Genomic DNA, 144179 nt, shown 5'->3' on the forward strand with positions numbered 1-144179 from the left:
CAGCTGTTAAAATTCTCCCGAGGAGCACTGCATGGCATGAGCAATGAGAGAATATATGCAGCTTACAGCATATCTTTCACTACGTTTTAAGTGAACACATGTAAGTGGGTTCCTTCTGAGCTCATTGTAATTAATGCTGAGTTGACCTAAAATTAACTTAATGCATATTATGCATGTAATATCCTCACCGGTGCTCAGGGGAAAGAAATCAATTGTTCAAGTTAAGCTCTTTCTTACTCTAAGTGAAGCTATTATAAATAGCTCAGTTGTTGTTGTAATTACAGATCATTTGAATGCTCTCCTCCCTTTTTAGTTTTTCTGATCATCTAATTTTACTGTTTCCTTTATTTGCAAGGACTTTCATGCACAATCAGTCTTTTTGATGGGGCTCATTCACATATTTGACTACCAAACAATTTGTGCATCAAGAAAGTTGAAGTGATGTGCACCTGTTTGTGTGTGTGAGTGTATGTGCCTGTGCATATTTGGATGTCCTGTGTACAATTACACAAATATGTGTTTTGTTTCCAAGGTGCTACTAATAAAGCACTCAAAAAGATACAAAGCACCTATTTGAATAATTGTTCACTCACACGCGCATGCACACACCGGCACATACAAATCCATACATAACACATTCTGACAGAGCTACACTGAACAACATGCGCACCAATCCAGTCTTTGCCGCTCCTCTCTTGCTCCACTCCAGGGAGCAGATGTTTGGGGACAGCTTACAGCCTCAGCGAATTTCTGTGTACAAAGCAAACAGCAGCACTCAGCACTTCTGGCTGCAAAGGGAGATTTGCTCTTGAAAGTGTGTGCGTGTGTGTATGATGTGGGGGCTTTGAGTCAATGTATGGTATCATGAGGATGGGAGGCGAGGGAGAAAAGAGTGAGAAGGGGTGCACGCAGAGGTGAAACTGTGTCAAGGTTGCAATTCTGTTGCATAGGTAAATCCCCTGTTTCCTGAGACATCTGGTGCTGTGTGTCTGAGCAGTGTGGGATATCATTATGTACAGTGCATGTACAATATCTCCCTGTGGCATCATGCAGCATCAGTAAAATCAACCAAGGTGGCCCTACTACATATCTGATTATGTGGGGCCTCTGACCTCTCCCATGCAGTTCTGTTTACTCACTAGTTTGGATTGCCCTTTCAAAAGTTGCAGACAAGCATAAAGTGAAGGGAAAACAATGGAATGAGCCTTTACAGAGTTTGCTGATACTGCATCTGAGACATCAGCCATAACCTAGGACCAGCAATGCTAATGACGCCATTAATATAATCCACTGATTTAATGGCACCAGTCTTGTGGCGGCATGCCGCATGGGCTCTCTTCAGTTTGTGTCCAGAGGAAAATTGCAATAATACTTTTTTTTTAACAGAAAACATCATCTTTTGGTTCTTCATTATTTAATTTATATTTCATGAAACCGAAGTGTATGTTATGAAAAGACTTAAATAAATATATATTTTAATTATTTTTCCTCTTAACATGTTGACAGTGCAGCTTTACCACGTATGCTTGGCAACATGCAGCACGCAGTCTTCTGAATAGGCTCAAACATACACGCTCTTATGTTTGAACATGTGTGCAAGTACGCACATTTTGACCTCTCATCAGTGTATTATAATCCCTAAACAAACCATCATAAATGAGCCCTGCGATGCTTATTTGTCTGAACGAAGGCAACCCCTCCTTCTTTGCCTCTGGGGTGAGGTTGCCATAGTGACAGATTCACAGACATATGGAGGGAGAGGAGAAGGGGAGCCGAGTTGAAGGGGTGGGGCTGCAGGGGCGAGGTGGAGGGGGGGGGGGGGGGCAGAGGGGAAAGGGATGGGTACCAGTTTGAGGATGTTGGCGCTCTGTCTTTCAGATGTGTCTTTGTGTTTCATCTGTCAATCAGCCATCCGTGTCAGTCTGTGCTCAGTGAGGGAACAGTTCATGAACTTTTCTCAATCAAGTCTCTGTCAGGCGCCATCTTGGCTATATTTCATCAGGGAAAGGATTGATTCTCGTGCCAGCTTCCCAGCCTAAAAAACACAGTATGTGCAGGCGCACCATAGGCAAATAGTTCAGGGAAAATGTGTACTTTTAAACTGATGTGGAAGGCTGTGTTCACATTTTTGCATCTCTGGCCATTTTGCTATTTACACTAATGACCAATCCACATTAGAAAAACAAACAAACAGATGTTTTTTGTCCTTACTTATTAGATTCAGATGATATAACCAACCTTTCAGCAAACCTGAGGACCGCTTGATAATAGACAGGAATAAAATAAGAGAGCGAAAGGAATAAAGAATGAGAGGAGAGGAGATGAAGGGACCATAAGGACTGGCCTTGCTGCTATAAAAACACTTTTTTTCCATCAGCCATTTTATGCAAAAGGGGAAGACCAGGTGCTCAATCAAACTTCATGCCTACTGTTTTATTTTTCATCTTCACCCCTCCCAGTGCTTCTTCGCACAAACCTTCTGTGTGCCTTCCCTTTTCACTCACGCCATTCTTCTCCTCTTCTTCCCTCTCTCGTTGTCATTAGTCACCCCTCCTGCCTCTCCTCTGCCTGCTCTCCAACTGATATGAGAGAGTGACCCTTGGGCCCTCAGGGGTCAAGTGATACAAGGTCATTGGCAGGTCATCTCTGCTGACTGGCTGACCTCTAAAAGGACTTCTGGAAGGAGCCAATCAGATCTTGTTCCTACCTCCCTAAGGCGGATCCCCCTCTCCTGCTCATCAGCAGCCTGTGTCACATGACCAGGGCTAGGCGTCAGAGGGAGGATGATTAATGATGCTTTTAGTACCTGTTTAGAATGAAGCTGTCCACACTGCGCTGTAATTACCCACTCCCAGGCGGCAGCTGCCCAACATAATTGCTTTTTGTTTGTTGACCTGGTTTATTGAGGAGAAAGATGGTTTTGGCATTGTAAGATGGTGCCATGTACAGTATACAGAGGTGAGTATGGATGTTTGTTAAATATTTGGTTGACAGTTTGTTTAAGATCCATGTAATTTACAAAAGTGCTAGCAAGAAGATGTGTACCTCAGTTGTGTTTGCAGTTTGCAGAAACAAGTGACACAAGATGCAAAGTTGCTTCAGGCTCTATACTACAAATCCATCTAAAACAAAATCAAAGGATACATGTAGTTGTGGAATGCAGCAAAATGTCAGTCAGGAAATACTTAGACATGCAACCTTTCCACTTAAGGTCAAAGACACACACAGACCTCTTGTGCAAGGTTACTGCATACCACTGGAATACACAATGCACAGTTAAGGAGGAGTGTAGTCTGTCATGCATAATTTATGACAACATCTCAAAAAGCACAAGCATTCTGTTGCTCTGAAAATTCAAAACTAAGTTCAGAAGGTCAATGGAATACCTCACCTAGAGTTCCCCCCAGCCCCTCCCCCTCCTTCTTTGGCTACATGCCTAAGGCAAATATGAAAATTTCAGTACCTGCGGCGCACGCCACGAGGACAGTGACAATGAAACCCAGATAAACAGCCCCTCGTTTGACCTATGGCGAGCATAAATTTGCCGCCCATAAATCCTTGAATGTTTCAGCTCCGTTTGGCGCGTTTGCCGAGCCTCTTTACCCAGACAGAGAGAGGAGAGTGTCGGGTATCAGTGCTGCTGTTTGAGCAGCTTTCATCCTGCTCCTGGTTCTCACATAACTCAGTCCTGCAGCCTTTATCACCGCCTCATAAATAACTAGGCTATCGCCTGATAATGTCCGCTTAATGCTTAGTCAATAAAGCCCACAGTAAGAGGGGCCTTTTTTAGCCTCTCTCCTGTACATAAATATAAACAGTGCTGTAGATTGATGTGATGGGCAGGCTCTTTCTACACTGGGACAAAAAGAGGCAGCGTGTGGGCCTGGGAGCTGAAGGTGGGCTGTGGGGCTGCAGGTGTTTAGAGGAGATAGTGGGCTGTAATGAGGGGGCTGCAAGAGAAGGACTGAGTGGATAGCCTTGACTGATCACCTGTGAAAGGCACATACACACACAAATGATAGCGCACAGACACTAACGCGCAAAGGCAGATGCGCACGTAGGGACACTCATTCACACACCACACACACACACACACACACACACACACTAATGCCATCATTAGTTAACCCATTGGTGTCGAGGCCTGCTGCACAAAAGCTCATCCTCCCTATTTGAAGGGCATTAGTGCATTATGATAAAGTCTCTTCCAAATTAACTGCTTTTGTATCTTGTTAACATCTTTTCCTAATCTATTGACACATTTGCCAAACCAACAATATGCTGCTACCTCAGAATGGTATCCAAAGATGTAAGTTTCATTGTTTTGTGCACATAGCAGGGACAGTTATCGACCATTCACACTAGTCATCAGACCATCCAATTCCAGTGTGGCGCCAGGGGCAGCTGTAGTCGGTGTGATGGCTGGAATGGGATCAGACTGAGCCCTGGGGAGACAGAAGAGACTGACAGGGATGTTGCCGGGTTGAACGAGGGGGCTGATTGTGATCCATGAGTTAGTCAGTGCAGCAGCACCTGGGCTTGGAGCAGCAGCTGGGAGAGATGGGCAGGGTGACACGGAGTGGGTTCAAAATGAGAGGGATGATCCAATCAGCTTTTATTGACATACTTGGTGGGGTGCAGTTGGTGGTGGCGTATGAACGTTTACTCTACATACAGCTTGTCAGTCCAGATTCAGCCCCAAGATTAGACAATCGTGTTGTGAAATCCTGAAACAAATCTGGATTTGTTTTGGGGATCATTTGGGAGATATTTAGTCTCTTTGACTTGAACTCTCATAATCGCTAAACAAACATAATGGATCTTTGTGTCACTTCATTATGGCTAAGCTTGCCAAAACCACATTGGTTGATGATTTATGATCCAGTTAGATTCCAAGATGTCATGCGAGGTGTTTGTCAACCACAATGAAGTCCAGATTGAAAATAAATGGAATAAATTGAACTTCACTTTTATTATCATGCTTTGACATTGTTCTGTTGTTTGGGAACGTTGTAAAAGATTAAAACTAATGATCAAAATGACTTGCAGGAAACAGCCATCAACATCTTGAATCTGTAACTATCATTTCTCCTGTGTGAGAAAGTTTCCCTCAAAACAAAAGCATGTGGGACATAAAAATAGATCAAAGGGCACATTAAAGAAGAGTCGAATAGTCAGACTCTCATTTTGTAGCAAGGATATTGCAGAAGATGAAGGTCTGTCGCTTAGAGCCCGGAGAGTTTACATAAAAAGAAAAACATGTAAACTACAGGAGTTCCTCAATAGGACAAACTTAAAAGATATCAAACTGCACTTTTATTTTTGAAAAAGCTGGATTCCTCTGCTATTAAGCAGAAGATATATTAAATTCAACCAAAATATTTTTTTAATAACCAAATACACAACTAGGCCAAACAGCAAAAACAACTAGATCATGCTGCAGCCTAGGAATCACTCTTGATGAAAAAATAATGAATTCATAATTAATGCATAACATGTAAGGCCCTGTAATGCAAATTAATGACTGACCACCCAACCTTGAAGTTGCTGGAAGGACTATTTCCTCACTATTGAGATGCTAGTTGCTCTTAGTGTAGCTCCTCTCTTAATATGCTAGAGAGTTAGCAGCAGCACAACAGCTATTTTTCAACAGAACGCAAATAGATTGGATTATTACAGATGAGTTTGTCTGACGCTGCGTAAGTAATACAATAAACTTGTTTTATAAAATGTTGGGCGTACTTAAAGCCATTATACCCAGCCTGTCTGAAAGCATCACTGTCATCTATGGCAAATGCTTGACCACATTCATCAATATTTGCCTGCACTGGAAGATTTGGGATTTTCTTTTTTACAACATTTCAAGACCTAATATTGCTGAGGTTTCTTGTTGTTTGACGGTTATTGGACATAGGCCTTAATTAAAAGTTGTAATAATTTTGTTCTCGAGACATGTTCCAGGTGCTGGAAGGCACAGCAGAAATTAAACTACACGTTCAAATAGCTATACTCCTAAAATTTGCAAATCCGGGGTTAAAAAATACTGAGACTAACTACCTTCCGCCTTGAGCTTCTCACATTTACGATTCCTTCACAACATCTGGCCACTGGTTTTACCCCTGGCAGGTGCTGTATTCTAAGGTAGGTGTTGGGGGTGAGGTGGGGCAGGGGCCAGATTTAGGGGGAAGGTGAGCTAAGAGGTGCCCACAAACTAGTAGAGTCACTGCTCCGAACACTGCGGCAAATGAATCTCCTGTGTAATGGAGACAGAACTATAGCAAAATTAGGAGAGACATTAACTAGGGTATCAATAAATAAACCTCTAATTAGGAAAAAAGAAGCAGAGCGGAGCAGGAGCAACAGCACAGGGGGAGAATATCAATGGCTCTCGCACATCTGTATGCAAGCACAGCTCTCTGGTGAGGGGCTGGGCCTCACAGGGGCTTCACCAATGGTATTAGCTCGCCCATCCATTCACAACCCGCCCTGGTGGAGAGAGCATGCCCACTCTTTGACTGTGCAGTGAACCCAGCACACCCTTCCCCCTCTTTCAAGCCTCGTTCCAAGTGCAGACCCCCGCTTTCTCCAACTCTCGTTCTTCTCTTCTCTTCTCTTCTCTTCTCTTCTCTTCTCTTCTCTTCTCTAACCAGCTTATCAGCACAGTGCCCTGAGTGTGCCGCTGTGCTCTGTGACTTTGCCATGATTGATTGTGGTGGGGGTCCTCCACTCCCTCAGTGAGAGAGAAAATGGAGGAGGGAAAACAGGAGCGAGGGGAATGGGCAAAGCAGAGAAGCCTGGATAGAGAGAGAGAGAGAGAGAGAGAGAGAGAGAGAGAGAGAGAGAGAGAGAGAGAGCCTGTGATGAGAGAGAGAGAGAGCCTGTGATGAGTAAAATGAAATAGAGGCAGTGTTTTTTTCTGTATCTGTCTGCACACATGTGACTCCACCTTTTGGTATTGAGTATTCTTAGCCAAAATGTGTTCATGTTGATAGGAATGAAGAAAAACTACAGTCTGTGCCTGCCCTTAGTAGACATGTAGGTATGTATCCAGCTATAATGTGTCAGGATTAGTTGGATGTCTGGCCAGCAGAGGGATGTGGAGGTGCAACCTAGGTGTTGGCGGAGGCTGAGGGTAGAGGGTGCGTGGCGCTGACCGCTCCCTGTCTCTCCCCCTCTGTTCCCTGGAGGGTAATAAAGACTGATGACAGTGATGCTGTGCCATCCGGCTCCACAGTCTCCACTGCACAACCATTTGCGCCATCATTTATCCCGCCCCCCCCTCCCCGCTCTAATTCTGCTTTAATAACCGCCAGCTCCATTCATCAGTGTATTGACGGGCATGACAGGCGGTGCGGCACACACTAACTCCCTGCCCTTTACTCGCTCACAGCCGGGGTCAGCGCGAGGTCATACAGTCAATAATCACAACACACCTCACTGTCACCTTGGAGCGACTGCATGCCCTGCATATCTATCCTCACGCATGCCCAAGCTCCTCATTGACTTTACTGCTTAGTACCCAGCACCATGCACATTTGTTACGGTCACAGAAGCTATGGGCAGAGTTAGAGCTGCACCACAGGAGACATGCAGAGCAGAGGAAGTGTTGATGTTGCGCCACTGGTGATCCAAATATGTGCATTTTTAAATATGTGGGACTCTGGTCCATTAAACTGAGTTGGATTATTCCTCTCCTACAATGTCAAAAAGATTGAATGTATTTACTCTTTCAACGCTTTAAGAATAAGTCTGACACACACACACAACATCACATTTACACTTTGCTCCCACACTTGTGTTTTGAAGGAGAAGGTTTTGGAGGGGGGGCGACAGTCATTTGTTACAGGTGCAGCATCTCCCTCTCTCTCCTTGGGCATTCACCTCTTCATATGCAAAACATGTCCTGCTGTCCTCCAACTCCAGCACAGTTTGCTGCCGTGACACATTTTTTCTTCATTTCAGCTTGACAGTGACATTTATGTTCATTTGCTCAGTGCAATTGTGAGGCATCTGGAGAGGCTGTTTCCATTTTTTCTCCTCCCTCACCACTTTCCTTTTTTGTGTCCTGACAAAAATATTAATGCAGATTTGCGTGCCACAGTTACTGAGCCCTTGATGAACTATTGGATTTTTGGGAACGAACAGAGGAAAACACCTCTGCAATTATACACGGCAACAAGACTGGGGAGTGGAGTCTTCTTTTTGCAGATATATTTTTAGATAAATTACACTGTATGTGGTAACTCAGAACATAGTCAGGATCAGTGGTACTGGGAACCTGCACCAGTCCAGGAATCTTAGGATGCTGCTGTGGTGCCCAGTATGGTGGTGCCGGGAGTTGTGGTGCACTGGGGAGCTAAATATGCTGCACACTGCGCTGGGCCAGGTGGCACCCACCCTTCTTCCTCCTTCATGGTCACGTGATTTATCCCCGCGCTCCCTTTCCTGACCCCTTCTGATCACACATCAGCATACACACAAACATTACAGAGGGACAACAAGGAGCCCTGTGGGGCATAAGCATATAAAAAAGAAGCAAGCAATTACATTTTTTATTCACTTTAAAACACATACTGTACCTTCAAAGACACACATATGCACACACACACACACACCTCTCAACCCCCACCCCAGTCCTGCTTCACCTATCCTGGCAAAGCAGCAGCAGCAGCAGCAGCCAGGGGTGCGGGTGCTGAGGGCTCTAATCCGCGGTGCAGGTCCCATCGGCAAGGATCATTGAGCTAATTAATAATGTGGCACAGAGAGGGATGGCAGTCATTAAGGAGCCACGGCTGTGTGTGCTGAGATGCTGTAGGCCTCTGCATCGTTTTGCGTTTGCATGAATGTGTCTGTGTGTGTGTGTGTGTGTGTGTGTGTGTGTGTGTGTGTGGTGTGTGTGTGGGGGGTGGGGTATAGGGAGAGGGAGACACAGAGACTCATTCTGGCATGCAACCCTTTGTTTCATAATTCACAGAGGCCAAGCAAACATGAAAGCACACTATCATACAGTCAGACACACATGCACATTTGCAAACACACATATGGCTTGGGTTTAAATGCATGCACTCAACACAGACGTGTCATCCTTTACTGCAGTAAAACATAAAATAAATAGACTCAGTTGAATTTGTGTTAGGGTCAGCAAGAGTGCAGCTGTTCAGGATTTCCCTTTTCTCTTTGTATCAATGAAGCCAACTCTGTGTGTTTCTCCAGTTTAGACCAAACTGTAACTCACAACCGGAGCAGCACAGTGCTCCGTGTATAAAACACTCTACTGCACCAGCAGAGCCTATCATTTCCAGTCTGTAGCCATATGTTAGGAGGCGCTGTATACATCGCCAATATTTACTATAGGCTAGGGGACCAGAAGGCTAAGAGCACTTAGTTGTGTGAGGCAGTCCAATAGCTCAGCCTGGGCTAATGAAAGGAAACAACAGGAGCAATTAGCAGTGTAAACAAACAGCTCGCCTAGGCCCCAGTCTCCTGCCTCCCCTCTGACAGCAAAGGGACTGGCAGCCTGGAGTAGGAGGTAATTGGGGGAGCTAGGAGCCGAGACAAAATCAATGACAACGCATGCACAGACACAGCACGATTACTCACCACCCTGCGTTGCAGCCCCGGGGACTCAAACACGGCAAGGTATCGTAGCAGGTTTGACCCTGCCGAGCTTACACTCACCTCGGGAAATGCTGCTTTACTGTACCTCAGTGGTGTTCAAATGTGCACATACTCGTGCATTCACAGTAACATTAATTTCAGCACACAGACACAAATACTCAGAGACAGACACACAGGCTCTCACACTGACAGCTGACACGACACAGCATAAAAGCATTGCACTCTGACCACTGGCCATACAGGGGCCTAACAACCTTAATCTCTGTCTAATTGATCTCATCTCGGTGCCATTTATGTGTCTGCTTGTGCACTAATGTCTCCTACTCACTCACTCATTGGGAAGCATCGGCGTCTACAGTGCGACCATGTGGCTGCGGCCTGCAGACAGCCATGCAGAAGCCACGGCCATGTATGTCTCCTCCTGCTCCCTGAGTGGAGCTGCAGGGCAGAGGGGCATCACTAATGCAGGAGGCTGGCGAGGACTTCCACTCTGCAGGGTACATTCTGCTGCAGGCATTGGGCTTTTGCTGTCTGAGTGCTGGCCAAGACAATAATCAGCAAGAGAGACTTTCCTGCAGAGTTTTAGAAAAGTCTCCTATGCATCCTTTATGTGTGTGTTTTTACAAGAACAGGTTTCCTCTGAATCAGGATTAGTTGGCTCTTGTTGTTGTCAGCAAGATGACATAATGGCAAGAACACACTAGTGCTAGAGGTATTCTGATCTTTTACATACAATTACAAATACTTATTGAGGTAACCTCAATGCAAAAAAAAAGATCTAAATGTCCTGTATTCAAAATTCTGTAGTACAAAGTATTACATGTAAAATGTACCGATGTACCAAAAGTAAAAGTACTGATTATGTGGAATGACACCTTTGAAAGTGTGATTATATATTATATTTTGTAATTGGATTATTTGTAATGATGCATCAACACGTAAGCATAATTTAGTTGTGGTGGCTTGAGGTGGAGCTAAAATTTGTTTTATTCTATGGCTGGTAGTTTATTCTACAGTACGGTATCAGACTTAAAGGATGATTATATGTTTTTATGTTATGCAAAGCAGTAAGAATAGCTGTCAATAAATTCACTGCATTACAAATATGAGGTGGCTTGAAATTGTTCAAGAACAGAAGACCTGAAATTATGAATTATTAGTAAATAAAAAATAGTTGACAACTTTTTTGACAATTGATTAATTGTTCCCTTTTTTCAAGCAAAAAAGGCAAGTATCTCCTAGTTCCACCTGCTCAAATGTGGGGATTTGCTGTACTTTCTTATTTATATTATAGCAGAAATTATGTCTTTGGGTTTTGGACTGTTAGTGCGACAAAACAAGCAATTTTAAGATGTCACCTTGGCCTTAAAGAAATTGGGATTTGTTTTTCACTGTTTTATGACCGAAACCTTTAGCTGACATATTGAGAAAATATATAATATATAATATCATTATTTACAGCCATTGATGACAGTATTTGAGTTACTTTCCATCCCAGGAGCACACAACAGAGTGCTAGTGAGAGTTCAAGCTTCATGTCAATGCGCATCAGCTCTACTGTAGTGTCCTTGAGCAGGGCACTATATCCCCACAATCTACAGGTATGCTACAGTGATCGTGTGCTCTGCCCTGTCAGTAAAAGTATGACATTTATATAATTAATATTCCTTCTTCACTGTCTTTGATTGTAGATTTCAGGATATCTTAACACTTTCAAGTTACAATATTGAACAGCATCAGCAAAACGCCAAAACTGTGAGGAAAACTGAGTGACTCAAGACCGTATTTCAAAAGGGATTCCACATGGACATGGATTTTGAGCTCACAGTGGAGCTTAATCTGGACCTAAGAGACTTCTTCCATCATTTATGATTCTGAAAATTGGGGGGGGGGAAACTACATTAATCACCTACCTCAGCAACATTTCTGATTTAGTGGTCAAATGGATGGATATTGCCTCTATTAGTCCTCATTATTACTGTAAATTCTGCAATACCGCCGGGTCGGCCCGGTAGGGATTATGGACTATTATGAACAGAGTGGAGACAGAGACAGAGATACCTTCTCGACCAAATGCAGAGCTGGCAAAGTGGAGGGGCAGGAAAGAGGAATGTGACCAGGCTCCATATAATGTTAGTACAAGAGACAGAGCTCTGATCGGGGTGCAACACAGTCCCATTCAGCTACACTTAACAACATCCTCTTTAACAGCATTACTCGGTTCGGAGAGCCAAATGTCTGGATGCTGGACAAAACACACACACACACACACACACACACGCACGCACGCACCCACACACACATAAACACGCACACACTCACATACAGTTCGCCCTCCAAATACCAGTGCATTACTGCCCTGCCGCTCATTGACAGAGCTGCCACTCACCACTGAGATGGATGCTCCTCCTGGGACAATTCCAAACCTCCTTCATTGACTCATTTGTTTTGCTGATCTAACTACCTTTGAACACATCGCTGAGGTGAGTGTGTGCGCTCTTGAAGGGGTAGAGGGGGAATAAATTGTTTGTGCCAACCAGTGACCACAGTTCCCACTCCCTTTGCATTGGTAAAACACCCTCATGAGACCTGCTAACAGTCAGTACAGAACTGGGGAGCCTGCAAGCTTTTCTATCCCTAACTTTAAACTACAAGTGATTCTCTCCCTCGTGAGAAGCTGCACAAATAAGTCTTGCTGATAATTTATGCACATTTTCCTCCAGGTTTCTTGATTAAAAACATGTAAATGACTGGTCTAAGTCCCCAGCTTCCCTGAGCATTATATTAACCCAAACAAGCCTTTAACATTTGCATTTTCATTAAATTCAAGGAGGCTCGGGGATCCTCCAGCCACCAGTCTCGGTTCCAGCTCACACCTCCAATAACATCTTCATCTCCTATCAGTCTCCCATTGGAGTGTATCACGACCATGGTCTACACACACATCTCGGCAGACAGCCCTGCATTCATCACACACTCCCAGCCATGTCGATAGTCACCCAGGCTGAGCAGGCTCATAATGAATTTGAAGAGTTGCACACCTATAGCAAACTCATTTTCTTTATCAGTCCGATAAAAGGAAGTGATAAGATAGTGGCTCGGCACTGTAAGAGTATCAGCCTCACTCCGCTATTCATCTCACCAAGATCTACAAATGGCAAAGCTCATCCCTCAAGGCAGCCACACGGAGGCGTTATCTATAGAATTTAAAGAAGGGTTAATATCTCATAAGAATGTGTGCTTATGAAAACCTTCATTTCCATATCATTATCAGCCTGAATATCTGACTGCCATACTAAGAGGCTTCTGTCTGGATCTGCTCTGCTTATGGTTCAGGGACTGCTGGAGAATACAGGTGCAAATATGATTTGGGCCTATTCCTCTTATGAAGTTGACCCTTTGTAATTGACACAGACACACTGGCAATTTGATTAGCTCTTCCTGATGCTTGAGGGCATTTGACCATTGCAACATCATCATCTGTTTCATGTACATAGCTCCACCTATTGGTGAAGAGAGGGAACAGCACACAGAGCAGACTGAGCCTGAGTTGCTTGACTCACATTGTGATTGGACTTTAGCCACTGGGCCAAATCCAAGAATATCTAAACAGCCAGGCCACAGCTGAACCGCACACCTAAAACCAATTAATGATACAAGGTCATCTCTGCAGGAGCGAGGCTAAATAATACATTTGGAAATGATTTAAATGAAAAAAAAAATCATGTGTTGCATTATTAAACAATAAACAAAACATTTTCTTACTATTTTTTTTTTTTTATAAATTCTTCTGTGTGTGTGAGGGAGATAGAGAGCATGAATACAGCTGTGTGTGGATGAGCTAATGCCTGTGTCCACAGCCAGCCTGTGTGTTAGTGAGTGTGTATGTGCCACTAAAAGTAGTCCATCCCGTTATTACAAAGAGAACTGATAAGAGCCACTTGAAACACTTGAGATAAATCGCTGGCTTAAGAGCACTGACATTGTCACAAAACAAGGCATAGGAATGAAAGTCAAGAAAAATGGGTGGAAAAAAACCACACGCAGTTCAAAAGCAGTCATTCCCAGCACCCAAAAAAATTTGCTCAATAGCAAAACAGTAAATAGTTACACATGAAGTGAAAACTACTGTACATCGATTCATCAAGACACATCATTAAAGCTGTCAAACATCAAAGGCTCTCTGATCACAGCTCATTCTTGACAGACACCAATAGCTTCATTTATCATATTTGTTTGAGCAATGAGAGACTGGGTGAGGCAAGATGAGAGAGAGAGGAAGAGACCAAAGAGAGCACCATGAAAAGAAAGTCAGATTAAGAAAAGGAAATAAATGTTTAAAGGGATGAATGTAGAAAATTCAAATACAGTGGAATTTATGAAACAACAGAAACACTAAAGACAGAAAAGAGAAAAGAGAAATATAGCCAGTGTGGGATTGAATTAGGGAAGAAGAGTCACAAGAGATAATTAACATCTCTGTTTGTAGTGGGACGCCACCTGGACTGAGCCCTAACCCCTGAGGCTCTCTGAGACAAGCATGCTGGTTCAGAGCTGCACACACCTGCACGCACCAAAAAATGTGCACAAAACACTATCTCTACCTCTATCGTATAATTTTTTATAATCTGCATTGCTCACTCTCACCTTTATTTGACCTTGTGAGGCTTCCAGCACATCACTCACTTTAGTCCAGATTTATTATCATTTATCATTTTATTAACATGGGAAACATTTTTTTTTGGGGGGGGTGATTGTATTGCTAATTTCTATCCAAATAATGCTTGTAAGAGGACATTTTTAAAGTTTATGCGGCTCATGATCAAATGGGTTTTATATATCCCCAGGCTCTTGTATTCTCCAAATTGCTTCAATAAATAACTTGTAAGTCTAATTATGCAGCAATTAATTGCAGCCAACATGGAATGCCCATCAATCTTATAACTTGAAAAAGTCTTTTCCAGCACAGCCTGGCAGTCCAAATAAGAAATTTGATTAGATTTTGCAAGCACGTATGGGATTGTGTGTGTCTGCCAGTTTGTCATTATGTGTGCTTGTGAGTGTGACTGTGTGTGTGGACATGTGCGAGTGCCCATGGAGGTTACAGCCAGATCACAGAAGAGAGAGCTCCGTCCCAGCAGCTCTCGGCAGTCTGCTCCCTCTGCCGTCTCGTCCAGTTGCTATGGCAGCAGCAGTGAAGGCTGTATCCATGGCCAAAGGAGGAAGCTGGCATCCCCCAATAACAGACCTTCCACCCCTCCTCTCTCCCCGTCTCCCCCCGCCAGGCTCCTGACCCGCTGGTGAACCTGCATGGGGGTCGGAGGTCAATGGCTCAGAGCTGCCGAGTGACAGTGAGGGATGATGAGGGAGAGAATGAGAAAGAGAGGAGTTACACCACACAGATGGGGAGGAGAGACGAGAAAATGAAAAGATGAGACCAAATTTGATTACTATCAAGAGGTGGGGGTGCGGGTGGCGATTCCACATTTTAGAAAATGGCTGCTGTTCTGCCCGTTGTCTTTAAAATGGAGGGGGAACGCTGATTGTGTTGACATTTTTTAGCATTATGTTGAATTTTATTTATTGTTTACTGTCGTTTGGTTGTGTGGATGCCTGCTGAGCTGGGGGGGTTTAAGGGCCAGCAGACAAGGAAAGGAGACAGGCAGCTTGAGACGGGGGGAAGATGGATTCACAATCACTTCCCTTTTTTGTTTATTGATTGTGTGCATGTGTGTTTGTCCCATAAGAGAAAGTGATTCTCTCCTTGACTGTGCACAACCCGTCTGGGGAGAGTAAAGGTATGTGTGAAGGGAGTTATTTGTGTGTTTAGTACGAAGTCAAAGGGGCTGATATGGTCGAGGGGGGGTCAAGTGAGTTGACCCCTGACCTCTTTGTCTCTGAGAGGTCAGACAGTCTTAGGTTAGCTCTTCCTCACCTTGAAGATTTGTATGCTTTCATACCTGGGGGCCTTTAAAAGTATGCAGTTGGTCATCAGCGTTTGTCAGCGACAATTTCCCAAAGCAAAGATTTGACATCCTTTTACATTTTTCCGCTCAAAGGTGAAATGTGGTTTTCATAAAGTTTACCTTAAAGTTTGCATTTAATTATTTTCAAGCAGTATTTCATTTTCAGCACGCATAAAAGGTTTGGTAAAATCTTTAACGGGAAAAAAAGGATCAATAGGGAGTGTTGAGCCAGGAAGGATGAACATAGGAGTTGACCCCCACCTACAGACACACACCAACACCACCTGCAATGTTACAACCCTCTGATTATACATTATCATCAACTCTGCTGCCAATATGAACCAGGAAATCACCCTTTACCCCCTGAGACAAGCACCACAGCTTCAATGGAGAGCACAGTGGCTCCTTGGTATACTGTGAGTATAACATTACCCCCTAGTGGCTAATGTGCGCAACTGCACCCTGAAACTCATGGGTATGAGTGAATGTCACCATCCCACCATACAATCAATCTCCATCCCTAACACTCTGTGGTCCATACAGTAACTATGGAAGAGAGACTCTGACACTGCCTATTCCATCTGATACACACAATATGTCAGTGAAATCAAACGTACATTTTTCGACCATCTTTCTCACTATCATTGGCTGGTGTGGAGTGCAGGATCAAGTCGGTCAGGACTGCAAACTTGAAACCCAAACAGTAGCCGAAAGGGCATGGCAGAGGGTGTATGTTTGTTACCACATAAACACACACACACACACACACACACACACACACACACACATATACGCTTAGGGCGCTATGCAGACACTTTACACAGTCTCTCTCTATTTCTGCTGCATCTTTTTTTCCCCCTGTATGCTCTCCAGATGTCTTGTCCTCTTTGTCACCCCGTTCCTCCGCTCCGCTCCGCTCGGTTCCCCCGCCCGGAGACTTGTCACAGCCCCTAACCGCATCAGGAGCACTGCTAGATTGGATATACATGATCTGTCCATCCATCAATGAAGAGAGAGAAGGAAGGGGGTGAGAGACAGGGAGAGAGAAAGAAGGAGAAAGAAGTGGCTGTCTATTTGAGTGAGACGAGAGGAGAAGTGAAGAATTGGGATGGAGTGTCATTTGCAAGCATAAACACAAAGGGAAAAAAAACGATTGAAAGGCAGACGTTTTCAAAAACAGAATACAAAATTAGATTAAAAATTGTTATAATACAATTATTCTATAACACATGCAAAGATAAGCTTAGGATAAATTAATACTCTCTACAGTGTAACTGATCCTTGGTCTATGTTTCTCATCGTTGTCATCGGTCAGTAATGTGATTACTGAAAATGTACTTCTGTGAGAAGTGGACTGGCTGTGTTGCCCTTCTCCCTGAAAAGCAAAAGACAATTTCAGACTTCATCTGTGTCTCTGTCCCCCACATCATCTGTCTCCCACTGAAGGTGAAGCTGGTGATGCTGAATCACCTCTACTTTCTTGTTTTCCTTCTTCTGTTCTGTGAGTGGAATGAGCTGGAACCTGTGTGTTATGGTCCCTGTAATATTGTGTTACAACGTGGGCACACATAGTTGAGACCTCTGGGAGCTGAGCTAACAGTCGGCTCTACAAATTTGTCTGCAGGTGTTCTAGTCTGGCGAGGTTATTCCCTTTTGCAGAACCATGATAATCAAGCAAGGTAGAGCTGAAATGTGTGATATTTCTGAACATTTATCTCAGAATTTGCCTTGAGGTTCCATCTGTATTTTGCATGTGAGCTATGCCAATTATTCATGTTTGACATATTATATGTTGATGATTTAATTCAAAGTGTGACATTACATGTGATTATAGACTATTAAGGTTTCCTACAGTTAATGCCAAGCAGCAAGAGAACAATAATTCTGGAGATACTACCCTGCCATCTGTAAGAGTGTGGTTGCAAATGACAGACATTTTTTTCTTCAGCTGTCAAATAAATGAATCTAAATGCAAAACACAACATCTGACTGCAATAAAAACAGCACTGCTCCAACTATTTCCACAATGTACTGTCATATATTTGTTTGATGTTGAATATACAGTATAAGGAGGGTTCAATCTGAGGTTGCCCTAACACTCCATCGTTTTATCTGGTGATATTCATCTATGTCGGCTCCTCTATCTTTTCCATACATTTCCAGGTGATGCGATTTCACAAGCACATCTGTACATCTCCTCCTTCTCCCCTCTGTCTCCATCTTGCTCTCCCTATTCTCCCAATCTCCCTTCCCTTTTCCTTTCCCTGTTTTTCCTCCCACCTGCCTTCTTCTATCTTTCCTTCCATTTTCATACTTACGCCCCCCACGCCTCTCTCCTTCTCCATCCCTCTCTCCCTTTCTCTCTGTCCCCTCTCCGCGCTCTCTCTCTCTCTCTCTCTCTCTCCGCTGTGCTCTGATGAATTGCCTTCCCCTCCCGGTGAACTCGACCGATAATCCTGGGGAAGCAGTAAAAGATCATCGATCAGCCCTGCAGACAGGCCCACAAGCCACAGCACAGGAACAACACGCTAACAACAAGCCTCTGCACTTGGCACTCAGTGTATGTATATATGTGCATGTATGCACGGGCATGCATGTGTGTGTGTGTGTGTGTGTGTGTGTGTGTGTGTGTGTGTGTGTGTGTGTGTGTGTGTGTGTGCATGTGCGTGTACTTGCAAGCATGACAGCGTGCCTGTTCATATGCACATTTAATGCATGCATGTAGAAAGTTAGACACTACTCGTATGTTGCAGAGAGTCTATCACTGCTGGTCGTGTTTCATGTGCTATGTTTAGCTGCATGTGTCACCGGCATGCTTAGCATACACCGAAGAGTCCCCTCTGCTCATCCTGCTTCCTCACGTGATCCGCCCCCTGCTGTGTGTCATCTACTTGGAATGTGTGCATATGTATGTGATAACGTGCATGTCTATGTGCATGTTTGTATGCGTTTGCCTCTTGAGTGTGTATGCTTGTCAGCATGTGTGTAAAGTATTTGTATATGTATGCAGCACACACAGAGGCCATAAATCATCTGGCATTCTCCAGGCTCATCCTGGAGGAGAGGGGTAGAGAATGCACATGATCTTGGGCAAAGCTTGATGGCTATGAAATTGACCAATTGATTGATTGAAACAATTAATTTTGCACCATGCTTGTATGGCTGTGAAGCCAAGCAGTCGTTAGTTTGCAACAACCAAGTGGAGATGGCCGTATTGTTCTATAATTTCCACAGAAACATAGCAAAGCACTAGCTACTGCTCCAGGCTTAGGATAATGATAAGCTACCAGCTATTGGTTTAAGTTATTTGACATGACATGATAGTTTGGACTGTGCAAAGACATGTATGAAGTCCATTAATCTTCATACTCCATTTTGCACACAAAAATAAGCCATCTTGAGCGGTTCAAGAACAAGGCAGCCAATGGTCATTTTTCTATCCCCTTAAATATGACAAATGGAGGACTGCTTCTATTGAATCCCATTCTTTACATGCCATATTACAACGCACTGCTGTTCGCCAGTGTGGAGGGGCTTGACCATAAAAAGCCAGTTGCTTGGAAAATAAATCTCTTCTTTGACAACCAATGAACTGCTTTTCATTGAGGAGGCTCACCATTCATACTTTATCTCCCTTTTTATTTTGGAACTGTTTGCTAGATGTCCTTCAATGCCTTTCTCTCTGCTGCCTTTGTTCCTAATGTACTGGTAAGGCTGACTTCATTAAGCCCTGCATGTGGCAAACACATTTATGTCCTATTTTGATTTTCCCTATTTCTTTTTGCAGTGATACACCACAGCACTGCCACCAAGGCGGAAAATAAAGCCCCTATCATGCTTGAAGCCATCAGCTCTTTGAGAGCAAGGTGACACCTTGTGGTCAAAGCAGAGAACTGTGGCTCTATCTGAAATCCAGCAAGCACAAAAGGAGGACCAGCTGACAAACTGTGCAATGCAACTTGTTCCTTCCATAGAGCAAGCCTGCAATTATCAGCTATTTCAAACTGAGAGAATGACTCCCGCGCGGAACAAGAGCAAGGCACGCACACTACCTCACAGGCCTCGAAGGACACCTGCAACAGGTATCTAAGGCATTTCGCAAGTATGAGTAGGCGTTCCGGCCCACGATTCTTCTAATACTTGAGGAATGACTTAATGTGAGGGTGTGTGTGAAGGTGCGTGTGTCCCTGTGCGTTTTTCTGAGAGTGAAACACCACCACGGACATTGACAGATCACAGGGGAATGTTCAATTGCAGGTTACTGCGTCCTGCTGTCATTGGGTTCATCTGTCATAGGGCACGGCTAGCTGGGAGGCAGGAGGAGGCAGGATTGAGGGGCGTCACTTCTACCATAGATGATGATCACACCGGGGCTCCTGCCAAGCAGGCTGCTGGCCCTGTCTTGCTTCTGTGGTCCCTTGGAATTCTTGTCTTTCCCAGCCAGTTCTGGGGAAATAATATTAAAGCTTTGATGGAACACACTGTAGACAGCAGGATGAAGCAGGGAGGGGTTTTCCCACTTGAATACACTACAGTCTGTATCTCTCGATCTTTTGGCCAGGTTGCTGTGTTGACTGCACACAGTCTTTGTTGAGATTAATTTGGCAGCTCAGGGGATTATTTTGGCTGTATGTTGAGACATTTCTCACAACAAATGCCACACACACAGATTCAGAGATGAGTCAATACAGAGCCCTGCAGGAACATAACTGATCTGACCTGCTTTCTCTCGCTCTCTCTCTCTCTCTCTCTCTCTCTCTCTCTCTCTCTCTCTCCCTGAAAGTTTACCTTACCCATGCTGCACTCCAATAACATCTCTTGTGTCTCTTCCACATAATCATTACTTCCTCACCCTTCCTTTCTGCTTTGATTCTTCTTCCTGTGAAGAATCTGTTGTTGTCACACTGACACAAGGCCACACTTTCACATTTGCACCCTCTAGAGTCAAGACCGGGAAGTGCCTTTGTTGTTACATGAGAAAAGATACAAACAGGAAGGCCGATTACAGCCCAGCAGTCATCTATCTGTCAACCATTTGACAGGAACATAGCACAGCCAAATATATGACTCCCTCATAAATCACAGCATCTCACTCTAACTAGCCTGTCTTGTGTGAGTAATTAGTAGTATCATGCAGAAGCATTTTCAGCGTACAGAAATACCATTAGATCATTTTACTTTTGATTTTCAGTCACTTTTCTCCAAAACCCACACACTCAAATAGCCAAATGTTCCTGAAAATGATATGCATAAAACTGATTTAGGAGGCACTCAGGAAATCGATCATGCAACAGAATCGTTTAATGTTTAAGGAAAGGCCTTATGATTTGTGGATGTTGAAACAGAGTTCATATTCCACTTTTAAAGATTAAAAAGAGGACCTTGTATTTTCATAGTGAGCCCTAACCGCCTTGTTCCCCCTTGCAGCAGTCCCACCCCGAGCTCTCCATTGCTATTGCAGATGCTTTATGACGGGCAATTTAGCTTCAGCTGCTATCTGAGCCATCTCAGGAATGGACGCGCTTAGAATCAAGTGCAATAAAGCAGTGAGGGAGATGGAGAAAAAAGAAGGGGGGAAGAGAGAAAATAAAGAGAGACAACAGGCTTGTCTGGACAACCCCTCTGGACAAAAGGTTTGGGGGCAGGGTGTCCTGTGGACACACACACACACACACACACACACACACACACACACACACACACACACACACACACACACACACACACACACACACACACACACACACACACACACACACACAAATACAAACACTGGTTTCCCAGGCACTCGGCTAGACAAGTAAGAGGCATACCTGTTTGTTTTCACAGGAGATTACAAACAAGGCCAAGCGTGTGAGTGAATGTATGAACACAAGTTTGTTTTTCTTTGTATGTGTATAATCTGCAGTTTTTTTGTAGGTCTTTGCATTTCTCTCTATATGTGTGTGTGTGTGTGTGTGTGTGTGTGTGTGTGTGTGTGTGTGTGTGTGTGTGTGTGTGTGTGTGTGTGTGTGTGTGTGTGTGTGTGTGTGTGTGTGTGTGTAACATTTGGTCCTCCACACTGGCTAGGCTTTGTTGAGTCTGCTGAGCTCCAGGAAATCTCCTGAGGCGAGGAGACAGATTTACACCCTTCCCCCTGAGAGGGCTTTACAGCCTGGGACCCAGCAGAGCAATGGAAGGGCCAAGAGCGCCAAGTGAAGAGCAGGGTGATGAGACAGAGAGAGAGAGAGGAGAGGAGAGGAGAGAAGGGAAGGATAAAGGGAGAGAGGACGGATGAAATATGGCGGAGTTTCGGGAGAGGGGGGACGACGACTGTGATATCGATGGAATGCAACATGGCTGCTATTTGCTTGCCGCCTTTCGCCTCTACTCACATACACTCTTTCTCTTGTATCTTGTGTCTCTCGCTCTCAATTCATCCCTACTGCTCCTACGCACACATGCACAGACACACACACACAAAGAGAGGCCATAAATCTGCCACTGAGTGCTGCTGGGATAGAGACACCTAAGACAGGCCTATGCTGTGTTTGGAGAGAATGCAGATGTACCTGCCTCCAGCACATCATCCTCTGTCCCTCTTCCTCGCCCTCATTCTCCTCCTCTGTTATCCTCTCGATCTCCCTCCAGAGTTTTCTGTCTCATGTTCTTAACCCCTTTCAACCTTAACTCGGCTCATCTCTCCTCCACTCTCCACTCCCTTTTTCCCTTCGGACTCACTTTAAGGACTGACTCTGTCCCACTTGGGGGAAACAAAATGCTTCAGCCGAGTCCCATGCCATTGTTTTGTACTAAGACATGGCTGAGCTAGGGGATGCACAAAAGAGCGAACAGAAGGGGAGATATGGCTAACACTATAGGCGGCACCTTGTGGGGGAATAATGGTAACAAATACAGGATCTATGCAACCTGTTTGCTGCAGTTCTTATGTCTAAGAGGCCATATCTATCATCCAGTGACAGCTCTAACTACCTGCTGAGTGATATCTGATGTCCTCTGATGGGCTACATCACAGCTATCCACCTCTACATGATATGTCTGAGACAAAGACAGACAGGGGCATCACAAAAGAAACAGGAAAAGTCTTGAGTAGGTTTCATGTTTGCTCATAAAGTAGAATGGTGGCGGCAGGTGTAGGTTTTTAGGGGATCTATAAAAATGACTTTGTTAGTCAGACGGCATAATAACTCTAACTATAGCCAATGTTTCATCCCATCTGTATCAGCCGTGATGGCCTCCAGACAAAACAGACCTGCAAACCCACACACACATTCGCAAAAAAAGCAGTAACACCTATGCCTTGACATGATCACAACCTGGCCTTGCATTGTCCCCCAGCAAAAACAAAACCTCAAACACAGACACACAGGCGTAAACACACACCACCCAAACAGACGTGGCCTGTATGACCTGATTTACAGCGAAGTAAACGCTTTAAGCCGCACATCTCACTCCAACACCTAAACACCTGACAGGCCTCTCATAAATAAGGCTGGCCAGAAACTCCTACATAATTTACACCTTGGCTATCTCCTAAGCTAACATGTAACAGGTCTCCACTCCATATTTCACCACTCAGAGGTCACCAGTGACTCGAAAAAGTTAGACGTGCCAAAGTCAGACCAGAAGAAGGGGGCAGGGGAACTTCAAAAGCTTAAGAGGACGGTCTGGATTTGGGGATGTGGTGTGGGGATTGAAGTTCTCTGAACCTGTGTTTGCCTGTTTGCGTGTGTGCCTGGGTGAGCGTGCACGTGAGTGACCCTGGCCCGGGGCGTAGCCTAGCCTAGCCGAGCCACAGCCCAGCTCAGATCAAGGCCCACAGCCAAGAGTTCCACTTCTACGTCTGCCATAAATCGTCCTGCCTTTGTCTGTTCTCTCTTTCATTGGCTGAAACTTATCCTCTTCCATTAAGAGTGATGGATCAGCACCTCTCAGGGTGTAAGAGACTCTGAGGTTACAGGTCCTTGCAAAGATTGTACTTTACACTGCAAATGTGAAAGAAATATATATACACACAGGCATACTTCCACATACGCCCCTAAACCAAACACGCAACATGAGACATGAAATAAATTTCATGGCAGGGATGGGAGTTGTTGAAGTTGTTTGATGTTAAAATAATTTCATGTATCTGCAATGGTAATTCTTTGTAGAAGAGGTACCTACAATGATGTATCTCTTTAATGTTAATATTTGCAGCCTTGTGGTTTCTTTATTGTCAGTTACCTCCCTTGGATTTAGCAGCATCTGTGCTCCCTCTTGTGGCTGCTCCCCGCCATGATCACTTGATATGTTTCCCATAGTTAGACCTGCTCTAACTGTGTGTTCACTTGTCTTTAAAAAAACAATAATAATAAAAAATGTAATATGAGATAACTTTCTGTGACAATCAAACATGTATAACACATTAACAATTAAAATAACCAATGGAGGCAATCATTTGTGTTTATTGTAATTGATATACATTTGAAATGATAGTTTACTGTTAGAATTACATCTATTATATCGCTATGAAGACAATTAAACAGAATACAAAGCAAGGGGGACAATAGTTTGGCAAGAGAATTGACAAAACTGCTCTATATGTTACAACAATGCCTTCAGATAAGCATCCGTCTCTGTGTGTGTGTGTGTGTGTGTGTGTGTGTGTGTGTGTGTGTGTGTGTGTGTGTGTGTGTGTGTGTGAGAGAGAGAGAGAGAGAGAGAGAGAGAGAGAGAGAGAGAGAGAGAGTCTGAAGTATGTTGGTTTGTGGGTTTAGGCTACTTTCAAATTATGTAGCAGTAACACCAGAACTGTGTTTTTTTTTATGTGTGTTAGTGTCAAATGGCCGTTGTTGAAAAGATTTGTAGCTTTATTATCGGCGCAGCACGTTTAAAACGTCCAACATATTTAGGCTACTATACATTGGACTATTTTGTCATGAAAATAAAGCTGATCCCATAAATGAGTCCTCAGCAAAATACATTGAGTAGAATTCATTGCAGACTACAGCAACTGCAAGAGCTCATCCCTTGAGCTAGATCTGCACACCTATGCAATCATTTTCATCTTATAGATCTCGGGCCAGATTCTAACCGGAAGAATGCATGATAATAGTATTTCATAACATTGTTAGAGAACAATGATGTTACTTAAGGCTGCAGCTGCAGGAACTCTGAGTAATGTTGCCCTCCGGTGGTGAGAATGGAAACTGAGCAAAGAGAATGTGAAGTATATCAGCCAGCTAAAAGATTCACTACCGGTACTTTCATCTGCTCGCTTGAATAGTACCCCATTCGTGTTTAAATGAATTGCGTTTTTGATTTAGATTATATGTGCGTGTATTGTGTTGAGTGGTGGTCGTGTGGTGCGCATGCGCAGTGTTCGGGTGAGCGGTGGCCTTTGTCTAGGAATGCTTGCCCATATGCGCTTGCGCGCTGCTCCGTCGGACAGCAGAGGCACATAAAGCCTGGTAAATTGCACCAGGGCAATAAAATGGCAATAAAATGACAACAACAGTGCATTAATCCATCACCAGGGTGCGCTGAAGGTACTGTAAAGAGCTCTGGCTGGAGTCGGAAATGATTTCTAGGGTTTATCAGCTCAGCTGCTGCAGCTCCTATCCAAGATGCCAGGGGGCAGTGAGGAGCTGGGGAGGGCTGAGAGTCGCCCTCCCTGTGGACAAGGTTTATATTAGCCTAATCTCACCCAGGTAGAAAACAGTAATAAAAAGATGCAGCAAGTTTATATTGAATGGTCCAGCTTCTTTTAATTAGAAGACAGAATTAATAAAATGAAGGAATGGAGCTTTGAAATAGCAGGGGGTTGATGGAAATCCACAACTCTCTGCCCCCTTTTTGCTTAGCCTTATTTGGAGCAGTATTTTCCATAACAGAGTCTCACAAGGAGGCAGGGTTTCTGTTGTAGCAGTGCCGCCCCTTCAGTGTGCAGCCTCCCCTCTGGCTCCCTGCGGCTCCTTGAGAAAGAGAGCTTTATTCATGAGCACCTGGGTTTATGTGGGGGGGGGACCAGAAGCAGCAGGTGATGGAAACTGCTGGCCCAGTAGGTAGGCTGTGGCCAGGGGGTTCTGGCAAGTCGGTAAGTGGACCCAGTTGGTTACACTGCCATTTCCTGTTTCTCTACCATTTACTCTCTTTTTTTACCGTCTTTCTATCCCAGCCTGCCTTCATCTACTGCCCCTGCCTTCCTGCCAGAATCACTTCCTTCAATAAGAAACAGATGAGTAGCTCCAAGTCTGAGGTGGCCGTGCTTTGCCCTTGCAAGTCATCAAGGCAACACATCTGACATACATTTTCACATAGTTGGGCCTAAAATATGCCCTTTAAAGATGTCATTTTGAAGTAATGCAGCCCTGCTAACAAAAAATATCAAAGGTTATTTTTCTTGGCTTGTTAACATCTTCATGAAAGTTTTCTTTTATAACAACATTGTGGCCTTCAGGGTCCAACTTGAATACTCACTGGTTGCTTGGCTCACCACTGACAAATAAGTTTTTGCACCTGAATTTCAGTGCAGCCTACTTCACTGACATAACAACACATTTCAGAACACACAACGTATAACCTTTTAGAGAGATCTGTGGTGTAAACATTTAAACCTCTCCGCAGATGTAACCACCAGCTGCTTTGCCGTCAGCTATTCTTTAGAAACAGCATTATAAACTGAACCAGGTGTGTACATGCCACAGTGGAGAGGTCAAAAGTGGAAACACATGATCAAGCCTTTCTTCTTCTTCATCCTGCTCTTCTTCCTCTAATATCTGTACTAATCCGATCTGTACTAAAATGCACCATTAATCCTTCCAACAACGCTTGTGTAATCTGTGGTTTGGTTCATGGGGAACAGATTTAAACCCAGGCAACACGACAGCATTTCAATTAGAAGACAGAGGGAATTAGACAAATGTACAATCAGATAAAGTCGGGGATAGACAGCAGAGAGCAGTGGAATAGGAGGAGTAGGAGGTGTCTATGTTTTGAAAAGACATCTGTTTGGTCTGCTCTGCCTCACAGATTTTCTCACGTTAACTGGACCCCTGTCACACATCTTTGCCTGGGTTTATTTCTGGCCAACATTTGAGATGAAGGATTCCATGTTTAGACATGAGCTGTTTAAATAAATTGGCTTGAATGCCTTACAGATCCTGTAAGTAAAGCCCTGTATCACTCCCGCACCCTCAGAAGTATGACACCTGAGACACTTTATATTTCACCAAGATTCTACCATGAATCAGCGCACAGACCGTCCTCCTCTATTTCACTAAGTTTTATTACAAATGTGTTTACTGCTAATCAGTGTAATGGACTAGACTGTGAGCACTTGAATGTGTGTTTAACGTATATATCCTGAGGGCCTCGGGAGATGACAGGGCCCTTGCAAGGATGGTGGTTGTAATATTGAATTATAAAACCTATTCAAGAACCTGTCAAGAGCCCCTTTATCCAGTGTTGAGTAACATCTATGCCTGCTTTTATGTGTTAGATTTGTTATGCAACGTGGCTTTAAAAAGTATTTATCGAGGTTTTATAAGCCTCTAAAAATTATAATCAGTCCAGGAGCCACCTCCAGCAGCAGACCGGCCCATGTTGTTGAAAGCTCTCCATTCTGAGGCCTGGGCAAGCCTTGCAGCATGTTAAGTTCTGCCAGAGCTATTCCTTGTGGATCACTTAATATGAACCTCAACATCTCCTGTTGAAATAAATACCACCACAGAAAATCCTAGGGATTTCATGGCCTCTCTGAACTCTAATCCTTGATGGAAATAGAAAGGACTGAAACTTTATGTTCATTTGACATCCTGCGATTAGAATGTAAGATGTGTAGAGTTCTTTAGACAGATGTGATTTTTTACCCCGCCCCCCTTACTCTGTACAAAAAAGGCTGTGGCAGCTGGAGTCTTCTCACACTGGTATAAGCCTTGCATATTGGACCTCAAGCATATAATACTTTACGTTCATATACAGTGTAACATTAGATATTTTATGGCGCAGTATTATGTCGAGGCTGGCTATGGCTTGGAGCAGGGGCAGGAGGACGTTGTGGTCAGCGGTAGGTCAAAGACTGTCGGGTCTCAGGGCTGGCAGAAAGCCAGTCTCTGTACGTGTCTGCTCTGAATGTTAATGGATTAACGCTCGCCACACATACAGCTAGACTGGGAAACTCAAGATGACTTTTAACGCGAAAGGCCGACAATAAGTCGCCATCATAAATTCAGGGACACATGCTGTCTGTAGTAGCGCAGCAGCCAGGCGTGTTTCCTCCGGGAGGCCAGGGCTGAGGGACTGTGTGATGGAGAATGGGGGAGCAGGTGGGCTCTGTGTTGGCTGGCTGACCTTGCTTCTCAAGCCGCACAAGATATGATCAGAGCGTGCTGGCAGCTGTGGCCTTGCCTAAATAACACCCAAGGTATCATGTAGAGCAGGTACACAAATGCCTTTTCCATCGACAGACTATTGTTCTAGGCAAACTACAACTCCACCCTCCCTCCCTTTATAACATCGTGTGGTCTGTGCACAGTGTTTTAAACTCAGATCCTGCTGATTTAGCATTTCCATTAGGTTACATATTTTTTCTCTCAATTGCTTTAACGAGTAACTTAGGCTTGTCTAATGTGAATTTCCACATGGCAAAAAGAGCAGCAGTTGTAGTTCCCAGACACTCTGCAGCGACAGCCCCAATCACTATGTGTAATTTAGCAGCAGGGGACAATGAGCTAATCTTGCAGTAGAGCATATACTCCCAATTTAAAATCAATCAGTCTGTTTCTTTAGGACCTCCACTTTAGCTGTGCTGTAAATAAGAGCTAGGTTCGAAGCGTACAATTGTTGTCTGCCTGCATGGGGGGTCATTTTAGATCCACTGATGGATTCACAGCACATTTCACTGCAAAGTTTCACACACATTTTGACACTAATATGCCCCATTTTTCTTAATCATTTTGCTACTGCACTGCAAGTAATTAGGTATAATTATGTCAGAGGATGATTTCTAGCCATTTATTGAAGAACTGACTTACAAGCAATCATTAGCAGCAGCATGGTTTTAAATACTCGAAAGAAAAACAAGTGACACATGCAGGGACAGAAAAGTTATGGTGTTGGAATTTGTAATCCAATTATCTTATTCTAGTGAATAAAGAACTGCGCTATGATTCTCCGTCTCCAACATCGAGGACTTACTTAATGCCTTCAATCTTTCCTGCTCACTCCCCTCTCTGCAAATTAATTTATGGTCTAATTACAGGACAAGCCTCCAGATATGAAGGAACACAAATCACTGGTCCTTACCAGATGGCAGAAAAACGGCACAGGATAATTGAAAATCTAGAAGTGGATCAATATTTAGAAGCCCAAGGTTACATGAAGTATGACAATACTATTAACATGGAAATATGATGCATTACATCCACAGGCAAATTGGTGTTATTTGATGGTGAATGGGGGCTGACTGAAATGCTGGCTTCCCAATAACAAAGATACCATACTGGCTTTACACAGGTTAACCGCTCCCATACACCCATAGATTATCAAAAATGTACTGTTTCAGTCTCACGTGCATACCTATAGCCATATGCACACGCTTACACGCATGCACACTGTTGGCCAGTGGTGTGTGGATCAGGTCTGGCGGTCTTTTCTCCATCAGAATGTACCATGAAGGCTCAGAACCCCACCCTCCTCTAGCATTTACCTCTGGCCTGTTAAAAATGATATCAGCTCATGGAGGGCAAGCATTAGCATTTGCATTTTATTGGAAGCACAGAGATTTAGAGCAGAGGATATATCAGCTCTGAGCAGACAGAATTAGTTAACAATGCATTACCTGCCTTTTATGGCAGCTATAACTCTTTCCCCTGGTGGGGAGAGGAGATGAAGGGAGGAGGGGGGGGGGGATGAAGGGGAAACACAGCCAGCAGAGTGTTGGCGGGGAGAGCAGTGGCGCAGTGGAGGGGGTATTTAGAACGAAGAAGCTTTGTCTATGGGGCTTTACTGCACATTAAGTATGATAGCCACCCAAATTAGAGCATCGCATCGCAATCACCTTCACACAGGTCAGTGCACTGTACGGAGGAACGATGCACCAGTCATCACTGCAGACTTTTTTATCTGGTTGCAACAAGAAAATGGAGGCACAGCTGCCCAACAGCTGTGCCTCCATGATCACAGCACGAGGAAAGGCCACGTCAAATTACATCGGCCTCTGTGATACTCATGACTGACACCATTTTCAGAGACATTTTTCACAGGTTCCATGGGACCATAACTGAAGAATGAAATTCTTTTTTTCTTTTATATATAGGATAATATTACTCTTTGCTGCGCTCTTGTGTTATCCGTGTGAGTGCACGTGTTTGTTTGCTGTTTCAGTGGTATCCTTGAACAAGCTGTGTTACACTGATGAGGCCCACTGCAGCAGTCCCGTCCCTCTCCACAGCTCCCCCGACACTAATTTGGTGTAATGTGCTGCAAGACGACCCACCTCTGCCATGGGCAGTACCCTGAGGAACTCATTTGCACTATAAGTTACGGGTACAGAAGGGACTAGGTTTGAAGTACAGTGAGGCAGCTGTGCATAAATAAATGATGAATTTACACCAAAAATGTAACTATATTTTAACATATGATCCCTATTTGGACGAGGAATTTACATTATTAGTGTTTCAAATTAAAATAAATACTGCTCTGTTAGGTATATATTCAAAATATCTATTAATTATTTAGTGCACTGTCCAAAGTCTATGAATGTGTACACAAAATAACCATCTCTTCTTAGCTAAACAAAGCACAGACACTTCCTTATTGACTCTGACACATAAAATACACACTAGTACACTACACATTTCTAGCACGAGGCTTGGCAGATTTTCCTCATTTAGATTTTTAGTTTCGGTGAAACTTCACTCTGCACGCCAGTTGACGACGTAACAGAACTGCCTCTACATCGGTATTTGCCACCGAATCACAGGCAAAGCTCCCATGAGTGCCACTGTGGCTTTCCCAACCAAACCGACTGGCCTGGGTTTGTCAGCAGACAGCTCCAGGCTCCATAAAACAGCCTGCTGCTCGCTCCCTTTGCCCAGCTTAATGGTCCCAGGGGCTGGAAATTTACTAGTGACCTTTGCATTCCATTTGGAGCGTAAAAGCCTTTTTGCAAGGAAAATTCCATCACTTTACTGAGCCGCACTTTGTGTGTGTGTGTGTGTGTGTGTGTGTGTGTGTGTGTGTGTGTGTGTGTGTGTGTGTGTGTGTGTGTGTGTGTGTGTGTGTGTGTGTGTGTGTGTGTGTGTGCATGTCGGAAAGAGAGCGAGTCACTACAAAAGGCAGTAAGCAGGAAAAAGAGGGTGGTGAGAGAAGAACAAGTATTAGACTCAACCTTTACTGCAGTTTATTACTGATATTGCAGTTGGTCCCCATTGCAGGGCCCATATTCTATTCATTATAAGAAACAATTAATTTCCTGTTTTTGCATGGTGGCCATATTGAGACAAAATGGTGGCAGTTCCTTACATTTTGAACTAGCTTGAGTGCTTTTGCTCCCTCTTTGTTGTATTTGTTAAGTCACTTTCAGATTGAGGGGGGAAAAAAAACCTCTCCGAACATATAATAGCATTACATATTCTGTGTATATAGTTTGTTATTCAAGCTATGTGGTGCTTACAACGGGTGATTTTTTTTATGGCTGCATCATTACACCAAACAGAAGTAGGGTGCCTCAATGGCCTGGGGCCATAAGGCGCCGACCGTGCATGGACCATAATGTCCTTGGTTTGCATCCATCCAGGGACCTTTGTTGCCTGTCGTTTTCAATCTTTTTCTCTCTCTACCCTAATTTCTTTGGATTACTATCTGTTTCTAATAAAGACATAGAATGCCCTAACCCCCCCCAATCAAGAAACCAATTGACATCCTGGAGAAAATTGGGATGTTTGTCAGAACACAACATGAATCCATGCCCCTCTAAAATATGTGTAAGAATGTATAAAGACTGGTTAGAAAATATTAATTTGTGAGTTGTTCATGTTTTTTTGTTTAAGTGTTTGAACTGTGAATGACTTGGCATAAAAATTGAGTTATGACTTTTGCATTGGTATTGTACAATAGCGCCATCTGCAGGGAGAGAGTATCTGATACTCTTTAAGCATTTCCCTTAACAAATAAAACATAAAAATGTCAGAGGCCACATTGAACAGTTTCGTTGTCATATTTGTGACTAGGTTTTTATCATTTCCCCAGGGCATGTTTTTTTTTTGCCTCCTCATATAAGGAAATGATCTGATGTTGAGCTAAGGTTCAGAGTAGTTTATTTAACCACTTATTTCATTTAAATATGTGATTTTGCCTTTTTTTTTCTTTTAACTTACCGGTCCCTAGTAATTAATTTAATCATGGGGTGTAGGTTTAAATTTTGAGTAAGTTTTTCTCTCTGCAGAAATTCATTTCACATCTTTAAAAAAAAGCCACCTGAAAGCCACTTTAACAGTGAAAATGTTTATTAAAGGGTGCTACTGTACACATATTTGTAACAATTAGATGACACAAGAAATAGTCTACTTTAAAAAAGTTCTGCACCTGCAAAAACTGAGGACAGAGCTCAAGGGTCTGAAAGGACAAAATATTTTTTATGAGAGAAAATTACACAAAAAACATAATCTTAGTGAAATTGAGGGACATTATGTATGTGTTGTTTGTATAAGTTCAGTCTTCATTAATAATGGTGATTAAAGCCAAAAAAATAAATGGAAACAAAAATAGATCTTGGTAGACGCTAAAAATGTGGTCCAAAAAGTCCATATTGGAGCACAGCAGATCAAACTACAGAATCCACATCCATCTTGTAGAATAATTGACCTCCACTTGTCAGTTAGCAACATTGTCCATCTAAAAATGTTGTATATTTATGGCCAAGGATAATCAAATAACTCATCTCAATCAAACCCAGAATATGCATCATCAAATCAGAAACTGGTTTTAATGTTTCAAAGTAACAATACAATGGTAAACAACAAATATTCTAATTGCAGAGTGGGTTTTTTCACACTGTAAAAAAAAAAAATCTATCGAAGTATCACTAACTAACAGGATCCATAACACCATTAAAACTGCAGGTTTGTCATCAAAGAAATTGGTCACTTTATCATGAGGACTTTTGTCTTTTAGCCACAAGGTGGCAGCCCCCAGTGACTGGTGAATAATGCTGGTTTCATTTCATGTTGATACAGTGACTATTGTCTAACCTGTGAACATGAGACTGGTCCAAAGATAACACTGCATTTTAAAAAAACAAACAAAAAAAAAAGGTTCTGAAGTGAGCAAACATTTTATTGTCCTTTACTTGAACTGGTGATAAGGTAAAGAAATAATTAAAAAAAAAACACCACACAACATTCACATGTTAAAACTTGGAAATAAGAGATAAAAAAAATGACTTTCTTTAAAAAATTATCAACGATATCACCACAACATTATAAAGACTTAATTGGCCGTGGTCTTCTGCAAGTTTGCAAATTGAGTTATGTCCCAGTAGAGAGGACAAACTGAGACGTCTACAAGTGATAAAAAGTTTTTAAAAGGAAGTGATTATGCAGTCAGGAAAGCGCTGCGGTGGTGGCTTCCTTAATATGTAATACTACAGTTTTATCCTCAGTGGTGTTAGAGGGTTCTTAAAGCAAAGAGGTGCACTGCCAACACAGCGTTAATTATGGGGGGTGTGCACCTGCCATGGGACAAGCTCACAGTTGACACAGCTCCCCCCCCCCCCACCCAACTCTGGACTATGTTCTGAGTTTTAACAGATTGCCACATGTGCTCATGGATCCAACATACCTTACTGACACAACCGTATTCTGAAAGCACTAAAATATGATGTGTTAAGACATTGAAAAAGGGAAAGTAAAGAATACAAAGACAGAACAGCAGAAACCCTCCCCAGTAGCATGCCACCCATGTCTGCTACAGCTTCCCCTCCTGTCTGATGGATCCTGCTCAGCAGTCTGGGGCCTTTGTGCTCCAATGGGGCATGGATGGAGATAACACAACTGTGTTTGCTGTCTTTGTTGGACATGGTGAAGAGCAAGGATGGGAGGTTTGGGTGTGAAAAATGTCTGACTCAAGGTTGTCCCTGCAGTGGAGGAGGTGCGGTTTCCTCCTGAGGTGATGCACTCATGCTGTAACCGCGTCCTTCTCCTTCTTGTCACTGTCCTCATGCCAGGTGAGACGCTCCTCATAGAAGGCTATGACGATCTGTGGGCACTTATGATTGGCCTCCTTTGCAAGCACAAGATCGGCCTCATCAGAGTCTTTCCTGCAAGAGATGAAGGACCAAAGCGGGTGTTTAAAGTTTGTTCAGAATTGTGCATCTCATCACAAGTTGGAAATTACACTTCACATTTTTCCATACATGTGTTATGTCTGTCTTGGAGCTTTTCCAAGTTAGTGTAGTAAGTGTACATCATAAAAAAAATGTCTTACGCACGCCTGTATGTTATTTAAATACATTGCACACATTTTAATTATCTCTGTTGATGTGACATTTTGTGCAATTTTTTATTTTATTTTTTTAAATCAGGGATTATATTATTTAGCCGCATTGTGAATCTTTTATAAAAATTACCCAATATAGCAATCCACTTAATTTCTGTCGGTCAGAATATGGTTTGCGTTGCATTAGCTGGATTTTTGCTTTGCTCGACCACTGAAAAGCTGAAGTAGCAGCACAAGCCACTGATAATTGTTTTCAGATAGCAGTGACACAGCTGTCGCGTTGTGTCTGAAAGAGCCATTAGACCTGAATAAAACTGTCATTAACAAGTCAGTCATATTAAAAAAGAATGATCATTTTTTTATGTTTGGATTTTTTTTAAATCACCAGTGTAAAATCAATCTGCTTTGGGAGATACTACTTTAACGGGTGAGTTGGTTTGTTCTGTGTTGTAGTACGATGTTTTAGTGCAATTTAATATTTGCTAACCTTTCATTGTTTGAGTCAGATCATGTTTCAACACCAAAACAGTTACAAATCATTATAACATATTGTGAATCATGCTTACAGGAAAAGTAGGCAGATGGAGCTTGTGAATCTGTTAAGGATGCGCCATGATTACATTTATTTTCTCTTTTTATATTCCTATAGAATTTTTAAGCTTTAATTAAAAAAAAAAAAAAAAAAAAAAAGAGTTAATGACCAAATCAGCTAAGGTACAACTGTTGCCTCACCCTTTAATGTTTGGTTGGGCATGAGTGACGAGGTACTACACATATATCCATCTAGCTAATATGTACTGACATAAAATTTTATGGTTTGGCTTACTGTTTGTATACGAATGGACAGCTAGGCTATTAGTGCCGCTAATGGGTAATTTGTCAGTGGCAATCTGGCTCATTCAGAGCTGCCGTTTAAAAGAATCATGCCACGAGGTCACATGCAGCAGTAGTACAAATGGAAACTGTTGCAGGCAACGACCGTAGAACAAAAGGGTCAACACCCACAGACCAGAAGTATACCAGTTTTTCCAAAGGAAATATGAATACCAAGTACTTATTAAGTGGAAAGACCAATGCAGAGGACTTATGATTCATATATATCATTACTGTGTTGTTTGTTAGAAAATGTGGAGGATGTTCAGAACGCCTAAGCTCATGTCATGAATCTCTTGTGGTATCTGAAACATTCATTTACAGATGCAGAATACTAAGAAACTGCATATACATCAATTCCAATGCTGCAGGAGAAGTCAGTGCACATCTACTTGAAAATTCCTGAACATTCAGAAAAATAGGCAGTGTGTCTGAATACAGACACAGGCCACCGAACCACAAATATTTAATGGTCTTTCTTTTTGCCATCTCAAGTGCATGACAAATTAGTATACAAAAGTCACTGCACTGGTTTAAAGTGCCAACTCTAAATATTCTGCTTTGGGGATCGCCCTCGTTTTAATATCAAAAGGTAGTAATCTTAGCATGGAAAAACAATTTTACATGCAAATTTGGGATATGAACATATAAACAAAACCTACCACTTCATAAGAAACATTAGGTCTCCACATGAGTCAGTTGCTCCTATGATCTTCTCTGGCTCCAGTCCTCTCTCAAAGCCGCGTGCAACTAGAATGTCATCCTGGAGGACAACAAAAACAGAAAATGTGTTTTTATAGCATACAAAAAACACTGGAGTATGTTAAAAACAACCATTAGATTGTAGACTCGCCTGCCACAAAACTTTTATTCTTTACAGTCAGGTGGCTGACAGGTATACTCTACATCTTTGAATTGTCTTTCAAACTTTTAAGTTGCAAAAAGTCTTCTGTACAAAGATGCTATTTTGTATGAGGTGTTTGCAAAAAAAAAAAAGCACTGTACAATGGTTCAACCAGACTGAAAACTAAAAAGGACAGAAAGAGACAAACATCCCCCTAAGCAACAGTTGCATAAGAAAATATTTTTACAGTCATTGGTAAAGGAAACTAGAAGCTTAGCATAGAAATGTGTGCAGATTTAAATAGGAACAGGTTCCAGTCTCAGTGTGAAGTGCACAATAATGCAGCTTATAACAAACTGGAATACAAACAGATGTGTTGCTTAAGCAAAGCTTACCTTAAATCATCAAAATAGAAGAGACAGTTAGCTTATGGTTAGTTTTATTGGAATATCGGCCGAACATACTATGGACTGGCTCAAAGAAAAATGGACTAACTCAATATTTAGAGCCTAAATGCAAAGAACGTTTTGGTTCAATAATGTACAAGGCTCACTCATGCTTTTCTGGACTGAAAAACAAATTCAGATTTGAAGAGTATTTTGAGAATAAGGTTACAACAGTCTTCTACCCTGGGATGCAACACTGTGGGGACATCACATTTAATTATTGGTTTATTGGGGCCAAAACTATTTAAATTGTAAATAATACATATGGTGTCTAAATTTATACTTTTTTGTCCCTGTTAAAAAAAGTCATTAATGAAGGGCTCGGTAATATATCAATAGCCTGATATGAGATTAGATATTGTCTTAAATTTTGGATATTATATGGCATGAGTGCTGGTTTTAAAGCTGTGTTCTTTTGTATACAAAGAAATAACTTGAATTAAGTTGAGAATTATTTGCTCAATAGAGAAAATATGACATTTCCCCTCATTTCCTAACCCACTGATTTAATATATGGCTGCTGCATGCCAAAGAAAACCAGGACAGGCTTTGGTGTATCCTTGGAAATGCATAAAGGAGCCAGTTTCTCTCTCTTCTACGATAAAACACAAATCAGCTGTTAACATTCCAATAACGAGGTTTTAATTAAGAGATAAGCTTTTGTTTATTGAGAATGTGGAAAGCTACTTTTTAGTCCTCATAGTGCAGCACACAAAACCTGAAATGTGCAGAGTATCTATAAAAAAAAACTAGATTATACCCCATCCAATGCAAAGGTGATTTTTTTGAAATGATAAAACTACTACACATAAACATACCTCCTTCTTCTTTTTGGGCTTACTTCCACCCTCCTCCTCTTCCTCCTCCTCATCATCAGAGCTTCTCTTCTTTGAGCTACTGGAATCTTTGGAGCGTCCCAAGGAGGTTGTGACCGATTTGCTGCCCCCACTGCTGGGCGTGGAGCTTCCACCACTGCTGCTGCTGCTTTTCTTGTAAGTCTTCATGAATTCTGAAATAAGCTCAGGACAGCCTAGATTCTTCTCTGGCTCCCAGGTGTTGTGTTTTCTGAAGAAGATCACATCATATTTTTTTTAAACAAACTTGATATATTATCATCACCTTTCAATGTAAAAGTATAGCAATCTAATCATATAACGAAAAACCAAATTACGTCTTCTAAATTGATAATAAGCACACATTAGTATACAAGTATAATTTAACCATAAAAAAAATCAGATCAAACTCGGTTAAATCGAACTATTGTCGTAATCTGATTACTCTGTATTTGTGTGCATGCATGCAAGTGTATAGCTGGGAATATTTATTGTTTCTCTATAATTTCCCTTGAAATTGTTATCTTCATTTTGCACCTAAGTTCCTATTACACCATGTCGTTATATCACATAGACTTTTACTTATTGAACAACCATAAAACATCCTATACATTTGGATACATCGTTGTCAAGATATGAAATGACCTATATCGTGACAGTAGATTTTGGCCATAACACCTGGCACTAAATGTCCATAACATTGTAATGTATCATTTAACCTTCATTATCTATTATTTCCTAGTATTTGTATCCACTCCATAACTGATATGTTGTGCACATGTGTTTCAAAAGGCAAACCTCTCTCCAATAATACATTCCAAACATCTTAAATAATTGTGATATATCATTTAAACTATTGCCCAGCTCCTCGTATAGTATAGTTAACGTCAGCTCAAATCTGTGGCGGTGTAAGTGAAAGACTGCTTCGCATACTGGCAGGAAAACAACTTACTCTGAATATCCTTTCCACTTCAGGAAGAACTCGACCCTGCCTTTCACCACTCTCCTGTCCAGCACCTTCTCCACAACATACTCTTCCTCATCAGATGATGAGGAGTCTTCTTCGCGAGACTTTTTGCCCATAGCAAAGTTTGTTGGGGAATACTACGCTGTCGCAGGCCAATGGCACTCTCTCCTGCACAGGAAGACGATGGAGAAGCTAATGTTAAAGGGGAATATGGAGCATCTGTTCTAGCCGTAATGTTGATCACAAACCAGGCTCCAATGAGCTGGCTCCGAAAGTGTATATATATATAAAAAGGAAAAGCATCATTTCATTGTCGTTACTCCAATCTGCAACAGGCACGACACACTGGAAACATGCTAAACTGATAGTCTCGATAAATACATCAGTGATCGTCCCTCTCAGATGAAAACGTAATACGTGCACATATACATTAAGATATGAGGTTGTGTTTGCTAAGCAACCCTAAACCAATGGGCACGAAACTTGCTTAAGCAGGTAACGTTAGCATGCAAGCTAACGCCTAAACAAGCTAGCACTAGCTAACACTGATGCCAAATCTAAATTGTACAACGATACGAGCAGCGGCGTGGAGCACTTTGATCCGTAAACCACCTCTTACCCTTCTGGACGCGTTGATCGTCGGTCAGACCGGTTAACGTGGTCGATAACGCGCGTCTTAAGAGGACATACGGTGTTTTGGGGGCCAACGCGAGCGCTACTGTAGCATACAGCCCGGATCACATAAAGGTGCCGTGCGCTCGGCTGTGCGTAAAAAGCGCGCGTTAAAGGCGCACAATAAAGGTACCCGCCCCCAGGTCAGCTGATGACCTACATATCTGACAAGCGAATATGCGACTCCAACGAGTATACACTTCATTGTTTTTAAATAGTTTGGGATGTTTTTTTATTGTTATATAGTCGTGTGGACCTTTTGCGTAAGAGATAACCGTGTGCATGTCGAGGGGCTGGACGGTGCAGTGACATTGCTTCATGGAGGAAGGCGCAGCTCCACCTGCGACCACAAAGTCAAACATGTGAATCATTTTAGCATTGGTGACTTTTATAGCTTTGCTCAGGACATTCTTGGCTTTGTTGGTGCATATTGTAAAGCATCATATACAATACACATATCACACATTTCTCTTCCGATCCCTTCACGCTTCATCCATTTTTTTTTTTTTTATAGTCGTGGTTGTGACGCCACCGCCTACCGCGACGTGATTGGTCGTTAGCTGTGATTGATTGAGTTTGGACCAATCAGGATTCAATCAGAGCAGACGACAGACTGCAGCGGGAACCATTGGGCCAATTGCTGTGTGAAAGAGGAGTTTCCTTTGCTATTTATTCTACTGTAGGGACCCAGGCTAGGCTCGTCTGACGCAGATCGCTTTCCTCCGGTCAGTCCACAAGGAGTCCTCACGAATTCACCTGCAAACATGTCAAAAGATGTGAGTATTGCATTGGGGAAAAAAACAAAACCTGTTTATGCCGTTTTCATGCACACTGTACGTCTAAAAACACGCGTTTATTTGAAGCCTCAGCGGGCTGGCGAGGCTTTGTGTTGTATTGTGTGTGCACGGTTGTAAATCCGCCATTTTAAAGCAGCCGGGCCTCGTGGCCTTTTGTTCGTGTGGCCACCTATGTGCAACAATTCAGGAATTTCACTGAATGCTTGTCTTACGTAATAATATTCACAACCCAGAGACGCTACATTCAATATGCATGCGCCAAGTGTTTGTGTCCAAGTGTTGCTGAAGGTGCTCCTTACCACCAGGCCGCTCCGCTTACGCTAATGGCGGCGACGTCCCGATCTCTGATATGTGACGCAAGACTTGGATTCGTGAAGGGATCAGGCCTCATGTGACCGGGTTTATTGCAAATAAAGTCATGAACGACTTGGACTCTAATGCTACTATGTTGCTTTGTCCATTGTGCGACCTCAGGTCCCCCGTGAACCGGAGCAGCTCCGCAAGCTGTTCATCGGAGGTTTGAGCTTCGAGACCACAGACGAAAGCCTGCGGGCTCATTTTGAGCAATGGGGGAGCCTCACAGACTGTGTGGTAAGTGGATTGCACAAGCACCCCTTTTGGCATGGTTTTACATTATTGTATGAATAAGTGCTCTGCGGGTATAACTGGGAATAATTGAATTCTCCCCCCTTTTTTTTTTTTTTTATTTTTTTTTTTTTTTTTTTTTAAGGTCATGAGGGATCCCAACACAAAGAGATCCAGGGGCTTTGGCTTTGTTACATACTCATCAGTGGATGAAGTCGATGCTGCCATGTCTGCCCGCCCCCACAAGGTTGATGGAAGAGTTGTTGAACCTAAACGAGCAGTTTCCAGGGAGGTGTGTTGGCTTTGATATTTTTGACAATACCCACATTGAATATGTTATGTGTGTGTTTTTTTTTTATTTATTTATTTTTTTGGTAAAGGAATGGCATGTTGACTAAAAATGGCAAATGTGTTTGATCACAGGACTCCAACCGGCCAGGTGCCCACGTAACCGTGAAAAAAATCTTCGTTGGGGGCATCAAGGAGGATACAGAAGAGTCCCACTTGCGAGATTACTTCACACAATTTGGCAAGATCGAGGTCATTGACATCATGACTGACCGCACTACTGGAAAGAAGAGGGGCTTTGCCTTTGTGACCTTTGATGATCACGATTCAGTCGACAGGATTGTCAGTAAGTACACTTGCTCACTGTTATTTGGCAGGATTGACCTTCCTGTCTCTAATGGCTACTAACTTATCATCTCATCCCACAGTCCAGAAATACCACACAATAAACTCTCACAACTGTGAGGTGAGGAAGGCTCTTACAAGGCAGGAAATGCAGACTACAGGAATGGGTATGAGAGGTATACTCTTTTATGCAAGATTCACGGCAGTTGTTTTTAAAACACTGGCAGTTTGACACTATTCCAGAAGTAACGATTGTATTATGGTTTAGGCCGCAGCAGCGGTGGGAGGCCCTATGAGTACGACCGAGGCTTCAATCAGGGTAAGAATTATTTTTACGATGTGGCTACATATGATTGCACTTTTATAATGTACAGTGTCTGAGGCCTGACTTTTCTTATTGGGCTCTTTCAGGAGGTGGCGGTGGAGGTGGCGGTAGGGGTAGATACGGAGACAGTCCCTACAATTGCAATGGAGGTGATGGCGGTAACGGAGGCGGCGGCGGCGGTGGTAAGTTTGCAATTTTGTCAGCATGGGTGGAATTATTTTTAAAAATAGCAATATACTAAAATAATATTTGTTGTAGGCTATGGAGGTGGTCCCAGCGGTCCTGGAGGATATAACAATGGTGGCAACCGAGGCTATAACCAAGGTTACAACCAGGGTGGTGGTGGTGGAGGTGGCGGCTATGGCGGAAATGGCTACGACAGCAATGGCTATGGTAAGTGTGATGGAAATCTTAGAGCTAGTTCCTTCGAGACAGAAGAAGTTTCGGCAGACCCAGATGTCTTAAGCAGTAACATTTATTGTTTCTCGATCGATGAGAACAGGGAAACGCCACGTGTGAATCACAGCGAACTGCTCCCCAATTCTGAAGATGGTGTCCTTGAGAACAGTATTTAACCTTCCCCAGACCAGCTAAGTTCTGCTATATCCAAATAGGGTTAGTTCTACATCAGCCTGGTATGTGTGAGGATTCTATTGGATATAAGATCTAAACAAGGAAATGCACCCGCTGTGCTAGCAACAACATAGCCTCTGTAGAGTCTCTCTTATCCAGCGTCTCCAACCAGGCGCCAGCCTGTTGAGTGTAAACCGAATACAGAAGGTTTCTAGCTGACCGTGGCCTACCAGCTGCCATAGCCAGCTCGGCCTTATCAGGCACAGAGTGAGACAGGCGAAGAGATGGACAGTTACCTTTTAACTTGCATGAGGGAAGTTTAACATACAATAAGGAAAATTCCTTCACAAGTGTTTTAGTGCCTCTTAACTAACTATTCTGTGATAAAGATGTGATTTACTTAAGCTGTTGCTACTCACAGGTAACTGTGGTGGTGGGGGTGGAGGCGGCGGAAATAACTACAACAACATGGGCCACTATGACTCCCAGGCCTCCAATTTTGGCCCAATGAAGAACAACTTTGGTGGTGGAGGAGGCAACGGTGGAGTTGGCAGGAGCTTTGGTAAGATGGAAGAAGGTTATGCACGGATGTTTACTCTTTGTCATAGTTTCTGTGAGCTGAGTTTTCCCTTTGTTCCCAGGTGGTGGTGGCGGAGGAGGAGGCGGCGGCGGCTATGGAGGCGGCGGCTCAAACAACGGTGGATATGGCCGTTCAGGACGATTTTGAAATGTGAAGTGGTAAGTGCTCAATGGCATGCCTGAACCTGTAATCTTTTCATAAAACCAGAGTTTGTAGTTGCAGGGACTCGTTAAGTGTAGCTAAACATTTTTCAAAATCACTCTGGATGTCAGGTCATATGAAGTCAGTGCACAGTTAACAATGTTGTTCCGTATTGTTCAACAGGACTGAGTACTTAGGAGAGGAGAGCGAGGAGAGCAAGCGAATTGACAGGGCAGCTGCAGGTTTACCTCCTAAATCTGCTCAGCCAAACAGTTGTGGCAGGTTACAGCTGCTGCAAGAAGAGATGTACAGTAGATAAATCATGGAGGGTCTTCATTTAAACGTTTTGTGTTTTTTCATCGACTGTGTTTTTTGGAAAGCAAGCATTCCTAATGACGTTTTTATGTAGATTTTTTTTCTTTGTTTTTTTTTTTTCTTTAAAGTCTGGTTTTATTTGTATCTGCATCCAATCAAGCTGAAATAAACCATCTTTCAGTTTTTTTACAAAGTCTTGTTAGCCTCTTGAGTGGTTTGGGAAAGGGAGGGTTCACTATTAGATACTGCACATTGTGGGATGAGGGACATATTAAATAATGTGAGCAGCCAAAAAAAAAATCCATGTGATGTGAGAAGCCCTGCGCTACTCCCCAGTTACATCATGAGTAAGTGTATTTACAGTACTGGTTGAGGAATGAGAAGTGGTGCACAAATACTTCCACCATAAAGAGCCCACCACTTGGTACAGACTACCCTGAGTTCTGCAAAGATCAACTGGAGGATGCTAGCTTACATGCAAAGTCTTTGAGGCTAGTCATGGAAGCCAGCTGAGGGAGAGAAGTAGCAAAACCATCGCCAGGATCATTGAAGCAGGGAAGAGTGAGAAAAGAAGCCTGAGGCTAGCAGGCAGCAGCTTCCAAAAGGCTTAAGTGCTTTCTGTAGGTAAGACCAGACTTCTCAATTACTGATAGTATGTCTTGCTTATTTCATGTAGCTGGTAGTAAGTTATGTAGCCCAGTAATGACATAACATTTGTGCAAACAAGTTTTTATTATGACTTACACCACTGTTGACTGGTAAAATTGACCTCTTAACTGTGCACAGAGGCCCTACAACATATTGCATGCTCTAAACAAAAATGTTTATTTTTTGTGAAAGGCTGCCTTTACTTATTTGGTGTTTCTGCTTTCTAGGTAAACTCCCTGGTCCTGCGAAACCTGACTTCATTTCAATGACAATGGCTCAATCAGGTACAATCACAAAATAACATCAAATATGTTTTCAAAGTATACCTTTATTTAACAATTATCTTTTTATTTTCTTAATACAGGTTTCCTGAACAATCATGCTGGTGCTGGTCCTTTTTTATCTTAAGACTGCTGTGCAGTGTCTATTTATATTTTTTTAATAAAGTATTTTTTATAAGGAAGTCTGCTGTGGTTTCATTCAATTGTGTGCAATGATACATGTATGGCAAGTTTTACACGAGGGTTAAGTCATAACCACATTAAATAACTAGTTTTCAGTTGACATGATCTGACAGTATGCCTTTTGTAAGGGAATTAAATCATTACACCATCTTCCATTAATCAACATTGCTCTCTCTTTTGCGTAGTTGTGTGAGGTACCAAATAAATTTTACCATCAGGAGTCTGTTGTAGAGAGTATTCATCTATTGCGTATGGTTGTCCATCTTCATCTCTCAAGTGAGAAAATACTTCTGAATAAAGGTCTGTGAGGCGACATTTAATAAAAGACAAGCTGCGTTGGAACTCCAGCCTTTCCTGTGCCAGGTGCTCTCTTTGTGCATGCAGCTGGTTCAGTTCTCTTTCAAGGTGAATGATGCTCTCCAGCTTCCTTTTCCTGCAGTTCTGAGCTGCCACCTTGTTCTTCCCTCTCCGTCGAATATCCCTGACCAGTGCTAGTTGATTTTCTGTCAGAGTAAACTGCGTCAGGAGCTCATTGAAGTCATCCACGGGTAGATTGATAATCTTCTCCATGGGGAAGGGGATCTTCAAAGACATGGCCCGCCTCTCATCTCTGCTTAGTGGAGCTGGAGTGGAGACACTTCCTTCTGGATTTGCATACATGCTATATTGTGAGCTCCCTCTGCTGGACACTCCAGAGTCAATGTGCAGGTTGCTCAGAGCAGAGGTCTGACCCTGCTGTGTCACTGACTGAGTCAGAACATTGGTTTGGGTATGAGATGAAGCCGGTTGTGTTGAAATATATGACGGGTGTGCACCTGAGTGTAAATATGAGTGAGACTGACTGTAGTAGCCCATTGAGTAATGGATGTGTGCTCTTCTGGCGTGTTCAGCCATGCTGTCTGGTTCCCCTTCACTATATGTCATGCCTATGTCTGCACTCTGGTAACCTGGTGCGCCACCAACAGGATTATCTGGGGAAGCCAAAGGTGGACTAGAACCCAGAGACAGACCAGAGTCAGACTCTAGGTCATCAGCTGCGCGAGCGTGTGAACTTTGTCCGTGTGTAGTCCACATGTGCCGACGTGGATCCTGAGAGTGACAAGCGTTGGCCCTCCTGTGCCCTTGGCTGGTACCGGACATGTTCATTTGTTCCCTAAGAGCCATGCGTGGGGGCTGTGTGTGAGAAGAGAGGGGGAGCATTCTCTGATTGAGCTGAGAACCAGAGTGTCCGTACATTGCCTCTGCATTGCTGCTTAGACGATGACAGGCGGGCACCTCTTCAGAGTAACATCCATCGTTGGTGTCTGCAGTGCTGAGCTCACAAGCAGCAGGAAGAGCCTCAGAATGGGACTGAGCCATCTCATATCCCCCCATAGGGACCATGGGCTCCATGGTTTGGTACTGTGCTGTTTCATAGGGGCCTGCACCGGAGACTTCAAACTCCTGCAACAAAAACAAAATCGGGCCCACCTGTTATGACTGACAGGTACATCAGTGTACATGTCTATGTAACAGCAATAAAATGATTGAAGGCAATAATCAAATTTACAATAAATCTGAATTAATTAGTGCAACAGTGTAATTTTTGCATTCTATCTAGGACACTATAGAACAAAGTTTGCCCCCACTTCAGCATGCCACCCATGGCCTATGAAGGGCTCTCATAGATGTGATCAGGTTTCACCTGGAAACAGATGGCCATTGTACGGTGCAGGGGGGCCGCTAGCAACATGCAGCACTTGCCCCCTCTCACAATCTCTTCATCCTGCCATCATTCAAACGGGCCATTGTTGCCTTGCTCAGCTCAGTATTAGTTTTTAAACAGTTAACAACACGTGAAAAAAGGATGTAGTTATTCCATTAGTATTTAACATATTCGATTCTCTAATTATTATAATGAACTGCTTCTTCATAATAAAACAGCATGAGATATGTGATAACATCGGCATGTCCAGGAAAACAACACACAACACATAGTAGCATCTTGCAATAAAAAAAAGTTGAGTGTCAGTGCTGAAGAGTTACCTGCAGCTCTGTGATGGCCATCAGCTCCTGCCAAGCCACATCCATCTCTGTGTCCTGAGGAGCTCCATGAGACCTGGCTCCAGGGAAAGGGTTTGACATGGACACTCCTCCACACAGCCTGCCTGGAGTGGCTAATACCTTGTTATAGAAAAGACAAATTATAACCTCATTCATAACTCTATTTTAGACTTGATTATTTGTGATGGTTTGTGTGCTCATAGACGGACTCACCTCACAGGTTCTCCTCAGAGGGAGAACATAGTTGGCCGTGGAACACATTCAGGACAAGCTTTTGTTGCAAAAGATCAACCTGGCAAAGACACAGAACAGCGAGTTATTATCACTTACCCAGCGTCTGAAGTCTGACACACCAAAAAGAAGAAATTAAAAAAAAAAAACACTATCTGTGAGCCATCAAGTCACACCATGCGTTCAAACACATTGCTAATACATACAGTACGTTACATATCTGTAAACCTGCAGCTGCTAAATAAATGACTGGATGTTCTGTAGGTTCTTTTGGAGCACATGAAGGGTTCAGTTCAGTTGATTTAACTCCTCCCAACAGCTGTCCCGGGTGCAGCTATGCCGACCCCTGATAACACAATCTGCGGGAAGACAGCGCTCTCTACGAGACACACTGGGGCCTGATGGCTAATTTGGAAAATTTGGTGTATGGCTTGCATTTTGCCAGTAATCTTTTTCGGTGAAGCTCTGTCAGTAGCTGGTATTTTAAAGTTTTAGCATCTCCAACTTGTACTTCGGAATTTTGGAAATATTCCACTTGAGTTTAAAACTCAATGAGCATTTAAAGTTTTCAACACACAATTGAAACAGCTGCCTAAACACCAACAGAGAAGTGAACACTGAATCATTTTTGAATCTATACACTTTACATTAACCAAACACATATACACACATATTTAGTTTAGTCTATTCTGCTGTTTTTATCATAAGTCTGCTTGTTTCTATGAATTAAACTTAATTTCAAAGAGAAACCAATGAAGTGGCCGCAAATTAGCCTAAGCTACATGTACCTGTTGCATTGCTTTCCCTTATGTGAATCTTTGTCACAGCTGCTAAACATTTACCAATTGAATAAACGGTAAGAGTCTACCTTACTTCTTTGGATCACTTAAGTCATCTTTTGTGTTGGCTTCCATAACGATTTTATTCTCAAATTTAGAGTCAGAATGTCACTGTATTAAATTGAATATTTCATTGTTACCAACATGTTGATTCAATAAATATGTTTGAACAAACAGGAGTCTTCCCGCCAATAAATGCAAAATGTAATGTTGACAAGTGACAGCCTCAAGCTTCTCCACTGACAATAGTGCAGTAACTGTTTGTTTTTTATGACACAGCCACCTGAGTGGTCGCAGGTACCTTTGAAGTTAGAATTATCTGAAATTAAAAAGTGATTAAATTATTAAAAACAAATAATCAAAGTCGGGCTAATTGGAGTGGAATATCAAACAGCAGGCTGTCACACTGAGGTGTCACAGATTGGTTCAATGAGCTCAACAGTTCCAAAATGGGGTATATTTCAGTATAAGAAATGTATCTACTTACTAATGGTGTAATCCAAGAACAAATGTGTTTTCTGATTTTTATCTAAGATTTTAAATTCACATATAATTTCCTCTTGACCTTCCAAACAAACATAAAAATTTGTTTGTGTGCATAAAATTTGTAATATAGCGTATTATTTCAATGGCATCAGTCTGTAAGGCTATTTTCTATTATCTGTCATGAGTGAATTATTTTGTAGTTTTTAAAGGTTCTGAACCATAGGGGTTATACCTTTTTATATCCTGCTATAACCAGCGTTGTGTTGGTGGTAAGTTTCTTAAGGCTGTTTCCTTTACTGTAAGGAATCATAATTCACTGTCAACACTCAAAACTCACGGGTTCAGTCAGTTAAAAAGAATTTGATAAAACTAGGTCAAGTTAAGTCTACAGGATAAAACTCCTAATAAAATGTAACTTGTGGAGATCTATTTCTATATGTTATTACTTCAACTTTGTTATTTTCAACTTAGATGCTTAGATGCTTTAGCAACAATGTAATTACATTGTTCAATAGCTCACTTTGTTATATGATTATGTGTAATATCACTTTACCGATGTGATACATCTACTTAAATATACTGCTGAAAAGATTGAATGTAAGTGGGACCATTGTAATCTCTCAGCATGCAGTAACTTTAAAATAGAAAAGATCTGACAAATCAGAAGAAGGATGATATGAATGAACCTACCTGGCCAACATTCTCTGCTTCTTCAACAGTTGATGAGTTAAAAAAAACTTCAGATGTGAAGATCAATTCTGGTGGTAAAAACAAGAAGAAAAAAAATGAAAAAAGGAGAATCTGTTCTTTTTCACAGATGATGTTGTGTTGCTGACTTCTCAACTGAAATACAGAAGGCCTTTTGCTCTTTCTCTTCTTCAACTGTCTCTCTCTCTCTCTCTCTCTCTCTCTCTCTCTCTGTTCAGCTACTCATACAGCCACCGGAATAAATGGGATGGCTCTGTGCAGACAAACGCAATCTTCCTGTAAAGCACCCACACCACATTTTTTTTTGTCCTCTTGTATCCTTAATAGCACACTTGCACCCCAACCTCCAAATTTCCCTTTTGCCCACATGACAAACCACAAACCAACAGTCTGATATACACCAAGACAATCATTCTGTAATTCCACATTTAGGTAGGCAGATGTTTACAAAAAAACAAAACAATTGTATGCCATGATTTAAATGATATAATGACAATACAAATTAAACAGTCAGATAAAGAAAAGCGATTAAAAAGTAGCCAGATGGATGTCTCTGTCCTGGCCAAACCGTACAAGAACTGTGTCCTTTCAAATCCTCCCAAACGAAAAGTATGAGGAGTGTGATGTGGAGCACCTGGAGCTGGCATTGCAGTGAGGGCCCTGTTCAAGCAGGAGTGGGTTGGAGGCAGGATTGAGACTTAGTTTAGCAGAGATGGAATGTACACCCTCCGACAGGTAAGAAAGACTACATTGTTCTTCTATCTGGCAGAGCAACCGCCAAGGGAGAGAGAGGAGCAGGGGGAGAATGGAGGGGAGCGTGTCTTACATAGCAAGTGACCATTAAAATCCCTCACGAAAAAATCCCCTCATTGCCCAGATCTGAAGCACTGTGAGCATTGAACCCACAAAGACAATGTGTTATGTAGAACTATATCGTGCAGCAGTTTTCACAAAATTACTGATAGCAGAGATGTTTCATAGTAATTGCTCTATAGAGCAATATTTTTGCACAGTGATAAATAGCAGCCTGTCTCACAACGACAATGATGATTTTGAGACTAATCGGCATCACATGAAATATTAAAGACATTCCATGCTTTGTAAAATATCCCCTGCTGTGTGCAATGTGTACAACATAGTAGATAGATTTCAATTTTTTAAAGTATTTGTTGATTAAATCACCTGATGGACATACTGAAATATGAGTACTTTAATTCTGCCTCTGTTACTACAACATATGCTACAGCTTTGCATAGTATATATCAGTCTTTGTAAAACAAGCAGATGTAAATGTGTCTTTGTAGAATAACTTGCATACACAGTCCGTCTACAGTTATTTGCACATAAAGTAACTGCAGCGTGCAACAAATGCAGTGTATGTAAATCAGCATCGGACTGCATAGAATTCATTTTACTCAGAAATGCAAAGCTGAAAACAGATGTCACAATCACCTCTTCCTAGAAATACAGTTAGTGAATAACTTTTTTACACTGCTAAACAGAAAGCAAAATAGAGAGTCTAAAAAAATCTCCAATAAACATACATATACACACTTTAAATCAATTATCTACACCAAATAATTAATGGAAAGGGTTCACCCTCTTTACTAATAACACAGGTAATAAGTTAAAATTTCTTACAGAGAATAATACAGGGAAAATGTACAGGGGTTCAATAGTTTTTATAGAGGATTCATTAAAACTTATGGTCTATGGGATTTAGAGGCATTCTTAACATTAAAAAGATAAAGCTGATCTTAAGGTCTTTTTTTTACACTTACAGTGGTAATTCAAATAAACTTTGGGATTTTAATAATGCAGGAACAAAATGGGTGTAGGGACAAATACATTTTGAGAATGTTTGCTCTGAATACTGACCTGACCTGACAGTGGACTTTTTTGTTTGAAATAAATGTACATTTTAGGGCTTGTATTACCGAAAATGGAGTTTCAGTAAGGCACCGTATATTCAAAAATCATGAGAACATGGAGGGTTGGTTCTGACCCAATACAATATCACATCCCACAGAAACATAAATCTCAATGTTTTCTTTGTCATTGTTCTAAGATGGAAAAAGTAGGTGGCTGACGGAGTCAAGAAAGGTGAATGTCTACCAGGAATCAAAGAAGGGACTTCCCAACCCAAGTTCCTAGCACCCAGCCCCTGACTCAACCACTGCCACAGCATGCCAAAGAGCACCCTGTTATTACTGCGACCACAATGGTTTAGAATCTGGACACAGTTCCCAGGTCAACGCCTACTTTCCCTGTTTGTGTTTGTTTGCTTCAATTAGTCTTTAACATCTCTGCTTTTCCAGCTTGCGTGAACCTCTCAGGGTTGTCAGCCTTTTCTTGCTGTGCACCTTGTTGTTACGAACAACTGTACTATAAAAATAGACCGGAAATGTTGGCTGGGAAGTGCCCACAGTTGACTCACTTAGGCTTAAATTCTCTTAATGACCACTGAGTTTTAAACTAGGGTTTGTTAAATTTAACGAGAGATAAAGGGTTAAATCTGTTTGTCTGTTTGGTTGTTCCCCACCTTCTCTATGAGTCCTGGTGTTTCCGTAACATTTTATTTGTTCATTAAAGATGTAGGAATGTGTCATCTTTGTTTTTTGTTTTAACATTCAAAAGGCTGTAACAGCCATTAACTGAAAAACCACCTCACTACTAAACAAAATGAATGTGTGCTTTGGGTTGTGGTATCATAAGGGGAATATTTTTGGAGTCAGCTTCTGGGAAAGGAAAAAAATAGAGTGGACAGATGGAGTACTATTTCTTAACTTACTGATAAACTATCTGACATTTAAAAATTTGTGACATTTTACTTATTTTTGTTTTATTGTCAATAATTGGCTTCAATAAAAACAAAGTCATAAAATGCTTTCATGTGCAATTGTTGTTTGTCGTGGTAGTCAATTGGAACGTTTTATTTTTATTTGATTCACCTACAGTATGTAGATGCTAATATCCATGTTAACATACTTGCCTAATTCTATTGTGGACAATATTAAGATGGTTATTCTAATTTGTATATTTCTGATCTTGTAGGTAGGTTGAAAATGTATTGCACACATTCCTCAGAGCAACTGTAGATGGAGATGGGAATCGGAGATAACCTTTCCATTGTTGTTTCTTACAGCGCCTGTCATGATAGTTATCACTACCTGAAACCAAATGAGGAACATGAAGATGCAGCATCATTCTTCTGAATGTCTCAATAAGGCGTGTGCTTATCTCAAGATGTTTAGATTAAGATAATGTTTTGTAACTGTATTTCTAAATAAGCTTTCGATTTTTCTTTTACCCTTTTCGTTTTGTATTAAGCCATTTACATATTATATTACTGGTGTTGTAAAATAAAATAAAAATAAGAGAATTACATTGTTTGTGTGCATGTGTGTATATTCATAGATAACTGCATACATGCGATTAGGCAATGTGTTCAATGAACGTCAAGGCTGGTTGGTAATGCAGACACAGAGAGGGAAGGTAAGGAAAGGAGGATGTTGGTTGGCGGAAGCTCTGCTTAATGCTGATAAAAGTAGCACTTGGTTCTTAGGAAGGGAACTGCTAACTGCTGTGGTTGCTGCCAGAAAGCTGAGAAGAGGGGAGCAGCACATTACTTCTTTCTCTATCTATTGCTGTTATTCATTTCTACTTTTTAATATTTGTGAGCATAAGACAGAACCAGTAATAAATGGTCAAATTTGCTGAATTTTAAGCTTCATTATTAGTCACTTCGACAGTTTCCTCAAATCATGCTTTGAAGATTTTCTGAGGAGGTTTTGCTTCATTCATGCTTTATTCTTTAAGGTATTCAACTATGAAATGTAGGTGCACACAACTTATTTAAAATAAATCATAAGAGTGTAATTCCATTTTTAAGCCAGCACCATAAGAAGTTGGCCTAATAGTAATTTTGCATGTTATTGTATCATAAATGTTGATTTATCATTCAACTTTCATTCATCTCAATCACTTACTCTACCAGCATAATGATAACAGTGATGGTTCTCAAACACATAAAGGTATGAATGTGTTTGATTTTTAAGGTGAGATGGCATGTCAGTAACATCTGAGAATCCTTTAACATATAGATTAAGTGTGAGCAAGTTCAAGGCAGCATACTGTTTTCCTCTCGGGTTCATTTTGAAATCTTAGTGGCTGGATTGTGTAAACATAAGGCAGTATTGCGACATTTCATGGTTGTCCGCAATTGTGGTGTTATGAATGCATTTCAAAATAGTTTGTATCTTTTCACCATACACTGTTTTAAGTTAAATAATAGCCGTGCACCACTTGCTTTCAAAACTGAAGCCCAACATATTCCGGTATTATTTCAAACTCAAGCCCAAAAATAACTTACAGTAAGGCCAAACAGTGATGTCATTCATGGAGTGAGATACAGGGAAATCCCCATCAGCATAGGTTTCCAGATGCTTCCCAGAAGTGGCAACTAAGATAATTGGGGTTGGTTAAATGTAGGAGGATCCTGAAAAAAGATGTTGATGAGTACAAGCAAGCTAACAAAGCTTGTAAATAAGAGGATTTATTTGCTGTTACCATGCAGTCCTTTGAAAAAAAAAAGCCTTCAGTCAATAAGGATAATGATTTGGTTTAACTTCCGTGTCCATGATATAGATTTGAACTATCTGACATTAACCTCAATGGCCTTCTTAATTAATAAGAATATGTAGAAAAGAGTTTCTATAGGCACCATCCCTGGGGATTTACACAGGAATTAAAGAACAGGTAACCTTTATGTTTTACTTTCATAATAGAAGGAACAGGTTTAAGGCAATATCTGTAATGTTTATTTACAGAATAACACAAAGATAAAGTTTGTGGAGGAGAACATACAATGTTTGACTTTACTTGCGAGACATGACATTATCAAGTTGCAACTTTACCCACTGAAGGGACAAAGTTGTAACAGATGTTGGTGAGTCTAAATGGCATAAATATAATGTATTTTATTTCCTGGCTGCGCACTCTGTAGTATCTCTTTGCACTGGCAAGCGAAACGCAGGGCTCTCCATCAGCCAATGGGAGAGAGCCTTATTTACTGAACGTGTGACGTGGCCGCTGCGCAGCCGCAGTCTGCTACCTAGCTGGTCTGCTAACGAGAAAGAAGATGGATTCTCCCATACTGGTAAAGTTAGCGCATGAATACTATTTGGCACAATATATGAGTCATTCAAGCTTTTAACTATAACTACTCTGCATTACCATGTGTGGTTGTTTCTCGAGATTTAGCTGAATATTATAATGCAGTTATCGAGTTAGCTCGACAGGTAGCTGACTGAAGTAAAGCAGCTGTGTTGGCTAACCAGCTAACTGGACGCTAGCTTCGTGTGTCACGTTATCTGTTTGCTGGTGATGTGGAAGTGTCATGTCTTCCTGATCACATCGCCAATGAGCGGTCATTATTACTATTTGTATCATATTGGTGACTCTGATGGGATAGCGCATCCACTGCGGTCCTGTCAAAGTTTGATGTCATGTAACCAGTGGATCTTTTGTATTGTTGACCTCGAGATATGTTTGATCTATTGATACTTGTAAATTGATACTTAAATGTTTCTATCTCAACAGGAACCATCCTTGTACACTGTCAAAGCAGTTCTGATTCTGGACAACGATGGAGACAGGCTATATGCCAAGGTGAGATGGAGACGATTGTGCAAAGACAATTCCCTTATTAGTTACACTTATCTAAAGGATCCTTCTGGTGATATTTATATCTTATGAACAAATCCCCCATACACACTAAAACCAGCACTCGTTTTCTACTTTACCATACCACTACATTTTGCAATACCCTCATTCTTACTATAACCAAAGTCTCTCTGGGTACATATGTATATATGGATTTGTATATAATTAACTACAGTACCAGTCAAAAGTTTGGACACACCTTCTCATTCAACTACTTTGAAGAATCTAAAATATAAAACATATTCTGGTTTGTTGAGCATTTGTTTGTTTACCACATAATTCCATATGTGTTCCTTCATAGTTTGGATGTCTTCAATATTAATCTACAATGTAGAAAAAAAAAGAAAAAACATTGAATGAGAAGGTGTGTCCAAACTTTTGACTGGTACTATATATATATATATATATATATATATATATATTGCTTTTAAATATTTGTATATACAGTATGTTCTATATGTGTGCAGTGTCAAGGGGCCTATTCACTTGTGAACTTAGTTGGGGTAAAGATACAAATAAAAAATCAATACTAGGGCTAAAAGCGTGTTTTGGTTAAAAAGTATGGCCATGTAATTGATTTGTGCCCATGTGGTGAATTCAGCAATGGGCTCTTCCATCACATGTGGATAATTTGTCGGCATCCTATTAAATAGGAATTCTGTAGAATTACAATCCTCTGCATGCGCAGTGCATTTTCCCATCGCATGTGCAGCCAACAGTACTGCAGTTTTTAATAACTTATTTTTTATTCATTCTTGATTGTAAAAACATTTATTTAAGTAATCGTTCACTTTAAACCCTATGTTTGCACACAGCCCACAATGTCGGCTAAAGATGGGCGTCAAAGACAGATTGTGGAAGTTGGAAAGTATTTAGAGATTGACTAATTCGCTGTTGGTTTTTGGTCTTTTTATTGGATTTATTCACAATAAAAAAATGAATGAATATCGCCAGCTTCATTCTTTTAATCAAAAACAATCCAATGAAAGTGTGCCTTGGGTTATAGGTTTACAAATCAACCTTTATTAACGTCTTGACTTTGAATTCATCTACAGTATTATGACGATACGTACCCAACAGTGAAAGAGCAGAAGGCGTTTGAGAAGAACATATTCAACAAAACACACAGGACAGACAGTAAGATATATTTACTACATTAAAGAATGTCATTTTCCTGCTTCAGTGCGACTAATAACGGTCATTGGTTGCTCTTTGTCTGTCCTTAGGTGAGATAGCATTACTAGAAGGCCTCACTGTTGTCTACAAGAGCAACATAGACCTCTTCTTTTATGTGATTGGAAGTTCCCATGAAAATGAGGTAAGTCTAATTTTAGGATTTTATGAATTATTATTTAATAATAGTTGTGACCCAGTTTTTGAAAAATTAGGAAGTGTTAATAATCCCATTCTGTCTCTTGTAATTGGTGTGACGGTTTAATTCTTAGGCGATCAAACAGTCATTTGTGACGGTTGATAGTTTCCCCAGTTTAATACATTACTTCAAAACACTAGCATATTTATAGACGTGAGCAGTCTCTTATAATTAGTGTTAATTTTGCATAGTCCAATTTAACATTTTAAACCATTTAATTTATTTTAACTTTTCACCAACTGCAGTTTAGTGTCAAAATGAATTGTGTTGTTTGCTGTCTTAAGTGATGATGAATTTGCACCTATTTAGAATTGAATGTCACTTTTGCTGTAGTTGTTTATTTATTTTTTGTTGTAATTTCTCCAATTCAGCATGACACTGATTTATGCAGACGATAGATAAATGTTCGTATCAAACATAAATAATCAACCCATCATACAGATTTTATTTTCATGAAAATATTCTCCACAATATAATTACCCAGATAAATGATTGGAGATGTTTTGACTTAACTAGCAAATGTATTTTTATTCGAGCTATTCAGCAGTGTTTCCTCAAGGCTCACAATATTTGGGATTATTTGGGAAACCAATATTGTGGTATATAGTACACGTTGCTATAGAATCTAAATGATGATGTGTGTCAATGTGAACTCATGTCTATATTTGGGTTTTACAGAGGAACTTAGTTTTCTATGTTTTAAAAATAATGAAATTAACTTTATCAATTATAATTAGGGTGTTATTTATAATCTTGATATGTCTTTTATTTATAACTACGATAGTTAAGAGCCTGCACAGAAGGATACCAAGTTTTGCTTGGGTAGAAAATGGAATAAATTATGTGCCTTAAGGTCTAAAGAAATATTGTGAAAACCATAAAAAGTGATTACACAAATGTTATTTCCTGAATGATTTTTTTCCAGATGATAGAAAAACAATGTGGGCTCATTAGACATGAAGAGAATCTAATATATTATTTTATCCTCAACAGCTTATGCTTATGGCTGTTCTGAACTGCCTTTTTGATTCGCTCAGTCAGATGTTGAGGTACGTTTTGACAGCTGTTATTTTTCTGCAAAACTTAAACCAAACTTTTCTTGTACAAATCTTTTTCTGATGTTTAGAAAGTGAAGCGTGACATGTATGTTTTTTGTTACTCTGTAGAAAGAATGTGGAGAGAAGGGCTTTGTTGGAGAATATGGAGGGGCTCTTCCTGGCTGTGGATGAAATTGTAGATGGAGGGTATGTACAAATTGCAGCTTGAGCAGCTTAAAACTTGTTAAAGTCTTTTAAATAAGAGCAATTCTTTCTATGGGGTTAATAATTGTTGGTGTTTCTCTTTGCTGCCTGCTGCAGAGTGATCCTGGAGAGTGACCCCCAACAAGTTGTGCACCGTGTGGCTCTCAGAGTAAGCTCCTCTCCTTTCAGAAATATTCAACATAGTTTGATGTTGGTTAATTTCAGATATAAATGTAACATAATTGTTTCTGTAGGGGGATGACGTGCCTTTGACAGAGCAGACAGTCACCCAGGTGAGAAAATCAATCCATGCATCTCTCCCTGCTATAAAGTTTAAAAGCTCCATTAGTTTATTGACTGTTAAAGCTCATTAATTCAGAAGCTATGACTACAAGGGCATTGTTATAGCATCATTCTCCTCTACTCCTTTTTTGTCACGCAAGTCTACGTTGTCATATATTCAGGGGCGGAATTTTTATTTCAAAGGCGAGGGTGGGGGCAAAGTTATTACAGGCACAAATCCTCCAAAGGGCTCAAGTTTTTCAGATACCCCTACATGAGGTAGAACAAAACACAACCCTATTATTTCCTAATTTTCATATGTCCTTTTCATGAAATGGATGGCCGTATCAAAAATCTTTTCTTAGGGGAAAAAAGAAAAAGGCAAAAAGTCATCTCCATTAATCAATATATTGACGCACCGAACAAGCGAAAAAGTGAAGAAGAAAAACACCACTCTGGAGACTTACTTATTCTCATGTAATTTACACCCATTGCTTGGATTTTGTTCAAATGTTATATACAAAGCTGTTCTCGAGGCTCGTAGCGGCCAGACTCGATTCTAAGACGCTTCATGTTTGTTTTAAACGCTCTGAGGTCCAAGCCATATTTCATACTTTCGGTACGCCTGATCTCCCTGAATGTATTACCTCAACACTGTATGCACAGTCATGTTATATAGATCAGTTTTTTCAAGGATAACTGAATATGCATATCAGAATATGCAGGTCTACTCTACAGTGAAGTAACATGAATGTATAGTTATATATAATTAATACAAAAAGGAAAAAAAGTAATTTATCACACATGGCGCAATTGTGGTGATCCGAGGTGGAAAAATAAACATTGTAGACAACCAAGTTTAAAAAAAGAAACTTTACTTTACAGAAGTAAAATAACATGTATTTAATTCGTTTTTTATAAAGTTGTCATCCATATGTATCACAGCCTCTCGTACATTAACATTATTGCTTCTTTCTAATTCAGTCACCTCTCCACTTTATACATGCTGTCCCTGTTTCCTTGCTTATCACCTACTTGGGCAGCTGCCTCTACTTGAGCTACAGACATAATACATTTCTCTCCAAAAATAAAAATGAAAATACTTTCAACAAATGTGTTGAGTGAAGAAGCACAGTGGTGGTCTGTGCTCTTTTGAAAGATTATGTAAACAAATAACAGCATTTCAACAATGCCGATGGCTAAGATGCTTCCACAAGGATATTGATTTTCCAACGCGATTAAACAATACATATTTGTAACACAACTTTAGCCAACTTGATATAGATTTCATCTGAAAACGCCACTCACCATCTTATTTTGACAAGAATGTTCTATGTCGGCCGTCTTCTGTAGTTTGGGTGGTTTGGATATTGCTAACGTAGTGGTTATGCTCAGCTGCTGGCTGGCTGGCTGTTTGAATCACACAGTTTGAATGAGAGGAGCTGGGGAGTGGAATGGGACGGGAAGCTTGAGCGGGCTCTGATTCTGCATGGTGCATGCAGTTCCTTCTGGTTTATTCTTTTTAATTAAATAATATAACATCAGTTTTGGGACTCTAAAAAGTGGAGCGATATCCAATATTACCTTCTGAAAAAGTGGGGGAGACATGTCCCCTGTATCCCCCTAGTAAATTCCGCCCTTGCACATATTGCATTATCTTCTCTATATAACAGTGTACATGATTAAAATGCATTCATTGTAAAGTTGTAGCCAACAGGGGTTCCTATCTTTTAGTTCTTAAATGAGTCCTGTTTGTGAGCTCCTCTTGATTAATGTTGTCATTTAAGAGGTCTGAGACTGGCGACCGCCATCCCTCCTGTAGACATGATAAATGGCTGTCCCCAATCCCCATACTTTATGATTATGATTCTCCTTTCATTCAATAAATTAAGATGATTAATTAGATCTTTCATTTGCATTATTTGTTTACCCTTTTTTTCTCAGTTTTTTTTTTTAACATAATATGCATGTTTTTACCATTGTTCCCCTTAACCCTTTGTGTGTGTTGTAATCTGAGCTGCTCCAGCCTGGCATTTTTTTAAATGCATGTGCGCTTTCCCCACTGGCTAGCTCATGGTGAACACTCTGCTCTTATACAGCCCCCCCCAAGTTAACACCTTTACCCCTGTTGCCGTTGTTAGCACTCTTAGCATCATTTGCTGCAAGCCACCGGCTTAGCTGTTGCCATGTTGAGAGTCGTGTGGAGGCAGTAGAAATGTTCAGAATTTCGCATTAAGAACCTTTTTAAAGTTTTGTCATTTGAGTCGTCTGCTTGGTCAAACCTAGTTTTCATCCACAGGTTCTCCAGTCTGCCAAAGAACAGATCAAGTGGTCGCTTCTACGATAAAGTCACCGCTGCACCAGTCTACCATTGAGCCGCTGTTCACCCTAGTCTTTTTGGCACTGACTCCTTTTCCTCTGATATTCCACTCCTTCAATTTAAGCTGTGAGGACTACCACAGGCTGATCCAGTTCCACTCCCAGGATTACTGCTCCACAAAGTTTAATTTTCCAATCTTTTTCTTAATTTTGTTTTGCACAGACCTGTATTGTATGACATAATCAAAATGAGGATAAGATATGGTGTGCATTCCAGTACTGCCTGATTTGTTAGGTTGTTTTTTTGTAAAGGCATCTAGGTGTTAATTGAACCAGGGAGTCGGTCTCATATCTAAACTCATCATAGCCTGTTGCAACATTCCAACTGTATCCTTGTACAAGAATTTTATCCCATTTGACATCACTGTCATCTTACTGTACAAAGTATTGAGGCGCTATCTCTATCATTTAATTTACATGGATATTGTGATTTAACAAAGGTGTACAACTTGTACTGTAGTCATACCAATAATCACAAAGGTATGCTGTGAATATATTTTGTCCAAGGATCTTACATTGACAAGATACTTATAATAAATGTTTGTTGACACCAATACGTGAACAGCTGTGATATGTCCAACACTACCTGCTTTGTGATGCACATTCCATTCTTCACCATTGATTTTAGGGATACATAATCGACGTGAACTCTAGACTTTATTTTTTAGCATAATATGATTCGTCATACTTTTTATATCTGCAAATGTAGCAGGCTTTTAAGAGCTGTTTCTTCCAGAGCTGCCATGCCGTATTCTCTTTGTTCTGCAAGATCTCAGCAAGAGCCAGAGACACTTGAGCAAGTGCGCCATCTCCTGACGTCTGCAGCAAACTGCGAGGCTGTGGAACATAAATACTGTAGACAAGAAAGTGAGAGTGGAGGAGGCTCATTCATGCCGCTGTGATCTGGAGCATACACTGTACTATGTTGCTATGACAGGCAGATAAGTTTTATGGAGTCACACTTGATTAATTTCCGCTCTGTAGAGAGCCACTGTGCACAGCATGAATTGTGTGCTACGATGTATGCACCCCCACCTTTAAACACTAACCTCGTACTCTCGTAATGCAAATGAAGGATACACTCAGGAGAGAAATGGATGTGAGAACAGGCACTACATCATGTTGGTACCTGGTGCATATTGCAGGAGTAGAATTAATTGATCTGCATTCTTCCAGACAAGTAGCTACATATAGTATGTTCTCATGATCACTTGAAGGTATTTGTGTTGGGTTTGCAACCAACGGATCCAACCATGCTTATTTTGAACCGCATAAGGTTGGTATTACAGATCATGTCTACTTCCTTCCTTGTCTGTACAATCAGACAACCCCATCTACTGCACTTGGCATGCTATGACATGTCTGTTGGCCTGAATCAACGATCATTAAGCTACTGTTTGTAGCCTTTTTTTAAAAACTGGCATGAATAACGAGTTCGCCTTTTGTCAGTTTCTTTCTCTTTCTATCTAAATTAGTCACTTGGCCTAGGCATCAAAGTCACAGATCACACAGAGTGGGAATGTCAGAATGCAGAAAGAAGCATTTCACCGTTGTGTTTGCCAGACGGGAGATTTCACACCTCTTCCATTGGCAAATAATCCGTTAAATCGTACATTTATTGCTCCCTCAGTGAAATGCGAGGGGAGCTGCTTATTGAAATCACAAAAACATTGTAGGACAATAAAGCCCAAAGGAAAACAGTCCAGGTATTTTGAGGCACAGAAATACCGCAATTTAATGTGCACGTTCTGTAGGGTTGGTGGAGCTTTTCTTTAATAAGGAAATTATAGTGTAGTTATTCGGGGCCAGATGACTTAATTGATTTGAGTTATTCAGCTCACACTGTACATGCAATACGTGATAAATAACTCTCTAAATGTTGTGTATCAATGCCAGTTAACTGCTGGCAGACAACAGCTGGAACAGGATGTGTGTGTTGGTGCCTGGATGCATGCATGCGGGTTGATGTTTTCACATAACAGAGAGGAGTGTAGTCAATGAAACTGTTATTGACTCTGACCTTTGGACCTATTGTCTTGGCCCTGCTCCAGTTTGATTCAGCCCCTGAATCTGTGGCTCTTTATTGTTGCAGAGATGGCATGAATGGAGGCCATGTTGATGCTACTTTCAAAGTGTTTTACTGGAGAGAGAGAGAGAGAGAGAGCAGTGTGGAAGGGAAAGGTAATCATTATAAATGGACTCCATTATCGCACCGGTTTACTGTTATCGCACTAGTTTGCTGGTATAATGAGGAGCTTCTGTCTCAGTGTGTGCTTACAGTGAGGGAGAGAGAAACATGAAGGTTAAAGAGGACGAGGTTAGCAGAAGTAGACGGCAGTAAATGTGATTAGATGAGATCCCAGCGAGGGCACGGCGGGAAAGGGAGAGGGTTAAAACAGATCCCACCCGAGGTGCTTGTTCAGAGCCTCACTTTTTCATCTAGATAGCCCTGCAGCACCATCAGAGGCGCAGTGGCTTGCTTTCATCCGCTAATTACAGTTGCACCATCATAAAAAAAAACAGCGAGGTAATTTATATTAATTATACAGGCATGAGTATAACAGTTTGAAACGCCATGGCTTGACATGCTGTACATAACATGCAGTAAAATTGTCAGAGACGTGTGGGCTAGAGCCTTGTAATTGATCGATGCGTACAGTGAAAGAGTCGCTCTCTTTCTCTTGTGTGTATGTGTGTGAGTGGATTGTGTAAATTAGAGTCAATAAATTATCGTCATCGGTAAGCTTACAGAGTCTTTATGTCATAGTCAATGGGCCTGAGCACCCATCCAATGGCTCGCCCTGCTAAAGAGAAACAATGCGGGGGAATCCAGTGACAGCATGTTGGATGCAGCACAGTAAACATATTAAAGGAAGTGTCATTATATTGTCCGAGCAGGACAAAGGCCAAGACCCACATGATGTTTAATGACCCAGTGTATTAAAATTAACAAGGCCATTTTACTTCTACCGCTTTCACATTTCCATCTAGTATGCTTAGATTTAACGTAATGATAATAACATAATGTCTGGAAAAATGACCTCAGATCAGCCCTCCCGTTGTTTATTGTTCAGCTGCATTTTCTCATTTTTCAAAATAAACGAAAGTACCATCATATCCACGGAATCATTATAAACATTTGAAATGTTTATAATGATTAAAGGCTGCTCAAAGCGTATTTAGTTGTGTGTGTGTGTGTCAATGCAGAGAGGAGGAGGAGGTATGGGCCCAGACCTGCTCCCTTTTGCCTCAGCAGCATCTCAGCAGCCTGACATGGTTTATGGCTCCAGTTGCCCTCTCTGGGTCTGTTTATGGATTCCCATAGAACAGAGAATCATGGCCACTCCAGGAAAAGCCAGCCAAAAACAACACCTCCACCATTGCACTCTTGCCTGCCTTTGCAATTACTCAACACACTGTTTATGTTTCTGAAGAAGAAAAAGAGGAATTCATAGTAATGACATAAGATGACTGTAAATTCTGATGCTAATGTTTAATTTTTTGGTGGTTGATGTAAGATAAAAATGTCACCACAAATGTGGCTGGTTTATTGTAAGTCGTTACAAGATGGTGAAAAAAAAAAAGTGGGCTTTGTTGAGGGAATGCTTTTTTCCTTTGGTTTGGAGTAGCATTGCCTTTGCATGACCAGTTATTTTACGATACCTGTAAGATTTATTGCATGAAAATGTTCAACTTTGATAGGATAATGAAAGCGCACCACCAAGGGCATTGTTAATCGAGGAAATATTCTACCTGATGTGTTTTCCTTCTGCTGTTTCCCCCACAGTTCTCTTGGGCCAGTGCAGTGCATTACTCTTTACTGAATGCATGCTTTAGGAGAGTCATAGTGGATGTGAAAATACTCTGCAGTCAAAGGTGGTAGGGTTTAGATGCAGCAGAACCACGTTGTGTTTCTTTGTGGTTAGATGGCAAAGGTGTAGTTTCTCCGGTTTGCCATGCCGTAGGGGCAACTCCATCATCCTCTGAAGCTGCACAACTGGGGCACATCTGGTTTGTGGATGTGCTTGACTGGTCCCTCCCTGTAATCCAGAGGGCAGCGTGAAGCTGGGCGCCTGCCGCTGCTATTGGTGGTGCTGTGTCATAACAGTCAGAGGTTACCAGATTACTGCTGTTATCAAACAGTCAACACCAGGTTTTGGTCTCACAATGATGCTAAGGGGAGAGCCATCCGTCATTTTTCACTGTATACAGTCAACATCAGACACAGCCGTGCTGGCCGTAAAGCTTTATGAGTGTTTCTGCTGGTTATTCAACTCCCACTGCATCCATTAGGAAAACATGTCTGTTTCTCCCCCTTTTTTATGGCCACGTTTGGTCTTGTTTTGCTGGGGAAAAAATCCTCTGTAAACGCTTCACTGTTTTACTACAGCATGTGTGTATGTAGTTTTGTAGCAGAACCGAAGAATGCAAAGAAAAGCCTTTTCCGTTGCATTGCTCTGAACCCTCCATTTGTTCCCTCCTTCTTCTGTCATCTACTCTTTCTCACTTTCTCCCCTCCCTCCCCGTGGATTCCCCAACCACACCACAACACCGTTAACAGACGCGGCCTTGACAGATTTACTGCCATCGTCTTTCCATTGGCCGCCAGCGTGACAGCAAGGATTTAATGCTGCCTTTCCATTGGCCAAGACTTGACAGGTGAATTTACGGGTGTACTGTGATTTGATGCCTTCTGCCTTTGAAGTGAGTTACAGCTCTGTCGCTTATAGGACACAGAAACGGTGTCAGGTTGCAATCGTAAAATCTTATCCCTGAAGGGAGGTGCACTGGAGTATAATAGTCCTGACGTCACGAGAGGAGAAGAAACCTTCTCTGGAGCAAAGAGGAAGAAGAGAGAAATGTGTGTTAGTATAAAATGCTAGGTCTTTTCCCCCAAAATGCTTTCAATAGTTCACAAAATATTCTGCTAATGCCAAAGAGAAAATCTCAGTTGTGTTGCAAAGAGAGAGAACTGGAAAATATGTGTGCATGCATCCAGTCACATCTTGCTTCTCTTTGAGGTTTTTCTGCCTGCATGGGAATGTGCATTTGTCTTATTCTCTTCTCTCATTCCACATCACTAATGTTTAGCAGGTTTTTGCTTGACTTTAAGGTCAGAGGACCTTAAGCGACTGAGTAAATCACACATATATATCACAGATGCATCAACAGCAGCACACTGCCAGAGTCTTTTTGGCATCTGACTACTGTTTCTGCTCAATGCAGCTCCAGCGTTCGTGCAACGCCATCATCTATCTGCAGCCTATCTCTTCATCAGCCTGACAATTTATCCTGACAAGTTCAAGAAGAGCAACCGCCCTGTTAACAGCCTTAACCCGTGGAAATCTCTGAGGGTAAAAAGCATGGCTGCCACTGCCCTGTCTATCAACCCCCGAGTGAATTCATGCTCCGTTTCCCTTGGATATCAAATCCCTCTCTCTACTCCTTCACTTCACACTTGAGGTTGTCTGCTCAAGTGGAAAATTGTTGGAAAATAAAGAGAGAGAGAGGAAAGCCCTGGACTTGTCTTGTCAAGTGGGATTGCATAATTTCATCGGAGACCTTGTCATGAACTTGATAACTAGGGGTTACACACATGCCCTCTGACAATGTGCCATGTAAGAGAGAGAAAGCAGGTTTTACATCTTTAAGAGACATGATCCATCTTAAGTCAGAGGAATGATGGAGAGTTTGGCGGTGTGTTTGAAGGGGTTGAGACAAATATACCTGTAAAGAGTTAACCAATTCACTGAGGTTTTTTCTGTAGAATCATGCTTTACGTGTGCTCTGCTGTTTGTAGTATAACTTTTATATGATTGTAACTCTTTTTGTACCGGCAAATGTACATTGTTAGTAAGGGTTCTACCAAATCTGTGGCTTTGAGGTTCTGAATAATTTACATTCTGCTAAATGTAAACAAGAGAAGAACTGGGTGGTTTTAATTAACATCTCTCCTGATTTTTGTTTAGTGTGTTTCTGCTCTTTGGAAAGGTTGTGGCTTCCCAGATAAATATGTCTTTCCACAGTGCAGGGAGCATCCAACAACCTCTTGTTGTGGCTGGTTGGTTGTCCCTGGAGAAGCAGCTCGGTCCAACGTGTCCCAACAAGCTGTAGATTAATAGGGAGGCGTAAGGCCAAGGCATGTTAATGTATCTGTCGAGGCCTAACACACCCTTGAAGGAAAATAATGTTTACACAGACACCAGGGTGGTGGGATTTCCATCCTGTTGAGGGTAATGTGGATTACTCTGTGTGGACAAATAAATCTCAGCAACAAGGTCCTGCACAACTGAACGTGATCTTTGTAAATATATCTGCATGCTGCAGACCCTTAGTATAGGTGTACATGGTAGAGCAGGAGGGCCTCACACTCAGCATCCTCCGGGGCTCCTCGCTGTGTAAGTTCTGTTTATTATAACAGTTTTTAATTGATGCAGAAGATTTAGTGATTGTGTGAATTAAGGACTGGCAGTCCAGTGCGGTATTCCACATGAGACATCTGAATTACGTGCACACCCTGAAACTGAAGCAACTAAATGGAATTTATTAATTATTTACGTACATATTCAAAAGATTCCAGCCTTTTATGCACCTTGGCTCCCCCGTTCTCCCTAACCAGTCTCTCTCCACTCTCAAATCTCTCCGGCTTCCTTCCATAACTGCGATTGAGCCAAATTGCAAAAAGTACATTTTAAAGATTCAGGTTGCAGGTTCTGACTTGACTGGGGATTGGTTTTAACGAATGAATATTCATGATTTGAATGTATCAAAACATGCAAAGTAGGCCACACTTTACTTTTCCCTTGTTACCAGTCACATGGATGATGGCTTTCGCTTCTCTTTTCCTCTCTGATGTAATTTGTAGTACTGGGAATGAAATGCAGAGGCTAATTAATCTTGCTGAGTTACACTAATTAGAAAAAGTAGTGGCAGACATCTGAATATGGGACAATTTGAAGCATGATGTGACCGAACATTCCCCATCAGAGATGTTTAGTGAGTCAGGAGGTTGGCTGACATCCCGTCAGTGATTTCCATACATTAACTAGACTTTGGCAACACTAACAGTAGTACTGGAAACTGTGAGTACACCAACTTTGTACACTTTGGAGGCCATTTTTCCATCTCAGATTATTGTGAGATGGTTGCCGTTTGCTAAGACACCCCTAAATTGACCCGGCTTTTCTTTAATTTTATATTGCTATAGTTCTCAGACTGGTGCAGGATGCCTTTTGGTTATAAGGCAGACCAAGATTCAGCTACATACATAATTGATTTCTGAATAATAGCCCCCAGTATAAGAGAATATTACAATATTTGGTAATCATTAATAAGTAATGCTTTCACACTTTCACTGCTCATTGTTTGACGAGAACTTTAGATTTATAGAAAAAAATCTTTAATAAAAAAATCAAATAGTTATTGAGCAAGTGCGATAAGTCAATTTGATGTTTTTACATTAATGCTGACACAGTTGGGTTAACATTAAAATGTATGTGAAAAAAAAAACAGTGCCCAAACAGGGTTATGTTCACAGTTCCTTGCAATTCCTCGCATATCTGGTTTTCATTTAAAGAGAAACTGTCGTTGTGTTCTCATTTATTGTCATGTCTTGGATGCAACTTGCAGTAAACACTCAGTATTTTCTTCTGTGTGAATGTTTGAGGACGTGTTCACTGAGGTGTCCAGAAAAATGGGAGTAACCCGGACAGAGGAATTGAAATTTTAATGATGAGCAGCACCACCACGCTGACGGCCATGGACCACCTCAGACAGCTTAAATATCACAGCTAATTAACACAGAGAGGTGGCCTGTCACAGAGATGATGGATGATGGATGTCGGAGGGGGGAGGGGGGCTGGGGGAGGAAGATCACTGCCTTCAACCAACCAGCGTTTCCTTTATTAATCAAAGCCTGAGATGAAAAGGCTCTCCCACACCTCGGGGAGAGGGAGATAGCAGGAGCTATTGTTGGGAGGGTTTCAATCATTTGCCGTGAGCTGGAGATGTATTTGATCAGGGGGAATCCAAACATTTGTAGGAGACAGAACGTTTCTGCTGATGTGGTTTTTGTAAACCTCTGAACCACCCACATGTTTGCAGAACACAGTATGCACAGTCAACCTAGATTTACTGGTTGTTAGGGGGACATTTCTGTTTGGAGGGCCTTTTTTTTTTTCTGTTTGGAGGGCCTTTTTTTTTTCATCCCTCTGACAGAAGAGGTGAGCTTGTAGAGAGTTGGCTATCACTCTTAAACAGAGCTCTCCTCCCTGATGGAGAGAGCCAGACCGAGCACAAGGCAGCACTCCTACACTTTAACTCTGGACTGACTCCATGATCAGTCTGTCTCGCCGAGATGATTTCAAACCTAGATGATTTCAGCACTTTGTGTATGAAGATGGAGTGTTATCTCCCCCTCTCTGGTTGCCTTCCCATCTACCTCACTTAAGGAGGTCCATTGTTAAGTGCCAGGGGCCTGTGGGTGCTGTAAATCAGGCTGCAGAGGGAGGGGATGTCTCCCATGGGGGAAGGCGCACACTCCTAGCAGCCTTGAGGCTGATCTCATCCTGCCTATCCTAATGCTTTAATTAAGGCACTGGGCAATAGCAAGGAGGAAGGTGCTAAAGGGTATGATCTGCCTAACATACGACGGATGTGGCAATACCTACGCAGGCAGAATGACGGGGCAATGTACTTATAAAAATTCTTCCCTTTTTATGAAAGAATGTGCTATCGCTACACAGACAATTTAAACTGTTTAATTACCCAGTTTGACAATCATTTTTGCAATAAAATTGGATTTGCAAACTCCATGTGACTGTTTTGACCTCAACTTAACATTTAATTGCAAGTTCCCCAAAGTGGAATGGAACTTCAGATCTTGGTCATATATTCCCAACCAACTACAGGACATGATATTTGGTCCATGAAAAGCCCCTGAAAACTACCTAGCACTTGGCTTTGCATAGTGCAAGTACCATCTTTTTGTTTCTGTCTCAAGGAAGGTTGTGGACAGAGAGTAATTTGGGGTACACCTCCCTCTTGTGGTGCAGACAAGGCTTTGTATAAAACGACCAATATGATAAAACTGTATCGCAAAGCGTGTTGTTGTGCTAGTTGATTAATTGAGGCATTAAAGAGGGAATTAATCACTGACAATTTTCACGAGAAATGGATTGTTTTAATTCACTTGTCATCCGAAAAGAAAGTGATAGCTTCTCAGATGTGAGGATTTGCTTCATATTGTAAATTGAAAAGGTTTTTGTTTTGAATGATCAGAAAAAAGGGAATCAGTTTTAAGAATCATTTCATACCTTGTATGATGATTAAGTGGCTTGTAACAAAATTGTGTACATAATGTGATATTTACTAGTCTCGTTGTAGATTCAGGGTCTCCTGACCCAAACTTTGTGCTAATACCAACTTTATCTGGAGACAGGCATACCCCCTTTGGCATTGATCGCATTGCTTGTTTTCAACACACCTGCCTCCCAAGACTTATTTATTTGTGTAGTAACAATGTTCTCCCATTTAATTAGTTTTTATAACAAGCAAGAGAAGCAATAGAAAGGGAGAACTATCTCCTATTATCTAATTTATGTTAATTCCTTGTAGGTGTTTTTTCTTCATACCAAGAATATTGTGTGATCATTTACCACTAATATGGAGTTTTTTCATAACAATGCTATAGAGAAGGCAGATGGCTGCCATCTGCTGACAAGATTGCCGCATTACATATTTCTGAAATGTTTTGCAGTCTTTCTAGTTCAGAAGATTCAGTAAGTATTGTGCCATTTGACAAGTAAATTAAACTTCTTATTTTATGTTTACCTTAGTGAAAGGCCACTGAAATGTCTAACAATGATTTGAACCAGCATTTGTTTAAAAAGTGTAACAGCTTTATTGAGACTTGGGGCCCTAAAACTCCTTTCACTACAGAACGATTGAGTCAAAATAGATATCACTTCACCCCTGAAATGACAAAAAAGGTGGGGCTCACATAAAAAAATCTCCTTACCAAAACAAAATGTAGAGAAGATCCTCCAACAAACACATGCAAAAGAAAAAATATGCTGACTAATCATGGCTGCTATACTAACAAAAGCAAGAGTGGCAGCTTTTAATTTACTCCTAACAGAGGTTGAAAGATGACTTCCTTCAGTTGTCATAAGAAATCATCAGACTAAGGATTATAACTTTGTAAATACTTTGATTTTCTTCTGAAGTGTAGGTCCCATACGTACTATTTTCTACCCCTAATACAATTTAAATATATATTAACTTCATAAAAAGTAGACAACTCAGTGGTAGGCCCCAAACTCCCTTCACATAATCTAAAAGTCTGACAGCAACAGAAGTACCAGTCTACAATACAATCCTCTACAACTGAGCTAACATCTTCAGTCCAGTGTTTACCATCTGAATTCATCATACAGAGGCCTAAAAATAATATAAAGCAGGTTATCACTTTACAGAACACCGCATGGACTTTATATTCCCCTGTCCACAGCTCATCATCTTCATTGAAGATGCTCAAAGTTAAACTGGAGATGAAATGAGATGGCACTGTGTTCAGATCACATTCAGTTATGTCAAGACGGAGGAGAGCTCTGTGGATGAACCAAATAATACTTTCAACTGTTTGAGTTGGTCTGGGCACTGAATATGACTAATCGGCACCACATTTCCTCCGTACCTCCGCCGAAAATAATTTTAGACCTGCCTCACTTACCAAAATACATTTGAAAGGACGGACATTTTTCAAATTTAGAAAAATCTATAAATGCTGAGCAGGAGAAAAATAAGACTGACAGTGGTTTCTAGGAACAGAGAGACAGTAAAGACAATTCATTTATATTGAGTTTTTTTTTTTTTTTTTTTTTTTTTTTCTTTTTTTTTTACAGAGGCACCTTCATTTCTAATGTTCCTACATCCAGTCATTAAAGGATAAAGAAGCTCAGTAACTTAATTCAAGAGCATCAAAAAACTCTTTGCTCTTCCTAAGAAACCTGTCAGCCTTCTGCTGTGTTTCAACAGTGTAACGTATAAACAGTCAGAACAAACCCCTTTAAAACAAGGTAGACAGTGAGGATGAAAGCCAACCGTCGCTACACAACTTAACTAATGCCAACATTAGTTGAACATTCTACATTTCAGGAGCATCTAGTTAACTTTTAGTGTGTTTCAACCTGTTTGTACACATCACCAACAGGGTAGCGTCTGTAATCCAGTTTTACAGCTAGGTAAATAGTATGTTAGAAATTATTTGAAACCCGTTTAAAAAAAAATGTGATCTTCTACATGAAGTGAAAATGGAATACAAGTTGCATTTTACTCTGTAATAAGCCCAATTCATGTTAACATCGCTGTTATTAAAAATAACATTAAATGTCATTTCAGATGTGTTACGCACACCTTCAGTGTTGAATAGGACCACAAGTCTGCTGTGACCTTTCACTTATGAGCAGTAGCTGGTACAGAATTAGTAGCGTAAGGTACACAAAAAGAAAAGAACTTGAACACTGAAAAGCTACCCAGTTCTGTATGTGTGTCCTTTAGTGAACTGTCCGTATGGAGTAGAGGCCAGCACTGGGGTTGTTTGCAGGTCAACAGGATACCTAAAAGATGCTGCACGATACATTGACAGTCAAAAATACTTGGAATCCCTCGGCAGCAACAACAGTAAAAATACCTGCAACCTTTAAGTTGAAAGGAGACGTGTGCATTTTTGTTTCAGTTATTGCCATAGTACCAAGACCTGTTGTCCAAGATCAGGAATTAGTCCTTCCCCTTTTGTCTGGGTCGTAAAATGGAACAGTAGATTAAAAAAATATAAAAATCCATTATTGAGCTCTGTGAATGAGCTGGCGAGAGCAAAGTAAAGTTTGGTTGTGTTTGAGCAACGCCGTTTTCAGCTTACAGTTCTGTTGAGCTCCAATGTGTGACGTTACTGAGCTGCAGGCTGCTGTTTTCTGTCTGTGTGGTCTCTACGGGAAGCAGAGGGTCAGACAGTCAGACGGTTGTTGGAAGGCTGTAGGGGGCTCCAGGAAGCTGGATGGGCGGATGCATCCTGTGAGAACTGGCTTTCCTCTTTGCTCATCCCCACTGTACATAGCCGTCGGTGTCTCAGCAGTCTGTCTGTCCGTGAGAAGTTCTGGAGGCAAAGAAAGACGTGTGTTTCAGTTAAAGTTAGCAGAACAATGCTAATGACATTGCTAAGACAGATGGATTTGTTTAATGCTGTAAGATCCTGAGGAATATGCAGAGACCTAAAAATACTAAATGTAAACAACAGCTGACTGACCTGATGGCAGCGGTCACACTGGTACGGCTTCTCTCCGCTGTGCACCCTCTTGTGTCTGTCCAGGTGGTAACGCTGAATAAACCGCATGTCGCACGCGTCACAAGCATACGGCTTCTCTCCTGTGAAAAACACCGGCGGACCATTTAGAAGTATGTATCAAGTCTCAGGGCATATTTTACTTGAGGCAAGATCATTTTTTTTAAATTGATAAGTCGTTTTTTAGTGAGTCCTGGCCAAAAGAGCTGCACACACAAGTTGACTAACAGAACCAAATTTAACAAACAAAAAAATTAGAGTATGGACAGATATAAATACGTATAAGGCATTATAACAAGTTAAAGAAATGATTTACTATGCATTAAAACGATTGTTCAGTCCCAACTTAGTTCTTGAAATAAGTTTAGATGGTTTGTGTGTTGTTTTTTTAAAAATTCAATCCAAGCAGATTGAGTTTAAGAAGAGTGGTTCACTGGCTGAATAGTGGACTCTTTACTCATAACACTACCTTGTTTCCCATTTCTGGCCACTAAATGCAAAGGAGTGAGAAAGACAACATTGAGCGTGAGCTGCGAGTTCTCACCTGTGTGTGTAAGAATGTGTCTCTTGAGATGGTAACTACTCCGGAAAGCTCCATAGCAGTGGTCGCAGATGAAGTTCTTCTGGACTTTCAAGGAGCTGTCATCGCTCATATCGATTTGTGGAAGTAAATGCTAACGACAATAACAAAATGAGTTGAAAGAGAACCGATGATCAAGGGTAGATCTTTGCACTTTTGAATGTGTTCTTATAAGTGCACCATTGTAACCATCCTTACCTCCACTTTAACTTTGCTGGATGACCCTGCTTTTTTGTGCTTCTTCTTGGGTTGCATATTCTGATTTGCTTGCATGTCTTTTCCATCCATCAATCTTGATGAGTGATAGTCCCCGTCTTTTCGGATCAGCTTTTGGAGGAAGAAATGGTATTAATTAACGAATACTGCACGCTAAATAGTTCAACCCCTTTTATGTGCAGTGTATAAACGTTTAATAAATGGTTCATAACGCACTATAGTGTAGTTATAAGTAGATATTAATGTATTTGCCAACAACTATAACTCCTCCTGTGGGCAGGCTGATTTATAATAATAATAATAATAATTAAGCCTTTATTAGTCCCACAATCGGGAAATTACAATTCTCTGCATTTAACCCAACCCGGAGGAGCAGTGGGCTGCGCCCGGGGAGCAACTTGGGGTTAGGTGTCTCGCTCAAGGACACCTCGGCATGTTGACTGTAGAGGGGTTCGAACCACCAACCTTGTGGTTATGGGACGAGTGCTCTACCTCGTGTGCCACAGCCGCATAACCATATAATGGATGACAATTTAGTTAAAAAAAACTATTTTAATAATATAAAATGTATCCATCGGAGAAATTATAATTGTTGAAAAATATTGATATATATTAATACAATTTATATCAGTTTACAACTACATTAGTGTATTATTAAATATTCATTAAATGTTTGTAAAAGTGCTTATGAATGCTAAAAAAGGGGGGTTAAAACAATCATGTTAAATCACATCATATAACTCCAACAAATGTTTCCTTGTAAGTCCAACCACAGATTTAGAGCTACCTGTGTTTAAAGTTTCTTAAAGTTTATTTACACTGCCATACCATCTCACTATAAACAACTAAAATTTGGACCATGAACGCAAAGAAATAAAGTAAGAAAAAACAGCTTTAACAGGCTTTCTGAGTGACCCTGCCCAGTCTTTTCTCTCATACCAAGGGTGGACAGCTCCCGGCTGAAGGATGGCCCATGTTACTGTGGTGGGGTTGTCCGTGGTGAACCTGGTGTCCGTGGTGGTTGTGGCTGTGCTGAGAATGGGTTTGGTGGCTCTCAGGACTGGACCTGTGCCCTTGACCCAACGGTGACATCATCCTCTTTTGGCCTGGGATGTTGTTGGCTTGCATCAGGGCCATGCTGGACAGCACCGCCTCGCAGCCCAGCAACCCAGCCTGGCAACACAAACAACATGTCAGAGCAGAAAGAGGGTGGGGGGGGGCAGGACTCCTCACAGAGACGAGGAGTCAGGGGAATGAGAGGGAGTTGAGTAATCGGAGTGACAGAGAAATCCACTGGCATTAGGACTGGGAGTACAAACTAAAAACATGATGGTGATTCTGGAGATGAAGAGACTTCCACTGACCCATTTCATATGGTCTCGAACAGAGTTGTTAGAATGGTGTGTCATCGCCGTGGTTTGTATGCGTGTGTGTTTGTGGGAACAGAGGGGGCTTCACTTAGGATGAGGGGTAACAGAAGAGACCACACCCACCCAAATCATCTGGGGCCAAAGCCTGAAAGTAGAGGCATGACAACATTTTTACATGCTGCGATGAGGAGCTGGAAATCCAGACTGGTTTAATACATTTTACAAATCACCAAATTTGGATGTATGACCAGAAATTTAGGTCCAGCATTCATATGCTCAGTTTTCAGGCAAGAAAGCCCCAATGGTTTGGTGCATGCCATGTTTCCATGGTTGACAGAAAGCGAAAGAAACAGATTGAGAAAAATAAGGACTTTCAATGGGGAAAAAGGAAAACAGACACTGGCAAAGAATGCAAAATACACGAAGCATTTAAAATACTGAAATATAGAAAGGCTGTTTGAGAGCAGCAAGTGCGCAGTAAACACAATTGTATCCATCTTATATTAAATTATTTTGACCATCTTAAGTGTAATACAGATAATGATCTTGTGTTTTCATAACTGATTGAAACCATCATTTCTCATAATACAGTGAACTGGATTTCGGGCCATCAAATCTGGCACTGAGGTTACAACTGCAATGATCATTTGAGCTCAATTATTGCAATTTGGGCAAAAATATGTAATTGCGATTATTTTAACTGATTTTGCAATTGTGATATTATTTGGAATCATTTAAAAATGATTGTGCTGTGATTTTTGCAAGGATCTGTATCAAACAAAGATGTTTTCTTAAATCTGTAAAATAAGATGAAATGGTATTTTGACACACATCTCAGCTTAAACAAATCCTCAAGGACATATTACGATTCTGATACAATTTAAATGAATTGTGCAGCCCACGACTCATTGATCAGCGGTGCAATTCTAAAGCTTTGCATTATAATGGTTGAATTAATAGGTATAGTGTAAAAATATCTAACTAATAAATAATAATAATAATAAGACATTGTAAATATATTTGTAACATACAACAAATATTTATAAGGGCCTTTTTTCTCATCTTCCATTTTCGCTGGATTCTTAAGAGAAACGTTCCATCACATCAAATTGGTTTGCATTTATGTTGTAATTTACTTAATTCAGAAGGTGTAAACAGCCGAATCCTAAGATAGCGTCTGACTTCTTGAGCAGTAAGTAAGTACTTACTGAACTAGAGACTGAGACATCCGTTACTTATTGCATCCTAAAGTATGTGGGATAGCAATTTTAATGCTTAGTGTGACTGGTTCAACAAATTGTTTTAAATGTAGAACAAACAGGAAGAAATGTATACGTTTCTAGACCTACACACTTACAATGGATCCGGAAAATAGGAAAAACTCTTGGTTGGAGTTGATAATAGAACTATGGTAGAAAAATGCCCCAAAAAAGCATGCACAAGACTAAAAAATGCAAGGAGCATATTGTCCTTTAAGTTAAAGAGAATGGCCATAAACTCAGCTGGGAATGGTAAAATCCTTGGCACTGGAACAAATCTATATTTTATACAAACACATTAATTCCACAGCAGTCAGGAAAATAAACACTAAAATCACAATACACATAACTGCTTATTGAGCAATATGCCACAGGGACCATTATGATTATTGCAGTTGTATGTGTAAAATGTACATCAAATAGGCTGTGAATGATATATATATATATATATATATATATATATATATATATATATATATATATATATATATATAGAAGATGGATACAGACAATACATTATAATTTGATAGTAAACAAACAATGCTATCTTATTCCTCCCTTCAGGGGGACATGTCTTTAACTCGATCCATGTATCTTTAAGTTTAAAAGGCCATGGTTGTGAGTCATTCTCCTTTGTAAGCGTGTGCTTTATGATCTCACAAAAACAAACATGATGGCCGGTTTATAAAATGGTGCATTTGTGCACAAGTGAGCTTGCTAGCGACTTATCCTAAAAACGATGGGGTCTCTGTTGAAAGAAAAAAAAGAAAAAAGAAGCGGTCATCTGGGAACAAATGAGCTTTACTAATCAAGCGGGGCTTTATGTGGAGCACACTGGGGAGGCAGTCTGTGTTTACACACGGTGTTTAGACGGTGGGTTTAAACACGTGAAGCATGCTGAGAGTCTCTGCTGAATGAAACAGAAAAGGCTAACCAGCTAGCTAGCTAGCCAGTAGTTGGGGTTTTGGTACAACTCTTGTATGACTGAACCCCCACCCGCGCCCCAGACAACACAACAACAGCCAGGCAGGGCGTGCGGTGCGGTGCGGGCTTAGCGCCGACCACTAAACAACACCTCCCCGCCCGGCTACAGGGCGAGGAACAGACACGTGGCTGGTTAGAAAATGTGATAAAGAGCTGCGGATGACATTTATTTAAAAAAGCGACCACTTACCTTTTGATTTTTAGAGTTTTGTAGGTTATTATTTTTTGTCGCACTTCCAATTTTTTCTCAGTTTACAAACACTGACAGGAAACGACACCGGAAGTTCTTCCCGGAGAAAGCGGGGATTGGTCAGACGCCGTGTCACGTGACCGAAGCTCAGCGACCCACATATGCGGCCATAGCTGTGAGGGAGTGAGTCCACTGAGGATGTTAATAATCGATATTAAACCATTTAAATTATTTTATTGCTTTCAGGGTTGGAAATAACGAATTACTTATGCAAGAAGATACTAGAGTTTTTTTTTTAAAGTCGATCATTTTATTTTTTATCCAAGTAGAATTACCTTAGTGATAATGAAAAGAACAGTATTTCACTACATTTCAAGGAGCATCTCTGACAGAGTAAAATAAAAAGAGTAAAATAGTCTTGATTAACTGTGTTAAAATCAGAATGGAGATATTATTGTGCTTTTGTGCATTTTCATGCTTTGGCAACATTGCTCTTAGATGCTTGTTTAAGAAAGGAGATGCACTTATGACTTCTGGTGACTAGTAGTTCTCTTGAATACCTATGTTGAATACACTTATTGTAAGTCGCTTTGGATAAAAGCGTCTGCTAAATGACTGTGATGTAATGTAAATATAAAGTAATTCAAACTTCCATGCTAATAAAATCACATTGAATTGATTGATATTCAGAAGCTGCAGGTGTGTCTGCAGTGGTGAAACTGCTGAATTGATATAAATGTTTGCGCTCCGGGGAGGCCGAGCTGTCCGTTCAGGATCCATCGGGCAAAGTGAATTCAAACACCAAATAAGGCGTGGTTAGCACAATTGTACTTCGGCCCCGGCAAGCACACTAAGTGGCACACACACAATTTTATGACCTGTGCAGAAGGGGTGCTCTGGGTCTGGCTAACATGCTAAATGAATAATGCTCTGGTGGATCCTCCACTGAGGAACTAATACCTTCAGTGAGGTGAGTGAGGGCTGTTTAAGGTTGTTAATCCTTGCTTTTATGCTGAAACCTAATTCAAGCCTTAACGTTTTGAAGTTGAACCTTGATCACATTATGGAAAACTTTACGGTGCTTAAGACTTGCAGGGTGCCTTAATTATCTGGGTATTGTCTATTTTGTGCTTGGTTCTTTTGAGGCTACACTTAGGAAAGCAGTTGTGTATTTATATAATTGATATTCAGTTTTATGAACAGGCTACAGAATGCCCATCTGTTGGTTTGGACAGAAGGGGTCTTGTTGCTGATGTTTAATCCAGATGTGTAAAAGTTTACACTTAATGCCATCCCTTTTTGTATATCTTCTTCTTATGTTCCATGGAGAAAAAGTTAAATATCAAAGGATACATACATCCCCACAAAAGCAGAGAACCAGTTCTCCAGTTGTGCAAAAATGGTTAAAAAAAGAGAACTGAGCTGATTAGAACAGTTGTTTAATTCACATTAATTATTTCAAAACATATTTAAAATAAAGGCCTTCAATTCAATTATTTTATTCTTGACATTAATGTAGAAAAGTGACCCTTTATTTGTTTATTTATTAATACATATTTTGGTCCATTGTCCTCAGATAGGTGGATAGATGTTTGTTTGTTACAATTTGAGACATTACAATGGCAGGCTTTGTCCATAACCTTGCCTTCTAGATAGTCAAGGGGTACACGCCTTGTAGGTTGTGTTTTTGTTTACAAGTCATTTCCCAGTCTTTCAATTTCGTCAAGGATGAAGTCCATGTCTTTCTGGGAAAGCAGTGGAGAGAAAACAACCAGGCGGAAAAAGTTGACCTTGTTTCCCAAAGGTTGGTAGCCCACCATCATGGTGCCTTGTTTCATCATGCGCTCCTTGATGACTGGAGCTACCTTTTATTTAGAAGAAAAAACACACACGCACCCACATACAGAGTTAACCGTTTGAATCAGATGTGTTGCACGGAACTGTTAAATACTTGAAGATAGTTGGCCTAGATATTTGTTTGTTTTTTTCGAACAATTCATGCACACTTCAACTCAGAAACTGAATCTAAATATGTGTGTGAATCTCTTTAGTATTTCCCAGTGCACTGATACCGAAACTTACTTTTGCCAGTCTGTCCTGGTAATCTGCATTCCCTTCCTTCCCCCTCATACTGGGTGGTATGAACCAGAAGCATAAATTCACAAACTCTGGCTGTTAGTGGAGACAAACAAAACACAAGTACTAAACATTTATCAGGGAGAAATCTCCTTATCTTTCTCAATATGCTTGAGATATTTACTTACCTCATGTAAAAGACAGAACCCCTCTCTTTTCTTCATTTGCTCCACCAGATATCTGTCGGAGAGTTATGACATGTTTCTACTTTCTGTTGGCTTGGTTCAAAACTCAATGGTAAGCAAAGATGAGGAAATGGGGGGATCACATGTCAAAAGAAGCCTACAAGTATCTTAGCCGTTGTGCAACATGGACCCAAATTATCCTAAACAGCCACCTCACTGATAAAGAGCTAAAAAAAAAATAAAAAAAGTGAAAACATAAATTGCAGTGCTTTTAAATTAGACTTTGTAGACTATGTAAATTCAAAATGATATATCATATGAATATATCATTTTGAATTTACTTTTTATCTTGACCTATGCCAGGCTCGTTTTGTAGTACATACGCATGCCTACCTTGCATGGCTAAAAGCTTTGTCCACACGCTCGGCAAAGCCAATGGAGCCAACAGCTTTCCACATCAACCATAACTTCAGACAGTCAACCTTGCGGCTGCACTGCACTGACTTATCCCCGACATCCAGATTCACGTCATAGAATTTGTCTTGTTGGAAGAGGTATGTGGCGTTGGCACTGTGGCACTTCCTCAACAAGTTCTAAGGACAAGCAGAAACGATTGATTGTCAAAGATTTTTTTAAAAACATAGACCTTTTATTTTGTGTGTGTCGGATGATGCTGTAGCCTCAAACCGTGGTATCCTGTAGTAGCAAGGCAGAACACTGCAGTCCAGCCACCAGCATCTTGTGTGGGTTCCAGGCAACTGAATTTGCTCTTGTCACAGACACATAAAAACACCCACACAATAAGCTATGTATTGTCTATATCTCTATATAACCATATCTGCCCAACTGTCTAGGTCTACTCATATACAGGCAGGCAAATGTTGCCTTCCTCGTAATGAAACATGCATTTTCTGGCATGCATGTTATTACCTGGAAATCCCTTTCATCAGATGTCTGTGTTGCTTGGAAAACAGCACGCTCCCTCCCCAGGCGGCCTAAAACACACAACAAAACAGACAAAACTCTGCACGTTCTTAAATTTGAACAAATAGGACAGAAGCTCGTCAACAGGCACGTATTAGTCTTCGTCAGGATGACTCACGTCTACGTGCATCCACAGCTTGTGTTTCTCACAGACATCAGCTATGCGATCCAGTGGGTCAAATGCACCTCGCACTGTGGTCCCTGATGTGCAGCTTACAAAGAATGGCACTGCACCCTGGTAGACACAAACTGAAAATGAACACCACCTTCTTGCACTTGGTGCTTTCTGGTTTTCAAGATGTACAACGTGTTTTATAGTTAGTTATAGCTTGTGGATTATTATTGTTTAAACCAATACAATTGATCTGAGCAGTTAATAAACCTCAATGAATTTACCTGAGATTTTGCCAGCTTTATCTTTTCCTCCAGGTCTTCTGGAATCATGCGGCCTCTGAAGGGAACAAGATAGCATAGAGAAGTTATCATTTTGACTGTAAAGAATCACAAGTTTCATAATGAATAGGGCTGCAGCTAATAATTAAAACTGAGTATAGACTTTTGATTAATCATCAATTGGGAGCATTTCTATTGCCTCCCTACAGCTCACAACATTGTGACGGCTGAGCCGGTGGCTAGCAGCTTATGGTGCTAACAGTGCTCACAATGCAAGCAGTTGCAAATGTTGAATGCTGACAGAACTAACAGTGTTTACCTGGGGGGGGGGGGGGGTCCAGAGGTTGGGTGCTACGTTTCTGCAGAGTGTCTTTTGTTATCTAATCAGGAGGGCACGCTCACATTAACGAACATACACTAAAAGCAAGCGCAGTCGACCCAGATATTTCAACACAGCAAGGAGAATCACTTGAGAATTTCTTGATTCTGAGATGCATTGCGATGCAGAAATAATAATCAGGAGTTTGGTTTCATTTCAGCACAGTGCAAGACTTGCTGTCATTAACTGTCTGTTGTGCGTGTTTCAGCAAAGAGACAGCACTTTGCAGTCTGCTAGCTGGTTGCTCTTGCTACTAATATTAGGTGCTCTGTTGTTGATAATTTCGGGCTGAAAAACATCTGCATGCAGGCTGAAATTCAACTGTGGTGTTGTTCTGTCAGGAGATACAGTGACTTCAACGATGTAGGAGTAGAGTGGCTATGAGTAAGGAAAAGTCAGCTAACCGCTAGGATAATTCTAACAGTGTAAAATGCCATAAGCATTCAGTGCCCTGTCTTAAAGCTGCTATGTGAAAACCTTGTTTTCGTAGATTACAGAACTATCGGAATGCCCTGCAGAATAATTTATGTGTCGTTTTTGTAATGTTTATGTACTGATGTGGCTCACACACATACTTGTATCAAAAATGTAATCTGATTTTTGAAAGCACTGTTTGGATAAAAAGGGAGTAAGTTTTTTTGTAAAAGTAGCCATGTACAGTAGTATAGAAACTTGAAGATGTAATACATTTGAAGATGAATCAAAAATTGTTATGCTTTTGCATCATTGACATATGAACGACCAGTGATGATTCACACCTCAAGGTAGACATCATCCACTATATATTCACATCTCTTATAGTTGTTTGCTAATATATTCATGCTTTGAATCCCGTACATGCACCTTTAAGCAATTCATTGATGATGAAAATGAATGAGCTCATTAATTATCAATGGTTTCAGCTCTTATTATGGAAACACATTACCCATCATCCACTTCCACTGTGATGACATTGTCTGTCCCAATTCCCAGAAAGGCAGCTGATTTCTTCACAGAGTAATGGCTCTGAAAAAACAACAACACATAAGGCATTTCTAATTTCACGTTTTCTGCCTCCTCGACTCCTCCCTCTCAAGGAAAGGAATCGAGGATGTACAAAGTGGGAAATGAAAAAGGCCTATAACTACCGTGTGATCATCGATAAAGATCTCTGACGCGTCACCAGTCCCTCAGACATGCAATGTGTGATAGCCATTCCTTACCTCTGAAGATGTAAAGACGTTTAGTCTTGGGAGACCACAGAGCCCCTGGCTTTTGACATCTGGTAAAAAATGGTAGCGTGCAAGGTTCATGGCATACATGTTAGAGGCAGAACCCCCTGGGCAGAAAAGACCGTCACCTTCTGTCCAGCCAACCAGCAGTCGCAGTGCTCTCAGAACCTCGTTCTCCATCAGCACAAACACTGGGGCCACCTCATAGGTGAAGCTGTGATTGACAAACAAAATATCTCATAGTTTTTTAAGTTGTATTTCATACTATGGCATTATATTCTACATTTTAAACACACAACATTACCACACCACAAGCGGAATATAAATAAATCAAACAGAGATTTAGACAATTTAACAAAAGAAAACGTTTACTTCGTTATTGTCCTCTTTGGTTGTTATTTGCACAAAAAAACAAACTGCATCTTATTAGAATTGTTGTATCTTGTGAGTGAAATCAATTCTTCTGAAGTAGACATACAGATAAGTAGTCTACAGTTGAGAAAAATATTTTAAATTCTTGGGGCTCTTTGCAAGTTATTTTGGGATACATGAGTTAGAATAGTAACATATTCCAGACTCTGATACTTTACCGGCCCCTTGTCTCTGTTTGCGTGACTGGTTTAATCCTTGCCTGTTTTTCTTTTATTATTAACATGCTCTAGTTTGCTGCCTTGAGTTGGACTTGTGGGTTTCTGTCTGTTTTGTGCAAGCCAGCGTTCCAGGTTATTGCTCCATTTACTTCTTCTTCCACAGCCTAATACAGTCCAATTATCTTATTTATTGCATTATTTGTATAATATTTAACAGACTTTTTCATCCACCCAATAACGATGAGCCTATAAGCTTTAATAATACATTACTTTGATTCTTACAGGTTAGTGTTGAGAGCTTCAGTGAGGAATCGGCCAGCCAGGGCATGATAGTCCACTCCTGCAAACAGCTGATTAAAAAAACGCGGGTGACCTGAAAGAAACCAGAGCAGTCTAATCGTGAAAGAACAATGGTCAATCTATAGTGTTGTCTCAGCTGTCTCTGGAATGTCTTACTTGTCTTGACGCTGTACTTCGCAACATCTTTAACCCTCTGGAGGAGCCTGTGTTGTGGCTCCCCTGTTGCCCTCAGCTCCAGATCCAGCAGCAGAGCCAGCTCCTCCGGCTCTTTCCACTCACAAACCTGCCAGAAGAACACGTGGGTTATGAGTTTTGCTCAGAGTACTCATTGTAATCTGACACTGTTGTGATTTTAGCCCTCATCAGACCTTTTGCTTGATGTCTGTGCCCTTGCAGAGCACCTCCTCCATAATGATTTTAAAGGCATCATTCAAGAAGAGTTGGCCCTCTGTATGATCAACAAGAGGCTCATTCAGGTCACGGAGAATGCTTGCTTCCTGCCCATCAACTGATGTCAGAAAGTTAAAAGCATGAGCAAACACTTCCAAAAGTCGAGTTAAATACAAAAATAGACATATATAGCACACTGTACTTACATGAGGCTGGGAACATGTTTGCCATATCCATGCTTTTGAAAAGTTGGAGAATCTCTACCCCCTTAGTGACTGTGCTGAAAAGGCAGACAGCCGAAAATGGCTTTAAAACCAAGAACAGCTGAGCTTTTGTAGTAGTGGGAGGGATTTGACCTTTGTCCCATTAGTCATCTGAAATGAGGAAAAAGAATGGAAGGAGCAATGGAGTTGTTGAAGGTTGGCACTGAGTCTCTATCTCAACAGAGACACCAAGAAGTAGGGTACATTTAATGTAAGTACAAGTACCTTTAAATGTACACAGAAGGTACATTTAAAGACCTATATTTTCAGTTTAATTAAACACATGTCAGCATAACTTTTGTGACACCTAATCATGTTAATTCACAGAAAGTTACATATCCTCTCACAAACTGTACATTTATCAAATGATTAGTTAAGAACAACATTAAACAAAACATAAAAAGATAGAAATATGATATCATCCTCCCTTTTAAATGCCATAGTGTATATTATTAAAAAAGGAGCACTGCTCAGTTGTTTACCTAATTTCTCCTTGACTGGAAGGAGAATATTTACTAACACAGACACTATGAACAGAACATTTAAAAAACAGTTTTTTCAAAGAACTTTCATAAAACAAAATACAAGTTTCTTTGTATATTATTGTAATGAAAGCTGTCATAGACAAAGTAAAAAAAGAAAATCATTGACTTTAACACAATATCTCAAGGTCGAGGCTTTACAATCAGCCAGACACTCTCTATCCTTGGTCCCGTACTTTGGCATTGTAGTAAAATTGCAGTATGAACTATCAGGATGACAAAATTCTATACAGACTCTGTATATGAAGAACATTGACCAAAAGGTCTCAGTGGTACTAAATGTCACTCTGGGTTTATTCCATAAAGTAGGAAAGTCTTTAAGTGTTGTTTGTTTTCTGATATGGAATGAGTCGAGAGAAAAACACTCCTTCTGAGTTATAACAGGTTTGCAGTCTCAGCAAGTACCAGACAGTGAAGGCCTCAGTCGGTCTCCAGCAGCGAGTCAATGCTTTCAGGTGGCAGCGCACTCTCTTTCTGACTGAGCAGCGAGTGCAGGTGAGCAGCAGTGGCTTTTTCCCTTTGGCAGGTTTTCCAGAAGCGCAGCATGGCAAACACTCGCTCCGTGTGGAGAGAATGGTCTTCTTCAATCTGTTCCAACTTCACAGAGGGGACGTCCAGAGCCAGTATGCCGATCTCCTTCCAAGATCTGCCGATGGTACGAGCCACGGTCATCAGCTGCTTCTCATTAACTAAGCCAGGGCCTGTGCGATGAGACAGAGACAGATACAGTAGGTGACGTTCTCTAAAATGTTTTTGAAGGGAATAGCTTTAAGTGTAGTGTGACCCACCTTTGTTGCGCTGTTTGGACGGAATGTTCTCTTGTAAGGCAGGAGCTGATTTTCTCTTTCTTGATTTTTCACTCTTCCCTTTTAAAGAGAACACTTTTATATTTAACATGGGGAAACTACAAGTGTTATATAATGAGATTAGTGAAAATACTGAAAAGACTTTGTCCTACCTGAAGACGGTGTGTTGACTTGCACATCCTTAATAAAGCAAAGCATTGGGAAGGTTTCCTGCAGGGCCTGGCTGTTCAGCAGTTCCAGAAGACCCCGCGCTGCTTTAGCACCCCTCTGGATGATGTGATCCAGCAGGTCTGTTACCTTCTCACTGGGAACACGGCAAGTTTTCACCCGCTGGTAGCCTTGAGCAGACAACAAACTGCTAGAGTCTGCATGCTGCAGGACAAAATCGGCGTCTGCACTTAGAATTTCAATCAGCTTGACCTTCTGGCTTCTGAGTAGTTGGATTTCTGCTGCTGGTTCCTCAGCCATGACTGAATGTCACTTAAATAAGAAAATAAAGTGTTGATACATTATTTTAATGCATGCACAGATCAAAGCTGAAATAACTGTAAAAAAAAAAGTATTGAATCGACTGTGGCAATTCAACAAAACACAGTTATCTTTAGTCAGTTATTTCACAATTAAGATCCCACAATGAGGTCATGGTGTACTTCTTTAAGCAATGAAACCTTAACATATTTATCATTGATGTGAGTGATATTATTGTGAAGGATTTTCCCTTCTTGTATGTTAAACTTCCCTTTTGTGGAGGTTACAGGTAACTTAAGGCAGGACTTCCTGGTTTCCTGCCGGCTATGTGAGATTCAGCACTAGATGCGCGTCACACTCTCTCTCCCATACCACGACCGGCTTTATGTTACAACCAAAATCTATTCCCATCTGATTCTTACCACGGTTGAAAGCAGGTTGTTTGCGTTTTTCTGTTTACATGGGTTGGTTCAAGCGCTTCTACCTGCTCCCGCTGCTCTTTCTTCTTCGTCTTTTTTTCTGCAGCCTGATGCATTCCTCATCACTATGCAATCGTGTTACTACCAGCATCTCCTTTCCGTGTGCCTCCCTCCGGTGGACGGATGACTTCACTGCAGTAATCTGCCGTGGCTGTGAGGATTGAGTGACATCTGGTGGAATAGATCACACATTGCAGTCGCTCCTGAGAAAGCCACGCATAGTTCTTTTATTTAAGGAAAAATAACACAATGTCTTAATAAATAGAAAACACTTTTATTGATTCACATGTTACAGCAGAACGGAGACGGTCTGAGAGGTAACTTGAATGAAACACATGAACCAACATTTTTTTAAATAAAATTATAGGTGGCGTTAAAAAATAACCTACAGAGATTATACCTAACACTATATTGTAGCGAATTGTGTTGAAGTCCAGGAGTGCATCTAATCAAATATACAGTGTAGGTATATATGTATTGTTACAGTACTAATACAAATAATATGAATAATAGAAATAAAATAATAGAAATAAAATAATAGAAATAAAATAATATCTATCTATCTATCTATCTATCTATCTATCTATCTATCTATCTATCTATCTATCTATCTATCTATCTATCTATCTATCTATCTATCTATCTATCTATCTATCCAGCCTTCCACTTACCTACCGATCTACATATCCCATCTATTTATCTGTATGTATCTTTCAAAAAATATTAAAGGAGACTAGAAGAGAAAGTATTATGGTATGTGTAAAGCTGTGTCTCTGGAATTAAATTAAATTCCTGATCAAACACTCACAGTTGTTGTTATTCATTTACATTCTTTAACAGTAAACTAAAAAGCTTCTCTTCTTCTGGGCCCTCTTAGTCAATTTAAAAAGCTCAAACATTCATGTTGACTCCGAGAAATGTTTTGTTGTTCATACCGTGGAAGTGGAATGCTGTCAACATGGGAGTAAATATTTGATTTATTTATTCGAGCAGGAAAGATTCCCTGAACAAACGGCAAACAGAAGATGTGTGTGTGTGTGTGTGTGTGTGTGTGTGTGTGTGTGTGTGTGTGTGTGTGTGTGTGTGTGTGTGTGTGTGTGTGTGTGTGTGTGTGTTTACGGGTACATACATGGTAATGTGAATGATGAATGATACACTGCACATCTGAGTTTAGCCATTTCCTCCCAAGGCCTCTGACTGTTACCGGACAACAAGTATCAGCCGCAATCGGTCACACGTCTGCTTGGCTTGTTTACTCAGCTTCAGCTCTGGGAAATGACAAATCAATATCTTATTCCTGGACAGATATTTGCTTTGTGTGAGAGGAAAAGCCTCTCAAGCCCATTTCATCCACACACTGTATACACTCTGAGTCACTGTGTGTATTAGCTGTCTGAATAAATCCAGTTTTCTCTCTGCCTACAGTGGGTGGAAAGAGTACAGAGAGAACCATCATTTATTCTTATTGTTTATTCTTACCACCCAGGTGAGACTGCTGTGTAAGAAAGGAATACACCATTCATCCACCTTTATGCACTTCTAACGACTTTATTATGCTATAAATTTGCATTATGTTCAGACTTGATCTTGAGAAGATACATTGTGAGGACTTATAAAAAGCTGAAATGCAGTGATCTACTGATGTAAGAAAATATGCATGTGTTGACAATCCCATGAGCTTTCAACTCCAAATGCTGTATAATGTGCCTGTGGAATGTGCACTTAGTCATTCTGCATTAAATCACTGCAGCACAAGTGGAGCATATTCTGTATGGAATATGAAAATGAACTTTCTCTGCCACTGATGGAGTGCGATACCACTCATACCCTTGTGCTTTTCAGGCCCCATCGCACTCTCCGTCAAGTGTTTAACTCCATTTGTATGTATCATGCTAGTGGTGGATGATATAATAGCTTGGACGCTCCAAAGTGCTGATGGAGAATAATGCTGTTTCCTGATGAGTGGCTCTGGCTCTATTCTACAGACCTCTGCACCTGGAAAATTGGGATTTGTAGAAGAGAGTGTGTGTGTGTGTGTGTGTGTGTGTGTGTGTGTGTGTGTGTGTGTGTGTGTGTGTGTGTGTGTGTGTGTGTGTGTGTGTGTGTGTGTGTGTGTGTGTGTGTGTGTGTGTGTGTGTGTGTGTGTGTGTGCGTGTGTGTGTGTGTGTGTTTATGTATACAATTCAAGAGTGAGCCTGCGCACCAGCTTATGCCCTCCACGCCTTAACTGATAAATTAGATTTACCGTAAATGTAAAGCAACAGACAAGGAAAGTCACTCTTAGCACTCTGAACCACAAGGGACAAAATGGAGTTGGTTCAACATTTGTATGGCTCAAACATCGCTTTGCACACGCTTTCTCAATACAGTGAGTATTTTTTTTATGTGTATAAAATGTGTGCTGGAAATGGAGGCTAGTGGTAAACCAAGACAAAACACGAATAGTACATTTTAGACACAAATCATTACAGAGAAGTTCAGTTGTTTTTAGCTTTGGTTCAACAGTACTGTCTTACTCTGAACAGTATAAATACCTTGGCATTACTCTCGATGAGCACATGACATTTAAAGAAGCTGTCAATGTTCTAGCTCAGTCAGCGGGAAGAGCACTAGGATCTGTACTGAACAAAGTTAAACATTGTGGTAATTTAGGATTTCATACATATACACAACTATATAACTCATGTGTATGTCCTGTGTCTGACTATGTTTCCGGTGTTTGGGGTTTTGGTGAGCACACAAGTTGCAACACTGTGCACCACAGAGCGATTAGATCATTCTTGGGAGTTAAAAAATCAACATCAGTTTTGGCCATTACTGGGGACACGGGTTGGGAATCACCAAAGACCGACATAAATGTCAAATGGACTTTGGAATAGACTTGTGAACATGTCTGATCAGAGACTTACAAAAAAGATATTTCATTGGGACATTTTGCATGGCCATCCATGGGCTAAGGGTTTGAAATCTCTGTTTTATATGATTGACCTGTCTTTCATTTTTCAGAACAGGTTACTTTGTAATATTCAGGATATTAGGACCAAACTGTTTCTTATGCATAAAGAAAAATGGTCAGTTGACATATGGTGTAAACCAAAGTTACGAACTTATTGTCTCATAAATCCATCCATCCAGAACCTGCTTATCCAGTTGGTCGCAGGGGTGCTAATCAGCTGTCAATTGATCACACTCAAAAGAACCCGGAGAGAACCCACGCTGACACGGGGAGTATTAGAGATGTGGATCCACTGCAGCGTACTGTTGGTGTCTTGTAAACCCATGAGGGTTGGGCACGTTTTTGTGCATGACACGAAAAAAAAATAATATATCTAAAAAAATATCTAAAATATCTATACAAAAGCAACAAATATGCACATAAATGGAACTCCTTTACAAGAAACTGGTGGTAATCCTTGATAAAAGAATATTTTCTCCTTTTAAGAAGCATCCACTCTACAAATAGCTTCAGATGTCTTTTGTTAAATTTCCTTGAAAATTAGACACAAGCCCACATTTGCAATGATTTCTGCAGAAAAGCTCCTCTCTCTAAGATCTGGTTTGGTTTTATGTGATGAAACAGATTTCACCTTTTTTGTACAAATATACTCTCCCCTGTAGAATGTGCAGTGTATTTGCTGTAGCTGACTGTAGAAGGGAACCCCCACCGTCAGGGTCAATAGAGCAGCAGCAAGGGGACAGCCATGCATTTGAGTGACTATGACATGTCTGTTTGTTTAACATGCATTATATATGAAAGACTAGAGTGAAAGGAGGAAAGAGCATGGGAGCAGGGCAGCATAACAGAGAGAGGGAGAAAGAGACAGACACTGTCAGGAGACAGACACTGGGAGGGCAAAGGGAAGCTGCTGTTTACAGTAGAGTGGACACATACTGTGGGTGGAAAGCTTCAGTTTCCTGCAAAGGAGGCTAAATTTAGTATTATGAAGGAAGAATGAAAGCAAAGTAAAGGAAAGTGCAAAGGTAGAAAATAGATATCAGTAAGGCCTTAGTTCCTTAGTTAGGCCATCTGAGATGATATTATCTTTATTTTAGAGCATTGGAGGTTGTATTATAGTAAAAATGCAGGATGGACATCCATTATCATTCAGCATGTCATGTACATTCTCTCAGATTAAATATATATTAAGCTGTTGTTCATATGGGAAGGAAAGAGTTTGCGGAGGACTTATAGGTTGAGCCTGCAATGTAATTGATGGGTCCATTACCGCTGATAGGACTGTAAATAATTTAATTGTGTGTGTGTGTGTGTGTGTGTGTGTGTGTGTGTGTGTGTGTGTGTGTGTGTGTGTGTGTGTGTGTGTGTGTGTGTGTGTGTGTGTGTGTGTGTGTGTGTGTGTGTGTGAGAGCTCCCCAACGTCCTTACTTTGGAGAGGAAACTAAAACATGTCAAACACAAAGGCATTTTCCTTCCTTTAAGTTTAACGAATGGAAAAGACAGTGAGTCTGACTGATGGACAGATTCTCAGACTGCATTAAAGTCAAGAAGTAGCTGCTGGAGAAAGTGGACGAGTACAGGAGAAAGGGAGAGTGTACAAAATTTGTGTGTGTGTGTGTGTGTGTGTGTGTGTGTGTGTGTGTTTTTGGTGGTTGTGACGTAAGCAGCAGACTGTGAGATTCAAGTCATTGGGCTCAGAGAGAGGAAGGTGTGTGTGATATCAGCATGTTGAGGTCAACAGTCCGTGTTGTGTCGAGACCCTGTTTACAGGATTCATCAACCATTCAAATCTCTGGAACAGGGGAAATCTGCATAGTCACATCGAATGCAAAGGAACAAATGGAATGAAAGAGGGGAGAGAGCAGATTTATGTGTCTACAGCAGCACGAGGCGACCTCTAGAGGGAGCTCTTATCATTCTAAAGTATTATTTGAATGCTTTCTGCCCGCTCCCTCTCTCAGCTCCACATTTAAGGATACCGTTTAGAATTTCAGCCATAAAGCTTAGACCTGCCTCCACCCAACAGCATCTCTGTTTTTGTACATGAGACAACGTAAATACGTCAAAAGAGGGCGAGCCAGGTTTCCTGAGCTCCAAAAAGAATCCCTGCACTGTGCTGGCTTTGGGATTTGGTCTGGACTGTTCTTAAGTTTGTTACCTCTGTGTAAGAACTAGAGTGACTCTGGACTTGATCTGAAAGCTTAATGTTTTCTGAGGACATCACACCTACTCTTTTGAACCAGGCGAGGGGCCGCTGTTACCGACTTTGACACCGACTTAACACAAACTGACATCTTCGAATGTATTAAGGGTCCTTGTGGATTTCCAGCAACATGAACAATTATGACAACACTTGCCTGGTTTAAACTTAGGGAAAATATGTCCAGTATGTCTTCCCACTGCTGTTCTGTTTCTAACAAGATATTTTAGTAAACAGCTGTTACTCAAGTCAATAGGGATATCATCATTTTTATAGTTAGACCAGGTTACAACTCATCCCTATATAAGCCAGTCTTTCTCTGTGTTTAGTTTATCACGGTATTTGTCCATAAATTGGTAGTGAGGGTTTGCAGATGCACCTGCTACTGATCTGTTTGTAGTAACTGTATTGCACACAGTCATATTTTGAGAATGCACTGCTACCTGCTTGTGCCCCTATTCAAAGCTCATGTGTTAGAGGTTGTATCGTTGATTTTATGGTCAGATATAGTGAACACGATTCTGTTTTCCCCCAGTTACATACTGCACATAGTTTACATGTTTGTGCACAGCACACTTAAGCACTCAACTACATATACCTAATTTTATGAATTGGCAATACTTTTTGGACTTCGATAAAAAAGTTCACAGAAGTATTCATTTTATTTGTAGATTTAATGTTCTCATAAAAACCTTTTGGAGGCAAAATACAGAGAATAGAGTTATTAGTTATAGGAGTTATTATTAAATCAACTGCTTGCGAAGCCTTCAGCTTCCTCCTGTTCCATCAATCCAAAATACCAATAAAATGTATTTATATTAAATTCAATTATCCTCAGTATTCGCCATCAGCTGAGAGAATCTCATAAACTTCATTGATCTGATCATTACAGGAAAGCAGTGCTGTTTGTGACAAAATCAAAACCCACACTGTTTCTTTGCCATCATAAAAATGATACGACCAAGCAAATTGTCTTTCATTCTTTCCAGGCAGCTACACCACCATTACCTTCAGACACTCATTTCTGTTGCACTTGCTACATCCTATTAACCCCATTAGTGCTGGAAACAGCTAATTCTGACTGGGTTAAAAAAAGTCTATGGGATATATCCTGGGTGTGTTTATCACTTATGCTTTTTTAACGAATCCTGCTATAGCTTTGCTAATCAAAGCACTAGAGGACAGGGGAGATGACTTTGAGTGATTTACGTATGTGTGAGTGTGTATGCTGTAAGTGTTTGTGCGTACATCCAAAGCTTCCAGGTGGTGTCTCTGTCTCTGGGATTTTAAGTGTTTGTGACAGCGTCACTCTCTCCTGCTGTGTTTTCACAGCATATTGGTGTGAATATGTGTATTTGTGCCTGGGTAGATGTGTGGCATAATAATTGGTGCTAGTTGGATATGGCAGTGATTCACATTTGAGTGTTGCATCACATCCAACATCCCCAGCAGTAGGAAGTCTCCCTACCAGTTCAATAGAGAAAAGCTTTGCCTGAAAGCCTTAAGAAAAAATAGAGATGGATGGAAGTTGTACAAAAGAGAGCTGTAATGTATTATACCAAATCAGAACTGTTGGAGTATTTTATTCATTAATGTCTCCATATTTGTTTTGAATGAATATAGATTGTTGACAGTGAATGCTGATGCAGATACTGTATAGTTAGACCAACTCGCTGATTGCTGGTATTTCGTGACAAAATTCAATATCTGTGAATTTAATTTTCAAAAGTGTTTGTCCCAGCATTTTCTTCTCAGAATTGCTGAATAACCCTCTAAAATAACAAATGAAGTTGCTTTAGTTATAAGTTATTTAAACCTGGTCCCCTCTGGCACATATTCAATGGTAAGGAAACCCTTGAATACATTTAATATAAAGAATCAATTGACGTTAAGGAAACCAAATAAGGATAATGTGTCGAAGATGCAGATACATGTAGGTCAGGTGGACTGGACTGTAGCAATAGTGTTGGTATTTTCTTAGCTCAGGGCTGGAAGACAATGAATAAGTAACTAAGCAGATGCATTAATAAAGAACATCTGGATATCACAGCGGTCCTGACTGGTATATTTGAAAGAGTGAAATTGTATTGGTCTACTTTGTAACAGTTGCATTTTCGTTAGTATGAAAATTTGAGTTTTCCTTTGCACTCACTGATATCTAACTGAAAATCTGTATCACTGCCATTCCAATAGATCTTTCATGCCATTAACAGACAATCACTTAGTGTTTGGCTGTGGCCTGCAACCCACAGATTGCACTATTCCTCCCTTGGCCACAGGAATGGGGTATTATGCAACGAGTGGCCTACCTCAGGTCATTAAGATGCCCTCACTCAGCAAAACTGGCACATCTGCGTGTGCTGATCAGCCTGGCCCTGTGGTTGGTGGAGGGATGATAACTGCACGCTAATTAAAAAGCCATTCATTGGAGTGAAAGGCCAATTAAAGGCCTAATATTTGATAAGGCTCTCAGTTCACTCAGCAGCAAGCCCACCTGGGAAGTATTTATTAAATGTTAATGGCGACTGTAATTAATATCCAGGGCAGATTAATGTGCAACTGAATATCATTCACATTCACAGAGAGGGTACAAATGAGAGACAGATATGAAACTCAGCATTTTGCTCTGGTTGGCTGAAGTGAACACAAGAGGCTGTTAAACAGGTTTGTCATGACAAGTCCTTTTTCAAAAAATGATAGCAGAAATATTCAGACTCCTAGTTGTAGTTCACATTTTCTAAATAAAGCAGACAGTTAGACCTTGGTGTTTGGATGCACGTGTCTCTGTTCATCGATATTCACACTGATGAGCTTCATCTGTGTTTCTGGATTGAAAGTATTCTTCATTATAGTATTTATGGAATACTTAGCATACAGGAACTAGAGTGCCATATGCAGGAACCAGAATGTAAAACATATGCACATAATGTCATTTAATAATTTGACACTTTAATATCCGAGTGAGACAGCCTCTGCTACATTGTTATGTTGTTGTTTTCCTATTCAGCTTTTTCACATGCTGGAGGTGCTAAAATAGTGTTTTCTCAAAGAATGAAAAATTGAATGTAAATTTTTAATTAGGGCCACTGCTCCTCTCGACCCCTCCTTGTTTCATATTGATCAGGAAATGTCCCTTCACCAGGCCGTGCTAAAGGAGCAAGTTGGCACATAGAATTATGGGGCAGATTTGACATTTCAGGGACCATCAACGTCACATTTTTTCATTTTAATCAAAGGATATTTTGTATAATGGAACAAATGTAAATTGATGATGTCATGATGGGGTCTGATCACCTAAGACTCCTCACTTATCACTTATAGTACCAAGTGTACTTGCACTTTGCATGTGTCTGTGTTTGTAAATACGTGTGTGTGTGTTTGTGTCTATGTGTGTGTGTGTGTGTGTGTAGTTTAACATAAAGCATAAACATCGAAAAAAATAAAACAGAAAATAAGACAATTTATATAAAAATATATTTGTAAATAAAAACTAGTAGAAATACATAACGTCAATATAATAATACAATAGATAAAATATAAAGATAATACAATAGATAAAAAATTTGAAGTGCAGGATTATAAAAAATAAAAACACCTTTAAATGTCCCCGGGAAAGGCAGTGGCAAACAGAAATGTTTTAAGCCTGAATTTAAGATGAAAATAAATGTATTTATTTTCTCTATAAGTCTCTATTTCATTGACGTTGTTCCTGATTGAACTGATACAAACTACATTTCTATTCTATAAGTATAAAGTTCTTAGGTCACAGCATGTTTGACACTCTTCTGAACAAGTCCCCGTCTCGTTGTGTGTCTGTGTCAGTGTGTCCTATAGGAGTGACTGTCTTTGCCTTCGTCCCTCAGAAGGTGGCCTCTATTTTACTTGTACTTTTTTTTTTAAAAAACTGTGTCGTCCTGGTCACGGAGCAGCACAAAGCTTGGGAGAGACACTCACTGTGTTCCTCGGCCTCTCAACTACAGAGGAGAGGCCGAGTTGAACTGTAGAGAACAAAATGATTTCCCCCTAGAACCGGCCTCTTGCTCCCTTTTCCTTTTTCAAATAGCTTTGTTAGTTGTTAGCTGCTTTAAGCCGAGTTATTGTCCGACCGTGATGATGGTTTCCTGTCATTTCCTTGTTATTGTGATGAGCTGTTTTGGTTTTTACTTTTGACCTTGTTTACATCCCTTCCACAAGCCATTAGGAACTATGTAGTGTGTCTTCATTACAGATGGCTGCTCTATTAGCCAAGACTAATAGACATGGTCACAGAGGAAGGGCATGCCAATAGCACTAAATATGCTAAAGGTAACGATCCATTGGATTGGTGGCAGGATTAAGGTTACGGCTAAAGGTTGAGGTTGGAGAGATATAATCTAGCATTGACAAATGGGGATATAAATTGGTAGTGTTTAGTGACTCGTATCCACAGCAAGGTGTCAAGGGGCCAGTGTCAGCTCTTTACCTGTGTCAAAAACGAGGTAAGCCAATGATGCAGTGTGCACACAGACACACACACACACACACACACACACACACACACACACACACACACACACACACACACACACACACACACGCACACGCACACAGACACACTAGTGCCCTTATCTAATCTAGTGGTTAATTGATTCCCAATATGTGTGTGATTTCAACATTCCTCACACATCACTGCATCTCTTGACGGATGATGTTGGCAGTATACATCGAGTTTGGTGAGAACTGATATAAATACTATGAATAATACACATGCTTCAACCTTTGTTATTTAAAATGCCCCATTAATAAAAAGAGATACCAGTGCACCTTCATATTAGTTGCACACACTTGGATTTTTTGCATAGTGTGTGTATAAGTGTAACTGTATATGTGGGTGTGTGTGGGTGTGTGTGTGTGTGTGCATTCAAATTGATTGGTGTTTGTAGTTACAGAAAGTCTAATTAAAGCTAGTCTGACTCACCGGATGAAGACTTTGGGTAAAGGCATTTTCATTCTCCTCCCCTTCTGCTGTCTGCGCTGTTTTGCAGTGCAGCCCACAACTATTGTGATTGGTTTAAAGGTAGGGTTGGTAATCTAACCCTGATTTTTTGTTGAAATTCTCATCACATTCTGACAGCTAATAATGAATCAAATGCTCTGACAAAAAAAAGGGAAAATGTCTTTGTATCTGTGGCCGTATCTGTGGCTGTCGCAGGACTCTTATAAGCACGTCCAATCTTTCCAGTCAGCCTGAATGTAATTTTTGGACGGGCTACCTGCCTGTCTAACTACCAGCCTGCCCTCCTTTGTGTATTCTGCCAGCACACTCATTGTTTGTCACAGTAGCTATGTTTGCTTTTTACATTCATAATGATACTGTTTGGGGAAGTGGCTTAGGAGGACCCCTGAAGGTACGAGCTGTTAGTGTTGCAAATGTTCTTGCTAGATTTAGCAACTTTTTTAATTTGGGCTGCTAGCTTTATTCATTTGAAAAGAGTTGGCAACATCGGGCTGGGTCTTTTGGTTGGATGATTATTAACATCTAGCGAACATCTTACCAACCCTACCTTTAAGGAAATACAAACATGCTAGTACGTTTTTCCCCTTATACCTGTATGATAGTGTGGAGCCAGACCTTTCTCTAGCGCTCTGCGCTGTGTTCAGTTATGACTATGCAAGACTAGATTAAAACTGGCATTGTTTGATTTACCTTAATTAGAAGGTAATCAGCTGATTTATTGCTTTTTACCTGCCAATCCATGAAAAGTCATTCTATTTATTGTAAGTCTGCCAACAACAGACTCAGCAGGAGCAAACTAAGGCAATGTAATGCATGCCTCCATATGACGAGAGTCTGAGGACCCCATAGTTAATAATGATTGTTTCAATAATACGTGTGTGTGTGTGTGTGTGTGTGTGTGTGTGTGTGTGTGTGTGTGTGTGTGTGTGTGTGTGTGTGTGTGTGTGTGTGTGTGTGTGTGTGTGTGTGTGTGTGTGTGTGTGTGTGTGTAATGGACTACACTGTGTGCAAACAGCAGGTATGAAGTGGATGAGTGTGTGAGGCTTTATTGGTCAATAAAATACTCAGGCCTGGGCTAGAAATGTATATTTATTGTTTCTGTGGTCAATTAATTGTATGTGCATGAGTGTGTGTAGCAGTATTAAGGCCACAATGTCCAGTAAATCAGTCAGATACAGCAGACAAAGTACTGTGCTGAAACTTCACTGTAGAGCAGCTACACAGCTAAGATGGATGGATGGAGGTGGGATGGAGGGGCGGGGGCAATATAAAGTAAGAAAAGGAGGGAGGGCGAACGAGAGGAAATCAGCAGGAAGCGGCTGTTGAACGGCGCTCAGATCAATACTAATAACCACACACAGAGAATGACTTCCTCTCATCCCTAATAACTCACACAGACGAGGAGAGGAGGAGAGAGATGGAAGCAAAGAGAGGTGAGAGCATGGAGGCTGTTAAAGGAGAGGCTGGGTAAAGGAAAAATGAATACCAAGTTCAAATTTGTCTGTTTTGTAATCTCTTGCTTTCTCATTGTCTTTCTTTCTGTTTAATAAGAAGGCAGGGCGAACAGACGGCCATGTTTTAGGTGCCACTTTATCACTGTGGAAACGCGATGCCACCCATCTCCTCCTCCTGCAGCCCTCGCTGAACTCACAGAGCTACAGTCATCTCGGGAAGATTAGAGAAGTGTGTGGAGTCTTGGAGTGCCACACAATTTGTGGGGAATTAGATTTTTCTAAAAGCATCTCTCAATAAGAGGCTGCTGAATGTGTTTGCCCTAATGGCCTGCCATTTTATATTTCTTTAATGAAGTTACAGAAGAAGAGAAAATGGTCAACCCCGCCGTGCTCCTCTATGCACACACACGCATGGCGCGCTCCCTTTTCTTTCTAAGCTGAAGTGCAGACATTAACCTCAGCTAATTCTGTGTGCCAGAGAGGAACTGAAGCTGCATAATGCTTACCTACTCACACTTGAGCACGCAGGGAAATTCAGTTTTGTGTGTGTTTCTTTTTGTGTGTGTTTTTTTGTGTGTGAACATATTTGTGCACACCAGCTATGTCAGCTGAACTTACGAACACTGTATCAAAGCAGAATAATGTGATCCCAGCTTACTTTAGAATGACAATCCCATTTCACCCAGACTTCGCAGCTTTGGTGAAATTTCAACACCTTGCTCAAACTGAAACATATTCACGCCCGATGAGTTGAAACTTCCCCATGAGAGTGTGAATCAGAGATAGAGGGGCAGAATAAGGTTAGGGTTTGTCTGATGTCAGATGAGAAAACTCTACTATTTTAATTGGTATCAAATATAAGAACCAAAGAGAATAGATCTGTCCACAGCACATGCCCTCAACCAGTATGTTGCACAGTTGTTTGAAGAACCTTTTCAGACCATTTCCAAAGCAGTGAGTGTATTTGGAAAGCAGACTTGTTGTGATTCACAGATGGCAGACGGCTCATTGTCTGCTGCTACATACATAGAGCTAAATTTTAGGACAGAGCCTTCATAAGCCGGTCATTATGGTGGAACTCGGCGGCAGATGGCTCTCCCTGAAGCCCTGCCTGGAATTTGCTTCCTGCATCCACCACTAGGACATATTGTCAGTAGTAATTTTTCATGCATTACTTTGGTAGCTAATGACCCTTGGGTATGGGAAAGAGATTATATGAATCTTCACTTAAAAAGCAATATGTTGCAATTAGTTCAAGTAGTATTTGTAGTAGTGTCTATTATCCAGGCAATGTGCTCAAAAGGCCCCTTGTACTCATCAACCAAGCCTGAATCTGAGAGAACGGTTTAGATGCTTTGAGGAATACTGACAACATTGGAAACAAAGACTTCAATGATTCTGGGTCATATTTTTCTGGGTCATCCCAGGTGTACTTATAGGTAATGTGCAACTAAACTGTTTCCCCCCTCACAGGAACAGGAAGGCACCTGACCTATATGACTCAATATTGCTTGAACACGACCCACTTCTTCCAGGTAGATAATTAAGTATTTCATCAAACAGAATGGTGCATATGAGGATTCCCTATTGATTTAATGAACATTTCACTGACACACATTTAGCTGTCATCAGAGCCTCTATAAGATATGTGCTAATCAATAGTCTTCTCTTACCTACTGTATAGATTTTCTCTAGGGCTATCTTCAGATGGTGCTATAGCTTATCAAACAACAATGATACATATCACCATCGACCCGTCCTAATCAATTATTTAATCCTATAAAACCTAGGCATACCTGCATATTTTACAGCCCCTAATGGCCACACTATTCCTTTCGTTTCTGTCCCTCCATCTCTCTCTGATATCGACTGAGCCAGAGCTGAGATACAGCTGGTATTGAATAAGGACAATGTCTGGCCAAAATGTTATCGACGTGGAAAGTAGGTGTTCATCAAAGTTCATCCCACTAGTGATGGAAGGTCTTTCATGGATATCACAAGAACACAAATGAAACACATACTTATGGAGAAATATAATCAAAGAAGATGAAATTCGATTTTTCTGTATGCATACATGGGAACATGAGGAGGTGTCAAAATAATTAAAATGGAGCAGTTAGTAGTGCGCATTTTAGTGCAATTGAAGTGGTCAAGGTCACTCAGTCAATACCACAGTAAAAGCAGTGCTGCTTTTTTGTTAGGCTATGTTTCTGTGGTCCTTCTGTGATGTCAAAAACACACAAAGAGGATAAGACAGAAAAATTAGCAACAAGAAGTGGTAGAGTGGAAATTGATTGCCCTATTCCCCTCACTGTCAATAAGAGTCAATCTGATTCTAGATTTGTGATGCCAATGTGGCTAACAATATTTAAGAGTTTAAAAAGTAATGATGATAAATTGGCCATTTTTTTATAACTTGAGAACATTACACGGATATATGGTGAGGGTCTCTTAAATGTGTAACCTACTGCAAAGTTCTGTAGGACTGTTTTGCTGACATGGGCCTAAAGGCATCTGATTTCTATGCACAGAAGAAAAAACACAGGTTGATCTAAAGGTCCTAGGAGTCTTGTTTTATAATACCCACCCTAAGAATACATGTAAAAAGAGGATAAGTTATCAGTTGGGTTGGGCGGCACTTTGTGCAGTTTAGACTGTGTCAACTGCGCAATAGATTAAGTCAAATTAAATAGCATCATTGTATGTTGAGACTCATGTGCAACACTGATATATACAGTATGTAGTCATCTCTTAGTAGCCAGGAAAACCTTTTCTGACTAAAATATGAATCATTTGGTTGAAATTTAGGTGGATCCCAGTTTAGAGAAGAATTTTCAGTAAATGCAATTGTGGCTCATGAACAAAGAAAGTGCTGAGGCAGTGAAAGATTATAGAAAATGTGTCTTTTCATGAAACTACATTTTTAATCCTGTTTCGTGCAGCGGTCTTGAGGTGCCAGTGTCAGTGCTCGACTATATGTGGACGGAAATAAAAGTCTGTGCAGTAGTTTTTTTCAGTTTTAAAACACTCTCCCCCCTTCAGATTTATTTTTGCTCCACACTTGTGTGTTGTAAGTGACGGTAATGCACCTTAACGTGCGTCGCCATTTAATTGGGAAGAAGAAGAGTTTACTCGTCTTTTCCTGTTAGTACCACAGCACCCGTTTGGCTAACTAGTTAAAGCAGTGGTGGTATTAACATTGCGGTAAAACAAACACCGGTAAATCAAGAGGAAAGGGCTAAATATTGACTTGTGTGACCGTGATAACAATGTAAATATTTACTTGAGTGCGAAAGAAAAACAAATCATGTTTAAAACATATTTTCAGCTTCGACATAGTTTGAATTAGTTTTGACTTCTGAACCATGAAGGCCCAGCCTCTTGCCATCATTTTGAAAAAAAAATTTTAAGGTCAGTTTGATGAAGCTGAGGCCGAGGAGCCATAACCATACGGTGGATGAATTCATCTCCACAAACTGTAAGCTTGCTTTCATTATGTTTGTTGATCTTTCACAGTGTTTGGTGTGACCTGTTGAGTGCGTCTCTGGAAGTTGTAGCCTATTTCATCTGCTGATGACCTCAATGACGAGACCGTGGACAGTTACACTTCCACACAGATGTGCTCTCATTATTCGTTATTTAAAAACAAATACTGGATTGTTTTTGCATGTTGGAGTTATTTGGTCTACCTTTCCTTAACTAAACGCTTGTGACTTTATCTGTATGACTATTTCATATAACTCAACCCTGTTAAAAACAATAGAGTTAATCTGTGTTTTTGGTGGGATGAAAGCAAATCTAAATTGCATAGTATTTAAAATAAGGTCTTTTGTATTTGTTGATCTGTCATGTTGGACTTGCAGGGTTTTCCTTTCAGTAGAACACCACGGAGTGTGACGTTGTTATACTTTATTCGACACTTACCTGCTGTCTTTGAGACAGTCTGCCATTAAATCTACTCACATGTTTTAGGAATATTATGTTAACTAAAGAGTGGGTATTTGCTGGTCATCAGAAAGTTGAATGCCATCAGAGCTTGGTACTAGATTGTGCATATAAAACTATTGGTCTTTGTATGTTTATTTCACAACAATCTAATAGAGATATTTACTTTAATTTCTTAGTACTGTACAAGAAGTAATGTGGAAGGTGAATTTCTGGTCATCATTTCTATAACTATGATACGATATGAACTTCTCACGGATTGGGCCAAGAAGGACGACTTGTTGCAATAACAGAAGATGACAGAATAGAAATCTAGAATAGGAATCATTCTGTAAGTCAACTAAAGTTTTTAGTTTTTTGTGTGTGTTAGTACCGTTACTGAATCTGATGCTTTGCTCGTTTTTACCTGTTGAATGTGTGTGGTGCTGTGCAAGCTGTATATTAACTGCTTTTGAGTTACTGTGATTAGTCCTTGGCAACAGTAATACTGCTGCACAGTGTTCTCATTGACAGAGAGGGGTTGTATTCATATTATAATTCTGTCAACTCTTAGCTGTATTTGCATGCATGAGTTATGTTGGCTACCCTGCCATTAGTAGATCTAAATACTTGTGTGATTTTTTTCTCTGTGACAGCTGAAGTTTCCCCCTGTTTTTCAGTACCAGTGACAGCATCATTGTTCTTTATTTGGCCCTGGGGTATTTAATTCCTGTGTGACTTTCCTCAATGAATTAGTTGTTGTGCTGTATGTGTACTAATCAATAGGCTATGTGCTGTTCATTAGGAACCCCTATGGTCATCATAGCTTGATTTAGCCTTTTTTTTTTAGCAAGAAAAGCACAGATGTCACTAATGACATTAACAGTGGCTCAGTTCAGTTAGTAGTGAGACCACATGCACAAAGCTGGGCCCTGAAACAGGCTCACCTAAATGGAATACTGTCGTCATGAATGTTATTCATTTCATTACTTCTCCTGCTCCGGCAAAATAAAAGGCCTCTCTTGGAAAAAGTCTATGTGGATAAAGATGGTATTACAAAGGGATTTCATCAGCATCACTGTTTATGATGAATGCTGTTGTTTCACTTTTAATGTGATAGCTAAAATCAATTTCATTTAATTTTCAACAGACTTTTATAGTACAAAATAGAATCCAAAAAGCCAGTAGGGGGAATTCACTTTTAACTCACTCTATTGTATATATGATGGCAAGACCAAATAGATGAGCTAGCTGTATGATTTGGGTCGTTGTGTGAGTTTCTGTGTGTGTGTGTGCGTGTGCGTGCGTGCTCTCACTCACATGTGTGAAGTGGGTGCGGACAAGGGAACTAATGGTGACTTATTAACATCATAATTCAGCCAGGCAGGACAACTAATCACTGAGACCTGAGATAGACCAGCCACAGGGGGTGATGGATGAAGCCTGAGTGTGTGTATACGTGTTGGTGTGTGTGCGCGTGTCTGCATGTATGTGTGTGTGGGTGACTCTGTATGTGCGTTAGTGATAGATGGGTTGTGTGGGGGTCCTTTCACACTGAGATGTCTCCCAATCAGTCTTAATGATTAGGCTCCATTGATGAGAATGGGATTGTGGGTGTTGTAGGGCGTGGCAACAAAACTCCCTGAAACAGGAAATACACCCAACCAATATCTTGTCTACTTCAGGATTTGAAGAAGGTATATTTAAGTCTAAACAACAAATCACTTTGTCTCTGCCTGCTTGTTTGTGTGTGTGTGTTTGCCTGTGTGCTACTGATTAGTGCGTCTGTGTTTTTGTATGTGTTGGGTCTGCTGTCTGGCTTTAGCTCACGGAGGGCTGGGCTGAAGCCGTTTATCACAAGGAACTCCACAGAAAGGAGTGTATGGCAGTCCCTTTTTCTGTCTTCTCCTCCTCTGTCTGTGTCTCCATCCATCTCCCGGACCCCTCCCTTGATGGTGGCACTCATCCGTCTGTGGCCCAGTCAGTGCTGTTTACACTCATTTAGCTCCAACTGAGGTGCAGGCAGGGCAGGCTTTGAGGTATTTATAAGCAGCAGGTGAATAAGAGAGTAAACAGGAAGCAAGGGAATAGAAGGTAAAAAAAGAAAATAGTGTTGACGTCATTCGAGCAGTTTTTTTTAATTTCTTATAGAGGAACAGCATGTGACAGGTAAAAACAACAACATTTTGGAGTCAAAAACCCCGGCAGTGACCAAGAGCTGTAGATAGGCGAGAATGAGATTCCCATGATGGCTTTTGCTCTCTTAAGCTTGCTGTTATTGCAACCAATGTAAGCAATGCAATTACACTGCAGAGATGATGTAGCACATGTCTGATAGGAGTTATTCTTAATATGGACATTTCCCCACCCTTCCTCTTTCTCTCTCTCCATTCCTCAGCAAGCAGCGAGGGCCAGCGGAACAGAGGTTGAGACAAACTGAATTAGTGTTCTTTTCATCATCCGTGACCAGCGAGCCGTCTGATAACCCTGATCTCATTATGAACGCTAATTGTTAAGTTCCCCCTCCTCCCATCCGCTCCTCCGCGCCATACACGCATTTAGGACTCAAGGCCCATCTCAAAGCTTCTATCTCTCTCTCTCTCTCTCTCTCTCTCTCTCTCTCTCCCTCTCTCTCTCTTTCTGTTCGTGTCTAAGTATTTACTTCCTGCCCGCTAATGGCACCAACTTCAGGGAGAGGTCCAATATCCACTTTTAGCATAATCATTCTGAGCATGGACAGCAACATGAGAGATTTATGGTCTGCTGAATGCAGTCTGGCAAATCTTCCAGCTTTCACATTTCAACCTCTTAGCTGTCTGTTTTCCCCAACCATCTCCATCCTGACCCCCCTTCCTCCTCTCTCCTCACTCATTCTTGCAGTCAGTGTGTGCATGTTCGTGTACGTATGTGTGTAACTGCATATGCAGCTATTTATTTATTTGTTGCTGGATTTGTATATTTCTGTATTTTTTCTTTGATTTTTTTAGTATGCTTTTCTCAAAGAGCAAAGTCAAATCTCCCCTAGTTTTCCTTCTTAATACTTTGTTTGCAGATAAACAACACATCTAGTGTCCTTGGTTAAACTGGCTGATCCCCCTGAATATGAGACAAGGGAGAATCAGCCCTGTTTTGATTATTGGTTTCCTCTATGTTCCTGCTGTGAGTAATGACCACGACTTTTAATGGAGGTCTTACCAGTGTCCTGCTATTAATTAAAGCTTGATTGGAAGAATAAATTAATCTAGCTGTGGTCTGCCCGATCAATAACCCATATGAGGGCTCCATTAAGCACCAAGGGCTGAGCGCTCAGCATGTGATATGGGTGTGTGTTGAAAGAGTTAGGGGAGTCAAATGGGCCTCTTATATTGCAAGTGATTTTCACCTCCATTAATCATAACAACCTCATCAAGTCATAGGAGATGTGTGTGTGTTTGTATCCATCCAACTATGCATGTGTGTTCCATGCAGTAGTATCTTGTAATTTTTATTAATTTATTTTTTCTTGAATTGATTTTGGAGTTCTTCTTGTAGACAGTGAACAGATGGTATTTCACACACATAAGTCAGGGGAATCTGACATTTTTCGCTTGAATTAGTGAAAATCTCTGCTTTGAAACAAAGGCAAATGGCATTTGCACATAAAGTTCACTCAAATGAAATGCTAATCCAGAATCCAGAGTGGTTTTAATATGCAAGGCCCAACTTTGGCATAATAATTTTGCTGAGGATCTTTATAAAGGTGGCAAATATTATATTGCTGGATTCTCAAACACAGGTGAGAAGAGTTATATTTGAAGTGGTATCGTTTGCAGGCTTTGATGCTCCAGCAACCTCTCAGACACAAAACATCTCAATACAGACCTGTGAAGACTGTACATGTTAGATGTAACTAGGTGTTCCCATGTTTTTAAAATTAATTAGACTTAAGCAGCAAGAGTGCTAGAGTAATAATAATAATGCTAATTAATAATCAATTATTTAATGATTGCAATTTCCGAATTTAAATATCGATTCAGTTTAAGGAGAAGCCATGTGGTTGTTTAAGCTAAAAAAGATTTATGCACTTGAGAAAATTAATTTGCTTTGAAAGGTTATTCTGCTAAAACGACAATGAAATAGATTATCCTCTGCATAATGTTGGCATTTTGGCGGGGGACGAAGTAGAGACGAAGTAGTGTCTAAAATGGAAAAAGGTTCACCCTCAGGAAATTTCAAAGTAATCCACCCACCCATAAGATTTAATATTTTGTTTGCTTACAAATAAACATTGTGGCCTTATTGTGGTACAAAAGGGAAGGTCATTTGGTCAATAAAGTAAAAATGTTCATACTCTGGGGGAATTATATAAATACACCCAATAATTGTCAAGAGTGTAATATCTCTACAACTATTGGATGGATTGGCATAACATTTTGTGATCGCCTTCATGCAGCAATGAATCCCATTGACTTGATCTACCAACAGCAGGTTGCCACTTTGGTTATGATTGAAATATCTCAACAACCATTAGATGGATTGACATGACATTTGGTAAAAAACCCTAGCTTCTTACTTAGAGCCATCATCAGGTAGACGTTTACATTTGTCCAATACTTCAGTACATGACACCAATGGGATGACAAAAGATAGGTAACTTAGTTTCTCTCAGGTCTCGAGTTTCTCCCTGAGTAAGCTCTGAATTTTCATTCAGCTTGAATAGTGTTTGCTCTTTTCACAAAAACAGATATTTTATGTTGCACAGATTTGTTCCATATACATCTCGTTTCTCTTTCTTTTACCTACACAGAAAATAATTCCACGCTGGTTCAACCTAAGAATGTAAGTTCCCCTGCTGCCTTGCAAATGTGAGTTAACTTAACTTGTGAAGACAACAGAAACAATGAATTCTGAATCCCAACTCAAACAATGCATGCTCAGTTTCTTTGGAAACATAATTTAGTGAGTGGAGTGAACTCTGGGCAGTACATTGATTGAACTCATCATTTCATGATTATTAGTTCTAAAGTGGTCTGAAAATAAAACAAAACATTTTGAATGAATATAATAAGCTATTACTGACATTGACTCAATGAAAAAAAGATTAATTGACTACTCCGTGTTCCTCCTGTGTACCCCCCACCCCAACACACCCACACAAGCACACAAGCTCCATGTTGGTCTCATTTGGATCTCCATTGGACTGTTTTAGCAAGAGAGCTCACACAGATTGGGAATATTCAGACGCATGGAAGTACAAACCCCAAGCAAACAGCAGTGCTTGTGAATGCACTCTTTCCCATGGAGTGTTGCAGTGCCTGTTAGTATAGTAAATTGCTTTTTTACCCCTCTTGCTAATGATTCATTTGTTGTTGGAGATGTTTTCCTTGCAGCCCGAAAAGACTGATAATCAAAATGCCTGCTCTAATTTCATTACAGCATTTTAAAAACGCCTCACACTGTTTCCTGATGCAAATAGAGCAGTCCCTCTAACTCTATTTTTCTCCTTTGTTCTGCATTGAATTCCATTTCAGAATTAAAAAAAACAATAAACAAGAGTCCATTTTGGGCCAGGCATAAATTAATTTCTTACATAAAGATGTCAAAAAAACAATTCCTCCTCTGCTGTTTCCCGTTATGCTTTCCATTTTACTCTCTCCCTTTATATTTTGTGTGAATGTGTGTGTGTGCATGTGTGCAAAAGTGTGTATCTGTGTGAACATCTACGCTATTGTGTGGCATTCTATGTTTTAATGGAAAACCTTGCTTGGTTTCCTCTACCTCATTATTTGATAGACCAGATGAGAAATAGATTTATGATTCCGATTAATAACGTTAGTCAGAGTTCATTGTTTCCGCCAGTCAGCCGAACAACTTCATATCAGTCCCACTAATGCGTTTGAAACACCAGTGCTGTGTGTTTAATAATATCCCTGTTAGAAAAGCCATTCGTTCTCATTTGAGCAGCAAGTCTCATTTGGTTGGAGTAGCTCTCTACCTCACCAATCCTGCAGTGACTATGGGGAATACCAGGCAAATGAAGGATAGAAATAGCAATATTTCTGCTATCTCGCTGTACAGATCTCTAAGAGCCTGTGTTGTAATATAGGACTAAAATATAATTAAAACGAATATATTGAAAACTTTATGGAAATCAGATAAAAAGTTTACATGCGCACATTTTATCCACGAGTTCTAACTACTAAGTAATGTGTGTGCATGTGTGAGTTGAGATTTGGGTTGTGTATTTAGTTTTCTCATTTGCAGGGTCAGAGGTATACATTACCACAGACTTTAGAAAGCCCAATGTTTTTCTTGTTGAGGTCACATACTTTGGGAGACTGTGGGCCCCAGCTACAACTGTGAACAGGGGTGGAGTCTAACAATAAATGAATGTGGCAGCAAAGGAGCTAATCGGCCAAACAGTGCTGGTCACAACGGGACACCAGCAACCCTTAATCATCAAGCTGCAGCAAATTAATTACCACAATCATCTACCTACGGCAAATTAATTATCACAATCAATCACCACAAATTAAACTGGGCCTTAAAATAGCGCTGGCGGTCAACTGGCAATCAGCACCTCTAGCCCGCACCCAGGGCAGGACGAACACATGCAATCAAATACACCTACACACTTCAGAGCGCAAACATGGAGGAATTTGTACACACACACACACACACACACACACACACACACACACACACACACACATATATATATATATATATATATATATATATATATATATATATATATATATATATATATATATATATATATATATATATATATGCACCAAATCATAAACACACACCTACAGATCCAATAGGGAAAAAAGGACATGAGACTAATTCAACAGCAAATGTCTTGTAGACAGCCCACTTAATTAGAGCGGCAGAGCTAAAAGACGGAGATGGGAGAAAGGCGTGGGGGTGGATTAAGAACAGAGATTGAAAACACATTTTTTTAATTGAGAAAATAAGAGAAAAAGGCAACACAGGGAATATACTGGCATCAGGTCAACTTGAACCCCCCCTCACCCCCAAAAAGTAAAGGCAGTGAGCGTAATGAAAAGCTGTTTCTCATACTTGATTAGTAACACCTTCCATTAGTACATTTTAGCAGTGAGACATGTTGAGTCAGTTCAGGGCTTCTGAGCTCTATATGTGGTGTTTGTGTGGGAGTGAAACCTGAAGGGAAGGCAGTTTTACGGGACTAACAGAAATATGTGTGATAATGACAATCTCATTTTTCTGCCTCCAACTTTCTCTGGTACAACAACCTGTGAGGATTTCTTTACTGTGTATTTTAAAAATATATAATGTACATTTATCTTTAAAAATACTAAAACAGCTTTTAAACATTTTTAGCATTTCTCATTAGTAGATACTTTAAGGTGTTAAATTCGTAACTGAGAGCAGTTAAATAGCAGCAAGCAACTATTTGCTTTGTTAAGATATAGGAGAGTTATGGCTACCTGTCGCGCCCCACTGGCTAGCCCATGACTGTTCATACGGCGGTTACTGCTGATAACGGCGCGCTGATCCATTGCGTCGTCACACTGTTAGCTTTCTCCATCAGGTTCATTAACATTTGTAATGTTTGATTTGTGGAAGTTGACGTGTCTCATGTAGTGTCTCACATGTTCGAAGGAAGTATTTGTCTCAACCTCCCCTACTGTATTACTCTTACCCAGGCTGGTTTACTGCATGAACAAAGCATTCTTTAATGTTTAGATATAAGCTACAGTATATACAGCCAGATCAATTTCCTGCCCTTACTTTATAGAAACCATTTGCTTTCCAGGTTCGCTGTAAATAAATGCCCCATTGCGCTCTGTTACATCACTGGAACCATTTTCTAATGCACGTTAGGAGCTAGTGAACTGTGAAGCAGCACAAACAAGTAAATAGCAGCAAGCAGGCTCAATTAATGATACCTACTCTGACAGCTCATGCTGGTAAGTGATGCGAGCAAAGATGCTTTGGGTGAAAAAAAACCACACTTTCAGTATAGCAGGTTGACAGCATTTCTAAAGTGCTGCTGCTGGTTTAAAACTTAATTTAAAATTCAGGGTTTGGTTGAGGGTAGAGGTGAAGAGAGGCCGTCCGAATTCTATTTAAACCTTCCTGCCACAGATAGTCCTCTCTCCCTACAGCATACTAGAAAAATACTAAAGGAAATAATCAGAGAAACACTGTATTTCTTTACGTGTAAAGTTAATGCTTATCTGCTTGGCTGTCTAACATATTAAGATTGCCTACTAATGTTAATAATAGTACTTTTTTGACTAGAGGTGAATGTCCCTCTTAAGTTCGCATATCATATTGCAACTTGCAATTTCTTCAAATAAAATAAAATCTACACCATATTTTTTTTTGGTTTGATGTTTCTTCCAATGAAGCTGCTTGTTACGTAAATGAGACTTTTTTAGTTTTAAGTCAATCGGATTTGTCGAGCAGGCGCCAACCTCTGGGTCTGAAAGATTAAACCAATGTGGAAACTTGCAATCTTTTAAATGGACAACAGGGGGCAACCGCAAAAAATAAGTCAGATTCTATTGTAGTCTATGAGAAAATGACCCATCTTCACACTTGATTTATTAGCTCAGTAAACATTGTAAACATTATTTGTGGTCTCAATTGCTAGTTTGAAGTCTTCTTCAATACAGCATGATGTTCATTTGGCAAACTTTGGTGATTTTAGTACCTTCAGAAGATAACATTTTTTGAATATATTACTCCTTTTTTTGTTAAATACTCATTGATGGATTGACTGATTGATTTATTCATTACATCATAAGTAATGGATACAGACAAAATGACTACATATGTTGAAAGATGAAGTATTAAAGAGCAATTTTCACTATAGTTTTGTTTGTAAATTGTTTTTTTTTGGCTACATTTCAAAGAAGACATGTTCTAAGTTCAGCTTTTTTCTGCCTTGACAACACAGCAAAAGGCTGTTCAGCTTTTTTCAAATGCCTTTTACAGGCCATAGGATAGGAGCAGAGACAACGTGAAAATAGCTGCTAAGAGATAAGAGATAAAACATTATATATATATTTTTATTGTTATTGTTAAATAGCAAAATATATATAGCCTGCACTCCAAATATGCCCGAAGCGCTCTTTTTCTTTGACCATTCACTCCCGGTTGCTCCAGCTTCGTTTAACGAAAACATGATGGATACATTCTTTCGTATTGGTCATTGAACATGTATTTGGATCACTATTGTCTTTGTTTGTTTCTGTATTCAAGAGTTTACAGAAAACTTATAGTTTCTTTTAAGGGCTCAATAACTTTAGAATCAAATTAAAGTCCTTTTAGTTTTTTTCTGATTTTCTTTGTAGTGCTTTATAATATGGTTTGCACAGATTTTCATTAGAAAGCAGTGTTAGTCTCGGACTAAGTATTAGAAGGGACTGAGAGGGAGAGGCTTCTGTCTCTGCATGCGTGTCATCAACATTATCAGAAAAAGAAAAATGTACGCTGGGGCTCAAAAATACAAAAAAGACAGCCAAACTGCTTTTAAATGTTAGGTGGAGATGTGGTGAATAACATGTTTAATATGTCTTATATGATTCTCTTGAATTTACTGCTCTGGTGTGTTGCACCATATTGCAAAATTAATCATTCTGTGACAAAGCTGAAGAAACCAAGACTCAATTATTCAGTATACTCCTCCTTACAATCCCAGGAGCTGCCCATGACTGTGTACATGGCACCACTTGGTTTCCTTATTTTCTGTGTCCACTGAGTCTTCCTCTCTCTGTTTTAATACCTCTCTCTTTTGTGCCTGTCCCTCTTTCTTTATCTGTGTCACTCACTTTTTGTCCCCGTCATTCTCTGTATCTTTGTCACCCGTCCTCTTTTCTTCCTGCTCCCTGCCTGGCTCTGCTGATCTCTTGGAAACTGAGTAGACAATGTTCAGTTCCTGTGAGACCGGGGCTTAGCCATATTGTGTGACACACTGATGGCGCCTAAAGGCAACTTAGCACGCACACATACACACACTTGTCTTCAATCCTCATACATTCGCATGCAGGCTTAATGCATTTAAATTTAAAACCACTGGTGGTAAATGTTAGTGCAGATTTATTAAAGTTGACTGTGCATGTGTTTGTGTGCTTTTTTGTGATTTAAATGTATATAACTTTTGGCATGCATGCATTTCTGTATATGTGTGCGTCTAGGATTAAAGGGGGGTACTCCATTTTGTGGGGGGTCCCTTGATGGCCTTTAGCCCTCATCTGGGCATGCTCCAATATCACAGTCTGATTGGTCTCAAACTGTCCTGACAGGAAATCCATCTGTGTGTGCGTGTGCAGAGCGGGATGCATCTGGATGACAGCTAAATTGAATGCCAGGGCCAACAAGGCCACAGGATCACAATGAGAGAGATGAGGACAACACTGTGCAGAGAGCAACTGGGAGAGGGATGCTGGCATTAAGCCCAGGGTTGACATAGAGAGACAGTTGTTGGGAGGTGTGTGTGTGTGTGTGTGTGTGTGTGTGTGTGTGTGTGTGTGTGTGTGTGTGTGTGTGTGTGTGTGTGTGTGTGTGTGTGTGTGTGTGTGTGTGTGTGTGTGTGTGTGTGTGTGTGTGTGTGTGTGTGTGTGTGTGTGTGTGTGTAATTGATTGAGTTTTAATGTGGTCCCTGATGAGGAGTCACTGACATCAGGGGGAGGAGAAAAGAGGAAGGAAGGAGAGGAGGAGATGGGAAAACGAAGTCTTCTTCAAAGCGAGGTAAAAAAAAGTAGCATGCACACTGCTCTGTCCTTGGACCTTTTTTTAGCTTTTTTTTCCTGAAGTTGGCTTTCCAGATGCACCTGACTCTAAAAAGTTTTGAGTTTAATATACCTGAACCATCCATCCATCCATCTTCCGTTACCGCTTATCCAGTTAAGGGTCGCGGGGGTGCTGGAGCCGATCCCAGCTGTCAATGGGCGAAGGCAGGGTACACCCTGGACAGGTCGCCAGCCTATCACAGGGCAGACATATAGAGACAGACAACCACTCACGCTCACATTCACACCTACGGGCAATTTCAGAGTCATCAATTAACCTAACCTGCATGTCTTTGGACTGTGGGAGGAAGCCGGAGAACCCGGAGAGAACCCACGCTGACACGGGGAGAACATGCAAACTCCACACAGAAGGTTGTCTGTGTGGAGTTTGGGAATTGAACCCGGGCCCCTCTTGCTGTGAGGCGACAGTGCTAACCACCGTGCAGCCCTTATATACCTGAACCACACATCTTAATAACGTGAGATAACGTCTTAGTATGTTCTCAATAAACGCACACTGTCTGGTCATCCTAAAAAAAAACCAAATATTGAAAGGACAGTTAAATTCAGTTTTATTGCATCCTCGAAGCCATTCAAGTTTTTTTAAATGATATGACGTATTTATTAATATGATTTTATTTCCAAATGAATCTATTTTTAACAAGTGGAATATCTTCAGAGGCTAACAACAAGTGTTAAAAAATTCTCTAAAACCTGCAGATTAATGCCAATCTCTACACTGACACCACCAACACTTACATGTTGAGCTTACTTTATGTCATACCTTCCATTCAATCCTGCAAATAAGAAAAACTCTGGATTTGTCCAATTAACAGATTTAGAAAAGGGTCTGTATTTTTGTTTTGTTTATGTTTGAGGCTTTCTATAAAGTAGTATCATTCTTTCTTTGTAGCTGATGTATCCCCAAATATACATTGTTTCTTATTGTTTGCACTCTCATATACATGTATATTGCAGAACACTGTGACGTTGTCCTTTGTGCTTGTTAGTGTATGGAGATGCATTATTTATGATTCACGATATTCATGTGGGGATGAGTGTGTTTGTTTTCTGTTTATCTGTACATTTTGAATCAATTAACTATAACACATGCAATAAGAATTACATACAAAATGACGTGTGTGTACATAAGCCTGGTTGTGGTTGTGTGTGTATTACTTGTTAATGATGCAACATGGATGGAGCACTTCATCAAAAAACTGTTGATGAGTCAGGTGAAATACTTGTCTCAAATGAACAGAGATTTGGGCACTTATGCCAACCAAACCTACCATCTGAATATTTGCAGAGGTTTGTTTTGACTTTGAGTCTTCTTCTGTTCAGCTGAATTCATCCACTATCAATCTTGTAAAACAACCTTTTTTATAGATGTGGATATTGCTTTGAGTACAATTTCTCTTTTGATATCTTATCAGTTGTATTTGTCCTTCTGCCCTCTGTAATGAAACACATAGATCCAGACAAGTGCTTGTTATTGTGGGAAGGTAAACCCCCAGCCTCATTGTTAAGTACATATTTTCCTGTGTTCATATATGGTCTCTTGAGGACAATAACAACTGCATCCTATAATCAAAATGACTGCCTGAAAGATATTTGGTGCTGAATTTATCTGTGAATTAGTCTGATTTGTGTGTTTACTGTAGTTCACCCCAGTTTACAGCACTCTCTGCATGTGAGCCTCACAGATTGCTGTCTTAAGATTGGTGAGGGCCTTTTAAATTTTTAACAGTTTCTGTTTTTTACTTTTTCCAAAATTATGGGATTTCTGTATGATTGTTCTGAATTCTTTGTTTATGATTTAATCACATTTAGTTATCAGAAAATGTGTCTAATCATGTGAAGGATTAATATAATTCAACAATTCATTCGGAAATATTCAAAATGTAATGCATATCATTGAATTTGATGTAATTCATCATTGGACTTTTTTTTAAATGTACCCTAAAGACGTGTTTTACGCTCTCATTGGCTGCAGCTCACCACCTAGTCAGATATTTAGCCTGTTAGGTGATACATCGGACGGCCTCTCAGCTCGTGTCTTTGACCAGCGAGCGCAGATCCAATGGCAATCCGATGTAGGAATCTCCAAAAACACGGCGGGTAAAAAAATCACGGCTAACATTGTAGTGTGTCTTGTAGTGTGGACTACGCTGTCTGTTTCAGAGGGCCTCATAGACATGACTGTGTGTGTGTGTGTGGAGGAGCTGGGTGTTGCCCTCGGTAACACACCAATACAGAGGAGAGAAGAAGCGTGTCGGTAAATGAAACCATAACATAGCGGCATATTTTTTTCTGATCATTCGGCTTAAGTGCTTTGAAAAACGCTTATTATGGTATAGGTAGAAGACAGATTTTCAGAAATTGCATTCATATTTTGGCCAATTCCATGAAATTCCGCGTTTACAGCTGTTTCCACTTTTATCATCAAATTCCACGGTTGCGTCTGTTTTTTCCGATCTTGGAAGTCATAGGGCCCTAGTTAGTATTCCTGTACATGTGTGATCCCTCTCTCCTTCACTTTTTCTTTTTCATCGTCTCTTTCTCTTTTCACCCTCTCCCTTTCTCTTGGGTTGTTAGTGAGCATCCAAGGTCAACCACTCCAATGTTGAGCTGGGCTTTGGTTCTGACACAGCCCTTTGATGTTATCAAAGAGCGAGAGGGAGAGAGGAGGAGAGAGAGGCATGTTAGGTTAGAAGGAAACAGAAGAATCTTGGGAATGGAAGAGGAGTGAAGGGGGAGGAATACAAAAAGAGGAGTGAGGGGATAAAAAAGAGGTGGACGCAAGAAAAGAAGGATGGTTTGGGGCACAAAAAATATATCATGTACAAATTACCTTCAAACAGACAGACAGCAAAGGCTAATGTTTATTTATTATGGGGCTGGCTTTGGTTTGAAATAATTTTATACTAGTGCCAATATTTTACCAAAGCAATATCAAAACAATATTTCTGTGCTGCAAGAATGAGCCCTGAAACCTATAAATGAGTAAGCATTTTTGCTCCCTTGTCTTGAAATACATGCATTTTTTAAAATAGTTTTTTGGTTAAATGCCTAAAAATAAGGTCTGTGGATAACACAAGCTTAAGATATTCTAACTTTTGGTTCAACAATACAAAATGTCAGTAAATACCCCTTTCATGAATTTTGAAGCTTTTAATTGTCTGAAAAAAGTTTGTTGTTTACAAGTGGTTAAATTAGTGTACTACCCGTCATTGCGTGGACTAGTCCGCCTTTTTAGTTCTTCTGATTGCATTTGCACTTCAAAAAGCATGAAAGCTGTTTTCATTTGTGAAATTCATCTTGCTGAGCAAGCATGATAGCAACATTAACTTGTGTTGCCACAGAGATTATTTTCTGCAATAATCCAAAATCCAATGGAACATCTTTTCATCTTTTTGTCCAGGGAACCAGTGTGATGCAAACTTCTGGGGTTGGCCTACAACAATATGTCATTCCTGCAGCTCTCTATACCATGCTAAATATAAATGTTTTCTACGACACCATTTTTTATTTAACAAAGGAAATCTCAAACACACCCTTAGTGGTTTTACTGCAGCAGTCTTATTTGGACTGGAATGACCAGTAGTTTATGGTGGCTAATGTTATAAACTTTAGATAGATATCGCCATGGAGCCAACTCCATTGAGCTAATTTTGCTGTTATCCTGTAAATGCCATTTGTTGCTACAGTCCAACTGATTAGGATAACTTTAAATGTTGCAGCCATACAATAACTTTGCTTAAATGCAATAATCTTAAATTGACACAACTTTGATTTAAACATGGAACTATCTGACCAAAGACTTTATGAACAAGATTACAAATCTGACCAGGCATTCATTCTGTTTTAAGTATGGGCTGTATTTGGTGCTCAGTGCTATGAACACTTTTGGTTGGTTCCAAAACAAATGGAGGTTTGATTCACATACAATGATGAAAAGGACATGGTTTGAATAATATATAAGTATATTTTAGGTGAGGATGACAGAAGTATGCAGATGAGTGAAAAACCCTTTCAAAGAGAAGCATCCACTAATCATCATAATTTCCTATATCAGTGCACTGAAAATGGCAAATTGTGATAGATGGAGGAACAGTAATGGAGAGCGAGTGAAAAAGAGCAACTGGGAGTGAACTGAGTTGGTAGAGGTAAGAAGAGAGCAGACTGAATAAATGGATACAACAAGTAAAACAAAATGAAAGAAAGACAAAAGACACAAAGGCCTAAAGAAAGTGTGAGAAATACAAACAGGGAAAGTAAGTCAAAGGCAAAACAAATGGTAGCCATTGTGAGTGAGAAAGAGAGACAGGTCATATGGTAAATCTGTGGGTGAGGCTCCTGCCTATTAGAGTGTATTACCCTGTGGCTGATGTATGGAGTGTTGTCAGGGATATGAGGTTTAGATAGGCCGCAGTCTGGGTTAGATAGAGTTTGTGTAATGGAATCCAGTCCCATATCACTCGCTATGGGCCAGAGAGGGTGGAGGTAATTCAATTGCCCCCTTCCACACCTCAGAGAATGGTATGAGGCTCGGGGATAAAGGATGGACTCTTTTACAGGTGAGTGCACAGGGCAAATCTATCAGTCAATCCAAATGCTGTTTTCATTCTGATAATTTGTGATCCAATACTGTGTGATCGCTGTCTCAAATGATACCGCAATCGATTTCCATTGTGTGAGACCTTCAGAGGACCCCATGATGACTAAATTCTGATTCAAATATAATCTCTGGATTTTAGTTCAAGTACTGCCTACTTTCTGGACTTGAGTATCCCCTTGTATTTCTTGTGAGCTTAAAACACATTCAGCCACAAAAAAACATTCCTGAAGTTCATCTTCATTACTTCCCCCCTAATATTTATGTGCTTTACAAGCATAAAATTGCAATAAGTCAGTTTACTCTGACCGTGGTCCTGTGACAAATCAATGAAAAAACTTTTTTAAAAAGACAAGTGTTGATGTAAAACAAGATCACAATCGTCCAGTAACTGTTACATTTGACTTAAGGGCACAGGTAGAATTTAGAAGAGGAAAGGCATTGACATTTTGCGGTTTGAATTTTTTTGCTTTGATGAACAAATTAAATAGTAGGCGTCTGTTTGACTAGCTCTGCCTGCTTCTTCATAGGATAAAAACATCCTGGATTAATTAATTGCCGCAGCATCTGGTTTCCCTGATTTATATTATTCTTTAAATTGAGACACGTTGAAATGGGGTCTGCATTGAAGAAATTGTCCAAATTGATGAATAAAGAGAGAACATTATGTTTGACTGTTGGTTTAGATGTTGGGTAAAATTGAACCAATCATTCTAGCAACACAAACTGTATTTATATTATTAGTACTAGTTATAAACCATTGTAACATGGCAAACAATTAAACTTAAACTTTATTTATATAATGAATTTTGTGCAAATTTGCAATACAAAGTACTTCACAATACAATGGAAATACAACAATATAATGAAAATATAATATATGGAAAATGATTATATATCTAATATATGTATGTATGTATAATTTTGAAAACTCATTCAATTTGTATTTCAAGATGAAATGTGTTGATATTAATTTGGATTTATGCTCCATAGATTTTATACAACAAACACAACAGGGATGGGAATTACTGTTTTTTGAACATTAAATCTTAAACTGTTTCACAGAGTTCAATATTGTTCTGAAACACCTTAACGGAGCTTGTCATTTAAAGGAATAGTTTGATGTTTTGGGAAAACGCATACTTATATTTCATCTACCAGCACTTGTTGTGTTGGTACAAAAATTAAAAAATGGCAAGATTTGATGTGGGTTTATGTCCCAGTATAAACCTGAGTCTTGTTGCCTAGAAACCTCACAGTGACAACAAGACTTTAGGATTTTGTTGCCTTCTGACAGGGACAGGCTATCAGTTTCCTCCTATTTCCTGTCTTTATGCTAAGCTAAGCTATCCTAGTTGCTGGCTATAGCCTCACATTAACTGGACAGATATGAGAGTGATATTGATCTTCTCATCTAACTCTCAGCAAGGAGGCAAATAAGTGTTGTTGCCAAAATGTTAAACTATTTGTTTATCAATGGCACACAAACGACCACACAGGTTTTTTTCGGCAGTTTCTGAGCTTTTGCTTTCTTACTCACCAAATTATTCAAAATTATTTGTTTATTAAGATATACGGGTCCCACCCCTAACCCACTAAAAGCACACAGTGGGTCAAGAGAGTTAATCAAGCACTGCCATGTCTAAATGGCACCTGGCTAACAATGGATGAATAAATAAATAAGAATGTAAGTTTAAAGTAACTCCAGTAGCTACACCGGTTGGAATATTCTCAAACTGTTGTGAAAGTTGGAGCAAATCCTGCTGAGAGCATTGCTGCAAGCAGCATGAGTTGGCATATTCACATCATAAAACATAAAGGTTGTATGTCGGGAGGCAGAAAAAACATCTGCTCTCTAATACATTTGAAATGAAAACCTCTGCTCTATTTGTCTGCTTTTTAGGTTTCATAGGTGCACATCATGCGAGCAGTTGGCTAATAGTTGTCTAGTATTTGCTCTTAGCAAGCTGTGGGGCACAGATTAAAAACCAAGCCAGAGTCTTTCCTAGAAACTCTGCTGATTGTGTTAATGTAGCAGACGGCATTTATAAGTAATATAGGCCTTGGGGAGAGAACCTGGCCTATTAGGCATGTCATATTGATATGTGTGATTTTTTTTTTGGTGTGTGTATATATTTGAGACAGAGAGGATGATAGAAAAATATTTCTTGAGGCATTCCTGACATGATAACATCTTCTCTGCAATGTGTTTTTCTTCTGCTCTTAAAGTCTATTGACTTGGGTAGACCCTAGCTGTCCTCTCTTTATTGTCATATTGATCAGAGCCCCTTGCCCCCGTCCCTCCTCTAAATATTCCCTGGACACACCACTCTCCTGTCTTTGACCTCCATCCTCTTCTTATCCTTCCACTCTGTTGCTATTCATCCTGCTCTCACACTACTTTGTAAAATTCTGTATCCCCTTCACATCATCACCACGTCCTCTGCTCTCCCTTTTTCCTTATCCAATCTCAGCGTTCTGCCCTCATCAGCTCTGTGAAGGAGAAATCAGTTTATGATGAGGGCTAGGAGACTATCTGCTTTCACAATAACTAGACTTTATTGTAACTCCATAAAACTCTAAGAAAATGGGTTGTGGATAATATACAGTGCTGCACAGTGCAGCTTGCTCTGCATTTTCCCCCTGGCTTGTGTACATGTGTGTTCCTGCATCTGTGAATTCTAGGTGTTAGAAGGAGGCTGCTGCTGTTGATGTGAACAAAAGAAATGAGAAAGAATGCAAAGATCCAACAGAGAGATGTAGTTAGCTTTAGGGAGGAAGACGGCTGAGTAGGGAGGGAAGGGAGGCATTAAATACTAACCAACCCTTTTTCTCCCCCAATCACTCTATCTCCCTCCAATCAATGAAACTCAGAGGGACCATCGGTTTCATAATTGAGATTGCAGATTTGAGTCCCAAATACCCCTGATGGATCCTGTATTTGGATGGACAAGCACACACACACACACACACACACACACACACACACACACACACACACACACACACACACACACACACACACACACACACACACACACACACACACACACACACACACACACACACATCCAAATCCTTTAAATGCCATCTGCCTTTGTAGTGGCATATTGGCAGACTGCATAGTGACAGAGCTTTCCGAGAGAAAAAAGCTATATGCATGAACATTTGAACTCCTTCCATGGTCAAACAGTCCTGAAAAGTGATCCACTGACACTCAGAGAACAAGTGTCTGGTGGGTGCTCTCCAGTGTATTTTGAAGTGATTCAAGAGAAAGGGCAACCACACATCACAGAAACATCTTACAGTGGTTGGCGTGTGTGTGTGTGTGTGTGTGTGTGTGTGTGTGTGTGTGTGTGTGTGTGTGTGTGTGTGTGTGTGTGTGTGTGTGTGTGTGTGTGTGTGTGTGTGTGTGTGTGTGTGTGTGTGTGTGTGTGTGTGTGTGTGTGTGTGTGTGTGTGTGTCTGTGTCTGTGTATGAGAGAGAGGGAGAGACAGAATGACAATACACACGAGAGATTGAGTGAGCAAGCACGGCATCGCATCCTTGGCCTGTTTTCCAAAACATAATCTGACAGCGTGTCCACTTGAGCTACGCTTTCCTCTGCAGGAGAAAACCAAACAAACTCATAGAGGTGTGCTGTTAGCAGACAGCAAGTCTCCATGGATCAGATCCATCAGCTCATTGACTTCAAAGAGGGAGAGAAATATACCTTGGCTATCGTGGGCTCATCTACCACCAAGCACACTCCACACTGGAGAAGAACAGGTCAAAGCTGCTGACGTTACCACAGGGAGCAGAGATACTAATCTGATTGGATGCAGAGCAGAGAGATGCTAATTTGGTGAGACAGCAAGACAGAGGGTTGCGTGAGAATATGGAGATTCAGTGTAAGCTTTGAGAACATCACAGGCACCTTAACAGAATGAATTCAGCACACCATGAGTGTGCAAATGTGCATGCATTACATGTGAATAATACAATTACTGTGCAGAATAGCCGGAGTGACTCTGCAGAAATGCTAGATATTGGGTGTTTTGGTTTAAAAACAGTCGTGAATATGACTATCACTATAAATATGGAATGGTTTTAAAAAAGAAGGCAATAAGCTAAGTCTGACACAAATCAGACTTAATTTTGCAGGTCTGCACCCTAAATGCAGATGATGCCAATAATCAGTTAAGACATTTGAATCCAATTTTATCAGTCGAATTACGGCTTTTAAAAAAAAAAAAAAAAAAGTAATACACAGAGCAATGCAGGATAACGGTATGGCAGGCTAAAAGTCTTGTCTCTACGAAAATAACAATACACAAAAATAACTGTAATAGAAATAGAGAAGGGTAGCGCAATGCGGAACAGTGCTTTGATGCTATTGGACCAAGTGGTGAATGCTATGACTGGGTAGAAATGGAGTGATGCTTACTGTACTGTATATTAGTGAGAAGTTACTTTCACAGTAAATTCTGTGTGAATAATGGAACATACTTGTTTTTTAGTAAGTTCGTTAGTGTGTGTGTTTGTCTGTGTGTGTCAGAGAGAGAGAGTGAGAGAGTTAGTTAGGGTTATCTGACACCCCTGGAAGACAGTGACCTAGCAATTGACTTTTAGGCCATTTATACCCCATTCCTGTCAGAAGCCATTGGTGCGGGTGTCACACAATCTGCAAGGGGTGTGAGTGTGTCGAAAGAGTGTGTGCTTACGAACTGTGGGACGGGGGTGGCAGAGCTGTGGGTCACTGCTATGGAGTGTTATAGCCAGAGGGAGGGACACAAACATACATGCATAAAGAGATGAACATCTGCTGCTAGAGAGCCGGGATAAACTGACAGGGCTGCAACCAAGTACCGTGTTTATAAACGTGAAGCATTTGGGATTTACAATCTTCTGATCCAGCTGTATCACATATGTGCTATTAACTCTAATATGTCCATGAAGCCATGACATGGATTAAACATCATATAAAGAGTTGTTTTGGCAATATGACGAATGTTAGATTAGTCTAAAAGCTTCAAATCCTGTCGTTTCTCATATGTAATCACTGCTGCCATCAGACATTCAGCATGAGCTATTCATCCATCTTTCGTTTCATTACTAGCAAATGAATTAGGAGGAACCAGCTTTTAGAAAAGGAAGAGATAAACAAGTACCAAGAGGTGACTCAGGGTGAAATGTAATTTGAGGCTAATAATCGGAAGCCATGCAGATAAGCTAAGTAGTCTGTTTCTGTTCCTATAAATGGTTTTCAGTAAGGAATACTGGGATTCACTGCTCTATAAGTCCCAAGTACATACAAAAAGAACATGAACAATTTTTCTGTTTTTGTTTTTAGCAGGATAGGTTAAACATTTACTTCATATTGTTTTCTGAATATGGTTATAACATTTAAAAAAATATCCAATATAAACTTTATTGTGGAGAACCTTTGGAGCCACAGGGTGAGCTGGCCAAAAAAAAAGGCTCTAAATGCCAGGAGGATATGCCTCTGTACAAATCAAACAGCTCCTTCACTAATATTATTCTAATACTGATCTGTTACCACTGGAGGAATATGAAATTACAGTATAATAAAAAAAAGGATAAAGGTTGATGAATTCAGAGAGTTCAGCATTCGGTGACAACTTTACTTGCTCTGTAATTCTTTTAATATATGCCGGATTTTAAACTATAAAGTGATGTTTTAAAACAAACTGCTGAAATGAATTGTGGTTCAGGTGGATGTGATTCAATCTGTCTTCAGGCAGCTGGGTTTCAATAAGACCATGATGGTTTAATTTATAGTATATGAAATAAGGCTACTAAGCTGTGAAATAGGGGTCATTATATCTGTAGCTTGCATGGCCGGAACATATACAAGCCACCAAGACTTATTACTTTTAATTAGCCCTACCCCTTTAGTCATTTAGCTGCAGCTGTACTAATTCTGCTCCTCTGTCCCACTTGCAGACTAACCTTGTGCATTGCCAATAAACATTAAAGTTTACCGCCGTTAAGCTAGAGGCCTCTAGTGTGGGATGGAGAAGAAGATGTTATGATGTTGAGCATCTGTGTTTATCTTGAATGAGGCCTGGAGCCTATCTAACTGGTTTCGTTACTCTTTTCTAACAGCTCCATCTTTCAATCCTAAATATCCAAGTATCAAAGCATGACGTTAATGTAGTTTTACTCCCACTATTAAAGGCTGAACTTGTAGCTTTATGCAAGTTAAAATTTACATGGGACGGTACAGTAAAATTACAGTAATAGTGCAATGACATAATGCATGATCATCTTCCTCATCAAGACTGAGATAAAGAACAGTTAGGTTAGAAATTGTTTATGCAACTACCAATAAAACTAGCAAGCAAAAAGTGGTCATCATTGAATTTAATATAGTCTCATGATTGACCTTTCATCACCTATAGTGAACGGTATTTCTTAGAAGCAGAGACTTGTTGTTCGTTATGACGCACTACAGAGTAAAGCAGGTGCTCCGTTATGCATGGATATATATATATATATATATATATATGAGTAAGGTCGGGTGTTATCCATTTTTTAATCCTGTCGGGTGTTATCCATTTTTTAATCCTGTAACTTTCACCGTTAAAATGCTGCAAGACCCATTATATGTTAAGGCTGCTATTGTGAAAAAAGAAGACTTTCTGAATCCTGAAAAAACAAATATTTCCGTTTAGTGACTTAGTGCGCATGGTCAAACTGAGAGAAGGGAAAGGGGCCGCGGACGAGGGCGTCCTTGAGGAGTTGAAGTGGTTGAATTTGAAGTGAGTCCTTGCAGCTGCAAAAAATATGTTTATTTGTTGATTGGTTTATTCAAAGTTAACAGTCTGTTTCAGTATGTATGCAAAGCAAACATCCATTTGCCATTTGCAAAACATTTAAAGAGTTTGTGAAGTTGAAATAATGTTGCCTAAAGCAAGGATTTAGCTGCTAACCACAGCCAGCTTCACTATCTGTGTTTGGCTAAAACAGACCAGGAACAAAACAGAGATGGATGAGCTCCAGACAGCTTTAGACACACATGTATACACATACAGTACACACACACGCAAGCACACACAGACAGGCTAATCTGCTCACTCAGAAACACTCTGTATTGTTGTAAAGCACAAATGGCTTCCATACAACGAGTGTGTGTGGGAAGAGGCATGACTCCATGTCTTTGTTGTTCCTCTTCCAGGCGAATATGTCAATCCTTCGTTTTAAAGAGAGATTGCATACAAATGGTGTGTGTATGTGTGAATGTTAAAACAAGGGTGGGTGTTTAAATGTCAGATCCCATAATTGCATCACTTGCTTACTGTCTCCCTGAGCCCCAAGTAAGGCTAGCTCTGTTTTTTACAGAACCTACGCACACTAAGTGCAAATGTTCTCCTACATCTACTGTGTGCATCACAACCAGTGTGGTATTGGCAACTACAATCCCCATGATACAGGGCTTTTCCTCTTTCTGGAGGGGGAGAAAGAAGTTTTTGTTTTTTGGAAAAGTTCTGTATTTGTGAGATTGGAGTATCTTGGAGAAACAATCCTGGATGAATAGTGGATGAGGGAGACAGTATAAAGAGACAAAGGGGTGAGTGGAAAATGGAAGCAGAGAGAATGGGATCTATTTATATGTATACCCATAATATTTATGTATGCATGTACAGTATGAACACATGCATGGATGTTCTCAAGGCTGGAGCACATTGAAGCTGTCTCTGTGTGTAACAGCTCAAACATTGCTATAATTTCACTGAAATCAAAGCATGGTGAAGTAACAAGCTAACTAGTGGACGGCTGACTACTTAGCTAGCCTGCTAATTCCGCCATGCTGTCATGCACCACTGGTTACAGATGATTCACCAAACAAAAGTTGTCATTTATCTAGTGACTGCTATGTGCTTTCCTTTTCTGTGACAATAATGTGTTGATGAAGCATGAAGTTGTTTAATTTTACTTATTTAGCGGCTGGCTAGTTTGCCAGCTACCTTGCTAATTACACCATGCTTTCATGCTAAGGTTACACTGGTAACAGTAAATGAGCCAAACGATGGGCTGGTGGCCAGCGGCACCACTGGGTTTCCGTCCTTCTGCCTCACTCCTCTCCACCGGGAGACCATCTTGCCTGGAGGAGAGTAGACGGGAAATCCATCTGCTCTCCTCCCAGTGAAGTAGTCTGTCAGCGGCGTAGGGGTCAGCTAATATTACACCATTGGTTGATGTTAACTTCCTTGAGTTACACTTATGGTGCCAGAGAGTAAGTGACTGTACATATTGTGAGCCACTTGTATTTCCTTCAGCCGTTATAAAAAAAACAAGCTAACAAAACTTGCTCGCCAGCGTTAACTGATGTGTTTAACTGACAATTTATCTGCCTCCACCTACACTCTGCCTACAAAAGTACAGCATCATGTTGACTAATGGAAAAAAGGGTCTATAGTATACATTTCAAGTCAATTATAAACATTGCTATAAACCAAACTAGTATTTTTTTAAGATGTGAGCTTATGTTCAAAATCCATGCTTCCCCTGCAACTAGGAAGGGAACAGTTGTCTTCTCGTATTAAGCCAGTTCAATCTTGGCATCCGTGAACAGATGTTCAGTCTGTCAGTTATCCATGTGTAAATATCTGGGTAGATTTTCCTGGTGTGAGGAATACTATTCTACTTGGATAGACCCAGCATTTCTGATTAGGCCATCTGATCAACAATAGTCTGAAGCAGACGCTCAAACTTTCATTAATACTCTCACTGTTATATTGATTTTTTCCCCCAGTGCTGAAAATGGCCCTGCAGCCACATACTTGTAGTCTCTACACAGTACGTCAACCACAAAAAGATGATTATTTAAGTGTGAAATATCACAGTTTGAACACGGCTGTATTATGTGTAGTCCCCCTTGAAGTGAAACAGGTGTCACAGTCTGATTTGTAAGATACTACAGCACAGTTGTGATAAGAAGATTTATTGCAAACATAAACTGCTGTAGATGATTACAGTGGAGGATATGATTTATGCCTCCTTCATTGAGGCAATCAGCATAATTTCCCTTGGTGTGACACACTAACACTCAGATAAATATTCAAACGCATAGACACACAGCCACATGCGAGCACACATATATGCCTAAATGCATGCGCATATGCACATACCCAGCATGCACACAGAGCAGTAGCTAGAATGGTGTCACACTGTGAGACCTGCTCAGATCATATCTCTCCCCAATACTCCCTCCTGTGAGGAGCTCTTTAAATATGTACCTACCACCCGAGGCCCGAACAGGTAAACACCAACACACACACACACACACACACACACACACACACACACACACACACACACACACACACACACACACACACACACACACACACACACACACACTAAAGCACAAACTCACACAGGCACTCAAAATGTGTAAAAATACTGAATAAAAATGATTTAGTTTTTCAAATATTTTAAGAATTTGTTTTTTTTGTTGCTTTAATGTTTCAACTTCAAGGATTAACCAAAGTTTCACTGCAGATTGATTTGCTATATTGAATAAATATGTCATCATAGACTATTCCTGCATTACTGTTATTTTAAAATAATCTCGTCTTCGCTCTTTGATTTTGGTTTGATGAGAACTGGGAAATTCATTACAAGAAATATTCTCTTGCCAGTAAACTTTATGTGCGAATTGTTGTTTTCCTGGAAGAATAAACCTCAACCTAGTTCAAACTGCAAACAAGAGTCACAGTTCCCTACAATCTTAAATATCCAGCACAGTGTTTCGCTGGGGATTAAGTTCTTTGCTTGATGAGCGCCCTCCTTCTTTTTTGAACCAGTCGTGACCTCTATTTACGATATGTGTCATCTGACCAAGTTTCAGTGTCGTTAAGCAAACTTTACATGCTCATTGGAGACTTGGTGACCCATCTATCCACGGAAGCTCTGCAACTTTGATCCTTGGAAAAGTGTTTTAACTCATGTCCTACTTACTATGTGTGAAAGCAGTATGCTAATATCCTCTTCCAGGCAGGTTCATTAGGCTACATCTCCAGTCATTTCGCTTTTCTTAGATTCTAATTTAAAGGTGGAAATTGGCATTTTCAAACATTAATTTGCACCCATTTTAGCCATTCCCTGGAAATATGGCAGGGATAATTCTTTTGATAGGTTTTTAATGTGTGTCCTTTTTATTTTTCTCCCAAACTCAACACCCACTCTGTGTATTTTGTAGTTTCCTCTATACTCTATTCTGACTATCATAGCTGAATAGCTATTTCAAGGTATAAATATGTGATTTTAACGTATGTAATTCTCCAAATTAATACAGTGCTTAAATGCTTGATTTTGAGTCTGTATGTAGTCATAGATGTCCTTAATTGAAATGTATCAATCGTTTTCAGGATTCTCTTTTTCAGCAACTCCAAACCTTTTTTTAAATAACAGCACAACATTCAGAAAAACATGATAGAGACATTATTTCAACCTTAAATGTAAAGCTGATTTCTTAATATCTAGATGTTTATACATTTTTTAAAGAATAAAGAATGAAATCAATAATTTCCTGTTGGTAATTATTGATGTGTGTCTCTGTGTGTTGTTGACGTGTGGTCTAAAAGTCCTTCCCCCAATATAATGGTGGGGGAAACATTGCAGTAGTAAAACCTTACTGCTTCCTCATATGTCATCTTTATAAGGGTGTAGTCGCCAGCCTGACAACATACAGAAAACACATCACAAAAAAACAACAACACACAGAGACACACACATCTTTTTGTCTATCCAGCTCAGTGGTTTAGATTCATCACCTTGGCCTTCAGATGTGGTTGAAAGGAATCTGCAGTGAAGTGCTTACGCCAGCACTATCTGATATAAAGACGGTCTCCTCTCCCCGGCTTTTGACTGATGCTCTTAATGAGATGCTCTGCTTTGGCTAAATGGTCAAAGCTTTTATTTCCCTGGTGTGCCATTGAGCTTGTTTGTACAATGCCACACTATTTGATAGTAAAATTAGACTGGTATTTTATGAGCCTGTCCACCCTCAAGATCAATCATCCCATCATCCTGGTACTGTCGTACTGTTTTAATGTCATGCGCACATACACAAACACACACAAACATACCACACCATACACACACCATAAGTCATCTCAACATGTTTATGGAAGCAGTCGGATCAATAGGCAGCCAGCCTCTGGCCATCAAGAATCAATACTGCAGCACATAGTGAGGACACAAGCCAAGAACAAAGCTGCAACACAGTACACACGAGCACACACCCTGCCTGCACATACAGTACGGTGCAAACACACACACACACACACACACACACACTGAAACACTCTACTGCCATGACTAGTGAATGATTGCTGTAATGCTGGTGACTGTGATAAGGGAACCATTTGGAGCTAAACTCAGTCCTGGCCTCCAGTGATCCAGAGATCAGGCACATATGAAAGGTAAAGTAAACTGTGATGCATCAATACCATATATCATTTACACTGGGAAAAGATGCAAAGCTGTAGTTTGCATTCATAAAAAAGCGCTTTATTCATCCAGAAGAAATGGAAAAGTTGAATAATTAGTTGTAAAATGAAATATTTGCAACACCTGATGCCTGGTCTAAGAAAATGGTAATAAACCATTATGCTTTTTTAGCCACACTTAAGCGACATGTCTCGAGGGATGTCAATGTCTGTGTGTCGGGCAGGGATCAGTGCCTATTCTGTCATTACTAAGATGATCAGATCTACATTAAATACAGTTTCTTTACGGATTAATTGTATAACTTTGATGCGACCTTAACTTTTCATCTATCTCCATCGTCATTGCAATTTTTTCATTTGTTCAGTAGTGCCAAGATACGCCTCATAGAGGGGTTTGCAAGTCTATAGATTCTTCAAAAAATGATATAATTACATCCATTTGAGATATATATATATTATTCCACCTTTATATGCATGAAGTTCTATTTACATTTTAAGCAATCACTTTTCTGGCTTTTGGAGTCAGAACCTTACCTGTAGAGTTAGCTTACTTTGAAGTCGAGCTGTGGAAGCTGAGTTTTCTCTGAAACGACTTTATGCCACAGCCCTCTGTTGGCTTATAAATAGCACAACAAACCCCACCAAAATGTTTACCTGACTTAAAATGAGAGGCAATTTGTCTTCTGGAAACTAAGCGTGCTGTTTTTTTTAGAAGGGGGAAGGAGGTCTTGGTGGAGGGAGGGAGAGCAGGAAAATATACTGGCAAAAAAAGCAATTAGGAGATAGAGAGGCAAAAGAATAAAAAATCTATTTTGGACAATTTCAAACAAGCTTGTCACAACAGTGCCAGGGGACTCTAGCTGTCTGTCTCCCCACGTTGATATGCGTGAGTACACACAGTCATGTACACACACACACGCACACACAAACACACACGTCAGTCTGTGCTAGTTTCTGTGACAGTAGGATCAGTCTGCACCCCACAGGCTGTAACCCCTCGCAAACCTTCTCAAAACGCTTTAATTAAAACGTCTCCCACAATTACAGCAAATCCCAATGCTTTGACCTTCACACCTCCCATAAATACAGTGTCATACAATGTATCTCTCTCTGTCTCTCAAACACACACATACACACACATACCCTATTGCTGTCAAGTTAGAAATTTTGCAGTTTTGTGTGCAAAGTGATATGTTGTTTTGATAATTATTTTATACCAGGTCATTTTAAATCACTTTTAAACTAGCATGACTCCCTGACATTTGTGTTGGAATGTGTCCACGGCCGAAAAAAAATCAAAGAAGAAGGTCAATGTGATAAAGAATCACAAAATCAGTGAAATATTTCTGCTGGCAGAGAAGAACCTTAAACGGTAAGAGCAGTTAATTACAATTTTGGATATTATTTTCAAAGTTTTGCCATCATTCGTTTTGTGCAAAGATTAAATCACCAAACTTATTTGCAGCAATGTGGGAACGAGACTTCACAACAACAATGACGCAAAACATTCCAACATTTTGGCAGATTTAGGAGCTTAATCTACTTGTTAAGATGGACAGCTGAATGCATCAAAGGACATTATATTTTAAGTGTGCTTCGGGGAAAGGGGATTTCTGGGGCTGATCGCTGAAAGCAGTGTCCACTGATATCGATCACCAATCACAGGATCCATTTGAAGCTTTTTAATTACCTTGTAGCATTGCTCATTTATTTATTTAACTATTCTTACTAACATATATAAAGTATTAAAATTAAGAGATAGGAAAGTATCATGAATTGACAACAGTTTATTGGCAGGCAACATGTGCAACATACTGGGTTTTTTTCAGTGACAGTCTCTCCGACTACCAATGTCCCCCAATTCTGTTTCCGTTCCTTTCATACATAACAGTACTGAAACTCACAACACCAGTGAAGCTTTATTAGTGGCACGTAGAGAAATCTGCTTGCATGTTTTGCATCATCAGATCAGCTCTTCTGATCGACCTTTATAGCGACCACCGATCAAACTATTTTGAACAAATATTGGCCGATAATGATCGGTGGCCGATCTATTTGACCCTCACCCTCAGGGCACTTGACTGAGATTGCGGTTGCATTATCCAAAACTTTGCAAACTTGAGTTAAACAATGTACTGCTGTGTTTTGCCTGCTCAGTGCTTCTCTGTGTAGCAATAACAGAGCAATAAAAAGATTCACTGCCACACCAGGACTCTCACATATATGGATATCTAAGATGGATACATTGGAATCAGAAAAAAGCCAGAGGCGACCACACAGATACACATATATTACAAAACACACATATGAAAATGCACACACACACACACACATACACACAGGACAGCTTGCATCGTGCTGTGGGGTAGAAGATAGACACGATGTGCTGGGGACTTATCTGAAATGGGGAATGATGATGCCGGCCAAGGCCCATGATTGGTTATCCCATTTAGACCAAAGCCTGTGATTGGTTGTCTTATCCGACCGGCTTCCATCATGCATCACATAGATTCATCTGTTCCTCCGAGTCTCCTCAAGTAAGACCAATCCATCTCTCTCTCCCTCCCTCCATCCTGCCTTCCTCCGTCCCATAATCTGTCCTTCTCCCTTCATCGTTGCCTTCATCTCATTGCCCTCACTGTATTTTTCCTGTATGTGTGTAAAACCATCTGACTTTGCAGTCGCTGATAGATTTATATCAGTCAACAAAACGTCAGTGGCTTCTTCTTCTTCTCTTCTCTTCTACTTCTGATTTAAACAATACAGATCCACCTACTTTTATACAGTGCTTTTATCTCAACTTCAGAAGGACGCAGCAGGAAACTCGGTGGAGAGTAAACTTTGCGTTTTCGTGTGTGTCCATAGCCTCACTCTCTCTCTAACTGTACATTTTTTCTGGCTGCCTCTGGTTGTGTTTATCGAGGACCTATCAATCTCTCCCTTCCTTCTTCTCACTCTCTCTCTCTCGCTTCTTCCTATCTGTTTGTCTCCACATCCCTTCCTCAATCTTGTTGCCTTCCCTGTATCTCTCGTCCCAGCGTTGCTTTACAGATCCATCTCTCTGTGGCACTGTCGGTCTGCACAACTTTGTTTTTGCTGCTCTGGTTTAGCTATCTCGGTGAGGCAGAGGCACCCCTGCTTTTCAAACCCATGTCTTTATCCTTTTCCTCCTTATTTTTCTCTGTCTTTCCTTGTTTCCTTCCCCCCCTCCCTTTTCTGTCTTTGTCTCCCTTGGGAGTATTGTTATCAAAAGCGATAGTTCACTTGCTGGAAAATAATAAGCAGCTTCTTTTGAAGTCTGCATTGGCTGTTTGACGTCTCTGTGGTGTTTCATGCAGATATTGCCTCCATTTGTGACGGGGATAAACAAAAGATTAAACTTAGTTAAGGTCAGTGTGTGTGTGTGTGTGTGTGTGTGTGTGTGTGTGTGTGTGTGTGTGTGTGTGTGTGTGTGTGTGTGTGTGTGTGTGTGTGTGTTTGTGGTAAATCAACCCCTAAGGGGCCTCCTGTCACCATGCCAATCATATCAGTTAGGTGTGTTCTGATAACCTTATCTCTGCCTGAGTTCTGCATAGCCATAGGGTTGCCCCCCAACCCCACACACACACACACACACACACACACACACACAGACAGACAGACGTTTACACATAGCAAATGAAAGAGGCTAGAGAGCAGATAGGGATCGATGCCGCTAAATCAAGGACATGCTCTATGCAGCTTCTCTCTGTCTCTCTGTGGCTCTTATCTATAATGGAAAAGCCATACATTTAAAGCTCCCTGCCTACCTTATGGTCACGCTCAATCACAACATAAAATACTATGGCAAAGTGTTCCTGCCAGAAAAAACGTCAATTAAGGTTTCGGTGTTCAACCTACAAGTATTTTCCACTTTCACAATAGATGGACTGAGAGGGGGATCAATCGGGACAGTGCTGTGAGATTTTTGCTACCTGACCTTTTCAGATTCATTTAAAAACATTACAAATTAAATGAAACTCTATAGATCCAGTTAACACTCTGCTCAGCATTTCAATTACAAAACAGTTTTCCTCTTTCGCTATCTATTACGTCTGCAGGACTTGTGGGAACCAACAGAATTGATGCAAGGAGGGATATGTTTTATATCAAAATATGAGTGGCTATCATTATTTTGTTATTCGACATTAAATTGCATTCCACACCATAGCAAATGAGGACAGGATCTTGTGATCAAGTGATTTTTTTTTTGTCTGTTCCCTTTCCCTTTTTATCCAAATTTGAAATGCCCCCTATTGGGTAGCAGTTGTATAGCAGGCTAAAAATGCTTTTGAAACTTTTTTCCCCCCCAAAAATAATATTTTACATTTTAAATAAGGTTATATTAAAGGTTGTTTAATAAAATTGTGTGATTGAATTTGTGCTCATTCAAAGATAGTGGAATGAAATGCTGAATAACTTAAAACTAGTTTATTTATTTTTTTAAGATTTCTTTTTATAAAAGGGAAATAAAAAACAACAATTACTACAACAGCATCGACTGTCAGTCAAATTGTTTGCAAAAAATCGGTATCAGTGTAAAATTTCCCAATCAGTGCATCCCTGTATCCTATTTTTATCAGTGACCCCGATGTATTTACCCAGCAGTTGGTGCAATCGTAGTGTAATTGTTAAGGAGCTGTGAGTTCTGTGAGATAAAAAGGCTGGCTGGATGATTTCCTTCCTTATCTTTTTGTCTCAGGGCTTTTTTCTCTTCTTCTTGATAAGTATTTTAATATAATTACGTGGCATATGCTGTTCCTTACATACATTCAAACCTGTACTAACCAAAGTGCTTTGGCCGCTCCCACTCACTCTCCCACTCATGATTCCAAATTTTCCTCGGTTTGTCTGATGTCCTTGCAGGACTCTGCTTCCAGTGCAGTCCTGTAAAAATGATAGACAACCGCGCTGTTTAGAAATGGACTGACTGATATCCTGAGCACTATGATTGAAGGGTTGCCGATCTGGTTTTTGGGGGCCTGTGATCGTTATCAGGTCTATTTGAAGCCTTCTATTTATATTTTAGATATTTTATTTAAAGTTACGACAAAGCACTTTCATTTTGTGTCGATTTTGATGGTAAAAAGATCATCACAGTAACTTTAACTATTCTTAACAACATTGCATATTAAGTATAACTAGAGACCATCGTGCAATGCATAAAACTACATCTGTTATGTTTTGAGGCTGCATCTTGCATGGTTGTGATGCTATCGGATGATAAAATCTGTCCTCCTTTCATGTCTTCTGATCAGCTCTTGTCATCAGCCGATAGCATGTTTGACACCGGTAACAATTAAGCAATCGTAAATATGAAGAGCTATGTTTCTACAAACCTTGAAAATAAACCGTAACTAAATCTTGGAATATTCATTCTCTGGAAAAGAAAAGTATTAAACAAGTGAAATATTTCCTGTGCTTTTACGTCCAAGCACAAATTCCACTTCACAGTGGACAGTGGAATCCCTCACACTGCTATTATAGAGAAGAAATGTACAGTATAGCAATACCTGGTATACTGTATATTAACCCTGATTACAAGGTGTTCAGACAGAATTACAGACAATCAGCCCCTCCAGAGGACTGGTGGAGACGTGGATCAGTTTACAGATAACATTTTTACCTGCTGATCTTCTCCCAGACACAATGTCATTTTAAATTGTTTAATGTTTGTAGAAACCAAATGTCATTGCTCGGCCTTGTACACAAGTATATTTGACTGAGAGGGATGTTGAGACGGTGAAGGACAAGTCTACAGAAACACAAAAGTTACTGTTCTCACATCGAGTTCTTACTGTAATCCCCCATTAGTTTTCTGAGCAGCCAATATAGTGTTCTTTATTTTAACCGGTGAGAGTGACCATCAGCACTGGCGTAATATAAGATGCTGCTACTTGAATGTTTTGAACATTATATTTGGCTAATAAAAGAGTACAGGTATATACAAGTGCAGATAGTGATTCTCCCTTTCTATTCCGCTTTGCGTTGTATAATTGGCATTATTGTGGTGATGCGCTATTATCTGACCTTGCAGTTTAAGTGTTTGGGAGTTGAGGGAGGAGCAGAAAATCTGTGACTAACTTTCTATTCAAATATTTCCAGTGAAAACTGTTGGCAGCTAGTTTTGTAGATTATCCTGAATAATCAGGACATTGTTTCTGGAAAGATGAGTTGCTGCGGAGTTTTTCAAATGTAAACTTCCAATGCTTTGAGCAGCTCAAACTAATTTCCATTTACATCCATTGTATTGGTATGAATAGGGATGGATATCGTTAGGATTAATCAGTACTAGTACTCTTATCGGTTGGGTTCCTTTTGATTAATCCACACAGCTGCTCCCCTTATGAATAACTATGTATTAAACAACTCAATATACCCTGACAGACTTGATAGTTGTAACCTAAATCCCTTTGACTCCACTGTTGAGAAGAGGTGCAGGCCTTTGACAATAAACTGGGTAACTGCCCTATGACACTCTGTCACCCTCTCCTGTGTCGTCTGCCCTATAGCTGCTGGCGTGAATGGACTAGGTCTGGGGCCGGCGGTGCACATTTATGTTCTGCTTGTTGGCCAAATGTTGTGATAAATTGCTGGCATTACCTCCCTTACTTGTGAGCGGTTTTATTGCATTTGTGACAACGAGAGTTCTCAGCCTACTGGAGTAAAATGTAGCCACAATTTCAATCTTTTTCTTCTGTCTGCAATGATGTGTGTCTCATGCTCCACCCCTCGTGCAAGGACTGAGTGACTGAGAAAGGAGGTTTGAAACGCAGCTTTTTTGCAAAGAGATCTCACTCCATAACTTCTAAAGTACCAACAGCAGAACCGTTAACTCTGGACCTCATCGATACTCAGGGTATTTACTATTGCCTTTAGAATCGAGTTTCGGGGGCATCCCTAGGTATGATGGGCCTAATCTCAGACATGGATATCTCAAACTCAGCCCAGCTCAATAAAACAAGGGCCATGGCTAAATACCACCAGGGTTAAAGGTCCCTGTGGAGTTTTTCGGTTCCTAGCAGTGCCATTGAGCTGTTTTTCTGATGGCCAGCCTACACTTTCTTTTTAGTTCGTCTTGTTCACAAAGACGCATGCAGGTGAAATCAGTCCGCTCTGTGGCGCTCTGTATTCGGCCTGGTGTTCGGCGTCGGCCCCCTCGCTCCTCCTGGTATACGTTCATACAGGGGAAGAAGAGTGCCATCTACTAAACATGGTTTCTGGATTGAAGATATATTTTTAAAAACGGCTTTGCAGTTTACAAGGAAGCACATTTGTTAGACTTCAAGGATACATGCAATGCTTTTCGGTTAGGAAAACTGAATGTAAAAATAACTTTTGCTTGTTTAAAAGAAAACTCCAGAGGGCACCTTTCAGTCAGAATTTTTTGGGCTTGGGGGGTATTTGAATGAACTGGCCCTTTCAATTCATAGGATCGATTTTTAATCTGAATTGATATGTTTCTAAATTGAAATTCTCTATACTTGTCATCCTTGAAGTGAAGCAGGATATTGTTTTTTATCAGCTTTTGAGATAAATAAGAAGATATGCCCCTCTGTCAATTTGGTGATGAGTGTATCTTAAAACTAGATCAATTTAAGTGCCAAAGTAATGGCTGTTCCATTTTGGGCAGATCTGTCTTTCCTGATATGTCAGACTTGTATAAATTAATCATGACCTCTCTCTTAAAAGCCCTGGAGGCTGATCTTGATCCTTTTATGAAGTGTTAGGATTAGCCAAATAATAAAATCTTCATACTACCCCATCTGTGTACATAATACAGATGCTTTCATTTTATATGAACAAGTTCTTGAAAAACAAACAACAAAGCAGGTTGTTTGTTAGTGCCCTATTTAAAAAAAACAACTTATATCAGTGTTCTGTGAGCTGCTGCCCCTGTGGTTGAGGTATGGCTAAGGTCAGGCAACTAAAACACCTGGTTAGGGTATAGAACGATTATGGTCAAATGAATGTTCTGGAAGGATCACTGTCTTAATAAAACCAGAGAATACACAGTCAAATGGCCTCCACAACCCTCATTGCGCAGATATGTGACACTACATACTACCTTCTAGATATCACTAATGAAAAAACTTGAAATCAATTTTTCAAGGTCATAGTTGGTGGATTTTACATTTGGAGAGAGCTTGGCTTGCTGTTACTGCTTGTTTCCACTCTTTGTGGTAATCAGAGCTCACTGACTGATGGCCATAGCTTCATGTTTAGCATATAGCCATGAGAGTGCTATAAGTCTTTTCATCTAGCTTACGTCTCATTAAAAAAGATTACTCCAAACATTTAGCATTGCACTCCAATAACATGTCAAACTCGTGATGGACAATATATAAAAAAAGGTATAAAATCCATTGAGCAGAACCAGAGATACGTTTGATGTGTTGGCTAATTTTTACTTGCAATATCAATGTTTAACATTCACTTCTTCATATGAAAGCTGCATGAGGAAGTATCAAAATACAAGTTAATGTCAACTGCCTTAAAGCCTGTTCTTGAAATTGGTCAAGGCAATGCCACCCATACAGTCATCATACAGTATTAGTGAAATATTCACATCCTCCAACTGAGAGATATTTCAACAAGAAGAAAATCTACCAAAACATGGAACTCAGTAATAAAACATGTACCACCAGGGATTGGCCCTGTCTCTGTGAGAGACAAACCTTGAATTGAACCCCTTATTCTTTTTAAAGTGCCCAATTATCTTTAAAATGCTTTCACTTATGATAGTATACAAATTGTAACAATAATAACAGTTGTCTGAATATTAGAAATATTATCATTGGAAGGGGAAGTACTTAAAATAACTGAAGGTCAGAGGAATGAGGGGGAAGATGAAGTTAAAACATTTCATACTGCTGTGAGCTGCTTTTTTATTGTAACATACACATTTACAATTGTTAATAGAAATAGTTGTATCTGTCAACCTGTGTTTATGCAATTGTGTATATATTTTACAAAAAATGTAAAAGTATTAAAAATAAACTAATATTTCTAGATGGGTTAAGAATTGGGCATTGGTTGTTCCTCTTGTGTTCACATGTGCCTTTGGAGATGGTTATCATATGTTATGTATGTATAAATGAAGAAAATATGAACCTAAATGTCAGTTATTATGCTCTTGATGTCAGCATGTTTGGAGCGCTCACTTTAATGTGGGTAGGAAGAGAACGAGGGATGAAGCAAAGGAGGAGTGTGGGTGGAGGATGAGTAGAGGTTAATGTGCATGGAGCATCTCAAAGCTTTCCTGGCTTGACTCATAGGATAGCTGAGATCAGACAGAATGGTAGATTGCAGGTTTTACCCTCAGCTATTAGGACTGCTCTCTCTCTCCCTCATCTCTTGCACTCCTTCTTTCTCTCTCCTTATGTCCTATCATGCCATTATTACCTCTCTTTCTTGCACATGCACACAAGGTTTCACTAACACTTTCTTGCTCTCACTAACACCCTATCTAGATTTTCCCCTCTTTCTGTTTTTCCGGCTCCCTCTCTCCTGCCCATTACTTCAGCCTATGAAAAGTCTGTACTTCAGCAGTCCTCTCCTGCTGCTGCAGACTGTCTTTATATGGCCACATCATATTTGGTGAGACAGGTAGGGGGTGGAAGGATGCAGCTAATATCTCTCCCTGGGTCCCTCTCATGGCTCATTCTTTCTATCCTATTTATTCTGTGTGTGCATTTTTGTGTGTGAGAGAGGGAGAATGCATTCATGTGTACGTGTGCCTGAGGCTATGATGATCCATCAGACACATACACACTCTCGGGGCATAACCATTTTCCACGATCTCATTGCCTTTAAACTCAGGGAAACATATTTTAGAGACTCCGTCTTGCAGGTGTGCTATTCCTTACTATTTCCTGTTGGATTTAAGTGGATGAAAATGTGCAATCACCTCCAGGGAAGAAGAGGAAACTTGTGCCAGCTTGCTGACACTAACAGATAACCTACTTACTGTACTGTAAATATATGGGCCTTTCTTTTACCAAAACATCAGTAAACTGTAATCGGGAAAGGATGTAATTGGTAAATAAAATATCTCTCTGGTGCATTATTTATGTGGTGGACCCCCCTCACAAAGATTAGGCAAACCAGACTGACAATACATCAGTCAGAAACCAATGGCTTCATTTGAGGTTGAACTTTTGCTAATGACAAGATAATGTCATAACTTTCTATTTGGAAAACTTGAATTACCCCAAAATACCAGGCATTTATCTCCAAAGAACTGTTTTTTTCTTTTGCTTCAAAAGCTTATGTAACAGCATCAGGGAAGTTAACCTTTTACTTTGTTTGTCTCACTCTTTTGTTTTGCACTACTGTCTGTGCGAAATAAATGAAAATAAATGGATCCGTATGCATTTTTTTTTCTTTTTTCGGTTGTAGCAGATTGCCCTGAACCGTGACTCCAGAGTGTGAACCTAATCGGGCTTCTGTTTCTAGTCAGTATATTCAGTGACATGAGTAAGAAGCCTAAAAGTAGAGGCAGTGTTTTTTGTTAGCCTGTATGTTTCTGAATAATAAAGCAGAATTTACTACAAACTCAGTTAAAGGTTTTACTTCAGTCTTGTTTCACTTACTTTGAACACAGAAACAACAACCCAATATGCCTCGCTAAAAATAACAATTCTGGAGTCATTATTTTGACAATAATATTGCCAAAAAAATGACTATTTCTTCCGACTGGAGGAACCACAGGAAAATGGCTTATCAGAAACAGGTTTGGTACACAGGAGTTACGTCAGGGAAAACAATTCAGGCAGGGATGTGGCAAAACAGGGTCGAGAGAATCCTGCAGAGTTCACAGAAAACTGGAACATTTACGCAAGGAAATAACTGCAACAGTTGAAACGAGGGACAAAGACGAACAAAGACTCAATACACTGGGGAGGTGTGGGTGATTAGACACAGGTGGATCCAATCAGGGATCAGAAAAAAAGCAGGGAAGACCGCAAAAACTGGAAGTGAAAAAAACAGTACACACAGGAGGCAGGGAACTAAACCAAAACCAAGATCATGACACTATTTTATCTAAGTAAATGTATTATATTTAGTGTATTATTTATATTCTTCTTTATTATAGTCCTCAGACTGCACAGTGCATCTTTCTCCAAGAGGGTTTCTTTGTAATATGAACTTTATTTTGAGTTTTTCAATGATAGAAGATCATAGAACCAACTATGAAAGCAGAATGTTTAAATCCTTGTGTGTTAATCTACTGTATTTCATGATTCATGATGCTAACTGGCATATTGCTGATATTGTGCAGACAAAGTCAGTGTGTAAAGAAGCAAGTTCTGTTTTCTGCCACTGCTGCACAGCATGCTATAGACACAGAGTGTTGGGCTGTAACAGCTGAATATGAAAATAGCTGGATCCACTGATTCCCTCATTTTCCCCTTTATTAAGTTTACTCTTGAGACAGCAAAACTAATTAGCTGTCAGACCAGGACAAAGAGATAGAGACACTATAGAGTAATTACATACACTCAGCCCCCCCCCCCCCCCACACACACACACACACACACACACACACACACACACACACACACACACACACACACACACACACACACACACACACACACACACACACACCCACACACACACACACTTACACTCAAAAGGCTGTATGTGTTGATGGCGACACTTGACAAGTCAATAAGCCAACGGCTTATATCCCATCCTTCTCTTCCCTGCTCTGCTCTTTATTGATTGCCTCCATAGTTATTCACTTTATCTAAAGCTGGAATTAGCCACCATATAGCTGCCAGCCAAAAACCCCAAACCAATGCATCTACATGCTCATACTAGTATTACATAGACAAACTCACAACCAAATCTAGTGCTCATTTTAAAAGATTGTTTTATGTCCTGTAGAGTCAGAGAGGAAAGCAAGAACGAGGTTGACGATATTCCTTGGACACTGTGTTGTAGTGCTATCTGATCTTAGTTTACTGTCTCGAAGGAACATTTTCAATATTCCATTCAGGCTAGAAAATGTACAGACAAACACACATAAAAAATAGTCATTATCGAGCAGTCCATCCCAATAAAGATGTATGCGGTCATGGTCTACATGCATGACTATGTGTGTATACCTTCTCTCTTTTACCATAATTAGGAGCACAGTGGTGATTTTAAGACTGTCCAAGAGTCAAACAAGCCACCAACAGTAAAGCTCAACAAACATGAGAAACAATATAAAGCATAACACCAAATGTCATTTACATCAAATTTATTCTGTGATATAATGCAAAACTAACACAATTATGGCTTTCACTCAGGGGTTCCAGTAATACAATATATTTGAGATGGAAATGGCAAGATCTAAGAGCAGTTCTGGATTATTTAAATAAAATAAAATAAAAGCATGCACTGTTTTTTTAAATTCTTCTTTTGAATTCATTATTGAACTTCCAGTCCCAAAGTTATATTCAGAATACGATTTTCAATATTATGTCTTAAAACTAACATATCCTGCTAACCTGTTAGAATGGGGTTCTTTGCAGACAATGTTTATTGGCAAGACGCAATTAGCTTAGCCATATTAGGAATAAATATTTGACTAAAGCAGATCAAATATATTAAGATACCAAGCACAAAATATTGAAAATGCCATTTATAGTCAAAAGAGTAATCTCCTTAAATAGTTGCACATAGTTGCACGACTCTTATTTATAATTACTCTCCACTGGTGCAAGTTTAGAATAAAGTAAAGTTAAAGGTCATCATTTCTGTCTTTTTCTTGGCCTTTCACCCACAGACTCACACCCACACTTTCAGACCCGTTGCTTAATTAAATCCAAATTTGATAATTAGGCTGTCTCTCTGCAGCTCTGTGAAAGCATCACTTGAGGGTGACAGCAGTTTGCTAATCAGTTCTGGTGAAAACAAGAAGTGTTTTCATCCAAAATACCAAACATTTCTGACATTGTATTTCAAACATATGCATGTGGTTGCCTGTCAATGTGTTTTTTTTGCTCTTCCCTTCTATAAAAACAGCGCTTAAACAGTCTAATTCATCAGAGTACTCGATAGGTTATGTGTCAATACACAAGCTCTCTCAGGCTGCTCTCAACATGATCGATCCACTTATCGATAGCTGACACTGGCGAGTCAGTATGCTCCCATCCTGTCCATCAATGGCTGATCAGTCAATTTGACACTCTTTAAGCAAATAACCCCGATAAGCTCTGCATAATGTGCTGCTAATACAAGAACACTGTACGTATAAATACACGGAGAAACGCACAAACAACACTCATGCTCATTCTGAAAGATGAATGTGACAGCTTGATGTGTGTTTTGTCGTAGAGAATAAACCTGCCAACTCCAATCAATCAATATTGCCTTATTGATAATCCTGGCTACAATATTCTGCATGAGAGAGTGTTTAGTCTCTTGAAAGTGGTAACAAGAGAGTACTAAAGTGTATTTTTAAATGTAGGGACACGCATTCAGGCCCACACACTCCCACAGCCGTATACTGCCATATGCACTCCAATAACTGTTACGTCTACCAGCTATGAAGTTATTATCACTCCCTTCCCATTTTTCTGGAAGTTTTTTCAGTCCGTTCGATCAATCCTTCCATCCATTTCACATCAAGACACACTCATTCCTCGCTCTTTGCGTTTTGCCAACCATCTGTCTCTTTTGACTGCTCTCTGCTCTGCTCTGGTGGAGGAAAACACAGAAAATATAGTCCTTTAATGGTTGCTTTATGGGCTCTCTCCCCCATTTTTCACAATCTATCACATCAATCTTGTATCTTGAAAAATAAAGGCTTAATGAAAAAATGACTGCAGCATGTATGTACGCAGTGGGGTGTAAGTTCCTCCCTCCCAGTGTTCGAGGATGTGGTCTTCCAGTCTGATGACTGAGGCCGGTTTGTCTCAATGCCGTCATTAATCAAGCCTATCTTACCGCGGCTATAATGAGCGTTCCTGTGATCTGATCATGGCAAAGTACAGCCCCTTTCATCATTTCAGTGGAAAGATATGGAGATTCAGTAATCAGTGCTTCACAAGGAAAGATGACCTGTTAGCCACGGGCCTCACACACTGCAGGAGGGGTTTGATCTCATGGCTGCCTTTCTGCAGGGGGGTGTGTGGAAAATGGAGAGAGGACATTTCATATGTGCCATGCAATAGATGATTCACACTTACTTCTTGCACAGAACCATCAAAATGAACCTGTTCCCCTCTCGATCGGATGAGCTCATTAGGATTTGTGTCTGGTGAGATCTGAGATGAGAAATAAGGTATTCAGCTATGCTTAATTTTGCCTTTTGGCTTAGTTGTTTTAACAGTTTTTGTGAGGCTGAAGAGTCGGCAAGTCATGTTTTCATCTGAATATATGCTGACTAGTTCAGTATGTGTCTTACCAGGTTGATTCAGTGCTTGTGCCAGGGTTTCCAGACTTAAATCTCATAGCATAAAACTGTAGCCATAAGATGTAATCTGGATGTGTGAGCAAGTCTCAGTGACCTTAGAGACAATGTTGTTGGGATCCCCCTTAATGTTCCTGGTAGGGACACTCAAGGCAAACCCACAAGTGAGGGGAGGAAAAAGAAATTATTCTATATTCATTAAAAGCTCAGTTTAGCAAGCAGTCACTGGGGTTACATCAAGGACCCTGAAACCTCTGCCAGGGGCAAGAAACATACTGCTAGGTTAGTATTGAGATAGCTAGAGGGGCACAAATGTAATGTTTTGAGATGGTTTATTAACTTTAGAGTACTGCACCACATGGTATCCAGTGGGTATGACCTTACATCATTTAACAACTTCAAAATGCACTTAGTGCAATAGTGTCATTTAAATGCTAAATCAAACTTAGCCCCAACACTGACATGATCATAAAACATGCTTTACATCACCCTATGTCAGTTACCAGCGGCAAGGTCAAAGTTTTTGATATGAGCAGTATATGACAATGCCTAAGTAGTCTTTTTTGATTTCATTGTTACTTCCAAGCTCAGTCTTATTCCAGGTATATTCCTTTTATTGTTCTTAATGGTGCAGTGCCCATTCACTTTGCTTGTCTCCAAGTATGGCTGCTAACAGCATGATAGATATATTTAAGGTGTTGGCTCTGGAGCCAAACTCGTGATATGGGGCTTGATAAGGAATCACCTTCTCACCTGAATCCTAATTGAGAGACTTCTGTTGAAAGCAAAGAATAGCAGAACAGGGCTGAATGTTTTTCTGGGATTCTTTAATTATTACTGTCCATAGGATATTTCCCATGGACAGTAATAATTAAAGATTATATATACATATATATATATATGTCATGTGTATGTCATATGTATATATATTCAAGTGTTATTTATGTAATTGACAGTTTGGATCTTTGCTCTTAGACATTTAATTGTAGCTTTAGGGGGGTGGGCTTTAAGGGACAGAATGGAATCCCTGATCTGACACCGGACTTCATCTCCTGGGTGGACTGGGGATGTCTGGAAGATATCTAGACAGAAAGGAAATAGTTGAAAATAGACCCAGATAAGCTGATAGAATATGGATGGATTGATAAATTCATGTGCAGATGAATAGATGGACTTGAGAAAAGAAGGGCGAAAAAGGGAAAATAAGTGGAGGATAGAAATGAGGGAAGGGAAGAGACGAGAGGAGCAGAGTTAAGAAAACATTTGCTATATTACTTTGTTACTCTTCCCCTCTCTGCCCTTTTGAGGAGATGAAAAAGGAGTGCAGTGTCGACAGATGAGAAGGGAGCAGAAGAGGACACGGAGGAAAAGAACAGTGTTTGGTGAAAGAGGTGAAAAGAAAACAGAGGGAGAGGCAGATAAGAAGGAGGTGAAACAAGAACAGAGTAAGAGGAAGGGAGGGGTGTGGAGTAGAATGGAAAGGTGACATTTGGTGACCAGGGGCTATTTGTGGTGACATTTTCACACCTCTGCTCATCTCTAATGCCAGGACAATGTGCTCTGGCTCGTTTGTCACCCGCCTCCCTAACAAGCTTGTCACCGCTGCTGCTGCAGCCCCTAATGTGTGAGTTTGTGTGTCTGTGTGCATGGACCTTCTGATTTTCTGCATCTCACACTCAAATGTTGAACCTCTTCATATGAGAGAAGATACCTTAATGGCCAAAGGTGTTATTTCACGTTTTGCAGAATATTCCCATGTTTAGACCCCCAGAATGAGTCCAGGAAGAGGCAGGCTCTGACTATACCTACACCCACATATTTCAGTCTCTTTTACCGATTGAAAAAACACAGAGACAAAACAAGAGACCAAAATATGTCATATTAACCCAGGTGACTTGCCTCGGTTCCGTTTTGTATAAAAAACATGATTTTCAGACTAATTAAAGCACTGCAAAAAAAGTGAGATGTACTTCAACTGTACAGTTTGCATAACTGGGACATCCAGTACACACAGGGAGTAAGCATGAATATGTATGCCAAGAACATACCAAAGTAAAATGTCATTTTAATCATGAGCATATCCTATAAAAAGATGTTATCCTGGATGGCTGCATGGATTAAAAACATTTTCTAAAATTGACAATTAAAGAAAAAGATTAACATTGACATACTGACAAACGTGAAAATGTGCATTTGAGCTTTTTTTAAAGGCCTGTGTTCCACAAACGTGGTATTTTAAAACTGCTGTTGTATTAATATCTGCTCTCCAAATTCACAAATACTAATACGTCATTGTCTTACTTGA

The 144179-nt window shown here is 40.4% G+C and overlaps 7 protein-coding genes across 13 annotated transcripts; 2 read left to right on the forward strand and 5 right to left on the reverse strand.

The window, feature by feature from the left end:
• Positions 1 to 32056: 32056 nt before the first annotated feature.
• Positions 32057 to 38820, reverse strand: cbx5 (chromobox homolog 5 (HP1 alpha homolog, Drosophila)). Its single transcript, XM_054608369.1, has 5 exons — positions 38647 to 38820; positions 38013 to 38195; positions 37046 to 37292; positions 35600 to 35700; positions 32057 to 33885 (listed from the first exon to the last, which is right to left on the reverse strand). Exons 2-5 carry the CDS (start codon positions 38141 to 38143, stop codon positions 33744 to 33746), a joined length of 621 nt encoding a protein of 206 aa, XP_054464344.1. The 5' UTR covers positions 38144 to 38195; positions 38647 to 38820; the 3' UTR covers positions 32057 to 33743.
• Positions 38821 to 39365: 545 nt separating this feature from the next.
• Positions 39366 to 43748, forward strand: hnrnpa1b (heterogeneous nuclear ribonucleoprotein A1b). 3 transcript variants are annotated; one of them, XR_008531640.1, is made up of 12 exons: positions 39366 to 39475; positions 39971 to 40087; positions 40227 to 40373; positions 40505 to 40715; positions 40798 to 40881; positions 40983 to 41033; positions 41126 to 41221; positions 41298 to 41432; positions 42034 to 42174; positions 42254 to 42350; positions 43524 to 43580; positions 43661 to 43748. XR_008531640.1 is itself a non-coding variant. In XM_054608368.1 (11 exons), exons 1-10 carry the CDS (start codon positions 39464 to 39466, stop codon positions 42337 to 42339), a joined length of 1080 nt encoding a protein of 359 aa, XP_054464343.1. In that variant the 5' UTR covers positions 39366 to 39463; the 3' UTR covers positions 42340 to 42350; positions 43524 to 43605. The 3 variants fall into 3 exon arrangements, 2 of the variants coding, with proteins under 2 accessions (XP_054464343.1, XP_054464342.1); XM_054608368.1 differs by lacking the exon at positions 43661 to 43748 and having other exon boundaries at positions 43524 to 43605; XM_054608367.1 differs by lacking the exons at positions 43524 to 43580; positions 43661 to 43748 and adding an exon at positions 42517 to 43516.
• A 140-nt stretch (positions 43749 to 43888) lies between these two features.
• Positions 43889 to 48197, reverse strand: nfe2 (nuclear factor, erythroid 2). 3 transcript variants are annotated; one of them, XM_054608365.1, is made up of 4 exons: positions 48050 to 48197; positions 46017 to 46095; positions 45786 to 45923; positions 43889 to 45203 (listed from the first exon to the last, which is right to left on the reverse strand). In XM_054608365.1, the coding sequence occupies exons 2-4, from the start codon at positions 46062 to 46064 to the stop codon at positions 43920 to 43922; spliced, it is 1470 nt and encodes a 489-aa protein (XP_054464340.1). In that variant the 5' UTR covers positions 46065 to 46095; positions 48050 to 48197; the 3' UTR covers positions 43889 to 43919. The 3 variants fall into 3 exon arrangements, with proteins under 3 accessions (XP_054464340.1, XP_054464339.1, XP_054464341.1); XM_054608364.1 differs by lacking the exon at positions 48050 to 48197 and adding an exon at positions 46241 to 46310; XM_054608366.1 differs by lacking the exon at positions 48050 to 48197 and adding an exon at positions 46187 to 46200.
• Positions 48198 to 53120: 4923 nt separating this feature from the next.
• Positions 53121 to 59613, forward strand: copz1 (COPI coat complex subunit zeta 1). Its single transcript, XM_054608585.1, has 9 exons — positions 53121 to 53225; positions 53669 to 53737; positions 54847 to 54928; positions 55018 to 55109; positions 56157 to 56212; positions 56330 to 56407; positions 56522 to 56573; positions 56659 to 56697; positions 58986 to 59613. The coding sequence occupies exons 1-9, from the start codon at positions 53208 to 53210 to the stop codon at positions 59031 to 59033; spliced, it is 534 nt and encodes a 177-aa protein (XP_054464560.1). The 5' UTR covers positions 53121 to 53207; the 3' UTR covers positions 59034 to 59613.
• Positions 59614 to 68966: 9353 nt separating this feature from the next.
• On the reverse strand, positions 68967 to 76120 carry znf740b (zinc finger protein 740b). Of its 2 annotated transcripts, XM_054609481.1 has the most exons (7): positions 76005 to 76120; positions 73566 to 73716; positions 73141 to 73374; positions 72184 to 72312; positions 71950 to 72079; positions 71370 to 71488; positions 68967 to 71219 (listed from the first exon to the last, which is right to left on the reverse strand). In XM_054609481.1, the coding sequence occupies exons 2-7, from the start codon at positions 73608 to 73610 to the stop codon at positions 71070 to 71072; spliced, it is 807 nt and encodes a 268-aa protein (XP_054465456.1). In that variant the 5' UTR covers positions 73611 to 73716; positions 76005 to 76120; the 3' UTR covers positions 68967 to 71069. The 2 variants fall into 2 exon arrangements, with proteins under 2 accessions (XP_054465456.1, XP_054465457.1); XM_054609482.1 differs by lacking the exon at positions 73566 to 73716.
• A 1310-nt stretch (positions 76121 to 77430) lies between these two features.
• On the reverse strand, positions 77431 to 82803 carry csad (cysteine sulfinic acid decarboxylase). Of its 2 annotated transcripts, XM_054608372.1 has the most exons (14): positions 82719 to 82803; positions 82491 to 82630; positions 82279 to 82405; positions 82105 to 82195; positions 81224 to 81446; positions 80947 to 81026; positions 79646 to 79700; positions 79368 to 79484; positions 79196 to 79260; positions 78953 to 79034; positions 78659 to 78858; positions 78269 to 78320; positions 78087 to 78176; positions 77431 to 77869 (listed from the first exon to the last, which is right to left on the reverse strand). In XM_054608372.1, exons 1-14 carry the CDS (start codon positions 82747 to 82749, stop codon positions 77696 to 77698), a joined length of 1527 nt encoding a protein of 508 aa, XP_054464347.1. In that variant the 5' UTR covers positions 82750 to 82803; the 3' UTR covers positions 77431 to 77695. The 2 variants fall into 2 exon arrangements, with proteins under 2 accessions (XP_054464347.1, XP_054464348.1); XM_054608373.1 differs by lacking the exons at positions 82491 to 82630; positions 82719 to 82803 and having other exon boundaries at positions 77448 to 77869; positions 82105 to 82172; positions 82279 to 82393.
• A 915-nt stretch (positions 82804 to 83718) lies between these two features.
• zgc:174906 (uncharacterized protein LOC571548 homolog) lies at positions 83719 to 85189 on the reverse strand. Its single transcript, XM_054609037.1, has 4 exons — positions 85014 to 85189; positions 84276 to 84603; positions 84106 to 84183; positions 83719 to 84018 (listed from the first exon to the last, which is right to left on the reverse strand). The coding sequence occupies exons 2-4, from the start codon at positions 84589 to 84591 to the stop codon at positions 83738 to 83740; spliced, it is 675 nt and encodes a 224-aa protein (XP_054465012.1). The 5' UTR covers positions 84592 to 84603; positions 85014 to 85189; the 3' UTR covers positions 83719 to 83737.
• Positions 85190 to 144179: the final 58990 nt, after the last annotated feature.

The sequence above is a fragment of the Anoplopoma fimbria genome, chromosome 12, assembly GCF_027596085.1.
Source record: "Anoplopoma fimbria isolate UVic2021 breed Golden Eagle Sablefish chromosome 12, Afim_UVic_2022, whole genome shotgun sequence".
In the NCBI taxonomy this organism is placed as follows: domain Eukaryota; kingdom Metazoa; phylum Chordata; class Actinopteri; order Perciformes; family Anoplopomatidae; genus Anoplopoma; species Anoplopoma fimbria.

What these genes read in the sequence shown, in the direction of transcription:
- cbx5 (XM_054608369.1), bottom strand. Translation starts at nt 38,143, where the DNA reads ATGGGCAAAAAGTCTCGCGAAGAAGACTCCTCATCATCTGATGAGGAA. An exon ending in AAGTGGAAAGGATATTCAGA is followed by an intron (nt 37,293 to 38,012) that starts GTAAGTTGTTTT and finishes GATCTTCTTCAG; the next exon opens with AAAACACAACACCTGGGAGC. An exon ending in CTAATGTTTCTTATGAAGTG is followed by an intron (nt 33,886 to 35,599) that starts GTAGGTTTTGTT and finishes CATCTCTTGCAG; the next exon opens with GAAAGACTCTGATGAGGCCG.
- hnrnpa1b (XM_054608368.1), top strand. An exon ending in AACGAGCAGTTTCCAGGGAG is followed by an intron (nt 40,374 to 40,504) that starts GTGTGTTGGCTT and finishes GTTTGATCACAG; the next exon opens with GACTCCAACCGGCCAGGTGC. An exon ending in TGGAGTTGGCAGGAGCTTTG is followed by an intron (nt 42,175 to 42,253) that starts GTAAGATGGAAG and finishes CTTTGTTCCCAG; the next exon opens with GTGGTGGTGGCGGAGGAGGA.
- nfe2 (XM_054608365.1), bottom strand. Translation starts at nt 46,064, where the DNA reads ATGTGTTCCACGGCCAACTATGTTCTCCCTCTGAGGAGAACCTGTGAG. An exon ending in CTCTGAGGAGAACCTGTGAG is followed by an intron (nt 45,924 to 46,016) that starts GTGAGTCCGTCT and finishes TTCTATAACAAG; the next exon opens with GTATTAGCCACTCCAGGCAG. An exon ending in TGGCCATCACAGAGCTGCAG is followed by an intron (nt 45,204 to 45,785) that starts GTAACTCTTCAG and finishes TTTTTGTTGCAG; the next exon opens with GAGTTTGAAGTCTCCGGTGC.
- copz1 (XM_054608585.1), top strand. An exon ending in GATGAAATTGTAGATGGAGG is followed by an intron (nt 56,408 to 56,521) that starts GTATGTACAAAT and finishes TGCCTGCTGCAG; the next exon opens with AGTGATCCTGGAGAGTGACC. An exon ending in TGCACCGTGTGGCTCTCAGA is followed by an intron (nt 56,574 to 56,658) that starts GTAAGCTCCTCT and finishes TTGTTTCTGTAG; the next exon opens with GGGGATGACGTGCCTTTGAC.
- znf740b (XM_054609481.1), bottom strand. Translation starts at nt 73,610, where the DNA reads ATGACACACCATTCTAACAACTCTGTTCGAGACCATATGAAATGG. An exon ending in TTCGAGACCATATGAAATGG is followed by an intron (nt 73,375 to 73,565) that starts GTCAGTGGAAGT and finishes TTGTGTTGCCAG; the next exon opens with GCTGGGTTGCTGGGCTGCGA. An exon ending in AGTGTGACCGCTGCCATCAG is followed by an intron (nt 71,220 to 71,369) that starts GTCAGTCAGCTG and finishes CTTTGCCTCCAG; the next exon opens with AACTTCTCACGGACAGACAG.
- csad (XM_054608372.1), bottom strand. Translation starts at nt 82,749, where the DNA reads ATGGATATGGCAAACATGTTCCCAGCCTCAT. An exon ending in AGCTGTGGATGCACGTAGAC is followed by an intron (nt 79,261 to 79,367) that starts GTGAGTCATCCT and finishes TGTGTGTTTTAG; the next exon opens with GCCGCCTGGGGAGGGAGCGT. An exon ending in TGCTACTACAGGATACCACG is followed by an intron (nt 78,859 to 78,952) that starts GTTTGAGGCTAC and finishes GCTTGTCCTTAG; the next exon opens with AACTTGTTGAGGAAGTGCCA.
- zgc:174906 (XM_054609037.1), bottom strand. Translation starts at nt 84,591, where the DNA reads ATGGCTGAGGAACCAGCAGCAGAAATCCAACTACTCAGAAGCCAGAAG. An exon ending in AGTCAACACACCGTCTTCAG is followed by an intron (nt 84,184 to 84,275) that starts GTAGGACAAAGT and finishes TCTCTTTAAAAG; the next exon opens with GGAAGAGTGAAAAATCAAGA. An exon ending in GTCCAAACAGCGCAACAAAG is followed by an intron (nt 84,019 to 84,105) that starts GTGGGTCACACT and finishes CTCATCGCACAG; the next exon opens with GCCCTGGCTTAGTTAATGAG.